The sequence below is a fragment of the Tenrec ecaudatus genome, chromosome 13 (assembly GCF_050624435.1).
Source record: "Tenrec ecaudatus isolate mTenEca1 chromosome 13, mTenEca1.hap1, whole genome shotgun sequence".
Taxonomy (NCBI): Eukaryota; Metazoa; Chordata; class Mammalia; order Afrosoricida; family Tenrecidae; genus Tenrec; species Tenrec ecaudatus.
The window spans coordinates 7,811,889-7,956,067 of NC_134542.1; the positions used below are offsets into that span (position 1 = coordinate 7,811,889).

Below are 144,179 nucleotides of genomic sequence, written 5' to 3' on the forward strand. Positions count from 1 at the left end.
TGGGTTTGAATCTATTTGCATAACCTCCAAGGGACTTGAAGTATGATTTTCTTTGTGAAATCCTCAAGAGCGCCTCGGGAAGAGGGAAGGGCCTGATAGAGCACACACGGAGCACAGGGCTGTGCACAAACGTTTGCCATCCTCTTCCATTCGCTCACTCCTCTCTGGCCGCCCTGTGCATGTTTCTCGGTGCCCCCTGCGCTGTGAGCCAGGCACCACACAGGGACTAGGTCCCATAGAAAATAAACACCCCGTCTTCCTGGGGCTGATGTGCCAGGGGGAGGGGACCACAGCCTGTGAGGTTCTAAGTGCCCTTGTGACCGTCAGTGGCCATCAGTTCTGATTTGCAGCCACAGACCTGCGCTCGACAGGAATGCCCACCCAGGGACCTTGAGGAAACAGATGGCAAGGCCTGGGTTCTGCGGCATCTTTCTCTAGGTGGATCTGAACTGCCAACCCATTGCCTAGTAGTCAGACACTCAACCATCTGTGGCCTGTGTGTGTGGCAGAGGGTAGGCGGGGATACTTCTAAGTGGCATGCAGAGTTCCCAAAGCTGAAGCACCTATTTGATCCAGAACCAGCAGACACGGTGGAATACCGGGGCAGGGACTTTGGAGGGCATTTTGGTACTTGGCCTTTAACAGAAAAAAAAATCATTTTATCAGGGGCCTTTATAGCTCTTATAACAATCCATACATCAACTGAATCAAGCACTTTTGTACACGTTGCCATCATTTTCAAAACATCTACCTGAGCCTTTGGTATCAGCTCTTTTTTCCCTCCCCCACCTTCATGACCCCTTGATAAACTGTACATTATTTTTATTTTAATATATTTTATTTACATATTAACAATTAAATTTATTATTATTTTAAATTAATTTTAAAAAATTAATATCTTACACTGTCCAGTTCTTCCTTCACCCACATTTCTGTTGTTCATCCCCCTGGGGGGTTATATGTCAAGCATTGCAATCGATTCCCATTCTCTCCCCTACCCTCATGGTATCACTACTCCCACTATTGTTCCTGAGATTACTTGGTCTTAAGGAGCTTACTTATCCACTGGCTGGGGAACAGAGCATGAGAAACCAGTGAAGCCTAGTTCATTGGGCAGCATTCGGCAGAGCGGGTTGGAGTCGAGGCATCTGGGGCTGGCAGTGAGGTACGTTGTGTGTGAACACCTGCAGAAGGCTTCTAAGCCTGGGGCACAGGGGGCTCATCGCCCACCCTAATTTTGGAACTTCAAGTCCATACCCACAGTAAGCCAGAAACTGTAGACGCTTGTAAACCTCTGAAGTTTTCCTAACATGGTTCAGAGATACCAGGACAAGATCAGGACACAAGATCAAGGCTGCTGACACCACCAGGCTGTGGGGGTGGGAGCTCATGGGCATCTCTCCGACTCTTTGCCAAGTCCCACGTCTGAGCAATGCCCGACGCCTTGAAAGGTCATTACTTCCTGGATGCAATTTTGTCATCAAAAAATCACTCACTGATTTGGAAAACACCAAATGCAGCGGCCAGGTCCCGGTGAATAGATGTGTTGCGCCCACTGCCAACAGGCTGTGTTGGGGTTCTGGGCATTGGAAGTGCTGCTTTTGCTTTTACGTTCTGGAAGGGCGCACCAGGGCAGGAGTGTGGCAGGAGAGGCAGACGCAGAGTACCGATAAAGCAAGGGCTCTGTTGCTCCTTTGACTGAGACAAGCTCTGAAAATTAAGATGTCGGGGACCAGCTTAATCGAAAGGTTAACTGGAAACACGGTGTTGGAAGGACTGGATGTTGAACAAGTCACGTAACTCTCGAGGATCCTCGTTAGGTCTGGTTGGGTTGATCCTGGTTCATCGCAACCTCCAGCACGACAGAATGAAAGGCTGCCTGGCCCTGCCATTGTCCTCGTCATTGTCCTCCTGCCTGAGCTCATGAAGTGTTTTTTACTGCCTTCCAGGACACTGCTGCTTGGACGGATGTGGAGTGGGTGGATATGTCGTCTGTGTGGCAGCGCAGATGGGGATGGATGCCCGTGGGTGGCTCCTCAGGAGGGTGTTCTGCTCACACTGATTCACAGTGTGACCCCCACACAGCCCTGGGACCCAACGGGGCAGCTCCACTCTGTCCTGACAGGTCGCCATGAGTCAGAACCGAAGCAATGCTGGCAGTGTGTTGCGGTGTGGGTGCCAGGAGCTCCGATGGAAGGCATGGGCAGGATACGGGCTCCAAGTGACGGTGTGGAATTATGGGATGGATGAGCCAGTGGGCTTGTGTCCACTAAGTAAATCAAAGAACACAATCCAGAGGCATCTGAAGAGGGAGTGAACTTTGCTCAGAGGCTGCTCCACAGGGAGTGACATTTCCATTGTGAGAGACAGGCGGAAACTCAGAGCAGCTAACAGCTCTGAGAGGGGATTCTTCAAAGGCAGGAGGAGCTGATTCTAGGATTCAGCAGCTCTGAAGGTTGAAGTTAACAGCGCAGTGCCCCACTGCTGTGCTTCCCCACTGTCAACGCTAAACGCGACTGGTATACCTGCCACCAGTCCTCCTTCTGTGGGAAACATCAATCCCAGCCCCTATCCGGTTCCCCTGCAACTCTGCCCACTTCTACTTCACACACATCTCCCAGGGCTTATGAAGCTCCTAGCCACGTAGGAAGTTATCACCAGAAAACAACAGTGGCATCATACTTGGACCCAAGTGGCCCCTGTTCATAGCTGTTTAATCCTGTCCCAGGGTTTCAGTCATTCTGAATCGCTCCCTCTGCCCTCTCTCGAGTTCGGAGGAACTGGCTGCACCCTCCTCTGTGCGACTCCATGTGGGGCAATGACGACACCGAGCGACTTGTTGTTCTGAGACAGGCTGCATATTAAGGGAAATGCTCTCGTCTGAATATGCAGCGAGGTTGGAGGTTGAAGAGGAAGGACATTGCTAATGAGAGGCTAGGAAATGAGATCATCTTTGATAAATTCATCTGATGTCGAGGAAACAAAGAATTTACACTGGAGGGGCCACAATGAAATTAACCAATGAGTTTTACCTCCTTTGGGATCAGAACTTCCGGCTGGACCCAACAGCATGGCTGGGGCCATGATTGGGTCAGGGCTGACTTGTTCAGGAGTTGGTTTCCATTAAGGATAGCTTTTTCCTCCAGATGCAAATGGTGGTTTCCTAAATTAGCCAGACTGTAGGAAAGGGCAAGAGTCCAGGTAGGAGCAGAGCCAGTTAGTTCCGCCTTAGTGTTGGAAGCCAGCTGCTTTTACTACATATGGCTGAAGCACAAGGCACAACTCCAGCTCTTGGTCTCATGTCCTAGTGAATCAAAACGATCCACTTCATACGCCAAGCACACGCAGAACCACCGTTTCCACCATGAACAAAACGACCACCTGCTCAGAGTCTGGCCTGACACGTCTGCCAGCATGGGTCAAACAGGGGGTGACGGAGAGAGGTGCAGCCCCTCAGGGAGGAGGGCAGGGGCATTCCTGAAGTGCTCTGGGCTCCTCCCTCTCTAACACACCCCAACACACACACACACACACGCACGCAAACAAACACAAGCCTAGCATCTAAGAAAGGATAAGCTTGTACTTGGAAAAATGCATTGCACTGGATCCACTTCAAATTCCTGCATTTTATTGTTATTTAAATATTCAACTTAGAAAAGTCCACTGCTAGACCTGACAGAGAAAAGCAGCACACTCACTGGCGTGTGTATCGACCGTCCTGCACTGGCCCGGGAATCACTGGCGTGTGTATCGACCGTCCTGCACTGGCCCGGGAATCACTGGCGTGTGTATCGACCGTCCTGCACTGGCCCGGGAATCACTGGCGTGTGTATCGACCGTCCTGCACTGGCCCGGGAATCACTGGCGTGTGTATCGACCGTCCTGCACTGGCCCGGGAATCACTGGCGTGTGTATCGACTGTCCTGCACTGGCCCGGGAATCACTGGCGTGTGTATCGACCGTCCTGCACTGGCCCGGGAATCACTGGCGTGTGTATCGACCGTCCTGCAGGGGCTGGCAGCAGGACACAGGCAAATGTTACCTGAAAACCCACTCCCGCTGCTTCAGCAGCCATTTCTCGTGGCCGAAAGCACCTTCTTCTATGTGGGATTAGCAAAACAGACCTGGTTTTGGGCTGAGAAGTCAGGCTTGATTTTGGGGGTTTTCATTTGGTCTATAATCAAACCCATTCTAGGAACCAAGGACAGGCTCCTTGGATTTAGGCATCTGAGGTTGAGAGGGGAAAGAGTACTAATATATATTTACAACCCAGGGTGAAAACAGACAGACAGGCCTTGTCCAGCGGAGGATTTTCATGTATTTATTTGAAAAGCAAGTTCTGTGAAAGAACACACGAAGCAGTCAGATGTCCTCTCTTCAAGTGAAGACTCAGAGACCCAAGGGCAGCGCAGAGGCGGCATCCACGCACGGAGCAGCAGTCTCAGTTCAGGGGCCTCACGCGTGTCCCACACGAGCCTGCACCATCCATCTTCTTCACATGCGCACTTGAGTCTGGGGAGGGGAGAGGGGGGGAGCGGAGCTAAGGTTATTCTAAAAGTCTGTGTTCCTTTTTCTTGCGTGACTACTGCTAGCACAGTCCTGGCCCTGGGAATGGCCCTGGCGTGCCAAGAGAATTAGTCTTCAGACTCTGGTTACCACGCGACTGTTTAATCTATTTGAAAACCAACAGGAACCTGCTTGAAAGCCGTTTCCAATCAAGCGCCTGGACAGACGGATGAGGGAGGGCACTGAGTGCCACCAGGAGCTGACCCAGGCCTTCGCCTCAATCTCCTTTCTAAAGTCTTTCTTCAAAAACTTCCATTAATTCATACTGTAAGCAATACTTATCACACTAGAGTTGCAATAGACTGGGTTATAATGTAATGAATGATATTGCTTTTATCTAATTTAACAGTAGAAAACAATTCCTATTTGTATGAAAACGCATTGGGACTAGGGAGAAATCTGAGAACCTTGGTTGCCTAGATTTTATGTTTCTTTAAACAAGAGATGGTTTCAAAGTCATGGGAAATTTGAATGAAAAGAAATGAAAAGATAATGGCATTTTCTCCTTAAACTTGTTAAGTCCCTTGATATGGGCATAAGAAAGAGTTTTGTGAAATCAGGTGATTCCAATTCTGCGTCTGAAGAGTTCCTTTCAAGCGATTAAAACACGCACAGTGGTGATCTTCTCCAGGGGGTGGCGCTTTGTAGGGTTGTCTTAAAGAAAGAACAACAAAAACACAACCAGTTGCTTTGAGTCGAGCCAAGCATGGTGGCCCCCAGGAGTGTCAGACCAGAACTCTGCTCCCCGGGTTTCCACTGTTCGTTTCCCCTGAGACTCTGGGACCACAATCTCCAACCTTCCAGTCAGTCCCGAGTGTGCTAACCATTTGCACCACCACCCAGGTGCCTTGGTGTGTAGTCTGGTCCTCAAGCCGCCCAGAAGCCCCAAGTCTTAGACCAACTAGGTGTTCAATAGGTGCCTGGGCAGCTCAACAGTGACACACTAGGCTGAGAATCCAGAGGTTGGGGGGTTCAAGGTTTGAATCTACCTGGTGGTCCCACAGGGGAAAGGTCTGGCGATGTGCTGCTTGAAAGACCTCACCCCAGACAGTCCTATTGAGCACCTGGGTCCCCATGAGTCAGCATCGACTTGGGAGCACCCGCAGCAGCAGCAGCTGAAAGTGTCACTTAGCTAATGGTAAGGCTTTTTGAACCTAAAGAGCCCAAACGACGCAAACTATAACCTCTGGACAGAGGCCAGTGATGTCGACAGGCTCTGAGCGATCGACAGAATGTCAGTCAGCCTTGCCACTAAGCCACTGTGCAGTTCATAAAATCTATTCTTTTTTAAAGCAAGACTTCGTCCATGAAAGGATGGGGCGGATTTACCTTCTGAAGCAAGCACCTCCCCTTCTGGAGCAGAAAACAGACCGCAGACCACCACCCTGAATGGCACTGGGGGGCACTAAGGGCAGAGGTCTGAGGACTTGGGGGTCATGTAGCAAAAGGAGGTGAAGAAGGGACATGCTCACAATGTTTTGTAGATATGGATTAAGCAGCACAAACACAAACGTTCGAGGAGTGTGCTTGGGAGCCAGGGATTGCGTGCGCACACACACATGTGAAATCCCGGGGGAAGCCATTTCCCTTCACCTTCAGTCTCGTTCCACTTGAACCTCCGGCCCTTAGTCGTCAATGTACTCGAATGGTTCTGGGGGTTCTGGCTCTTGTTCCTCCTCCTCAATTTTTGGGCCATGGGCTGCCACCGGTTCCACCAGCTCTTCGATGTCTTCGCTGGTGTCCTTCAGAATGATGATGCCGCCAATGGAGAGCTGTGGGCACAGGTGGGGGAGGGAAGAATCGTGAGCCCCATGCATATGCTCGGTTTGCTGCAGAGTGTATCCTTGTCAAATGGCACTTACGAGGCAGGAGGACTGTGCCTTCCCAGCAGGGACTCAGGAACCTGGCATTTGTGCCTGTGTGACCTTAACCAGATTGCTTAGCTACACAACGGGGAGAACCAGATCTTTCTGACCATTCCCTTAGTTAATATGACTGAACAAGGTAAGCAATGTCAACATGCAATAACTGGCTCTGTATGTTGGAGCATGTGATGCTACCCTCTTGGATGAGTCCCATTTCTACGTCGACCTGAATAGGCCAATGTTTCAGCCCACAGTCGCTCTGCAGGAGAAAGATGGGCCAGTCTGTTTCCACAAGCCGTTTACAACTTAGAACCACACGGGGCATTTCTAAGGTTGCTATGAGTCAGGACGGACTACGTGGCCATGGCCCTGACTGGCGGTCTCAGTATGTCTGAGGGAATTTGCTGTCCATGGATTTACTGCTCCAGGTATAATCCCGAGCAAGTAGCAAAAGGAGGTGGTTAGAAATGCATAAGACCCAGGACATCTGGATCAACAGAATCTGCATTTTCACAAGCTCCGGCATGAAGGTTTGAGGACCACACAGTGGGTCAGCTGGGAGAAGACCACCCCTTTGGACACAAAGACAATCTGGAAATGAACTGACAACTTTTCTCCGGCAGTTTCAGAACAACAAAGAGATCTCAGTAAACATTCCAGACATCTAAGTGTTCTCTCACAGCCCTACAAACCCTTAGGATGCAAGGCAATGAAGAAATGCGCGAGAAACAAAAGAGACGCACACTGTAGAAGCAATTCTATTAAGCCCTCTCCCAAACACATTAGCAGAAGGTAAATTCAAACAGCAAACTATTCACCCATCTCCAGGGCACTAATCTTATTCACTTGCTGCCTGTGTAAAAGGAAATGGAAAGCTGCCCTTTGTAATTAAATCAGTCAACAGTGGCAGGGCACATCTGGAAAAAACATATTTCTACCAAAGTACATTACTGGCAAGGAAGAAAAGCACAGCACATTAGTCAATGATTCACATATGCATAAGCATAACGACAGTTCCACCTAATCTGATTTCCACCCCTCAGAACTCTGCCTGCCACGCTGAGACTGATGTTAGCCAGTTCCCCTTCTCTCAACACACACATCCACCTTCACTTCTCTCCCCAAAACAATGGGTTTTTCTTGAACAGGATCCATTTTAGCAACGGGCCCTGCCTTTATTCCCAAGAACAATCAGAGTGTACATGGCCACTGCCCTCCCTATTCCTCTGTGGCCTGAAAAAATCCCAAAGGAAGGCCCAAGCGGAGAGAAATCTTTTCACCAAATAGAAGAAAATGCCCACACTCGCCAAGCGAACATGCTACTGTTTGGGAAACAACATGGTCTCGCTGTATGATTAGGCGCAACTGAAGCAAAATTATCTATTCAAATCCTGCAGCCTAATCAAACTCTAGAGAGAGCTTTTTAAAGGTAGATGGTTGAAGTTTATCAATCCCTTAAATGTTAGTGAGAAAGTTTGAGTGAAGCAGCTAGCTAGTAAGCGACATGACATTTTGTTCTTGGGGAAGGCTGGCGACAAATGAAGATAAAGGTGATACTCCACTTGTCTAAGCGCGACGGTGAGAGAGGGGATGCCGTCTTCACTGAAAAACGACCACTGCTTCTTTCAAGCGCAGCATCTAAAAGGGGGGGGGTGGACTTGGTGACCCTACTATGGAAGGTGGTGTGAGCTGATGTGCACACGTGTGCACGCACACACAGAGGCAACTCAATCAGAATGAAGTGCACCCTCTCACAATATGGAACGCCGTGATTTTTTAGTGCAATCACAACACCGTGCAACCAAGTCACCATCCATGCCCTGCACACTCAGCCCCTCGTCACCGCAACATCTATCCTTTGCCCCTGTGGATAGTTTACAGAAGTGAAATCACACGAGAGGTGGTCCTGGTGTTTGGCTTTTTCCCGTGAGCACAGTGCTTTCCAGGCTCAGACACAGTGGGGCACGTGTCAGTCGTATCTGTTTCCATGACGGAACTCCAGGTGCGGAGGGCCAGGTGGAAGGCTGCACTAGTAAGGGCTTCGTGTTCTCTGCATATTGTGAGGTGTTAACAAGCCTTCCCCTCCTCCTGATGCTGTGTCCTCCTTATACGGGGTCCAGTTTCTTGGATTATTTGCTCAGCATACAGACTGAGTAACACGGTGAAAAGGCCACAATCCTGATGCACACCCGTCCTAACTTTAAATCATTTTCAGCGTCCCTTACTGTGTTCAGCCCACTGCCTCTTGTACTGTGTAAAAGTTCTGTACGTGCACAACGAAGTGTTCTGGAATTCTTGTTCGTTGAAATGTTGTTCACAATGTGTTATCTACAGTCACATTCTAGTTAAGGTGTTGGCAAAGAACACTGCACGCACAGCGAACTATCATCAGTGAACACTTCTGTCTCGGGAGCAGTGTAGCCAGAACGCTCCTTAGAAGTGAGGATGGGGAGGCTTTGCATCATGGACTTTGGACCTATTATCAGGAGACCAATCCCTACAGAAGGACATTATGCTTGATGACGTCAAGGGACACTGGGAAAGAGGTAAGGTCCTTAACAAGACGGAGCGACATGGCGGAAACAGCAATGGCTGCGGACGGTGCAGGAGAGGGCAGGGTCACTGCGAGTTGGAACCTACTCTACGGTGAACAACCACCACCACAACAGGTGAACAACAGTTTTTGTCCAGTCCTAGCTGATGGATATTTGGGTTGTTTCCACTGCTTGGCCATTAAGAATTAAACCGTTATAAACATTTAGGTATACTCTGGTGTGAACAAGTTTTTCCACTATCCAAGGACACAGACCTGGCAGTGATGGGGTCATGTGGGGTTCTACAGGGCACTTTGAGGAGCTGCCAAACTGTCGCCCACAGAGGCTGCACCAGTTTACAGTCCCCACAGCTCTGTCCAAGCTTGTCTGTTCTCTTGTGAGAAGATGTGCATTTACCTAGTAATCAATGATGTTGAGGATCTTTTTATGTGCTCACTGGCCATTTGAGAATCTTCTTTGGAGAAATGTCTATTCAAATCCTTTGTCCCTTAAAAACCAAAACTTCTCTCCCAAAGCTATGTATTATTATTATTTTTACAAAACAATCTATCGCCTTCAAAGTACTCTCCATTGCACTTAATATAGTTGTGAAATCTGCACTTCCATTCTTGGAAACAGTTTTCAAATTCATCTATTTGGATGGCTGACAGCAGATCACTGTCCTTTAATTTGCAGGGAAAAAACCCAAACAAGTCCCATGGAGCGAGGTCAGGTGAGTAAAGTGTGTGGGACAAGAGAGGCATGCTGTTATTTTGCCAAAAACTGGCGCCCTGAGACTGAGATGGCTGTGTGAGCAGGTGCATTGTAGCGGTGGCAACACCAGTCCCCCGACTGCCACATATCAGGCCTTTTTTGTCTTACAATTTTAAGCAATCTCTTCAGAACCTCTAAATAGAAGGCCCGATTGACAGTCTGACCCGGTGGAACAAGTACATGGGAGTCGACATTTTGACAGACGTCCAGAATGAGGTTTGTCATCAACAGGCATTTCACCTTTTTTGAAATGAGAAAACTACTCTTTTTTTTTTTTGTTTTGTTTTTTTTTTTGAGAAAACTACTCTTATACTTGAGTTTCCCCCATAGCGCTACCCTTGAAAGCTGTGTTCAACATCACAACAGTTTCTGCAGCCTTTTTCTCAAGCAGCAAACAAAATTTCACAGCTGCACACCGTTCTCTTAAATCAGCCATCACAAAAACGAGCTCACGTAGAAATCGCTTTTAGGAAAAAATTCAGTGACCAGGGAGAACCTTCCCAGACCTCAGAGTGAGTTGCCTGATGCTCACCTAGCAGGGAAATGCTTCCTCTGAGAGCGCTGCCCAGTGGAGTGTTTTCTGTGTTGTTTTTTTTTTTTTGGGGGGGGGATTGGGGTGTGTGGGCACCTTTCATATTCATCTATGAGGATCTAGAAATCTTGTCAATAACCTTGCCACAGACTGAGGATATGGGGACCCCTGAATGTATTTACTAGATACAGGAACTTAAAACATAGGAGCATCATCAGTATTTGTCTCTAATGTGAAATTTTCTGCCTTGGAATAAATAATATGCAGATGCTTTACTAAGTCTAAAATTTATGAAACTAGTGCAATTGTAAAGGTGATCACCACTTCCTGAATAGTGCTAGGTCTTGTTCTAAGTCCTGTGCATAAATATTATAAATTTGTTTAATCTTTGCCACTTTCCTCTCAGTTGGGGAGGTGATAGCCACTTATCATACAGGGTGTTAAAGGCAGAGAGACAGCTGGTCCAAGGTTACACAATCTGTTGGCAGCAGAATCAAGAGCCCGACATAGGATGCTTTGGAAATGTACCCTCTGTGAAGACTCCATTGCCCTGTGGATTAAGGTGTCCCTGGGATAGGGTCAGGAGTCACTGATGACTTACTGGTTTGAAGGGTTGGTATCGGCAAGTCTCTGTCGTGCTTAGGACCTTAAGCTGGGCTGGCATAACTCGAGCTGGGTTATCCAGGAACTGGAAGTTTGGCTCCGGTTCTTTTTTCTTTTCTTTTTCTTCCTTTTTCTCTGCCTCATCCTAGGGGAGGAGAAAAATAAACAACCTCCAAGCTTCATGTCTGTTCCACATCAATGAGTGTATCAGATATACATACCGAGCAAACAGTAGCTCTAAAAGGTTGTAGTACACACAGAAGTGCAAATAGAGTGACATCAGACTTAGAGGGAGAAGTTCACTCTAGTCACCTTAAGTTTAAAGAATGAAGTTTTCTACCAGGAGAGCTCTGAAAGCGAGGGTCCATTAAGCAAGCAAGAAAACCTATAGCCGAAGAGCGGGAGGAAGAAGAACTGAAGCTTGAAAAGCTGCTGACTGAGCTCTTGTCTGAAAGGGCTTTCCCTCACCATTCCCTGTTCATCGTGTGAAAACCCTATTTTGTCATCTTTCTTCCTAGAACTCAGTCCTGATTTGCAGTCTATTTTTCTCACAAGGAGCCCTGGTGGTAGAGTGGGTTTTGTGTCAGGCTGCTAACCACAAGTTCAGCAGTTCAAAACTACCAGCCACTTTTCTGGAGAAAGATGAAGCTTTGGGCGCCTGTAAAGATTTGTGCTCTTGGAAAGCCTTGGGAAGCCACGAGCGAGGCCAGTTCTACTCTGTCCTATAGGGTCACTGTGGGTCAGAATCGACAATGGCAGTGAGTTTTAAAGTTCTGAGTCTTCTCACACATGGACATAAATGATAAAAGTTTTAATTAACATGACATGGTCATATATGCTTGCAATCATGATTTAAAACAGTGTTTCTCAACCTATGGGTCGAGACCTGTTTGGGGGGAGGGGGTGTCAAACAACCCTTTCACAGGGGTCATCAAGGACCATCGGAAAACACATATTTCCGATCGTCTTAAGAACTGAGATACCGCTCCTCTATCCGTCTCCAGGCAGGTCAGCCCACATGCAGATACGCCCACCTACGAGTACCCTACCCGGCGTGAAGACTGTTTACCCATGCTACACCATGCTTCAAGACAAAATTTCATTTATTTGTAATTAGAAATAAATATTTCACAATATATAATTGTTTTTGTGATGAATCACTATGCTTTAATAATGTTCGATTTTTAAAAATGGAAAATCCATCCTGAATATCAGATATTTACCTGAAGATTCATAACAGTAGCAAAATTACAGTTATGAAGTAGCAATGAAAATAATTTTATGGTTGGAGGTCACCACAGCATGAGGAACTGTATGTATTAAAGGGTCGCAGCATTAGGAAGGTTGAGAACCACTCATTTCAAAGAATCTAAGAGTAAGGTGTCCTGATGCCCAACTAAGGACACATCTGGACATGATGGAGAGAATCAACACATCAGCTCATATGGACACCAAATTACACCCACCACTTCCATTTTTTCCTCTTCCTTCTTCTCTTTTTCTTTTTCCTTCTTCTTAGCCTTGGCAGTAATAGACAATACAGCGGTGGAAACCTAAAGGAAGGAAACAGTTTTAATTCGGTGTCTCTATACAAACCTAATGGCCCAGGGGGACTCCGTCCTTCACAGTGAAGTCATACAGAATAAGGGTCAGGGCGTAGGTGGGGAAGCAAGCAGGACGTTCATTCCCATATGTGCTACCACTGAGCGCAGGTGCCTCGGTCTACTACAACTCTGCTGCTCTCTAACTGCCGGCCCTGCACGTGGGTTTGAAGGAAATAAATAGTTCCTTTGCATAGATACAAGGAAAACACAAAACTTCCCTGAGCTCTGGTGGCAGCTACCTGAGGGGTTGGCCTGGAGTTAGTCCTCCATGATGGGCCTCATGGAGCTCAAAAGGTGAGAGCGGCATTCTGAAAGTCCACACAGCACTGGTGTAAAGCCAGACTTTATTTTAGACTACAAAATGAGGAGTGGGTCTGAAACACAGCCGCTGACAAACATGACGCTGTGGTCCAAGGGGGAGTCGTCATTTCCAAATTGGGTCCATTACACCATTATCCTAGATAGCCACTCACAAAATACATAGCAAATAACAACTGGCTGGCTAACGTATAATATTGTCCCGAGGGAAAGAGCTGTTTTCCCAGCTCTCAGGTGTCACAACAAGAGAATTGGTCTGAGCACAACTCGAGAGGCAGGAGAGGCAGGGCAGGCTCGGCTCTTCCCTTCTTTGTGCTTTGACTGAACACACACTAGTGTAGTGGGAGTATCGACTGACTGATAGCCATGAGAAAAAATGTATAGTTCTTATGATCAAGCAATTCCACATGTAGGATTCCAACCTCACTCTCTCTCTCTCTCTTACACACACACACACACACACACACACACACACACACACACACACACACACACTTTCATTTCCATCACATTTAGACCAGTGGAAATTCAGAAAGAACCTCAGTGGCCATCGGATAAAGAACTGGTTAAATAAACAGCAGAATAAAGGGGTGCAAGAAAAACAAGACCCACACATGAAAAATTTCCAAATTCTGTTAAAGTAAAAACAAGACGCAGAGCAGTATGTAGACAATCATATTTATGTTGGAGAAGATTGATGATATCTGGAAGGATTTGTAAGTTGTGATTCGTGGAGCACGGGATCTGTAATGTCAGATTTTATAATGAAGTATCATGGGTCTGATGACTAATTGTACACGTAATATCAAGACAAACGTGAATAAAACACTCCGCAGCGCCCGTGTGTGTGGCTGCTAGCTGCCGACTGCACAGCTGGAAACCACCAACACTCTCATGGGAAAGACAGGCTTTCTACTCCCGCAGAGGGCCGGCCGGGAGACTCGCACAGGCAGTTGTGCCTGCCCTGTGAGGTGGCGACGACGGCAGTGATACCGAAGCACAAAACAAGGACCTCACCTTTTCCTTTTCCTTCTCTTTTGGTACTTCCAGAGGAGCAGGATATGCAAATGTGGATGGTTTACAGTTCGATTTATACTGAACTTTGGGCATCTGAAAAAGAAAAGCTTTTTTTTCATCCATTCATTAAACAAAAAACACGGGGTTTGAGTATTCTGGGCCTTTTTAGTTTTCTTCTAGGCTCCTGGCCAGCACACAGATGGAAAAGGAGACAATGTTCAATGTCAGGGCGTTTCACTCATGCATCCCTTCCTCTGAAGGGCGCCTGCTCTTTTCTCTTCCACTGCAGAGCTGCAGAGCTGCCATTCTGGAGGGACTTCTTTATGAGGCCATCGCCTTCACAGACCCAGTGCGGACATGCACACCTGCCTTTGATGGGCTTTCTCTAGGCCACCCTCGCAACCCTGACCAGAGCCTATATAGAGCGCTCCCCGGGGTCTCATAGGCACGCACCCCTTAGAAGAGGCATCTTTCTGTTACTTGTTGCTCAATGCTACAGTTCCCTAACTTGAACTTGTTTTTAACTATCTAAGTTGCATGGATGCAGAGTGGTGACGGGAAGAGCTTATCTTTTCCATGGTAAGGAGTGAAACAGAGATCCTCCTGGTTTACCGGGAGAAAAGCCCCGAAGATTATGCAGACATTTCAACCCAATGTCAAGGGTCAGTGATTGGGAGGGAAATCAGAACATTCTTATTTCAAGACATAAGATGACTCACCATTTACCAATCAGGCTGTCACTTTGAAAAGTCCTACGCGGGGTTGCTGTGAGAATCGACTCAAAAGCAACTAACAGTGACATTAGCCTGAACACCGAAGCAGCCACAGGGCAACTGCAAAAGAAACGGTCCCACCAGACAGACAAGCTGTGCCCTAAAGATTTTCTTCTGAAAATTATTTGAAACAGAACAAGAAGGGGAGTCACCATAGGGCGAGGAAGATGGAAGTACAGACACACCGCACGCCTCTTTAAAAAGGGGTCACGGCAGTTAAGACTTTGACTCAGTGACTAGTTCCAGTCTTTTCTATTTCTTTGCTCCTCACTGCTGGACTTGTTCTGGCCATCACCGAAGAGACACTCATCCACCCAGAGGCTCCTCTCTTAATGTTAATGACTTTTATGCATCATTCTAACACCACAGAACCCACAAACCCAAACCCCTTCACTCCTCACTAAGATTTAGCCAAGGTTCTCATTGTTCCCTGCCTGTGTTACCGTGACGGCGCTAGAATGAGTCTCTGCTGCCATCTCTTTCTAAAACATTAGGTCATTTATCTGCTTGAGGCCCTTTCACAGCTCCGTGGACGTCAGGAGTAAACAGGACTCAGGACTCATCAGAGTACTCCACAAATCCCGTCATACCTACAATTTGCCTCTTCTCACATCACTTTCCCCAGCTGGATAAAGAATTCGAGGCTCAGAAAAGGTAAGGCTACACAACAGTACACAGGTAGCAAGAATCGCATACTCAAATTCTCCATTCAACAAGATAACTCCATTTGAAATGAAAATACTTGTAAACAGTTATGCATATCTAGTTAAAACAAAAGAAAACTCTAAGCACTATTCACCTTTAAAATTAAATGGAAATCCTTGTGTTCCCCTGAACAAGATGGTCTACAAAATTCATGTTTCAGAAACGTACCTTTAAATCCTTGTTAAGGCCAATGACACAGGTAGGGGTATACGCCAATGACAGGAAGTGTGACAGAGGAAACCAGAACCAGAACTGGGTGAAGACAAGGACGCCAACCACAGAAGGCATATGCGTGTGCCCAGTCCTGGACTGCAAGGAGATGGTGACATTATGGCCACCTGTAGGGAAAGAAGAAAACCAGGCACGTCAGTCCAACAGAGCAACAATCCCAGTGTCTGAGTATCGCACTGAGGAAATACTTGGTAACAATGCTCAAGAGCCCAGATCACACAATCTAATCTGGAGTCCTCAGAAGTAGGCAGCGAGTGAGCTGTCTGGGGTCTGCAACAACCAGAGTGCTGCACTTGAACCAAACTCATGCAAATCAAGGGCGTCTTTCTATATAAACACACATCGAAAAAGAAGTGCCTTATTTTCACATATATAAGCTGTGATGCCATATTAACAATATAGTTAGGCTTTTAATAAGCTAGTCAATCATTGCCATGGAATAAATTCTGACTCAAGGTAACCCTGTAGGATTGGGTAGAACTGCCCCTGTGGGTTTCCGAGACTGTTTATAGGAGTAGAAAGCCTCATTTTTCTCCCTCAGAGCACCTTGTGGTTTTGAACTGCTGGCCTCTTGGATCACAGCCCAACTCGTAACGACTATGCCATTAGGCTCCCCAATCAGTTAGTACAAAGTAAAATTTTAGTGCACATTATATTTGCAAACAGTAACAAGAAGATAAAAATGCCAACTGTTGGCTTTTCAGTCTTTTTGCTTTAACCATATACCTAAATGAAACCTGTACCAATGATATATTCATAAAAATGTTTAATGGTAAAGACTGTTTGTTTGAGGCATTAAGCAGGAAAAAAAACTATTGAAATTATGAATGATATCAGGGCACATTCTATTGAATTAGCTGTTGATAAAGGTGGTACTATGTTTGACACCTGGCCTACTCACTTGCTTCTTGCCAGCCCTCCTAGCCTATTCTGGAGGGAGTACAGAAAATAGTGTTAAGAGTGTTTGAAAACCAGGCCTGGAGCAGTGCAGGCTGGAGCAAACTAAAACGCCTGCCCTATATACAGGAAGGATGTAGGACTAAGGGATTCAAGATGAATTTTCCCCAATACCACTAGGATATTAGGTTACTTTGTGTTAGGATGAATTTTCCCCAATACCACTAGGATATTAGGTTACTTTGTGTTAAAACTAGGTTCTGACCTTCAAAGTTGTGCTTGGAAGGCAAAAGAAAACACATCATTGCTTTGGATTTGGCCCATGGGCTGTGGTGTTGCCACCACTGGTCTGTTTGGTAACAGGGTTAGTGCTAGACTTGAGAGCTCTGCGATGCCAGTCTTTTAGTTTGTAAAAGAGAAAATGATACGTGGACTTGTCTGTCTGGGTGAGGATCCCAACTGAAATTCTGAGGTTGAATCCCTGTGGTCTGCATCTCACTCACTCTTCTTTGCCTCAGCACCTCATGCTTGCTTGCCCCCAGCTATTTGAGCCAGGAAGTGATGATGAAGTGTATAAACTAAAAATGATTTTAATTATTCTAAGAATCAGGCTCTACCGTTCAACCAAATAATCTAGGTTTTAGTATTGTACTAAAGATCTTTCATTTAAAATTATAATTTGGGTGGTAGATGGGACTCAATCAGCTATACTTTAATTTTGTTTTTCCAATAAGCATGCAAATTTACTATCCATGTAAACTCTTGCCTACATTTACTGAATTCTTCATATATGTTGAGAATGTTTAACTGGAAAAGATTCCAAGAAGCCAGAGAGGTAGATAGTTAGATAATCAAAAGAAAACATGAAAAAATGATGACAGATATAAAACAGGTGCCAATGGGCACTACGCAACCAGACACCAGTGGTGGCTAGGTAGGGCAGAACAGGTGAGCTGCCGAGATCTTGCTATCTGACCTCAGTTGTGAATTTAGATTTTACTTATTTCAACAATCTATCTTTATTCAGTCATAGGGACGAGCCTTTTGTTCTAGTATGCTGAGATTTAATAATCAAGGGCAGGTTTACTCTATTGATAGTGTTTATAGTTTTATAGACTGTATTCATAAACCTTCTTAATTTTTGGCTTTTCTCCCTTCAACAGACCAAATCGGAGTGAGTTCTCATGAACTTCCCTGAAGCTGCTCTCTCCATATCCTCTCCCGCAGTGCTCTCTTTACTGAGACACAGACCAGCCTGCAAACACTCCTCACACAGATGCAGCGTCACTTTGGAGGAGGAAAGGACATCAGCTCAGGGAAGAAAAGGATAAGAGAATAATTTTGAGATCATAGGTAAGTACAAATTTTCTATGCAAATCAAAAGCCATTATAAATAAAAAGAGAAATGGAAAAAATGCACCAGCGTGTGACCCCTCTGTGACAAATCTGACAGACACTCTTAGAGAAGAATTGAGGGGCGCGAGGGCCCGAGGAGAGTGGAGCGAGGCAGACAGAGCAATGGCTTTTCCTCCCCCAGCTGTTACGAACCCAGTAGCAGTCAGCACTGTCGTACTGTACAGTTAAGAGCTGTCAGTCAGTCTACAAGAGCAACACTTCAGAAAGTGGCAGCGCAAAGAATAAAAAACACAAAGACAAAAGAAAACCAGATTCTGGAGTCTAGTAAGACGTTGCTCCTAAACCCTGCTTACCAACTGAGTTACTGATCAAACCCAGTCACCTTAAGTCTTCAGTCTCAATACGGTGGTGATCGCGGGATCACTGACACATGGAACTAAGGCTACACAACTGTGAGGGTGAGGGCGCGGGCAAAATCACTGGCAATGGGGGGGGGGCACTATTAAGCTCGTGGAAGGTGATGAAGAACGAGGGGGGAACACGTAGGATGGCAACGTCTATATTGCTTTTACTCGTGTATGCGGGATCAAGAGAAATGCAACCACTTACTCTCTCCAAAATATACATAGTGGATGGAAATGCCTTTAAATTAAAGAGAGAAAGGTAACTTGTATCTTAACCCTAACATTTTAAGGTGAAAACCTTCAATTTCTTGAAAGACTTAATTTTAGAAAAGAGGGAGGGAGGGGAAGAAAAGGGGAGCTGATATCAAGGACTCAAGTAGGAAGAGAATGCTCTGAAAATGATGTGCAAATGTGTTTGACACACTGGATGAATATTTGGATTATGATAAAAGATGTACGAGCCCCCAATAAAAGAATTAAGAAAGCTTCATATCCTTGGGGGGTGAGGTGGGGGGAAGGATTTAGAAAAGAAAACCAAAGTCCTAAGTCAGAAAAAGCAAATAATTAAGACAAAAGCAAAAGTACTTCAGAAAACAGCACCTAATTAGCATGTAAAGGCAAATCTCCAGGTTAAAAAGGAGACTACACATGGGAGACTATTTAAAAAGAAGCTTCACGTGCTGGGAGAGAGACAAGGCTTTCCATGTCCCACACGTACTCTCAGAAACCCAGAGGGCCAGGTGGCAGTGAGAGCAGCACAGGGTTCTATTTCATATGACGGCATGCAGTGTGTGTGATCAATCTGCTGAAATGTCACCCATCGTAACAGACCAGAAGTTGAATCCCTCAAATCTAAAGCCCGAAAGCCCACAATTCTGCCTAGGAAGGTAGGTCATATTTAGGGGAGGGAACTAGGCAGCGGGGAGGGGCGTGCACGCTGGCGCCTGACCACACAGTGTGCTGTGCTTTTAAGCAACTGTTTTCATGTGTTTCATTTCACGAGTGATTTGGCCACAAGAATTTGTCTAAAATACAATTTTTCCCCTAAAAGATTTTTCAATGTCAACTTGTTTAAATCTCATACATACCAAGAAAAATTCAGCCAACCCTCACTGAGTCTCACAAAGTGGCAGGCACCTTACAAGAGGTTTTACTTCTCCAAACCCCACAGGGAAGACTGGAGTGTCCCAGCACAGGGAGAGGGGAGTAAGTTCTCCAGATGATGCAGCTAGTACCATATACTGAACCCCAAATGGCACAAGGCAATTAATTACCTCTAGTAACTGTAGGTTCCACATTCTCTCAAGAACTGCCCCAAACATAGTTCTCACTATGTCAGACAGTCACACAGGCGATTATTTCACTGTTTATTTATTTAATTTCACCGTTTTTAAAGAAGGAGCCTGAGCTGGACATCTCCTTGCAGAAGGGCCGCAGGGAGGAGATGAGTCAGTCAGGGTGCAGTGTAGCAACGATGAAACATACAACTCTCCTCTAGTTCCTAAATGCTTCCCTGCCCGGCCCTCCGTGCCTCACTATATGATCCCAATTCTACCTTACAAGTCCAGCTGGACCAGAGGATGTACACTAGTACAGATAGGACCTGGAAACACAGGGAATCCAGGGTGGATGATCCCTTCAGGACCAGTGCTGAGAGTGGCCATACTGGGAGTGGGGAGGGAAGGTGGTTAGAAAGGGGGAACCAATTACAAGGATCTACATAAAACCTCCTCCCTGGGGGACGAATAACAGAAGTGGGTGAAGGGAGACATCGGACAGTGTAAGACATGATAAAATAATAAAAATGCATAAATTATCAAGGGTTCATGAGGGAGTGGGGAGCAGGGAGGGAGGGGGGAAAATGAGGAGCTGATACCAGAGGCTCAAGTAGAAAGCAAATGTTTTGAGAATGATGATGGCAACAAATGTACAAATGTGCTTGGCACAACGGGTAAATCTATGGATTGTGATGAGTTGTACAAGCCCCCAATAATATGATTTAAAAAAAAGGAGTCTGGTATTCAAAAGCAAAGAGGGGCAAAGGGGGGGTGGGGTGGGCATAGGGCCAGACAGCAGGGCAGCGGGGTTCCGGGACCCACAGGACAACTGGAAGGGAACTAATGAGAACGTGACACATCGAGAAAATACAACCAGTGACCCTGCGCAAGCTGTCTAGAAACTGTTACGCAGGGTCCCAACTTGCTACATAAACTTTCATTGAACTTACATTAAACATTTTTTTTGAAGACTTAAAAACATTTACCTGCATCCAGTATACCCTGGGCCAAAATAGCGCCAAACTTGGCCATCACATCGTCGTGTTTATCATTGATGACTTTGGAATACAGCTGTCTGAACTGATTCACCTGAAGGAACAAGAAAAAACGATCCATTTCAGAGCTGGGAATAATGACTCCAGTGGAAATAAAACTCAGTTCTGAGTTCCAGGCTTAGAGACGGTTAGAGACCAGACGTGAATGCCCAGCAGGTCCAAGTAACAGTTCCACAGTAGGGTCCTAACCCCATGACTTTAAAGGAGTCCTGGTAGCACGCACAGTCATGAAGCACTCACAACTGCTCACCTAAAAAGGTCAGCAGTTTGAACCCACCAGCCGCTCTGTAGGAGAAAGATATAGATTTTTAACCTTATAAACCCCTGGGTGCTATTCTACTTTGTTCTATAGGTGACACTAAGTTGGGATGGGCTTGTTGGCAAGGGGTTTGGTTTGGGCATGACTTTTCATACCTGGGATGGGAGCACCAGTTGTTTTCAATCCTCATTCCACAGTGGATGACTCAGGCTCAAGGGAATGCTGAATGTGATTCTTCTAACAGCCCTGTTAGTCAGCAGGCTTAGCCAGTCCACGGGCACACCGAGGCTGCCTCTCACTGCATTGTGAATTACTGCTCTTCTGTTTCCCATCAACCCTGCAGATTCCTAACAGCACAGGCCTTCAGTCCTACCTTAAAGTAAACCACCCTTCACCGAAGCTGTGTGGGTTTATTTTGAATTCACTGTACTCACATACACAGTATAGGTTTTCATTATACATACACATTAATTTTCTGAGGACAAGTCAGAGTAAGTATCACGCCCCCCGCTCCCCCCAAAAAAGGACAAAAATGGAATGTGTATTCTCTCTTTGAGGGTAAGAATACTCCAAGTCTATATACTTCTGAAGATGGAACCTTGTCATCTCTCTAACCCTTCCTTGAAAATCTTGTGCTAAAAAAGAAAATCTTGTGCTCGATTTATATGTGAAAACAGCCAGTTAAAAAAAACCCAAAATGGACAGTTTTAGTAGCTTGGAGGACTCCAATCACATTCCTTCTGAAGGGCGAGGTCAGGGCTGTAGTGAAGGTCTCAGAGAACGGGCAGGCACGTTGCCATAAGGAACGGTTCCCAACCTTCCTCATGCCGCGGACCCTCTCATAGAGCTCATGTGGGGGCACCCCCTCCAAACCATAACATTATTGTTGCTACTTCATCACTGTCATTTTGCTACTGTGATGAATTGGGTGATCCCTGTGAAAGGGTTGTTGGATCCTCACAGGGGTCGCGACCCACAGGTTGAGAACCGCTGCTATAATGGAAACTACAGATTCCTTGGCCTTTTCCTGATGAATGCAGTTTTCACTTTCTTCCTAATAAGCCCCCGTGACTGTCCCGCAGCGTTCTATCACTATCACTCCTTTGGGACTCCCAAACGGTCACTTCTGAGCTGAGCTCTCTGCTTTGAATTTAATTGGTCCAGTGGATTCCCGAGGAAGCCAGGCTTGCCCAGGGCCTCGTGTGGGAAGACACTTATGGCGAGAAGATACAGGTACGGACAGCTGAGAGAACTCGTCTGCGGTCATCCACTGATCTTGTTTGGAATAAACCTGTGTAGACATGAACTGGAACCCTAGCAGCGGTACTTTTCAGGGGACCCTCATATTACAGACTCAGACAACTCAGGCTTTGGGAACACCGCCTCTGCTCTGAGAAGCCCAAGCTGGCCACCTCTACAGGGATGTTAACACCTTTAGGAAACCTACATGCACAGACATGGGGATTGTCAGCGTTACATGAGGTAATGCACGGCAGGCAAAGTTCAGTCAGCGTGGCTCCGTTAACACACTGAGGACAGGTCCCAGCAGTTCTCTCTTCAGCCTAAATATTGCTAACAAAATAACATCCCTTAGGTGTGGTTCTCAACCTTTTATTCACAAGCAGCAATTGAATGTGGTGGGAAAAATCATAAACTAACACTGCCACTCCCTGATGGGCATAGCTGTTATTAAGTCAATTACATCTCTAGGTCTGCCTTTCTCCACCTATAAAAAGCTCATTACAAAAGCTCCTTCCAGTTCTAAAGCCCTGGAGTTTGGTGCTTTTACTCGGTTCAACAAGTCAAATTCCTTTGATTCTGAACTTATTTTAGATGAACACAGACATTACCTTATATAGGGTGGAAATTTTATTTGCTAAAGGTTTTAAAAACTGTCTCATGAACTTCTAAAGAAATGCTGGAGAAAGTGTTGTATGTATATTACAGGCAAGAAATTCAATGGAAAACACTTCAGTGACATTAATTTAGAAAAAATCCAAAAGCAAATATATTTCATTAATGTTAAATCAAGCACTCTTTTTAACCCCAATTTCCGTAACTTTGCCCCCTGCGTGAGTACACGTGCAGCATCGGAAAGATACACTCTGCCAAACCTCTTTGTAATTAATGGTTACAGTGCCTGTGTCCCACAACAAAGCCTGTGAGCCAAAACCTCTAAAAAAAGGAGTTTTTATCATTTAAAACCTAATCTTCAACTTGGAAGGTAACTTTGAGCCTATAGGAAAGGGCAGAATTGCCCCCGTGGGTTTTCCAGACTGTAATTTTTTTATGGGAATAAAAAGCCACATCTTTCTCCCATAGATATGGGAAAATATATCATAAACAATCACTTACTAAAGTAACAAAATGTCTGACTAGTCACACTACATGGAATACAGTGTATACATGAGCTTAAAGCAGGTCAAGTTTTACAGTCCACTGAGTTCTTGAAAAGAAATACACCTGGTTCCATTTTCACAGAATTTTGGACTTTGCAATTGCAGTGAATGGGCTGTGGACACGCATCATTTCTTTGTGACTAAGACCCAAATCTCTCCTCCCTTTTGATTTTTCCCAATGCTCTTTATTTCCAATTGCCTTGCAGCTATCTCAAACTCAACATGCCCAAGAAGATTATCTCCAAGCTTTCAAGATCTTCTTGTTGATGCTGAGGTATCGTCAATAATTTGGTCCTTTTAGCTATAACTCCTAATTAGAAGGATTATCATTCTGGACTCCATTCCTCTGGTTACGATCCCACTGTGGAGAGTTTTCTGCTGAGAGTACTAAGGTAGAGCTAAGTCCCGGCCTTGTACATAGATCAAGAGGCAGTTGTAGGAACAGAACAAGGGAACACTGTGTGGCTTAAAATCAGGAAAGGTGTGCATCATTATTCAATCTGTGTGCTGAGTAAGTAATTAGAGAAGCTGCATTGTATCAAGAAGAATGCAGCATCAGGATCGGAGGGAGGCTTATTAACTAACAACCAGAAACATGCAGATAACACAACCTGCTTGTGCAAAGTGAGGAGGACTTGAAACACTTTGATGAAGATCAAGGATTGCAGCCTTCGGTGTGGATTACAACTCAATGTAAAGAAGACAGAATCCTTACAACGGGGCCAATGGGTCTCAAAAAATAAAACAAACAAACACACTGCCATTGAGTAGGTGCTGACTCACAGTGACCCCACAGGCAGGGAGAAATTGCCCGATTTTCCAAGATTATAATTCTTTACAGGAGTAGAAAGCCTTGTCTTTCTTTAGTGGACCAGCTTGTGATTTTGAACTGAAGAGCTTGTATCCACTACAGGACCAACATGTATCCACTACAGGACCAGGGCTCGTAGGTAACACTATGATCAATGGAGCAAAGATGGAAGTTGTCAAGAACTTTGTCTTGCTTGCATCCACAATCAATGCTTGTGGAAGCAGCAGTTAAGAGATCAAATGACCTATTGCATTGGGTAAATCTGCGGCACATGACCTTTTTGGTGTTGAAAAGCAAGGATGTTATTTTGAGGACCAAGGTGTGCCTGACCTAAGCCATACTTTCAGTTGCATTATATATATATATATATATATATAATTCATATAAAATATATGAAATTTGGACTCAGAATAAGGAAGAGCAAAGAACTGGTGCATTTGAATTGTGGTGCTGGTGAAGATTATTGGACTGCTAAAAGAACAAACAAATATCTTGGAAGAAATAAAGCCAGAATGTTCCTTAGAGGCAAGGATGGTGAGACTGTCTCATGTACTTTGGACATGGTATCAGGAGAGATCAGTCCCTGGAGAAACACATCTTGCTTGGTAAAGTCCAGGGGAGGGAAAAGAGAATGGCCCTAGTAAGACGGACGGACACAGTGACTGGCAACAATTGTGAGGAGGGCACAGGACTGGGCAGTGCACTGCCCTGTTGTTCACTGGGTCACTCTGAGTTGAAACTTCCTGATGGCTCCTAACAACCCCTGACCTTCATACAGGGTGTGAGATAAGCCAGACTCCTAGTTTCCTTGGAGGCGTCTTTAAACTCTACTAGAGGGTCTGACTTAAGATACTTCCCTTCCTAGGGGGTTTGGTCTGCTAAAAGACAACCACACCTCCCTCAAAGCTATCCATGTCTAAGAGCCATCGGGGACGCAGAGAGAAACTGCAGGACCACGTGGAAGAGCATGTCAAGATCTCTGTTTGAAGCGGTGGGCTCTGCCAAGACCAGATGCATCAGAGACTGCGGCATGGAGACTCAGAGGAGCACTCCTAAGAATCTGGGTTCCTTCTGCTCCTCTGGCCTCAGACAGTGAGAAATAGCAAAAGGAGGACTGGCTTCCTGGCCCAAGGGGGTAAAGGCCAAAGCAGCAACATGGTGGAGGCTGAAGACCAGACAGACTTGGCTTCGGGATGAGGAGAGCTGTTGTTGTGAACCAATGCCTGCACCTTTACTGTTTGCTGATCCTGACTTGTGGTAACGCACTAACTTTCCTAGTAAACCCCCTTAATTATGTGTATTTCTGGGAGTTTTGTGTGGCCATTGCAACGGATTACCGAGCCCAGCAAAGCATAGAAAGAGAATGCAGTAGAAGGAAAGGTTTGTGTCAGAATAATTAAAGAAGGGTGGCATGTCTGATTCCTGCCTCTGGGCAATAAGAAAGTCCATCGCATCACCGTTACCCACAGGTGCTGTGGGGGCTTCCACAGTGGCAGGATACCAATGGATGCTGTTAGTCCCCTTCTCAATTGTATTAGGATTATTTTGTTTACAGGTTTCCCAGTCCCTCATACTTTTTATTACTAAACCCTACCCTCTCACTGATCTCCAGGGCCCTAAGTTAAAGCAACAGTACAGTAATAAAGATATAAATGTCTAATGCTGTTTAAATTTCCTTATAAGGTCAATTGTTTGTATCAAGGGACATATTTCCTTATAGAAGTCTTATTAAGGTTACCATGATGGTTCATAAAAACCTGATCTACCCAAACTATGATTTATTTTAGAAATGCAGAGGCTAATCAAGCTTGGCCAAATATGATCCTCATTCAGAAAGGCCAGTGAGTGGCTGGGAAGTTCTTTGTACAAGGCTTTAGGCCAGAGGGTATTAGGCAAGGAGAAATACCAGGTGTGCTCTTACATGTGATATTTCTCTCGTTTTGTATGTGATACATCACGTGCACATGTTCAAATAGTCACTATAGGAGATTTCATTCCTGAGTGCTATAATTTTACCAGGATGAAATCAGTCCTTCATAAAGAGGAGAGTGAGGGTGTTGAGAGAAAATGGCTCCAAAGACCTGTAAGTACAGTTAACTACAGACAGTTAACTACAAAGCAGAAAAGATGTCTCCTATAAAAAAAAGTTGGCTCCTGACACATTTTAAAAACTATTATCCAATTCCAAGCCTGTAGCATTAGTTCAGAAGAGCAGATGGTGAATACAATGCACAGAGGTGGTTGCTTACACGGGAACCTCTGGCTCAAAGGCGTCCTAAGGTGGTGTGTGATCATGCAGAGATTTGTGTGTGTCTCTGAGAGACTTCTGTTTCTAGCAGAAGCAGAGCACGAATGTACTAGTGAGTTAAACTAACCACGAAATGCAGAGCAGACTGCTGAGATAGCATTCTGCAAAGGGATGTGAAATATTGCTATGTAAAACATTCCCTTAAAAGTTTCCATTGTGAATCTCACCAATTATCTGAGAAATGTCTCTTTTGTGTGTCTCTGAGAAGTTATAATTCTTGATGAAATTAAAAATTAACATTTGATGTTTGCTCTATTGCATGTACTGGTTTGTAGCCCTGTGACTAGGATCCTGTAACTAACTTAATTCTCTTCAGAGCTAGCAAGCAGGTTTTTCTTTTCAGCAAAATCTCTACCACTCCAAAAGAATACTCAAATTGCTTTGCTAGGATTAAAAAAGAGATAACATAAAAAGTGATTATAACTGTAGTACATAAAACTCTCTATCATTTTTGCTTAGCAACTGGAAACCATAAAATAGTTAAAACATTAAGAGTTCATGAACCGAAGAATTACTGTAACCCAAATGAAGACTGAGCATGATGGTGGGACAAGAAGAAAATAAAAGGAAATAGAGGAAAGAGCTAAGAGGCAAAGGGCGTTTATAGAGGTCTAAATAAAGGCATGTACATATGTAAATATATTTATATATAATAAGGATGGTGAAATAGATTTATGTGCATATATTTATAGGTTTAGTATTACGGTAGCAGATGGACATTGGCCTCCACTCAAGTACTCCCTCAATGCAAGAACACTTTGTTCTATTAAACTGGTATTCCATGATGCTCACCTTCCCTACACGATCACTGAAGACAAAGCGGGTGCATAAGCAAATGTGAAGAAAGCTGATGGTGCCTGGCTATCAAAAGATATAGCGTCTGGGGTCTTAAAGACTTGAAGGCAAACAAGGGGCCATCTAGCTCAGAAGCAACAAAGCCCACATGGAAGAAGCACACCAGCCTGTGTGATTACCAGGTGTCGAAGGGATAACTATCAGGCATCAAAGAACAAAAAATCATATCACTGTGAATGAGTTGGAGTGCGGAATGGGGACCCAAAGCCCATCTGTAGGCAACTGGACATTCCTTTACAGAAGAGTTGTGAAGAGGGGACGAGCCAGTCAGGGTGCGATGTAGCAACGATGAAACATACAAACATACAAACCTCTAGTTTCTAAATGCTTCCTATCCCCCACTATCATGATCCCAATTCTACCTTACAAATCCAGCTAGACCAGAGAATGTACAGTGGTACGGATAGGAACTGGAAACACAGGGAATCCAAGATGGATGATCCCTTCAGGACCATTGCGGAGAGTGGCGATACCGGGAGGATGGGTTAGAGAGGGGGACCAATTATAAGGATCTACATATAACCTCCCTGGGAGACAGACAACAGAAAAGTGGGTAAAAGGAAACGTCAGACATTGTAAGATATGACAAAATTATAATTTATAAATTATCATGGGTTCATGAGGGAAGGGGGAGCGAGGGGGAAAATGAGGAGCTGATGCCAGGGGCTTATGTGGAGAGCAAATGTTTTGAGAATGATGAGGGTAACGAATGTACAAATGTGCTTTACACAATTGATATATGTATGGATTGTGATAAGAGTTGTATGAGTCTCCAATAAAATGATTAAAGAAAAACCAGAGTTCATGAGCTGAGTACAGCTGTCAATCTAAGGGATAGTGTTTCCTCAGAGATGTTCTGGAGTTCACACCATCATATATAACTTTATTCTAATAGTCACTGGGACCCACAGTTAGCTACCTAACAGGCAGCTTGTGTCAGAGGCAAAGGTGATCCAGCCTAATTCTATGTGAGCAGTTTAAACTCACAGCTCAGATTCAGATACTCCCTTCCCGAAGAGGAGCGCATACTCTGTGCATTCACACCAGTGAAGATTTGGTCCAACCGCATGGCCATTTCTATCCAATGCCCCATCCCAAAGGACTTCGGTGGGGCAGAGCTTATGCCTGTCAAATTCATGAAGCACTACAGCAGAGGATGGGAAGATGGTGCAGCATTTGTCTTTCTGACAATTCCAGTAACATGAAAGCAGCGTGTGAGGTCAGAGGGGAACAGTGTCGCTAAAGGGCTGTAAGGAGGTGCGCTCAGTGGCCTACACGTGCTTCTTCAATGACATTGCTCAGTGGGAGAGCCTCCAGAGCAGATCAAAAGCAGAAATCAAAGATGCAGAAGCTACTCACATTATAGCTGCTCTTTTTAAAAACAAAAAGGAATGTGGCCTGTGCTTGGAAGATATTTATTCTAGAAGATATAATACATTAAGTAACTTTTTTTAAAAGACAAGAAGTTTAGTCTGTCTTTGTAATAATTCAGTCTTTGTAAATCCTGAAAATGATTTTTTAAAAGTTGGCCAAATGAAACAAAAATCAGAGTTACTAAATGAATGAAAAAATTCCCTAACATTAGAATGCGTAATCAATTAGTTCTAGACATTTCTCTCTTCTCCATCCCTACCCTGTCTACTTTGCTGAAACACAAGTTTGCTGAATCTGCTTAATGAGGGAGAAAACCCAGGGCTCCTTTGATCATCCCGTATGTTCTCATTTTTCAAGTCATACATATATACTTAATTACAGTGATTAATTAAATATGTAAAAATATAATTAAGGAGGATTACATATTTAAGGTTTCTGCAGTCTCCTACTCCAGAAGTGTTTCAACTCCTGAGATAAGCGTGTCTGAAACTTGAAGTCCTCCAGAGAACATGTGCCGGAACCAGCTCTCTCCCGGTTCTCCCAGGACAATCTTGGGATGCTCACCTTTGGGCAAGTGACTTCGGTTTGCTGGATCATGATGAGAGCTGAAGCTATGAGAGCTCCTTGCCGCACATAGTTCACGGGGTCATTTGTCATGGGTTCTAACAGATTAATTGCTTCCTGAAAGGATTAAAAAACAAAACAAAACAAAAAAACTTTCAGATGACAGAGCTGAATTTCCATGTTACTCATTATATTTTATGTCAAGATATACTGATTTCTTTCATCCAACCAAGTAAATATGGCCGAGTAAACTTCACTTATAAATATAACAGTTCATAACTGGATATACATGGTCTAAATATAATGGATGTAGGTGAAATCCTCGGCTATAGGATTTCACGAGTCCCTCAATCTTGGGCTACAAGAGGTCACTACGAAATGAAGAGAAAATGGGGCCAGACTTTGATAAGCACCCATTATTTTCTAGGCACAGCATTAGGTACTTCATAGAATTTATTTTAAATAATCCAGTCAACAGTCCTAAAAGATAGGCATTAAAATCTCATTTTATAAGTAAAGAAGTTCAGAGTTAGGTTAAGTAACTTGCCCAAAGTCACACGAAGTAGCAAACTTAGTCACAGATGCCAAAATCTGTACTTTGCTCATTATGTAGCCAACTTCCTTCAAATACTAGGTGAAGTAATACTGTAGATGATATTTGCGGGTAAAAGGCAATTAATATTAAATCAAGGAGGACTAGACTTGATTTCATAGTTAAACTTTTCTAAAATGTTTACCAATACTGTCCAAAACATCAGCTCTATGAAGGAAGAGCTCTGTGGTTAGGCACGTCGAGGGCCCCTACGCACCACAGAACCTCTCTCTTCCTGTAGATTCAGGCGTATATGGAGCTTAAAAATAAAACAACTCAAACCTTGTCCACTGTATTTGTCAAGGTTTTTTTGTTGCAGGTAACACTTTGTTAGGACATTTGAGAAGGGCCATTGACAATGCCCCTGGTAAGGTACAAATGTGAGAGAGACAGAACAATGGATCACGTGCTGATTAAAGTCATTTCCCAATTCAGTGTGTCATTTATCAAGCACCCTTAGGAAGAATAAAGTGAGTCCTTTTATGGAAAACTGTTTTCCATGTGGAGTTCTTTTCCTAAAAATCAGAACGAGTGAGAGATACTCCCCTGGCTCCCAGTTAACAGAGTATCCCCTCTACCCACATGGCACTGCGCAGCGGGGGGTGTTCCAGAGTATGCACCCACCTCCCACACTCTGTAAGAAAGATACAATCAAGTCTCTCATTTAGAAGTTAAAGGACCTCTGAGGTGATGTATGTGACATAACCCCAAAAACCTGTATCTTAATGTTAAATAAGTGCTTCAGATTCTTAAGAAACAAAGCAAATCCAAAGACCTGAACTTCAGCCAGCTAGGTACTGATATCTGTATCACACATGATCCAGAAATAAAACAGACTTGTTTAGGACATGTAATAACATTTTTTCATTGAATTCACTTCTCAGAGGCTGTGTCTCAAACAGCCTTTGTGCCTAGATAGCGGGTTGAGCTTAGTGTTATCTGGGATGAAGAGTCTAATTTACATGTAACTTATGAAGGGTGAGATAAATGCCTACTACCGATCTGAGAGAGAACATGTAATAAGACAGCTAACTATATTTTTCCTTAGTTTACAGAACAGATGTGACCTGGAGAAACGAGGGAGAAAAATATCCATAAGCTGCATTTCAATGAGTTGAAACAGACTTGGAGGTAACAATAGGCCTCTGAAGAAACGGAAGATACACTGTGCATTTCTCTGTGAAACTCACGATGAACGGTTTCCAAATCGTGACCTTGCCTAATCTAGCTTTTTATTTTACCTTTTTAATAACTTAAAGACCAGTTTATCTCCTATGAGGAGGCTTTAGAAAGTTTGTGCAAAATGGCATAGAAAGAAATAGAATTTTCCCACAAACTTCCTAAGTTCCTCAATTATGTTCCAGAGGGAAACACAGTCATATGGCAATTTAAATGATCCATTTCCAAACAAGAACATCATCAGCTGAGTTGATTTTGTGGGCCGCAGGTCTTATTTCCATATACTCAAACAAAACTCACTGCCACTTAGTTGATTCCAGATTATAACAAAGCCTAATAGACATGGGGACTGCCCCTCTCTGTGAGTTTCTGAGACTGTTAACTCTTTACAGGAGTAGAAAGTCTTCCTATTGAGCAGCTGTGACATTGATGACTTCCAACTTCTGACCTTGTGTTTGGCAGCCTAACGCATAAGCACGATGCCACCAGTGCTCCTCTAACCATACACTAGCTGTGCAGATTGAAGAGCTGAAACTAACCGCTCAGTCAGAGTAGTTCTTTGAAGGAATATATATATATATATAAATATATATACATTTAAAGTAAGTGGTGCTTACAAAAAGACACTCAATGGCACCATTTCAAGGTACAGCTGTACGAGCCCCGGTTTATTCCACAGTGGCTCCTGGCCGTCAGCACAAGACAGTCCCGAGGCCCAGGGAGCTTTGAGAAGCCGGCTCAGTCTTACAGATGACTACACTTGTCCTTGTACAGCTGTTACATAAACTGTTCTGAGGGGAACAGTCTGGCGCCAGGAAGGCCCTGGGCTTCACCTTGTTTCCCGTGCCAGCACAGCAGATCCCCAGGGCCATCGCGGCTCCGTAGCGCACATGTGGGTTGTAACTCTCTGACAACAACGACACGACACTTGGGCACTGCTCAGGGGTCCTGGGGAGAGAAATTGGAGACAGTGTTATAGGTGACATATTTCAAATCAAGGAGGAAAATCTCATAGAAGTTTTTGTGTTTTTAAAGTTACAGGAAATAAAAGAGGACCACAAAAGTTAAAGTATGAAAACGTTCCATAGAATTCTATACTGATAGGGGGGAGAATCAATCTTCAACAATCACAGACTATATGCAAAGACAGAGACAGACCTCGGGCGGTGCCTGAGGGGGACGAGGGTGGAGGGAGGCAGCGAGCACATGCTCTGAGTCTGTGACCATGCCCTGGTTACTTTCCATTCTGATTCTGAATAAAGTAGTTAATTATAGAACCCTGGGTCTTCTCAAAGATGTGCAAGAGACTCAAAACCCTCAGGACTGCTCTAACAAATAAGTTTTCTAGTAGGAATAATTTGGAAGTAATCCTAATGCCAACAATGTGGAAAATCAATAAGGATTGTTTAAAAAAAAAAAAAAAGGGCAATCCCTAGACTGGAAATCCAGGTTCTAGTCCCATTTATGTGACATTAGACACATCACTTCAGCTTTCTTCCCTGTCAACAGATATAATCTGTCTTGACTGATCCCCCGCCCCCGTATACAAAACAAATGAGCAAATAACTGAAAATACAATAATAACCTATGTCCTCATTTACTGCATGCTATGATAATTTTAATAAGTTATATGAGAAGAGGTGCAATCAAAACCCATGCTCTAGCTACTGTGTTGTCTCTATTCGGGGGCATTTAGGCCATACCCAGCTAGTCAATCACTTTGGGGCCCTTTGTTCATCTGAAAAATGATGAAATAGGAGAAAAAGCACAGTAAGATCCATTTTCTGACTTTGTAATCCTCTGGCTTTGGAATATGAACCAAACATCAAGGATTTTAAATCACTGTCTATTGACTGTTAGAGGCAAAGCTTCATTACTAACACTGCTATGAAATAAAAGTAAATTTTAAGGTGATATTACACCAAAGAGGTTGTTTGAGAGTTAATAAGAAACTTGTAAACAACAGAAACATGGGTAGAGGGAGAAAGCGAATGGCGTAAGATATGAAAATAATAATTTATAATCTATCAAGGGTTCACAAGGGTGGGAGAGGTAGGGGAAATAAGAGGAGCTGATACTCAGGGCTCACGTAGAAAGAAAATGTTTTGAAAATGATGATGGCAATATATGTACAAATGTGTTTGATAAAATTGTTTTAAGAGCTGCAAGAGCCCCCAATAAAATGATTAAAAGCAAGCTTGTAACTGGTTTTACTGTCACTCTCACATCTACTATGCTAAGCACATAGCATAATTTGATAGCCAACCATTTGACAGATGAACATGCTTTGCCACCTGAATTTACTGCAAATATGAAGTCACGCATCCAGACTGCCACAGGCTGGTATGTCTTCTCTTTTTTTCACCTCCCACACACAAAAAACAAAAAACCAGCACAATGCAAGGTACCAGAGATAACTTCTATTACTTAGGAAAAGCCAACAAAAATTCAGCAAAATTCTTATTTAGATTTATTTAACCAAGTATTTTCTACAAGGCTCAAGGAATAATGGGCTAAGTATTGGTGAAGCTACAAAGCTTTGTAGTGTTTTGCATTCCTCCTTCAAGTGTAGAACTCCACTAGATCATCAGAAACATTGTGGCTGAGATGCTTTGTAAAGGTGCCGAGTCTATTCCTGAAGCTCGGCCTTCGGAGAACACTCAGAGGCCTCACAGGTCATGTCTGCACTGTGACTAGAGGATGTGTACAGTCTGGCTGACTTTAGCAGAAAGATGGGTGTGAGGAAAAGTTAGTAGATAATACAGTGTTGGTTTTGTGTACAGGGATAATGGGATACAGTATTAGAGCCAAAAACTCAGGAATATTGGGGAAGTAATTACTTAGGAGCATGGCAGGTATTCAAAGCTTTCTAATGACGGTGTCCGACCTTCCTTGTACTGTTCTGCTGGGCGCCACTGAGTACGTTCCAACCCACAGCGACCCTACACACAACAGCACAAAACATTGAGTGCGCCCGCACCAGTCTCACAATCGGTCCTGTGCTTGTCCCCACTGGCAGCCACAGTGTCAGTCCATCTCCTTGAGGACCGTCCTCTTTTTCACTGCCCTTCTACTTTACCAAGCACGATGTCCTTCTCTCGGGATTGTCTAAAGTAAGTCAGACAAAGTCTCTCCCATCCTTGCCCCAAGGAACACTGGCTGTACTTCTTCCGAGACAGATCTGTCTTTTCAGCAGTCCAGTATCGTCCCTGTACTTCCTTCAGTTTCGCCGGAGTGCCCCTCACCATTTCCAAGATTCATCTAGGTGGTGGCATATATCAGAACGTCATTTCTCTGCAAATGTGGATATAAATTCTTTGCAAATTCATTCATCTGTGGGGGCACTTAGCCTGTTTACACCTTTTGGTTATTGTAGACAGTGCTGCTATCACCACTGGGCACAGTCAGATTTAGAGTGCTTATTACAGGTTTCCGCTGTCTGGAAGTAGTATTCTATGAAACCCTTTAAAAGCAGAAATGGTATAAAATGATGACACAAATAACATTAATTTATATGGGAATTTTTTTGTACTATTCCCAGACTCCAAAAATAAAGTACCAAATCATACCAAATAAGACCCAAGACCTAACATGACATGAACGCAGAGTCCACACAGTTCAAAGCTCTGGCGGCATGAGGGTAAGATGCTGAGTACCGGTCCCCAGGGAAGGAGCTTGGCGATGCCATTCTCATCGCTCCTCTGTTAAGACCTAACTTCCTAAAAAAGCCGAATGCTAGTTTCACTTTAGCCTTTTTTTTTAGTCAAATAGAAAACCTTCGGATTTCGTTCAGCTAGAGAAAACTATGTCCATGTAGGTCTTTCATCAAAGGGGCTTGGCACACAGCAGCTTTTGCAAAGTGGAGGACACCTGTATGTACCAGTAACGGGTTTCGACACCACCCAACATTTTGAAACACCGAGTCCTGCTCATACACCGTCAACACTCAGGTATGTGGCTGTTCCATCTGATTCAGAAACCTGGTGCCATAGGGTTGATTCCAACTCATGGCCATTCCTGGCGTGTCACATTAGAATGGGGCTCCACAGGGTTGCCAAGGACTAATTTCCTGCAAGTACATCTTGTCAAACCTTTCTTCAAAGGTACCTCTGGATTGATTTGGCCGTCCTTTCTGAAAGGGCATCAAATATGTTTTTCCTTTTTAAAAAAAATTCTAAACCAGGATCCTCTTTCTCTTGAAGAGTGAACGGACACTGCTGCCACGGCTGTCCTGGTGCCTAGCGGGTGAGTCTGGAGGACAGAGCACTGCTCCAGCGGAGCCCCGAGACTGGATCTCCTATGGGAACAGAAAGCCCCATCCTCCGGCTCGTCAGTTTGAATGGCTGACCTTTCGGTTCGCAGCCCAATGTTTAACTCACTGCACCATCATGATTCTTTAAGGCACTGAAGGTCTCAGAATAACGTTTCTATTAGGGTCATGTTTGTGGTTCCTCACAAGGCACGACATTACTGGTAGCATAAGAACAATACGACTTGAATTACAAGTGTATAATTAGTTTTTAATAATAAATTTTTCTGGTTTAGAAAAATGAAACATATTAAAAGAAATTTACTAAAGAAACATCTCTAGATTTGCTGTTTTCAATAAGTTGTCTTGGCTGGAAGCTCGGGGTCATGTCAGCTACCCTCTGTACAGACATTCCCCAGGCAGGAAATGTACAAGGGCACACAGGCGAGTGTCGGCCGCCTCACCCAAACTAACCACACTCAACATACTGGCTTTCTACTACAGTGCCCTTATCGAATATTTGGTGTCACCTCAACACGAAGATGCATAAGAATAAATCAAGATGATCACGTCTTTAAAATAAACTACCTTCACTGGAGAAGGAAACACACAGCCGTGTTACGTAAACAGACAGCAACACTGTTCTAAGCACTGAGGGTCTAAGCACAGGGCAGCCCCCAAGCAGGCCAAGGATCCTGCTTGGCTCCTTTGTGTTCCTAACAAGACTCCCACCACCAGCACAGCATGCTGGGTTCTAAGTGCCTACTGGATGCCTTAAACCAGACATGAAGGGGCTTCAAAAATGTTGTGAAGAAACATTACTAAAGGAGATTTTTTTTTTAGTTTCCCTCATACCTTTTTGAGTTTCATGGATACCATAGGAGCTCAAGCTAGAATTATATACAGGAGAGGACCCATCCCCCAGGCAGGCTATCCCCTGCCAGGCTCATGTCTCTCCCCACTCTGGTCTCTTACCCCCTACGTCCAGTCTGGCACCCAGTTGAGCAAATTCCTCCAATCTTGTGACTCCCTCCTACCTTTCCCTTTTTCCTTCAGTGTGCTGAATCAGAGAGAACATGAGCTTGGAGTCAGAAGTACATGGATTCCAATCGAGTGCAGTCATTTATAGCAGAGTGCCTACCACAAACTACTTTCTCCATAAAGCAATGATCTGCCCCACCTTCACCACAGCTGGGAGAGGTGGTATCTTGTTGCTGAGTTGACTCCTTGGAATTAGATTGCCAGGACTTTCCTCTGAGGTGCCTCGGGTGGACTTGACCCTCCAGCCTTCAGTCAGCGGTTGGGTATAGTTTTTCACCATCCAGAGCAGAATCAAAAGTCCAAACCAGTTGCTGTTGAGTCAATCCTAACTCGCAGCAACCTTATAGGACAGAGAAGAATTGCCTTACATGGTTTCCAAGGTTGTAAGCTCCTAGGGGCAGACTGCCACATCCTTCTGCCATGGAGTGTTTGGTGGGTTAGCAACCGAGTGCTTAACCACGGAGCTGTCAGAGCACCTCCCTTCGCAAGTATAATATTACACTATACTCTAATTAATCATGGAAATCTAGATGCATAACCAAAAATTTCTATCAGAACTAGAAATCTGACTAATAATATGCTGAGTTCTTACTCTTATTTTTATTAAAGGGTTTTCAAAAGAATTCATTCCTGAAGATTCATTCAAAACAGCATACAGTCCAGTCCATTGGGCTTTAAACCCAGACCCCCAGGGTCTGACCTCTAGATCCCTCACCCACTTTTGAGAGCGTGAGTGCACACAGAACACATGCCACCCCACTTGCCCTTCAGCTCCAGAAGGGCAGGGCAGTCCAGAAAACGGCTGACTCAAAGTAAAGGCTTAACTTCAAACTTATCTCTACACTTTCATCTTATTATTCCCCAATTGCTAAATAATAAACACATATACACATATATTTATGTGTATATATATACATACACTCCAGTATTCTTAAACCAATCTATGAAACTTAAGTTCTTTTCTTAGAAAAAAACATCTGAAAGAAAAAGAATTTGGACTTAGGCTTTTGTTTCCCAAAGAGCATTAAAATTCCATGAGGTTTATACAAATTTCTGCCAGGAAACATAAATACTGAGCGTCTAATGCAGAGCTTTACCTACTTGATTGCAATAAAGATTAAAATAGATCGTTAAACAACATAAACCCAAAGGCACATAAAAATTTCTTGTCTGTTTCTCAGTCTAATAACAGCTCCTGACACATTCTTTAGGAAAATACAACAACTGTTAGAGGACGAATGACAAATTCTTTAATAAAATAGCTTGGACATTCAATCTCTTCAAAAGCACAATAAAACCCTAATATTCTTATAGGTTTACTTCAGTGTTGCAGCAGCAGCTCTAAAAGGACAAAGGAACCTTTCTAAGGAACAAGTGGAATGCAAGCATCCACTGGAATCCAAGTTTCTGCCCATCCATCTCTAACTGTACACACACACAGACACACAGACACACAGACACACACACACACACACACACCCTCGAAACTCTGCCTCTTACGTCAGAGCTCACCGCACTCAGAAGTTGCAACAATTATTGCTTTGTATTATCAGTTATCTTTATCAATCCCATTTTTGTTTTGGGGGATGGAAACATTACAAACCAGCACTTAGATCTATTTTAACATTGTATGTAGTACCTATTACTATTAACAACACAAAAACCATTTTAAGTGTAGGTCACGGCTATGTCTTAATTTGGGGAGAGGAGGGCTTATTAACAACCTTTGCTATACAGATGCCTGGGTTGTGCAAAGTGAGGGCTTGAAGCACCTGCCGATGAAAAAGCAAAGGCTGCGGCCGTTGGTATGGAGTGCGACGCAATGTAAAGAAAACCAAAATACTCAAACAAACCAAGAAATCACGTGAAACACGGAGAAAAGATCATTCATTTTGCCTGGATCCACAACCAATGCTCAAGGAAGCAGCAGTCAGGAAATTTAATGATGTATTTGTTGCACTGGGCCAAACCACCACTCAAAGACTTCTTTGAAGAGTTGAAGACAAGGATGTCATTTTGAGGATCAAGGTGTGCCTGACTCCAAAGCCAGTGTTTTCAATCATTTCATACACACGTGCAGGTTGAACAATGCATAAGGAAACCGCAGAGTAACTGATATATTTGCCTCATGGTCCTGGTGAACACTGGAATTACTATGGACTGCCAAAAGAACAAACACGGCTGTCTTAGGAAAAGCAGAGCTAGAAAGTTTTTTAGAAGCTTCTTTTAAATACTTTGGACATGTTGCCAGAACTGGAGAAGGCCTTCATGCTTGGTAAAGTTGAAAGTCAAAGACAAGGAGGAAGACCCTCAGGGAGACAGACTCAACAACGGCTCACAACTTACACACTGTCACGCTGGTGCAGGGCTGTGGCTAAGAGTGGAAACTAACTGGACGGCACCTTACAACAACAGCAAGACGTCTCACTAGCACAAAGGGTTCAGCAATGGACTACTAACCTTGAGGCTGGCAATTCAAACAGACTGCCTGCTTGAGAAAGAAAACCGAGGCTCTCTGCTTCCATAAAAAGTCAGTCTCGGAAACCCTAAGGAGCAGTCGTCCCACTCTCTTCCAGGGTCCCTGTGAGTCAGAACAGACTCAATGGCAGTAGGGCTTGGGTCTACATTGCTCAGGAGCCCTTGGATGCATGATGGGTACAGAGTTTGGTGATTCAAACCTAGGAAAAATCCAACTCATAGCAAGCCTACAAGATAGGTTAGAACTGCGCCCCAGGTTTCCAAGACTATGTATCTTTACAGGACCAAGCGGTCTCAACATTTTCCTGAGGAGCAGCCGGGGGGTTTGAATCACTGATCTTGTGATCAGCAGCCAGTACACAGCCTATTTTACCTTCAGGGTTCCTTTCTGTAAAGATTACTAACATTGAACTCTGTGGGGCAGTTCTACTCTATCCTAAGATTACAATGAGTTAGAATGGACTGAAGGTAATTTGGTTTACATTGCTCACAGAAGGAAGGCGTAGTAGCCAGCTTCCATAAAGAGTACAGGCAAGAAAACCCTCCACTCTGTGACAAAAGGCAACACGCTTAGCTTTTATTTTACACTGCTGGTGGGAATGCAAAATGGTGCAACTCCAAATGAGACAATTTGGCAGTATCTGTGTAAAATTCTATACACATTTATCCTTTGACCCAGCAATCCCAGTTCTACGAATCTCTCTCTCAGAGATAGTGGCAAAACACACAAGAATTAGGGACAACTTGCTATTTATTACGGGACTCTGTAGTAGTAAAGATGGAAATGATCGAAATGTCGACAACAGGGAGCTAATTAAATAAACCATCCAATGGAACACAAGAAGTTATGAGAAGGAATAAAGGTCCTATCTACATATCTCTACAGAGTGATCTCTAAGGTCTAAATAAACCTGCCTGTTTAGCCAGCTGGTAGCCTAATCACTCAGAAAGGAATCATCGCCTATAGTTTTAAAGCACACAGTAATTCAAATGTTGAGTTGACAGAGGATGGTGCAAACTTGGGCAGCACAGGTCACTATGAGTACAGCCCTGAAAAATATGTCCTAACACAACAGTGCAAACAAACCACGGCCACATTTAATCATCATTACGTTGATGAGATGGCTGGTGCTGCATTCCTCGCAGTACTCAATGGAGGAGGAATCATTCTTGAGACGTGGTTCCCAGCTGAGTGTGCCGTCGGCACCACTCAAGGGCTCTCGAGGAAGCAGAGGCCCACACATGGTCACTACCCTTAGAGACACAACCAGGAAGCTATCCTGTGGGTAGTTCAGTAGAAAAAAAGGAGGGAGGAGAGAAATCACGTGCTCTGGCGTAAGCAGGAACTCACAAGAACTTACAAAACGTAGAATTTATACGGTAAAATCATTCAAAACTTCAATAAGTCCATTAGGCTTTTTTTCAGCTACTTCAGATAACTTTCTAAATCTTAAAACTCTTTTGCATAAAAATTACTGTGCAAGGTTTCCTCTTTGACAACACAACACAGCAAAATTTCTAAATCTTAAAACTTTCTAAATCTTAAAACTCTTTTGCATAAAAATTACTTTGCAAGGTTTCTTCTTTGACAACACAACACAGCAAAATTTCAGTTGGTTTGGATGTAAGTTGAATACTTCATTATTGACTCTTATTATCAGCAATATTTTAAAACCTGATCTTTGACTATCTGTGAGTGAATCTCTGGGTATGAAAACATCATTAAATTAGGTACTGTAACACTTATGTAGGTCATAGGTAAGATGCACCAACTGGCACCCCACTCCCCGCACCAAAACCAACCAGCCAACCAAACCACGGTCATCGTAACTCAAACATGTGTTAAAAGCAGGGAACCACCAGCAGTTTGTTACAATCTACCTGGACAAGCATTTATAACAAAGTATATAAATGACTAATCTCTGCTTGGTAATAATAAAAATTCATCTCGATATCTTTATGAACAAATTTAGAAAAATAAATGTCAAGAAATGGACTAAAGGAAAAATCAAAACAGTAGATTTTGCTTTGTTGAGGGGTGAATGGGGGTAATGGTAGGAAGCAAGGAAATCAGTACTTTGGGAATCATTATGTTTGTACTGAATGTGCCACCTATAACTCAGCTAATCTGTTAGATTGAACTTAAAAGTATATTTAAACAGACAATTACAAATTAGCTAGCTACATTTATTTTCACCAATGAAGCTATATGTGAGGATTCTAGCAACTCTGTAATTGTAATTTTAGCAATTTTTAATTTTTTATTGCTAGTTTATAAAGTTTCTAATTAAAAAAAGAATGCTATTACTAATTAAATAAGGGATAAGGTTTAAAACATTTAATATTAATCATAATATACGAGAGATGCATAAAATACTCACTTTCAGGGAAGGAACTAAAGAAAGAAGGAGAGTTCATTTCCTAAGCCCATTTGCCCACGGAACCTCAGCCCCTAAAGGACTGCTCATGTGCAGCTGTTCCCTATTCCCTTTGAACATTTGCTGAACGTATACATGACGAGGAAAGAATAAAAGCCACGCTCCCAGAGTCTGACCTACACCTTAATTAATTAAAACAGTCTAATTTAAATCTTAGTAACTTAGCTCTCCTTTTCTCTTCCTAGACTTCAAAAACACAAACAACAGTCCAGTTTTAGACAAGTTTCTCTGATTTACAACTTGAAAGTTAATTTCCTAACTTGGTATATTTTCCAGCACATTAGTTTGTTTTAGGTGTTGCTAAGAGAGGAGCAATCTCAAAAGGTGAGTAAGAAGTAGATCAATAAACTGTAAACTAAGAAACCACTACTTCACATACTAAGGAACAAGACTCAAATATCAGATTGCATTTCTACACCAACAGAAATCTCTAACATTTGAAAAAAATTTTCCCAAAGATTCCATGTGTACCATTTTGAATTTTATTCAAAGAATGACTGTATTTTCAATGTCTTTTGTCTATTCCGTATCAGCAAATCAAGAAGTCTTCAAATGTGAGTGGGCTGCCACCAACTTGTTGTGGTTTGTTGAAGACTTTATTGCTTCTTCATTGATTTTTATGGTTACATGTGTACTTGGTTTCTCATAAAGCTGAATTAACCTAACAGTTAAAGAAGTGTTTGAATGAATCCAGTGATCACCAGCTTGGCAGGCTCAGCATCCCCACCTGGCAGGGATCTGGTCCCTTAGGATCATCAAGTGTAATACAGGACACACTGTCATTTACCAACAAAACTTGTTTTCTTGTTCTTGACAAAGAGTTGCTTTCCTCTCTTCTAGATTCTTCTGCCCTTCCACAGGGCTGACAGAGAACACTTACCTCGGTGCCAAGGGAACCACAGCATGACATAAATACACCTCTACAATATCAGTAATGCCACCTTATTCAGTCTTACCTCTCTGCTCAAACGGCTCCCTTCTGTGCTTTGTGATTAAGTGACTCCCCCAAAGTCAACTTAGTTTCGTTCTCCAAGACTACCACGATATGACCCTTTTAAACTCCAAAGCCCAGTCCAGTTGAATGGGCTTCACAATGGAATCTGCTTTTTGTCCTAACCTGCATTTGGTTCCTAGTCTTCCCTTGACTCGTCCCTAGTCTCCAACTTCCTTTTGGAGGGTGAGGCCCAGCCAATACTCTCTCCCTACCTTCTTCATACAGAGCTACGAGAGGTAGAAACTAACCCTCAGAGAAATGGAGTGAGGCTTTTATCCTTGAGTAGGTTGCTTGTCCCATTTCATCAACCAGAGGCTCATAGCCACTGGCTAGATATTGAGTTTTAAGTCCTTTCTCAAGTTGATAAAAATGCATGGGGGAAGAATATTAAGAAGACGAGGTTAACTGAGGGGAGACCCAGAGGGAATCTATATATTAAGGGATGTTATAGGGTTCGGAAAGATTCTATAAGACAAAGAACCAGAAAGGGCAGCTCTAAACCCAGGTGTAGACAAAGTTTTAAGGATAAATGCTGAGTCAATGTTGGACATTCCCCCAAATCAAGAAGAGTGTGAATCACTGATTTTCCAAGAGTTTTTTTTTTTAGTAGAATACTGGGAACAAAATCCTGATTATAAGGATGACAAACTGGTAAACAAGTGGTCATCTAGCTCAGAAGCAACAAAGCCCACATGGAAGATCATATAAGCCTGTGTGATCACGAGGTGCCGAAGGGATCAGTTATCAGGCATCAAAGAACAAAAAATCATATCATTGGGTGCACACCTCCATGATACGATCGCTGAGGACAAACGGATACATAAGCAAATGTGGCGAAGAAAGCTGATGGTGTCTGGCTATCAAAAGGTATAGCATCTGGGGTCATAAAGGATTGAAGGTAAACAGGGGCCATCTAGCTCAGAAGCAACAAAGCCCACATGGAAGAAGCACACCAGCCTCTGCGATCAAGAGGTGTCGAAGGGATCAGGTAGTGAATGAAGGGGAGAGCGCAGAGTGGAGACCCAAAGCCCATTTGTCGGCCACTGGAGATCCCCTTGCAGAGGGGTCTAGGGGAGGAGACAAGTTAGTCAAGGTTGAATGTAGCGCCAATGAAAAACACAACTTTACTCTAGTTCCTAAATGCTTCCCGCCTCCCCCCCCCCCCACTATCATTATCCGAATTCTACCTTATAAATCGAGCTAGAAAACACAGGGAATCCAGGGCGGATGATCCCTTCAGAACCAGTGGTGGGAGTTGTGATACTAGGAGGGAATAGGTAGGGTGGGATGGAAAGTGGGAACCGATTATAAGGATCTACATGTAACCTCCTCCCTGGTGGACAGACAACAGAAAAGTGGGTGAAGGGAGACGTCGGACAGGGCAAGATATGATAAAATAATAATTTGTAAATTATCAAGGGTTCATGAAGGAGGGGGGAGTGGGGAGGAGGGAGAAAAAAAGAGGACCTGATGCCAGGGGCTTAAGTAGAGAGCACATGTTTTGAGAATGATGAGGGCAATGAATGTACAGATGTGCTTTACACAATTGATGTACGTATGCTTGTGATAAGAGTTGCATGAGCCCCTAATAAAATGATTTTTAAAAAAGGGATGACAAACTGTGTGTGGTAAGAAAAGATAGGTAATTACTTAAAGAAGTCTGGTGGAGGGTGGAAAAAGATCACGGTCACTTGAAGACTAAGGAAAGGCTTTGTCTTGAGTGAGAAACCTGAGCGTGCTGAGAAAGACGTTCTAGTGGAGGGACTGCAAACACAAGGCACGGATTCCATGTGTGTCGAGGAAACGAGGGAGGCGCTCTCAGCCATCCAAACAGATGAGTTTGAAACACAGTTCCAGGAATGGAATCGCAGGTTTGACAAATGTATTCAGTATAAGGGAGAGGACTTTGAAGGTGATTAAGGTTGTTTTGAAAAATATTTAAATACAGAATTTTGAAAACAAACCTTTTTGGAGGTACCCTCTTCATATTAATTGAGTATGAGGAAGATAAACATTTTCAGCTTTCGTGTACACAATCTTATGAGATGCAAACAAGTTATTGATAATCAAATTATAATTTGTTAGATTTAAAACTAGGTTATTTCAATAGGCTCCCCCTGGTAGCTCAAATATTTCTCAACTTTTCATTCTCTGGCTAGCTCAGTGGAAGTGTTAAAATCGGAAGAATAGCTGATCGGCGGAAACAAAAAGAATATGAATGGAGTGAGCTCAGGGGAGTAATGTGCGTGGGGCAAGAGACATGCTGTTTTGCCAAAAACTGGCGCACTGAGATGGCTGCATGAGCCAGGTGCATTGTGGTGGTGGCAAAACCGTTCCATCTCCCACAAATCAGGCCTTTTCTTGTCGCACACTGTGACGATGTTTTCAGATTAACAGTCTGACCTGGTGAAATGAACCCCACATGCACTATCCTCCTCACATCGCATCCAGATTTTGGGAGGTACCCCTCGTATTTTGCAAATAAATCAGTATGTAATGGACAAAATCTGCATAATTTTTAATTTCTTACTGAATGACTAGTATCTGATAGACATCATAATTGAGAGGTAAACAATATCCCCAGTTGACATTTCAGCTAGCTTACCAGATTTGTAAGCTTACCAGTGGCCAATGGGCCTATTCTGACTCATGTTGACCCACTGTCGGAGTACCTACAGATAAGTAGGATCTTCCACGGCTGATATTCCAGAAGTTAAGTCAATCAATCTTTCTTCCAGGGTGGCGCTGGGTGGACTCAAACCTCCTACATTTGGGATTTTAGCTGAGCGCACGAACAGTTCACACCACTCGGAAATTCCGCAAAAAAGGCTAGATTGTCAAAAACCAGAATCTATTCAATAAACCTAAAAGGCACCTCAGATCAAATAAAGCCTATACGACTAATTAGGTAATTGATGGGAAGTTTCGGGAAATGAAGTATTTTACACAACTAGAAGCTCCTGGGCATGACAGCCTGCCCTGTGCCCCACAAAGAACCAAAGGTTCACACATGTCTTTCAAACAAAGACCCCGCACTTCACATTTTCCTGTCATCTAAAACGTAGATGAATACAGCATGAGCAAGCTTTCAATGAATACAGTGTGGAAGGATTACAGCTACAGCCTCTATTACAGGAAAACCCAGGCTGCTATACTTTTTAATTCCTGCCTTTTTGTTTTCAGCGGACATTGTTATTAACAAAATGCTTGTCTACTTTTTAGTTTACAGTAGACAGTCAAACATGCTTGCTAACATTGTCCCCAAAGTTAATGTATCACTGGATAGCCTTTTCTACTACTTAGATTACCACCATGGATAAATGTTATTTTCATGACAGTTGGGGGAAGAAGGCGAGACTGTGCATTTGTGTGTTGAAAGACACGGAGTAGGGATGTCAGACTGTCTTTGACATGACCTGCATAAGGTTTAGATATTTGCCAACTCAGAGACTCACCTACCACCCATTCATGCACTCATTCCCATTCACTATTTTGCGTTCCTTCCAATTCTTGGCTCTGTTTCCAGTACCTTGTGGCTGCCAAATAAATGGTTGTTGCTCCTGCTAGTTATGCTTCCTTAGCCATTAAACCAATTAAAAGGAAAAAAAATCCAAGAATTAAAAGAAAATAAATCCAATACTTTTTTAAGAATTAATTTTACTAATTCTTTAAATAAAAAAAGTGATTGAATATAGGCAAAAAGGTTAGAATTAATAAGCCATTAAAATAAGATTGGTATTTTTATAATCCATTTTAGGAAATGATAGAAAACCACAAACCAAAGATGACTTATTTCACACAAGTCTTTTCACTGAAATTTAAATCAATCATTATTTGTTTTACAGACCCCTTCCTGCCTGCAAAGCACAAAACTCAAGTTGTGATCAAAACAAAGACCTATTTGTTAATATCTCCATATTCCAGAATAGAAATTCTGGCATATTGAAATAGACTTAATAGTTCTGAATAACTATGTCATTTTTCAATCAAGAATCCTTAGTAAATGCAATGGATTGTATTGTTCGTAAGTCATGATTTTTAAGGGGGAAAAAAAGGGCAGCAAATTCTGCCTAAAATCTTAGGTATAAAACAAACAAAAAGTTCAGCTGTTCAGTAGAATAGAACCAAAGATTCAATAGAGAACCCACAGATTGGGGAAAAAAATCAGTAATAATACATCACATAAAGGGCTAATCTCCAACTATAGGACTATAACATCTTAACATGAAAAATACAAATAACCCAATAAAAAATGGGCACCAGACATGAATAATTTACCAAAAACAACATCTAGGTGGCCAAACAACCATATATAGAAATGTTTTCTTTCATTAACAATAAGAGAAACACAAATTAAAATAATGAGCCATCATCTCACACTAACACTTTTGACAAAATTTAATAAAACAGACAATAATAAATGCTGAAGAGGATGTTGAGAGATAGGAACCCTCGTACATTGCTAATGGGACGGTAGAATTGCAAAGCCCTTATGGAAAGCAGTATGGCACTTCCTCAAAAAAAAAAAAAGCAATTATAAGTACCTTTTGATTTAATAATCTCTCTACTGAGCTTATATCCTAAAGAAATCAAGGGCACAACATAAACAGATATACACACTCCTACATTTATTGCAGTCGTATCCGTAACAGCAAAAACATGACACAACCCAAACCTTCAACTACAGAGGAATGCATAAATAAGCTTTGGTACATTCCTACCATGGAGTATTATGCACCAATAAAAAATGACAACTCTGTTAAACACTGCAAGACACGGACAAAGCTAGAGAACACTATGCTTAGCAAATTCAGTCAATCTTACAGGATAAATATTTAACATTATTGTTATAAGGAAAAACAAAGAAAAAGGAACATGGTTTATACACCAACAGACAAGACTTTGATAACTATCAGGGGCCGGGGCAGAGGTGAGAACAGGGAGATTAGGGATAGGTCATGGAGGAGGGAGGGAGGGAGGGAGGAAGAAGTGAGGGAGAAATAGAACCACATCTATGGAGGGTTTAACCAGGCTATTGTTGATTTCATTTCTTGAACAGGCTATGTAAACATATAGTATGTTTCTTTAAAACAAAACAAAACAAATCTCATCTCTCCAACCTAAATAGTGGTCTGAGTGGCTGAAAAAAAAAAGAGGAGGAAAAGTAAAATTGAAATGGACTTGAGTCTTCAGTGACAAAGGAGTTCATCTCAAAAACAAGCAAGCACTGTAAGCCTCCAGCGGGCCTGGGTCTGGAGTGACCGTGTGCATTCCTACAGAGCTTGCAAGAACCGAGTTGAAACGGTCTGAGGCCTGGCTCTGCACCATCTCCAGAGCGAGGTTATAGACATTTCACACAAATGAGGGAAACACACACACGTGCATGCGCGCAGGCAGACAAAACCCCAAATATTTTCCAATAACTTTCGATGCAAGTTAAAGGTTATATATTTGAAACAAATGCCATCAAGATATAGAATTAAGTAAAAAAAAAATCTGATATGTTGGAAAGGGGGAACCAATTACAAGTATCTACATGCGACCTCCTCCCTGGGAGACGGACAACAGAAAAGTGGGTGAAGGGAGACGTCGGACAGGGTAAGATATGACAAAATAATAATTTATAAATTATCTAGGGTTCATGAGGGAGGGGGCAGCAGGGAGGGAGGGACAAAATGAGGAGCTGATGCCAGGGGTTTAGGTGGAGAAGCGGATGTTTTGAGAAATGATGAGGGCAATGAATATACAAATGTGCTTTACTCAATTGATGTATGTATGGATTGTGATGAGTTGTATGAGCCCCTAATAAAATGATTAAAAAAGAGTTAAAAAATCTGACATGATACAATAATTCTTTAAGAAGGAACACTTGAGACTTTAGTCTTAATATTAAGATAGTCTTATAGTTGAGAGAGAACTTAGTTCAGCTGCTAAGATTTGTACTCAATGTTCTGAATTAAGGCAGAAACATACAGTTTTTACATACATAATATATTCCTTAAAAGTGAATTTTTTGGCAAAAACGACAACTAAAGAACTCCCAAATTCGGAGGTCATCTGTTAAAAGAATGAAGAAGTTCATGCTAAAATGCACACACACACATACAGTATTCAGACCTTTCTGTGTTCTTCTTCTAAATAAGGATGTAAACTGAGCAAATTAATTGTGTTCCACAGCAAAGGTAAAAGAACTAGAGGAGACTCTTTTTCATTGCTACAGATCAGAACTGTTGTAGAAATCACTAGAAAGGTCAATAGGGTAGAATCAAGCTCTAGAATATTTCTTATATTTTTCTCAAATGACAAAATAGCTCAGAATTAATCCCAAACATAAACCAGCTAAAAAGACAGGCTTTATTATAGCCCCCTATCTATCAAAGAGAGCGCGTAAGATTGTAACTTCAAGAGTCATAGAGTTTTACAAACTGAGCGCATCAGAGAGGAAATGAAATAAGCCCTTGGCAAGCGTACAGCTATAGAACACATTTGTTTCACTGCTTTCAAGCCCTGCCCTGGAAGCTCAGAGTAAAGTCAATGGGAGGAGGACTCGGTCACAGCAGCAAGAGGTCTACAGGACAGATAGGACGACACGCTTGGGGAAATAACAGACTAATAATAAGAGGTAAGCATTTATCAAACAGAGTTTGCCTATAGTTTTTTGTTTTCCCCAAAAACTTTGCTAGCATAATTTTTCATTTCTATTTGGTAGTTTAAGAACCAAAATGAAAATTTACTAATTCCAAAAGGGAAATTTAAAATATAAGATTTGTAAAACATTATGAATAAATAGCTAACCCTTCCTCTTAGCTTCTTTCCCTTCCCAGGAGAACTCGGAAGGTTAACTAAGTAAAACAAACAGAGAAAAGAAATGAATCTCATCTGGCATAAAGGGCTAAATCTAGGCAATATCTGGTAAGAAGCATAGTCTAAAAGATGAAATAACCTCCGTGGCTGAAAACTATGATTTGGATTTCTAGTAGTTTGTATTAAATAATTTTGTATTCAAAAATTATTTATAAAATTTATAATTTATTAAAAAAACAACAGTTATTAAGTATACAAGTATGAACACAAACTTGATCATACAAAATCCAAAGAAAGCAAGTATTCTTTCTTATCTGGAAGTTTTTTGCTTTGTTTTTGTTTTAGGACGTTCTAGGCAAGAGGCTAGAGTGTATGAAAAGTTCTATACAGATGGTCATGAAAAGTAAGCTTTTTAATGCTTTGGCTTTTCTAAACATTTTCTAAGGTAAAAATGCATTCAAGGGTCAAGAAACTCCTCCATTTTTATTATAGCCACTGAAAAACATTTCTGGTCTCATTAAACAAAGCACATTAGTTTGGAACACGCTGTTTTGTTTTGGTTTTTTCTTGCGGGAACTGAATGCATTTGTCACAAATGCACAAAGACCTTTTGAGAGGGGATAGCTTAGTTTAAGTGTCTTTATTGCTCTTTGAAAATAAGTATTTTTAATCTAGGGGGTAATCTCTGGCATTCGAGTTAAAATGATGACTGCTACTAAAAACAAAACGAAACCCCCAAACTGAAAATTTCCTATTTTTCACAGCCTTCTGTTTCTTCACTAAGACTTCCCAAGACTGCATCACTACAGCATCACTACCACAGGCGTGGACAGATGCATGCACGCGCTCCTTCGTGAGGACCTGAAATCTTTTTAAAGGAAGGAGTCAACTTGCGCTTCGAGTGTTTGGCAAGGGTGCAGTGGCTTAAAAAAAAGCAGATGACCAGTCCAGTCACTGACCATGCTGGCCATTGTTTGGAATCCCATCAAACACAGGAAAACAGCCCCTGGCTTTCTCTTATAGAATGTCTGAACAAAGCATGAGTCCCGAGCGCATTTTGCAGAGTGCATTCGAGGATTTAATCTCCCCCAACCAGTCTGGATTCCAGACAGAACCTGTAGCAGCAGGGATGAGACAGACGGCTGAGGGTCAGGGAAGCAAACTGCGCTGGGCAGCGCTTCTGATTCTCTCAGTGATCGCACCCACAATCGGAGGAAACATCCTGGTCATTCTGGCTGTCTCGCTGGAGAAAAAGCTGCAGTGTGCTACCAATTACTTCCTCATGTCCCTGGCGGTGGCTGACCTGCTGGTTGGATTGTTCGTGATGCCCATTGCTCTCTTGACAATCATGTTTGGTGAGTATTTCATTTTGTTCCTGCTAGGAAACCAGGGGATTACAAGAACTAGCCACCCATTTAATCTCCACTTTCCTTGAATAAAAGATGGGTGATTTAAAACTTTAGTAAGTAAACAGTCCCTTAGTTTTCATAATTTTCTATGATAATCGACTTTAAAAGAAAAATAATTTATTGAAAATAATTTTACTCTCACCAATCACCGAACAAAATCAGTAAAAAAATGTCAACCAAGTTAATAATTATAGTGAAATATAGATCTACATTTGAACCTTTCACCAATATCAATAAGTATCTTTTTTTCTTGAAAAATACTTATCTGGGGTATATGTTGTGTTAATTATTAAAGATGAGGTATCTGAAATAGATCTATTTAAACCGAAACTGTTCTAAAGGTCTTGTCACATCTCTTTATAATTTATATACTTTTAGACTTGAACACAGTCCTACAAATATGAAGAAAAATTATGTTAGTTCCTGAAGGAAATGGTCTGGCTCGGAGCATCCCGAGAAATGACCCCTGTTTAATTTGCATGCTGCCTGACCATCTGTGTTGCTGAGGTACGGACAAGGAATCAGCCCTCTAAATTCATAAGTGCACAAAATGCTGATTTATTTGAGACACAAAAGCGCATTGTTTGACATTGGAATTTTAGGTATAATAAAAAGATAATGACATTAAAACAAACAGTTTCTGATTCCTGCATAATCACCTCTAGCTATAAACTCTTAAGAAAGACAAATATTCAGAGGGCCCTCAGACCTTCAGAACCCTTGAGAACTCATTTTCAAGTCTTTAACTGCTTATGAAAAGCAATTTGTAGCAACAGAGATACTACAAGTGAAATAAAACTTACTCGATTAGAATGCTTACCAGTAGATACAAAGAAACTACTGTTCAAACCGTTACACCCAAACTTAAAACGATATATTTTTAAGTAAAGATAGCGAGTCCTCTAACTTCAGTGCTATCAGATGGTGACTGGTTTGAATTTTCCACTTGTTAGAGGAAATCCAGACAATTCTATGACAGGACAAACAACAAAAGTAAAGTTCCACTGCTTTCCTTAGAATCTCTATGCACCACTGCTCTCTTTCTATGATATGTAGTGTTAGCCATGGAAATAAAGAAGAGATCTTACTCTAAATTCTGAACCAAATTAAAAAGAAATAAAGGAAGAGTCTGTAGAAATATGTATGCACATTTGGTAAAGATCATATAGGTGTGTAATTTAAGAATCCAAGCACTTATCTTTACATATCACAACAGCTTCAAGTGTAAAGCCCTCTTATCAAACTTTAATACTCTTCTTTTACTACCATAAAACTTAATGTTACATTACATGAGACTGAACAAGTTATGTACAAAGTCAGTTTTAACTTTAGAATGCACGAGTCAATGAAATACTAAATACTTGCTAAAGAAACAAGGAATCTTAATTTTGGTGCCACAAATCTTTTTTTTTTTTTAGCAATAAAAGCAGAAAATCCAACATATTTTAATATAAATATATGGTAATGTCTTGACATCTATAGCCTACATACTTATATGCTATCCTAGATATTTATCTTTCCAATAGCATTTTTTTGGGGAGGGTAATCAGAGGCATTTATCTGGGGGCAGGTGGAAGGACACAGCGCTGAGACAGGTCTTTGGCTCATAGGCCCTGGTGGCCCCTGGGAGAAGGGCATGTGGTGGCTGGGTCCCTGTTAACTCTGTGCCCGGCACGGAGCAGATGGGCCGGTGTTTGCCAATAGCATTTTATAATTCTACAGATTTGTTCATATTTAATTAAAAAATAAAATTCTTCACAGCCCCAAACACTTTTAATACCAGTCATTAAGCTCTAATGCTGGGAAAATTTTTAACAAATGAATCTGGGAATTTATTTTTAAAATTATTTCATAAGAAAGTTTAAAGGACAGTCTATGCTGCCTTCTAAAAAGCTTCAACAGTTGCATTCTTAAATTGGAAATTGTATGCATTATAAATATGGGTCTGACTGCATATACTAAGATTTTTTTACAGCCTCTCACACATGGATTAATATTAAGGCGTAGCAGCTCAACTTGCCACACACCATGCCACCAAACTAAAAACCAAACTTACTGTCTCGAGTCGAGTCCGACTCATAGCAACCCTACAGACGCACCGAGGAGGTTTCTGAGACTAACTCCTTAAGGGAGTGAGCAGTGGTTGCAGGACGCCTAAGTGAGGGACGCCTCGGATGGGCTTCAAGAGCAGGAGGTGCTGTTCTTAGACTGCCTCATCACACAAACCACAAACAGTAGTTACATGAAAAGAAATGCAATGAAAATAACACAGACGCTTTATTCATTTATTAATAAAACTAAGTTTTCAAGTGAAACACAGAATGCCTTTATGATACAGGGTATTTTGTTTAATCATTGACCTATAATAGTTCACCCGATACTACATGAACTTTCATTTATAAAAATGTGAAGGTCAGTAATTCAAACTCACCAGTTGATTGAGGAGGAAAGTTGAAGCGGTCAGTTCCTGAAAAGATTTAAAGTCTCCGAAACCCAGTTCTACCTTGTCCTAGAGGGTCAGAATGGACTCACCAATAGGGGTTTTGCTTTGTATTATATGAATTCTTATTTTACAAAAATTATGATTCTGGCACAGCACAGACTTTTTTCTTTTATTTAAAGATCATTTTATTGGGGCTCTTACAGCTCTTATAACAATGCATACATCAGTTGTATCCACACATTTGCACATCTTGCCATCATTATTTTCTAGATACTTTCTACTGAGCCCTTGGTATCAAGTTCCTCTTTTCTCCTTCCCTCCCCATTCCCACCCTTGTGACCCCATGATAAATTATAAATGATCATTTTCATATCTTACACTGACTGCTGTTTCACCGCTGCCCCCCCCCCCCCACCAATTTCTGTTGTTCGCGCTCCCTGGAGAGGGTGTGTGTGATTATGTGTTGATCATCGCAATTGGTTCCCCTTTCCCCCACTCCTCTCCCAACCTTCTTCCTACCCTTCGAGTATTGCCACTCCATTCCTGTTCCTGGATTCCGTGTGCCGTGGGCGCTTATCTCTCGGCTATACTCTTGCACATTTTCCAGTCTAGCCTACAGACAGCACAGACTTTCAAGTGAGTGACTGCCCCTCGCATTTATCAGCACAGGAGGCAATCCTTACAGCTCCTGGTTTCACAACGTAAGATTTAAAAAAACTTAGGTGACCCAAAGACCGGAAGAACTAGATGGTGTCCAGCTACCAACACTGACTGGGTCCCAGAAACAATGGAAGCAAAGCATATAATGCACTAAAAAAAGTAAATTTAATGATAAGACAGAGGCTAGAGGAACCCCCAAGATTATGAAAGCCCCTAAAATATTCTTCTGGTCTGAAACTAACGGTGTTCCTGGAGACCACTTTTGAGCCAAACAATATACAGGCCCATAAACTAAACAGAAACACCTGAGAGGCACATGGTCCTTCAAACGGAAACCAAGCTCCACGGTGCAGACTCACACTGTGACCCTGTATAGTTGAATTGGCCCTGTGGGCTTCGGAAGCTGCACGTCCTCAATGGCGGCAGAAAGCCTTCCCTTCCTTCTTCAGAGCAGCTGGCAGGTTTGAACTGCCGATTTTGTTGTGATTGGTCCAACTCCTAATTCACATCACCAGGGCATCTTAACAGGGTACAATCAATTACTATCTGAGAACTTGTTCAACTCTGTCTAAATTCTAATGAAATTTGTCATAAAATAAGCATTTTAGAGAGTTAAACATGGTTCATATCCTTTTTCTTTTGCTCTTGAAGGCACTTCATGCTCCACCAGATGCACACACTCTTGCTACAGCAAGCAGAAAGACAAGCATTCTGCTCTATATTGATGATAATACGGTTTATTGTTTCTGAGCAGGAGTGAATGAAGGGGAGAGCAGGCCAGTAGCTAGTGTCTATCACCCAACAATGGTAACATCTGGTCTGTCACCCAGATATTGTTCTAGAAGCCTCCCATTTATGATTGCATCTCATCTTTAAAGCAATTCTATGAAGTAGGTATTATTATTACCCCACTTTTAGAGGGAACACATAGGAGATAAATAAACACATAGGATTAGAGTAAGTGGCAGAAACCATCTGAACCCAGAAAGACTGCCCCCAGAGTCCACTCTTCAGCTCTTTCCCTCTGTTGTTCCAGATGGAAGCTGGAGTCAGCACACAGAAACAACATTCACAGCATCTTCAATAACGCTTCTTAACGAGAGAGCTACAGAACTTTCTTTAGGGATAAAGCAGAATCCCTTATTTTATTTTTCTGTTAAAATTAAGTTACATTTAATTTTAAATGATATGAAACAGCACTCAACCAGTACTTTAAAGAATTCTCGAGATGATTGCCAGACTTCTTAGAGGAAGATATCAGACCCAGGCCCACACCTATGAAGACATTCAACCTTGCATGGGGACAAATAGAAACTTACATAATGAAATAATAATTCTATCATTCCTTATGTATGATAGAAGTTCAAAGCACACATATATACGCTTGATACACACACGTCTTATACAACAAAACTATTGTTTATAACACGTTAAACAACAACACAATTGTGCTAATATTCAGCTAATTTTGCTATGATATTCAAATATTATTAATACTGTAGGCACCTACAGAAATGTCATTAGATAAATCCTATTGAAATTAAAGTCCTGCGTTTAATCTGGGGTAGGGAAGGAGAGAGAAAAATGGGATTTATTTTTCAGAGACTTTTTGTGAGACAACAAATGCTGTATAATCTAAATGCTTCCACCCTTCTATCATAGCTTTTATAAAAAGATCAAACCTAACAATCCCAGAATAGCTATAAGTGAGTTCAAGTACCTGACAACTGATTTCCCCTGGACTGTCTCATATACATTTATTTCTTCCTTTTTATTTCAATCTGTAGCTCCTCTTTTTAAATTACTTAAATTTTTGTTACCAGTTAAATTGTGTCTCAAATTCTTAAGGAAGCAAGCTGAGCATAATATAACAAATCTTAATTATCAATTTAAAATTTCAATAAGATAGGTAAAAATTTAAATGTCATTATCAGCTTAACCCAGTTAGTCTAAAAATTTAAACACTGTTTTTACCTTGAGCCTGCCAACTTAATATTTCAGAATGAAAGTGTCTGGACTAGGGAAATTCTTTGACTAATGGGAAAAATCCAACTTTTCACCTTAGACAAGGCTTTTTAAAGTGTTATGTAAAAACTTTCTAGTAATGTAATGCATATGTCTGTTACATTTATGTTAATTTCAGAAGTCTACTTTCTAGCACTTCATGAAACTAAAAATCATAAAGGCCAATCAGAAAGATTCATTTCTTTTAACCCTTAACCTCAGCCTCATGATCTCTTTCTTAAAGAAAACTATGTATTACATTTCTCAGTATTTCTACTGTTAGCAATACAAAGGCACTGACTGACTAGAACTCTGATTTACATCGGTTGTAATTTCTATTTTTTGCACCCCCCCCCACTCCCTCCATTGGGGTTTATAAAATAAGGCCATTCTGCTGGGAGTGTGGCTAACACCACTTCACAAGCTGGATTACTTTGGCAGGAGCAAGGTTTTCCCCTGACCTGCAAGTGGGAGTATGAGGATCATAGTCTAATCCCAAAGACTTGCACTTTTTATACGATAGTTCTACTGTAGCTTTCTGCTATGTTTACTAGCTTTATGACTAATTAATGACTAGATTTATGACATAATTTTCCACATCATAACCTTCAAAAGTATAACCCTTAATTAGAATAGCTAAATAAGTGAATTTAAATGAAAACAATTAAAAAACTGTACACATGCACTTAATGAATGCCTAAGATACAACCTATTAACTATTTGCGTTTTTAAATCTGTACTCTATGATCATAATCTCTAGTTGTAGCTCTGGCTTTGAGTATTTTTTCATTCCCACGGCTGGAAATCTAGAATGCAGCACCGCTGCACACAGTTTCACAAGCAAACCCCTGAATCCTGGGAGGTTCTTGTCACTGTGTTCCCACTGAGTTGGTGGCAGAACTTTCCCCACAAAAGTCTGAGTGGACTGCTGTGGCCCTGAGAGAACCCCGCGGATCAGCTCCTCTCTGAACACAAGCTCTATGCGGTCCGGGCTGCATCTGAGGAGGCCTCTCGCGAGCCTTTCGTCAAGGCGTCAGGGTGTGTTTACAGAGAACGCGCTTCAGTAAACCTAGGTACACCTTCTAAGACTGCCAAGCAGAACATGCCTAGATGCTCACGTGCAGCTCTTTAAGCCAAAGTCTGACTGAGGAGGCCTGGTTGGGGGCCCAAGAGCCTGCATTCCTAACAAGTACCCAATTGATGCCAATCTTTGCTGATTTGAAGACTAGCTTGAGCAACGTTTCAAAGACTAATCTCAATTAACATTTAAGCTTTGATTTTTAAAAAACCCACCCAATATTCAAAGGCTTAATTAAATGATACTTGAATTTCACACATCTGGAAAACTGATATGACCTCTAAAGACCCTTTCAGTTCAGAGCTGTAATTGATCATCTTCACCTTTACTCCCGCCCACAATTCAACAGGTAGGAAAAGGTTGGTTACAGTGATTTACTTAGAACAGGGGGTCACATTCAGCCCTCAAGGTAATTTTTTGTGGTCCATGACGCTCTGAAATAAAATGTAACGAGGGAATTGTGTGTACAGTATTGCCTCCATCTCCCCTAAGCACTATTTTCTTCAAAACAATTTTTTTTTTCTATTTTCATTTTACTTCAGAGTATCGTGGAAACCCTACAGTGTTGGAAACCCCAATGAAGAGTCCGACTCTGTCCTACGGGGTAGTTATTAGTTAGAATGGACTCAATGGCACTGGGTTTGGTTTCTAAGATCATAGTCCTTCCTTCATTTCATCCACTTTATATATGGCAAGGTCAGGTACACATGCAAAAAGCAACCAAAGAAAAACAATTTTTGTTAATGGACATACAAATTAACACTAGGTTTACAGACATTTCTTATATAACTAACTCTATGTACATGTGGCAGATTGATACACGAACAAAGCTGCATTCATTTAAAAGCTTAATTTTTAAGTGTAGAAAACATAAATGAAAGTATATACTATATTATTTATACAAAATATATATTTTATGTACAACATTCGAGAATATTGGGTTCAACATATTGTAAGGGATTATAATCTGATATGTTGTCTTTACATTTGAGGGTTTCTTCTCAGAACTTTTTGAATGCTTATAATTTATTACTGAAACAATAAATTCTTTAATGAAACCAATTTACTGGGATTAATACTCAATTTATGTTCGTATCAAATTGAAGTGCATCTGTAGAGATATAGGTATACCACTCAAGAGAATTTCAAGATTAGAACGCGGAAAAGAAAATGAATTCGGATATATTTTTGTCTTATAAATGGATAAGTCAGCATAAATGTGCATAAAAAGTCTGTATAATTTTCATTGAGGAAATGGAAATGCATCGAAATGATGTGTCCCATAAACCTGGTGTCAAAGAGGAATAGGGACTAATCATCATCCTATGCAAGACATTGTCTCTATACACAAAGACGTGCTGTGCTACTTTCCTGTGCATGTGCGTGTTGTGTGTGTGTGTGTGTGTGTGTGAGAGAGATAAAACAGATGTCTACTGAAATACTCCAGGGGAAACCCTGAAGTGAATTTTTCTTCTTTCAATACTGCAAACACCATATGGTGGGCACATGCATACCACAGAAGGCACATGTACATCATCTCTCACTGCCACCCAGCTGACTCACAGCGACCCTCTGAGCAGGGTGGAGTTGCCCTGTGAGTTTCAGAGAAATAGGAAGCCCCCGGAAAGCTCCCAAGGAAAGGATGGTGGTTTAGAACTGCCGATCTTGCCCAACAGGCAAGGGAACACACAAGCAATATGCCACCAGAGATAGGGTGTTTGTGTGTTTTCTGTGTGGACACCTTTGAAAATAGATTTTTATTGGAAACCTGTAGAATATTTGGGATCATACCCCAACCTAAATTTAAAACAAACAAACAAAATTATTTCTAGTAAGAAATAATATTAAGAACTCTAAAAATTATTAAATAAATATGGTGTCTAATTGAGATTAAAAAAAAACAACCAGTCTGAATTGCTTATGGCATTACTGTTGCTTGGTGAGAATGATGGGATATGGCAAAATGTAACAAAGTCTTTGTTTCCCAAGAAAATGCGAAGCCATTCTTTTCAGATTTGAAATCAAGTATGATTTTTGTCAAAATGAAAGTTTGTTATCAACAAAGATCATGTTACTAATTATTGCTAAAAAGAGACCAAAACTCAGGCTTCCAACATTCCTTTACCACATTACACTGCTTCCTCCAAAGTGGCAAAGTGTTTATTTTATTTAAAGGGTTTATTTTATATACAGCAGTTTAAAAATAAGTTTAACCTGAATAGCAAAGTTTAGTTCCAATGTTGCAAATATTGTATAACTTTTAAAAAGATGACAGATGAAATTATCATAAAGGAAGGTCAAATGAGCTAAAAACTATGCTAAAGTGTTACTGGCTTACAAAGAAAAAGGGCCATGAGGAGGAGGCACGGTCAAACGCACATTTAAAGGTAAAACAAGTATCAGCTACAGAAATATTTTATTTAGTATTACTGTCCCATTATCCCAAACCTAATACCCTGTAAAGGTGAAGTCATAAAATTATACAAAAATATCCCCACCCCAGCCAGTTCTGGGGCTTTGGGGCTCGGCTCAAGGGAGTCTGTGTGGGCGTGCCTACACAGAAGGGTATGCTGGGCCCCTCTAGGGTTTCCCGTATGGGCTCCAGTAAATTTCTTCCCTTTTGCTTAAAAACAAAACAAAACTTAAAAAATAAAAATAATGGAAAAGGGGCTGAAAATGTTTTTGCTTTTGTTCTTTTCAGAGCCCACGTGGCCCCTCCCACTCGGCCTCTGCCCGGCATGGCTATTTTTGGATGTTCTCTTCTCCACTGCGTCAATCATGCATCTCTGTGCCATCTCTGTGGACCGCTACATAGCCATTCAAAAGCCAATCCAGGCCAATCAATGTAACTCCCGAGCTACAGCATTCATCAAGATCGCAGTGGTGTGGCTGATCTCAATAGGTATGTAAGGAATTGTCAGGGCGCACGCTGACAGCGTTGGCGGTTACTGGGACACCAGGTCTACCAGGCTATGACACTTTGTCCAAGGTCCATGTAGTCTACTGTGGTAGACAACATATCATATGAAATTCGAGAATTAAAGTTACAAGAAATGAAACATACCTTAAATCACATTTTTTCTAAACTCCTTTTATGTCCTGGTACCTATGGCTAAAGATCAATACTTGTATCAGTAAATCTATCATATAGCGCTCAGGCCAGGGTCATCAGAAAGTGTGAGAGTAGAAGACTGACTCTACAGCCTCACAGAGGGCACTGCCCACAGTCTTCCCTGAGCCATCTGTCTGCTTTGGTCTTAAGATGTAGGAAAGCAGTTTTGATAACTGTCAACAGGAGATCACGAAGGTAGAGAATTCCACAGTTAAGAGGTACAAGAAATGAAACATACTTTAAATGACTGCCCAGAAGAGAAACAGGAAGAGGAAAATGAAAATCAAAAGGCTATACGTATAGAACAAAAAGCCAGTCACCCAGTCCATTCTGATTCATCGGGTCCCTGTATCGTTTCAGAGACTGAATCTGATCAGGAACAGACGGCGGCATCTTTCCCCCTTGAACCACCAACCTTGTGGTCAGCAGTCCAATGCTTACCGAAAAGCACCTCCACTGGGGTTTTTAAAAGCTCACAGAAAATGTTTCCAAGAGTTTTTTGAAGTCCCCCGCGCCTGTTTTATAGGCAGGTATCACAAATGTAAATGTAGAAGCCTACAGTTCCATAATCATATGAACTAAAAGACAGTAAACTGCCTGCTTAAGTATTCAAATAAGTTTTGTTCGAAGGGATACGCAAAGAAAACATGTTAAACAGATGTTCAGAAATTATTTATAAAAAGAAATCACATTTCTTCTAAGCTGCTTTTATGTCCTGGTACCTATAACTAAAAATCCAAAATAAATGATACGATAGAGCTCCTTAGCATGAAGTATAACCCTGCCCGCCCCCCCGCCAAAAAAAAAGAAAAAGGAACATAAGCAAAAACTTACACTTCTTTTCTAAGATAACACTAGAAAAACAACTGCCGTGCTCATTAGTTTCACAAGCAGATTCAATTTTTTCTAGTAAAATAAAATCTAAGAGGAAAAAAAATCTAGAGATATGGAATGCTAAAGAAGACAGGGCAAGAAAAAACAAGACTTCACTCTAATCAGGAAAAACACCAGCAAAGAAGCATGATACTGAGATAAATTTTTATAACCCTGAAATGAAATATGAGGGTCAAATCCCCTTTGAGAACTTTGCTGGGAAAAGCAAGGAGAGTTACTACTCTGGCTTAAGAAGAAAGCAGGGTTAGGGAGAAGTCTACTCAGGATGGAGAGATTTGCAAGCAGCAACAAAGACTCTTCAGCAGTTTCCCGACTGAAAAGCACTGGCAGGAAGGAAAGAAAAACAACACGTACTGCCACCAACTCGGTTCCAACTGAGAGCGATTCTACAGGACAAGGTGGGACTGCCCCATGGGTTTACCAGACTAACTCCTCATCAGAGTAGCCAAAGCCTAGTCCTCTCAAGGAATTGCTGGTGGTTTCTAACTGCTGACCTTGCATAACCACGATGCCATCTGGTAATCTATTTCTAAAACAACTTCAAAATTGGCCAGGAAAAATCTTAGGAATAGGAACACTGACTGATACAGATACAGATTTGGAACATGAATCCTTAGGTTGAAAGATGCTCAAAAGCTGGCTGGGGACGAGCTGCCTCCTTAACTAAGTACAGGTGAATTTAATGATGTGGATAGAGCAAAGTGTTCAGGTCTCAGAGCAGAAGAAACAGCTGCAACAATCCACTAGTAATTGGAATATATAAAATGTAGAAGTCAGAAATGAAATGGAAGAACAAGAATCAACATTGTAGGCACTCGTGAACTGACACAAACTGGTCCGACCATTTGGAATCAGACAGCGTATGTTTTACTATGGGAGAAGAAAAACTGAAGTAGAAGGGCTTCATATTCATCATTTAAAAAGAACATTTTAAGATCTATCCTGAAGTAGAACACTGTCAGTGATAGGAATAATGCCAATATGCCTACAAGGAAGACCAATTAATACGACTATTATTCAAATCCATGTACCAATCACTAATTCCAAAGATGAGAAAACTGAAGATATTTATGAAATCCTGCAATCTGAAATTGATCAAACATACAACCGGAATGATAATTACTGGTAAATGGAATGTGAAAGATGGAAACAAAGAGGAAGGATTGTAATTAGAAAATATGATCTTGGAGACAGAAATGATTCTGGAGATCCCAGGGTACAATTTTTCAAAGCTGACTGACTCACTGCAAATGAACTTTTCTGACAACAACATAAACGACATGTGGACCTTGCCAGATGGGATACACAAGAATCAAATAAATTATATTTGTAGAAAGAGAAGATGGGGAAGTTCAATGTCATTAGTCACAAGAAGGCCAGGCACCAACTGAGGAAGAAACCATCAATTGCTCATATGTAAGTTCAAGTTGAAGCTGAAGAAAATCACAACCCCGAGTAAATCCCACCCACCTTTAGAGTACATCTCAAGAATAGAATTGATGAAATGACAGTGTTAATTCTTGTTAGGTACGACTAAGTCAGTTCTGATCCACGGCGACCCTATGCACAACAGAAGGAAACATGGCGGAGTCCTGTGCCATCCTCACAAATGCTCCTATGCCTGAGCCCACTGTTGCAGCCACGCTGTCCATCTCTTTTGTCGGGGGCCTTCCTTTGACCACCACCTGTCTGTCTACTACGACTCTGTCATGCTGTGGTAGCTTGTGAGTTGCTGTGATGCTGGAAAGCTGTCACTGGTCTTTCAAATGTCAGCAGGGTCACCCACAGTGAAGAGGTGCCAGCGAAGCTTCCAGACTGAGAACAGACAATGAAGCAATCATCTGCCCACTTTGGAGGAAGGAGTGGCTGAAAACAGCATGCACAGCAACAAGCACTAATGACTGAAGATTAAATGAGTTGAAGAATTACATCAAGGACATCATGAGGGTACCCAAAAAACTCCAGAATTTACCCCAAAGCTATGTATTTAAATATTTTTACAAAAGAACCTTATCACTTTCAAAGTACTCTCCATTACACTCAATATATTTGTCAAATCAGCGATTCCATTCTTGGAAAGATTTTTCGAACTCATCTGGATGGCTGACAGCACCTCCCTCATTTTTTCTTCACCTTTTGTATACCCTCAAATTGCTGTCCTTTCATGTCCTCTTCTATCTTGGAAATGAACAGAAGTTACATGGAGCGAGGTCAGGTGATTCAGGTGTGTAGGACAAGAGGCATGCTGTTTTTGCCAGAAACGGGTGCACTGAGATGGCTGTGTGAGCAGGTGCACTGTCGTGGTGGCAAAACCAGTCCCCTCTCTGCCACAAATCAGGCCTTTTTGTCACAGTTACACAATCTTTTCAGAGCCTCTAACTAGAAAGTTTGATTCATAGTCTGACCTGGTGGAACCAACTCCAAATGCACTATCCCTTTCACAAAACAAACAAATGAGCATCATCTTGATCTTTGATTTCACTTCGGGCGAGGTGACTGATAGAGTCTTCCACTGGCTTGACTGATCTTTGCTTCTAGGGCTGTAAGAATTGCACCACGTCTTGTCACCTTGGAAAAAAATTATGAGTTGCTCTGGAGCTGCTTCCACTTGACTCTTTTTCCTGCCCCGTCAGAACCGGAGGCACAAATCTCACAGCAACCCTTCTCCTTTCCAGACCTGTTAAAATTCGCTGAACTGAGCTCCAATATACTCTAGATAACCTCTCCATCTCTTCAATGGTCTGTGAGCACAAGTGCACAAATTGTTTACATTTTCGCCCGTTTGAGAAGTTGACAGACGTCCAGAATGAGGTTTGTCATCAATCAACATTTCACCAAGAAAACCACTCATAAACCCAAAGCACTGTTGTAAGCTGCGTTCAACATCAAACGTTTCTGCGTTATTTTTCCTGAGCAGTAAACACATTTCACAGCTTCACGCTGTTCTCTTAAAGTGGCCATCATAAAAACGAGGTGCAAGTGGAACTGCTTTTAGGAAAAAATTCACTGTGACCAAAGAGAACTTTCCTAAGAGATGCCACTTTGCACTAACTCAGAGAGAGTTGCTCAATGCTTCTTGGCTAGCAAGAAGTGTACCAAGAAAGCTTCATCAAGCAGAACTTTTTCTAGTTTTTTGGGGGTATCCGCTCATATATAAAGATCAGTGGAAGGTCATTAAAAAGACAAGAAAGAGAAGACTAAAATCAGAATGTAGGGCAGTTAAAGCAAACAAGAAAGAGCTGAATAGAAGAGAAAAAAAACAAAGTACAGTATTATAATGAAATATGAAAAGACCTGAAATCTGAAAACCAAAAAGCAAGAACATGCTCTGTATCTCTCAAGTTCTAAGAATCGAAAAACTTCAAGCCTTAAATTTTAATATGAAAGGATTCTATGGGCAAAATATTTATTGGCACACACGGGAAGGTTTAAAAGAAGATAGGAGGAACACACAGTCACTGTACCCAAAAGAACTGGTCAACGGCACGTGGTCAGAAGCCATTGGCATTGAAGGAAGTAGTCCATGTCACACTGAAGGCATTGGTGACCAACAAGGCCCCAGGAACTGAGATGTTTCCACAAATTGATGCAATGCTGGAATTGCTCAATCAACTATTCAAGGAAATTTGGAAGATGATTATCTGGCCAATTAACTGAAAGAAATCCATATTCATGCGTATGGCAGCAGCAGTGAAGAAATCAAATGACATACGATACAGGGCAAACTTTCTGCAAAAGACTTCTCTGAAGTGTTCAAAACAAAGATGTCACTTTGAAGGATAAGGTGCATCAATGTGATTTAAATCACTTCCTGGGCATGTGAAAGCGGGACCACGAGGCTGGCCAAGAATAAGGCTTATACTGTGGACTGTCAGAGGAATGAACAAATCTGCTTAAGAAGAAATGTAGTCACAATGCTCCCGAGCAGAAAGGGTGGCAAGGCTGTGCCTCCAGTACTTTGGACATGTTCTCAGGAAGAATTGCTCCTAGAGAAGGACGTCTTCTTGGTAAAGTTGACAGTAAGCCAAAACGAGGAAGACCTTCTGGGAGAGGGACAGACACGTGGTTGAATAATGGGCTCACACCTCACAGCAATTCTGAGGACAATGCAGGGCAGGGAAGTGCTTCGCTCCACTGCACACAAAGTTGCTGAGTCAGAACAGATCAACAGCAATAGTACAGAATGCAGAAGTTCATGAATAGAAAACTACAGTCTAAGAAATATCAACCAGGGGTGAAGTCAGGTAGACAGGAAGGGATGATGGAACCAGTAGACAGGAAGGCTGCACCCACTGAGGAAGAGGGAAAGCATGTTAGAGGTTGGTAGATGACCTTGATGTAGGAGAGTGGGACAGCAGATTAAACAGACTTCAAAAGGGAGGAATGAACAGCGCCTGATAACCTGGAAGTAACAGTGAAGAGCAGGAATTGGCAAACCCTTTCTGCAAAGGTTACAATAATAAATAGTTTAGGCTTTGCACTTCTATAATTATTTTAGTCGCAATAATTCAATTCTGCTGTGGTAAAGCAAAAGTAGCCACAGACAATACATTAATGGGGTGGTTGTGTTCCAATACAACTTTATATAAAAACATACAAACAGAAGATGGCCATATTTGGTGAGTAATACCCTGTTTCTGGAGCTACAGAAAAAGCAGTGGTCTTCATTAGAAAGGGTTTGAGAAAAAGGAGTCTGTTAGCTATCAAAAAGAGCTGTGCAAATGTAGGGTTCTTTTGAGTTCATAAAACATGACACAAATTCTGAAGATCACATAATTCAGTATTATTTTAAATATTTACTATTTTAAAAGGGAAGGTTTCTGGCTGAACTTGTGCCACTTATTTTTCCAATAAGTATGATTTAAATTTATGGCAAAGTATTAGAGAATCAGCCTGAGGTATGTATTTTTTTCTTATCTAGTAGAGTCCCTGCAGAGGGACTCCAGGAAAGGGAAACGGAGAGAGAACTAGAGCCCTAGAAACCTAAAGGAGCAGCGCTCTCGGTCCAAAGGGGTCACTCCTCACTGTCTGTTGAAATCCATGGCAACGGTCTGTTACAAGAACGCCAAGTCTTGAAATATAATTTGCAATTTACATGCTCTCAAGTTTTTCAATAACATGTACCTTTATATGGCTAGATAGCTAGCTAGAATCAATGAACTCCTTACTGTTTCCCTAAGAAGTCAAAACGAAAGGATTAGGGGGCATTCACAAATGTAAAAAAGTAACATGGCCAGGTATTTGACATTAAAACCTTAAAACAAACAAACAGACCCACTGGTATCAAGTCATTTCCGACTCACAGAGACGATCTATGGGGCTTCTAAGCCCGCCAATATTTAAGGAAGCAGACAGCCTTTCTTCCCCGGAGTTGTGGGTGGGTTCAAATTGCAGGCCTCACAGTTAGCAGCCCTATGTAGAATGCACGCTACTTTCTCTTCACATTAATTAAACTGGATATTTAGATACAAGTTTCTTTGATCCAGCAAAAAAGTGTTAAAATATGTAATGAAAAATAAATGTCTTTCCTACTACAATCATATACATAGCTTTAGGAAAGTTTTCATGATAATCCTAAAATCACCAATTTTTTCACTCCCACTACTCAATATTGTTGTTTAATTATAACCTATTTCCTTACAAAAAGTGGAAAGTCTTCTTTTTTAAATACTTTGACAGATTCTGCAAGTGGGAACCAGAAATTAGAATTCCCAAACCAGTAGGAAGTCATGCAAAAATAACCTAAAAGGATGAAATCTAACAGTCCTATATCATAAAACTCACTCAACTTCTTATTTCTTCCTTAGGCATTGCCATTCCAATCCCTATTAAAGGTATAGAGGTCAATGTGGGGAACCTCAACAACATCACCTGTGCACTGACAAAGGACCGTTTCAGCAACTTCATGCTCTTTGGCTCACTGGCTGCCTTCTTCGTGCCTCTGGCAATTATGATCGTCACCTACTTTCTCACCATCCGTGCTTTACAGAAGAAAGCTTACTGGGTCAAAAACAAGCCACCTCAACGTCTAACATGGCTGACTGTGTCCACAGTTTTCCAGAGGGAAGAAACACCTTGCTCGTCACCTGAAAAGGTGGCCATGTTGGATGGCTCTCGCAAGGACAAAACATTGTCCCACTCAAGCAATGACTTACTTATACGAAGGATGTCTACAGCTGGGAAAAAAACGGTGCAAACCGTTTCCAATGAGCAGAGGGCCTCAAAGGTGCTAGGGATTGTTTTTTTCCTCTTTTTGGTCATGTGGAGTCCCTTTTTTATTACAAACATCACATTAGTTTTATGTGACTCTTGCAGTCAGGCCACTCTCAATAAGCTGCTGGAGATATTTGTGTGGATAGGCTATGTTTCCTCCGGGGTCAATCCTTTGGTCTACACCCTCTTCAACAAGACATTTCGAGATGCGTTTGGACGATACATCACTTGCAATTACCAGGCCACAACATCAATTCAAACTCTTAGAAAATGCTCCAGCAAGATCTACTTCCAGAATCCAATGACAGAAAACTCCAAGTTTTTCATGAAACATGGAATGCGAAATGGGACTAATCCTGTTTACCAGAGCCCTATGCGACTCCGAAGTTCAGCCAGTCAGTCTTCATCAGGCATTCTATTAGATACACTACTTCTCACCGAAAATGAAGGTGACAAAACTGAAGAGCAAGTCAGTTATGTGTAGAACTGGCTCTGTTTACTCCTAAATCATACAATGGTCAGCAAGATGATGCAAATGCAAATACGTTAAGAACGTAAAAAAAGAAATCTCTTTACAATTAAGAGTTACATATTAAGATTACCAAATTTTCTTTATTTGAACAAATTATATGAAAACTTTATTTTATAGAGCTGCAAATGAAAATCGCCCAAACTCTGTTAAATATTAAAGTATTCAAATAAAATTAAATATACTAATAAATGTGTTTTTTTAAGTTATCTTATTTTCTTAATTAACTGCAAAGCTGTTGCTAAGACTGAACTAAAACAAAATAGGCAACTTTCCCTGCAGACCTTACAAGCACTGGACAATGTAAAGGACAGAGACCATGAGACAATGATCACATCTGAAGGTTAACAGAAAGCTATTTGGTCTGGCTAAACGGAGGCCCCTTTCTTCAGTCGGGCACTCGGTTGTCTGGATGGAAAGGGTGGGGAAGGCAGTAGTGGCTATTACACAGAATACAGGATGTTCTCCAGCTCGAGCTGTTACCAGCTGATACCAGGCATCTACTCTGCAGCGCTGGGACTACGGGAGGAGGAGAGCAAATGGAATTACTCTCAGGTATCTTAATCCCTTAAAAGTATTAATGATCATGTGCATATTAGAAGCATAGGCCCTCAATCGTGAGGCCCATGCCTCAAATCAGATAGTCAGTGATCTCCCAGACTAAGATCAAGCCTGCCTGTTATTGTAGCCACCTTGCTCCTCTGGACTATTGACGATGCTTGCCCCAAGACTTGGTTGACATTCTGGCAAACAATTTCGTATTCATTCATGCATTATACATATACCATGCTAAATCCTGCTAGTTCTATAATATTGAAGAAAAGTAGAATGGGAGAAAGAAGTAGGCATGGAAGTCAGCTAGATCAGAAGTTGTGCCACTGACTAGCTAGCTGTTTTAGATTAGGAGAGACATTTCACTCTATGAGCCTGATTCATCATTTTTTCTTAACAGGATGAATACATTGCAGCGGGTCAATGAACGGTAGCTGTTTTTAATCTGTTTCCTTTTGATATTTTGTTTGCATGTTCTTCTACAAATGGCAAACAAACTGAGGCTTGACGGGTGGTCTCAAGTATTATGCATTAGCTTTTCTACTTTGTGCTGAGTGACACTGGCAACTCCACCTATGCCTTTCCAGGCAACTTAGTCCAGAAAATGAAAGCAACATGTTGGCAGTGGAGCAACTAAGCATAAGTGAGCATCTGTGCTCTCAAAGGCAGGTCCCTCTCCTAGAACATGGTTCTAGTGCACAAGTCCTGACCTGCGACCTTTTCACATGAGGGTGACAGCCTCTGCCAGGAATAGCATGAGGGGGCTTCAAAAGTGTGTGCATCAAAGGAATTAAAAGGTCATGAATTTTTTCTATTTACTTTTTTGAAACTCCTTCGTGTACCTTGGAAATTCGGAGATTCTACCTAAGTCAAAGCTTCAGTCTAAGATTAGTTTCTGGCATCACTGACTAAGAAGAGGCAAAATAATTAGATGCCAATAAACAAACAAACAAACAACCCCCTATCGAGGTTCTAGTCTCTAATAGGGTAGGTTTGGTTATGGTAAGATCCACATGCTAAGTACTTAGTACTGCATTCATTTGAAGGCGTCCATCAATGTTCCGAAGAAGCTAAATAGTCAGAGTCTGGAAGAGACTCTTGCCACACGAAATTATCGTTACACCTGAAGGAAAAACTAAAACAAAGCATAAAACCCAAATTTGGGATGGCAAAGACAAATCCTTTTTTATGTGATTCTCCCCAGCCCCACCCCAATTATACCTCAACTTCCATTTTGTTTCTATCTGTTCTCTGAGGAAGAATGATTTTTAAACCATCACGATCAAGGTATAAAATAGGTGAAGAGACATTATGCCTAGCTACCTTAAATGAATTGAATTCCATTCCCTAAATTAAATGAGTTACCTACCTACACATACTTATGAGACCACTGTTGACAAATTTTAGAGAAAAGATACAAAACAAGAAAGGTACAAAAAGAATACAAAAAGAGGCTGGCTAGCAGCACTTTGTTGACCAAGGGAAAAAAGAAAAGTCAAGCGACGAGAGACGTAGGGTTGTGACGTCTGTGTCTGATCTTACAGAAGGCATCCAGGGATTCACTCATGTGCTGCCATCGAACAGATGCTGACTCACAATGACCCTGTAAGACAGAGCAGAACTGCCCCTGTGGGTTTGGGAGACTAACTCTTTACGAGAGTAGGAAGCCTTATCTCTCTCTCCCTCAGAAAAGCTGGTGGTTTATAATTCCTACCCAATATGCCACCAAAATCTCCTAGGAGAATCGAGACATTTGAGTTAGGGTGCAAGTGAAGAACACTGAAAGCACCATGGACTTCCAAAAGAACAACCAGATCCATCTTGGAAGAAGTACAGCCAGAACGCTCCTGAGTGGCAAGGATGCTGAGGCTTGTCTCATGGACTTTGCACGTGTTATCAGGAGAGACCCGCCCCTGGAAAAGGCCATCCGCTTGGTAAAAGGGCTGTGAAAGAGGAAGACCCTTGATGAGAAATAGTGGCTGCAACAATGCACCCAAACACAATTGAGAGGATTGCATGGGACTGGATGGTGTTTCATTCTGCTGTCCAGGTCACTATAAGTTCAAACTAACTCAAGGCGCCTAATAACAATCATTCCCAACCTATCAAATGTCCCATTATAGAGATACCACACTTGGACATTTGGATAAATAATATGAGAGGGCTTCAAAGAGCTCATAGAAAAATTGAATGTAAGGATTATAAAAAAATTTCTACAAACTTTCTGAAGCTCCCATAAACATCTTCAGTTCAGACTCTACAGTGTCTTTGTAAATAAGGTGGACAAGGAAGCTTCGCAAGTGCAGTGAAGAGCACTACTTGGTGAACAGCTCACTGAAAGGAGGCAGCAAATACAGGGAGAAACCTATCAACAAGCTATATGGTGTGCATGACTGTTTTATTCAACAGTCTTATCAATACTGGGAAAATATATTTTACAGTGAAAGGATGAGGTCTACCCTGGGATATTTAGAGGGTATCAACCAATCTATTCACAATGTTCAACATACATTTGATTAATTAAATTAAGGCATCAACAACAGAGCTTTATGCTAAGGAAACTTAGTAGTGCAAATTTCTAATGGGAATTAAAGGATAGGAGAGATTTGACTATCTCTCAGGAACTTAATTTCATCACAAATACAATAATATCGAGTGTCTAAATAAAGCTAGTACTTTAACTTGCTTCACTTGGGTTTTGATATTAACTTGCTTACTCTTCACAACCTTCTTAGATAAGCACTATTATTATTTCCATTTACACATGAGAAAAATAAAACTTAGACGGGTTAAATAGCTTGCCTAAAGACACATAGCCTACTAAGTAATTCAGCCAAGACGCAACCCAGACATACTGATTCTGGGGGTCTTGCTGGCACAACACTACCAACAAGATCTCACAGCACATTTCAACTACAAACCCAAAATAACTGTCGTAATCTGAAAAATGTTCACCATTCCTTATGCAAACAAGGCTTATTACCTATAGTCTCATCGAAGAGTTTCAAGAACATTACAAGACCTACGTAAGAAACAAAGGTCCCAAAAAATGAACGGACACATGGGCTGAAAGGGTGAGTTCCAACAGGAGCACGGTTGTGAGGGTGGTGCAGCGTTTTGTTCTGCCATATGCGAGTCAGAATGCACAGCAGATTAACAACATGCAAGAAGTAACATGACCTCTGAATGACCCATATACAAGAAAAGAGCATACTGGAAGATGTATCACCATATATTCTCGAGTATAAGCCATTCCGACTACCAGCCGAGGCACCTGCTTTTACCACAAAAATGTGCTGAAACACTCGGCTTATACACGAGTATATATGGTATTTGGATTAAAGAATTTAAATACATAAGCAGTGTCATGATCAAATAAACAATAAAATCATTTTACTCCTCCTCAAACCAGTCCTCATATCCCAGATTCATTTGGTTCGCTTCTAATTCACATGATCAATACTAATGCTATTAAATGTTTTTATTGTGACCTTAGATCTACTTCTCACGTCCAGAACTATTGCATAATTACTGAGTACAAGGAGATGGAATACAAATAGAATTTGAAGCTAGAAATTATTACCTGAACAGAATGAACCCAAGGGATTCTACAGCTGCCCTCCTGACATCGTCATTGACATCGCTTACCTAGAGGAAATTCACCAGATGATTACATTATGGCACCCATTCTACTAACAGACCAAGTTGATCTGGGAAGCCCTCATCACTCACATGGAAATGAGACACGATTAGTGCTCATGCATTAGTCTTTTATTAGGTTGTCATTTCCCAAATAAGAAAAACTCATCTGAAAAGGTCCGGATAACAGGGCTTAGAACACCGTCAAACTTAGTGAGGCTTAACATTCAGGGGTACATCTTACAGACTACAACAGCTGGATTATAGTTTTTGTGAGCTGAACAGAAAATTTAGCCACTGCTTTGATCTCTATGTTTAAGCAAAATACACATTTTCAGAACACACCATCCACTGTAGTGAACAGGGAAAACTTAGGAATAAACTGACTATGAGATATGATCCTCTAGGAAAAAGGAATTACTAACAACCTGGGCATTGGGAGTGATTAATAATGTCATACTTTTTATTTCTATGGGTTTTTGTTTTCCTGCCTTTAGCTTGTTTTTGTTTGCTGGTTGGTTGCTGCTGTTGTTGGTATAGTTGGTCTTATAGGATTTTGATTTTGTCATAATATCACTGCCAAAGTAAACCTGGGTTGTGCATATCTCACATGGGCATGCAGATGGGATTCTGGGCTCCCACTTAACTCTAGCCCCAATCCAAGAACAATTAGTTCTTATTACATGCCCTGCTCAATACTCACCTTCATGAAATGATCAGTGACTACAGCAAAGTACAGTGAAGAGAGCAGATGGTGACTGGCTATCAATAGGAATAGTGTCTGGGATCTTACAGGCTTGTATTCAAACAAACAGCCAAATAAGTGAGGAGTCAACTAAGTCCATGTGGAAGAAGCCCACCAGCTGGTGTGACCCAAAGACGACAATAACAAAATTCAAGTATGACGAAGGGAAGAGTATTAGAGCTTAAATTGTGAACACCCAGTTTGTAAAGGTTATGGAGGATACTGGGAGCCCAAAGCCATCTGCAGAGTAACTGATCAGATTAAGTCACTACCAGATCCCCCCTAACCACAGGCAAGGGTCTCAAACTGCCTTCCTATCAGATGGAAATCACTGCAATCTTGATTATATTGGATCAAACTTTTTATGTGGTCAGCTGACCTCCCTCTTGGCCCAAGCTGAATTTGTTCTAGGTGCAAGTATTTCTTGCTTATTCCATGACAAAAATTTCTTCCCTGGCTTTTAAAATATTGATGGTGGTCTTTTCTTTCGTATTTTGTATTTTTATCTTTATATAATTATTCAATCCTTACTACTTTTAGTTTTGTTTTTATTGTTTCTGTTGGGTCAACCAGTTTGTGAAGTACAGGAGTGAATACACAGAAATAGGGTCTATAAGGGATGTAGGGGTGGAAAGTGGGCGATAGGGAGGGAAGGAGGGAGGGAGAGGGGATTTTGATAGCAAATGATGAATTGGGAGGGGTAGCACCAGAATGGATTGTAATTGTACAGTTCACTGTAAAAGTGATTTAACCATGGGGGGGTGGTGTTCTAAAATTGTGATAAAGATAGTACAATTCTCCTTACTATGAATGAACTATTGAATTGTATGCTGTGTGGACTATGTGCCAATAAAGCTGTTGAAGAAGAAGGATGCCCTGTGGCGTGGTAGTTCAGGAGCAACTTGGTGTCCTCCTGTTCTACACGCTCCTGAGAAGCTCAGTGAGCTGGTGACCGGCTATGGCTTATGTGTCCCGTGGATGAGAACGTGAGCCTGAGGCCTCTGCTGGTAGTCATGAGGCACGAGTGCTGCAGCCCCCACACACTGACTGAGTTTCTTCCCTCTAGCCACAGCCCCAAGAAAAGTCAGAGTACTCACCGCAACATGGAGCAGGCGTCGAATTGCTTTGTTGTTCCCTGAGCCACAGTACGCCATGGCTACGGTATACATTCCAGACCGCCGAAGAATTGGGTCCTAGGACAGAATTCAGTATGAAACATCACTTATCATTTCAAACATCAACTCGTGCAGGCATAGCCAGGAAAGTTCATTTTAGGTAGGAAAGGATAAATTCAAGAACTATTTTGTGGTTAGTAGAAAGGTACTTTAAACAAATGGGGAAGTATAAGATTCAAAGATAGGAGGAAATAACTGCTCTCAGTATCCTTATACAACACGATTGTCTTGCTCACCCTTTTTAGGCAGCATAAATTCAAGGTAATACCAATAGCCACTGATCTATGACAATCAATTTCAATTTGCCAACAAAGAAACTGACTTATGCCATATTTAACCCACGTTTTCCTTTTCACTCACTTCTTGGACACTAGCCCTGGGCAGGAAATATATAATCTGAAAATGCCCCAAAATAACTAGTAAGTTTAGTTAGAAATAATAGCGATGGTTTTTTCTTATTCCCCGATTGTAGACGACAATTATCACCCTTGACTACCTACTATACAAATTGATCACTGAGAATACAAACTAAAAACAAAAATGCAGAATAATAATGAAAAGAAAAGAAATGGAGAATAAAACCTCAACAAACTATGCATGGAGACAGGCATTGTTTTTAGCTTACAGAGGGAAAAACAAGAAAAAGCAAAAAAACACAAGCAATGAAGTTAACTTTATTACTTATTAAATGATTTCAAAATCATTCCAAAATTTTAATTCTAAAAGAAAGATATGTAACTTTCTAAAGAATTTTTCTGGACGGGCTTTGTTTGAAGGGGGAATCGTAGACCTGCAATCTTGGCTAAATTCAAAGTCCTCAAATCCCTTTCACCTCTTCTAATCAGCGTATTTCTTTCCGATATTCTATGAGACTGAGAATCTGGTGAGCCGTTTTATTAACAAATGTACACATACATTCTGATGGAAGCAAAGCTCATGCACTGAAGGTAAGTAAGTCTCTCTGTAAGCTTGAACAAGTGGAGGGCAAGGGAGCACAAGGGAGGATGAGTACGGTGTGATCTCACCTTATCACGACAGAGAGATTCAATGAGAGCGTCAGCCTCTTCCATCCTCCCGTACATCACCAACGCAATGCCAACTGCCAGACCACGCAGAATCTTCTCATGCTGAGTTTCTTGTGCGTAGCCTACCATGTCCTCAATAGCCTGGGCATTTTTAGAACCCAACATAACGAGACCTAGGGCTAGACCAGCTGCTTCTCCTAGCAAATAAAGATGAAACCATAAAGAGTAAGAGTCAAGTCAACAAAACACATGCTATTAGGAATACTATCAATAACCTGAACTATCAAAATAGTCACTCCCTTGAGATAGTCAACAAATCAGATGCAAAGCACAATGTGTGCAAAGCACATCTATACATTTATAGTTTCTTCCATTTTAAACTCTGGCAGAATGTATTGATAAATCTTACAGCGATTTCAAAAGGGATGTTATAATAATATTTTATCTCTACTGCTGAGGAATAGACATTCCTATGATACAAGCACACATCACATTCTTACAAGTCTGCTATACAGAGAGAATGCACCATTTTTGAAGTCTACAAATCATAAAAAATGTTTTTCAAAAGATTTTGACCACTAGGGCAAAATACACTCCTTCCAGTAGAGAAATCCATTAGATTTTTAAGTGGCTAGAAAATCCAGGAAGAAAGCAAATATTATAGTTAGATTAGTCACACCAAGAACTTGTCTTTAGAAAAACTGCTTACCTGTCACAGCATCATCCTGATACAGGTTTGTCTTTAGCAAATCATACACATCTTGGCGCGCGGTCCCCATGGCAGCCAAACCAAGACCCAGACTGCCACCATGTCGAACAATCTAGGGAAACAGTATCGGCTCTATTGACCGGTGATCTACGTACAGTCCAAGCTCATACACCAATTTCAAATAAAGAGTTTGATATTAAATATGTAGAGGATGAATCAGGGAAAATGAAAAGGAGTCCTGTGGTAACTTGGGCACTTTTCGTTTCAACAGAAGGTACTTGCTGATGTGAAATAGTGACTTGAAAAGTGAACAGGTGAAAAAAGAAAATGAAAAAATAAGGTATATAAAGAAAAGCAAAAACAAAGACAAGAGGAATAAGGTGTAACACTTTTTCAGTAAGTTTGCCTGAGAAGAGGAATGAGATTGGACAACTAATGGGAGATGCAAGTAAGTTTGGTATGTGTAGGCTCACTGGCAGAACAAGAGGCAGGGCAGAAGGAGAGATTGAGGAGGCACAGAGAGATACCTAACAGAGCATAACTGTGAGAAAGTGGAAGAAAGTGAGGTCAAGAGCACAAAGTTGATCTTCAGTTTAAAGAAGGCATTTTAGAGGTTATCTGTGATTTTTTTGGAAAAAATTGTTTTGAGGTTTACTGGATAAAATACATAGTATAGGCTCATGAATAGACTGAACATGAAGTGCACATGGCTTTTTTAGAAAACAAATTCATTTAAACTACATTAGAGACAAAATGAAAATGTACTGTAAGGGGTTGGTATTTTAGAAGAATAAACTAGAGTTAGACTGAAATTTAAGTGTAACTTAAATTTCTCCTAAAATGTGATTATAAACAAAGAGTACATGCACTGAACATGGGTTTCTAAACAAACATAATCTCTCTTTTTTAAAAATCTGAATTCCAATCCTATGATAAACCGATGATGAAGATGCTAGGTGAGGAGGAGGAAAGATTTCTAAAATGTATATGCTTGATACAAATGTAAGCATTTAATAGAAACAATTACAATAGCAGATAGTTTGCCCATTGGCTAGAGTGTTAGTGGAACTGTCATTTAAAACACTCACACTATGCCCTGCAACCTAAGCTAGGGCGCCTGGGTGTTCAATCTCTGGAGTTTGATTCTTCAGTCAGACGGCAGGGCTCTAAGCAACTGCTCCATGAGCAGTCTAGTCTAGCCGGATTTGTAAGGTAGAATTGGGATCATGATAATTAGGGGGGGGGGGGGGTAGCATTTAAAAACTAGAGGATATGTGGCATGCAAAGATGTATGCAAATAACTATCAAATTGGTGGGCAGGGAGGGGTTTGCTATTGATAGAGACCATCAGAAAGACAAGTTTCTCTCATTCACCTCGTGATTTTCTTGAGAGCCTAAGGTTCACTCTTAACTTAAAAATGAAAATCTACAATCCCAGTACAAGGATCTTAAATGAACGTCCAACCGAAAACAAAATTCTCATTTCTCAAATCCTATGTAGGCTCCTTAGGCCTTCATTGGATAGGGTTAAATTGACAGGGTTGGAAGTCACTTACACGTTAGCATTCCAAGACTCTAAAGGAGCCCTGGGGCTGCCGTGGTAAGAGCCAGGATGCTAACCAGAGGTGGTCAGTTTGACCTCTCCAGTCACTCTGCAAGAGGACCTTATCAGAGAGAATAGCACAGAGGGCTTACAGGCTTGTCTGAAAGTAAGCAGCCATCTAAGTGAGTCTCACCTAGGTCCACACAGAAGTCTCTGTGACCCGTGCGTTCCAAGCACTAAAACCCAAATCCAAAGGAGGTAACAGTATCGGAGCTTCAATTCTCAACACCTGGTTTTCAGAAGGCTGTGGGCTCCCACATGGATTAGGTCTCCAGTGACCCTCAGACCAGAGTCCCGAGAAGTGAATAGTCTCACTAGCAGAGCATTTTAAAGTCCACTATGGATAACGGAGTTGTTAAAATGTAACACTTCATTTGATCTCCCTTTTGACCCATTTTACCCTTCTTTTACAGCTTGCAGTACTTTCTGCTTTCTTTTCAATTGAGGTTTTGATTTTGTTAATTGTGCTTCCTGTTTTTGTTTTGTATTATTTTCTGTATTTGAAATCCAAAATAGGTAAATCTACAGAGAAGTAACTGGATTGCTAATTACCTGTGGGCTACAGGCATGACAGGAGAGGTTGTGGCGAAAGGCGGAGCTAACAACAGTGAGGCTGAGCACATGTTCTGAAATTGTGGTGAAGAACAATTAAACGGTATGACATGTGAATCACGTGCTAATCAAATGAGAGCCTCAGCAACACGATGGGCTTTTCTACTCTATCCTAACGGGGCAGTGTGAGGTCACATCTACTGGACAGCAACATGGTCTGTTTCTTTAATATTGGAAAATAATATATGTCTTAAAAATGTCTGGCACTATGTTTTCATAGGTTTTAAGAGACTAAAAAGCACATTTTTAGTTACAGAAGAGTATGATTTAAAGAGTATTATTTAAAGTATTCCAAACCCTACAAAATTTCTACTCACTATGATGATTGGGCAAGTAATACTTTCCTGGACCTTTAAAATAATAGAAATTGAGTTTTTTTCATGGCAAACTTACGTCATTGCTGGCATTCTTAAGCTGGTTAAGCAGATAGTCGATTATGTCACCGCCATGATTGGCATGTATGAGACCCAATGCATAGAGGCCTCCACCCTCCTGATAGGCTGAGCCTGGAGAAGTGTCCTTCGGAAGGTATGTTGCCATGAGCTGTAATGCTTCCTTCTCATGACCCTGCGAATTTGAGCCAAACAGGTGTGTCAGTAAGACAGGTGAGGAAAAGAGAAACAATAGTTCCTCTGATTTACTGTGCTACAGAAGGCTCACTTCCTGAAAGAGGAGTATGAATGTTACCCCTCTCCTAGCTTACCAAACACTCCCAGTCTTTAAGAGACCCCACGACACTATCATTAGAAAATATCAGTAATGCTTCTTCTTCAATCTTTTTTCTTGCTTTATAACATTTTTCTAGTTTCATCCTAGACTATGCAAATAATGTATTTCAATTCATTCTTTGAAAAATGGCTTAGAAAGTCACCCTGGGAAAAATTTTTTATTAGAAACACAAAAAGAAGTGTATTTTATCTTTTGTCATAAGATGATTAACCTAATCTACCAAATTTAATTGCCAGTGAATTTTAATAAACCTTTATTATTTCTTGGTACTGAGCTTTATTTATTTTGTTGTTGCTGTGGAGACTACATAGTACAAGATATGCCAGGCCCACAGCGTCTACGTCTGTAATTTAGGAACACTGATCACATTGACTTGTGTAACCATTCTCACCCTCCAAGGTTCCCATCTAATCTTACACGTTGCTGCAAGCAGCTTGTTCTTAAGAGCACAATGCTCAAGGTCACTAGTCAAGCTAAACTAGTATTCAGTTTTAAGAGGGCTTCAGGGAACATCTTTGGTTCAGTTTAAAGATTACGGGGCAATAGTTTCTGGGGTTCACCCTCCATGGTTCTAATAAAGACTGGAGTCTCGAGGAATGTGAAAACTCTGTTGTTTCCTTTAATATTCCCTAATCCCAGGAAAATTGCTTCTGTTACTGTCTATTCGCATTGATTAGTATGTATTACCTTATGAATTACACCTAAGCTGGCCGTAGCAGTAAATTTTGCCCAGTTAGTGGCTCTGGCCAACCATTCCAAGTTATCTCTGAAAGAAGAGAAACAAATGAAAAGGCTTTTACTTTCAGATCCTAAGCATTAAAATTTTATCTTAACCATTTGAAATAATTTCACTTTATAGATTTAAGTTACTGGCGGTTCTATTTTATACCCTGAATTAGGCTTAATATTTTAAAATATTTTAAAAACATATGGTAGATAATTGCACTTTGAACTAAAGGAAAACCATATTAAAATGTCAGATCTTAATAAATTTCCTTCAAAAGTCTTTAATCAAGCCAACTAAATGTTTGCTTTTTTTACTTTTAAAGAGTAGACATATGCAAAGGAAAACAACAAAAATACAATTTTAAGAAGCAGGACTCCCCACACCTATATAACAATTCTGGCACAATCTGTTTAAGATTATTTTAAGTCAAAGTGGAAATCTCTAAGCATATTTACCTAAGAAACTGGTCACTGGTGGTCCCACAATGCATAAAGGAGTTGGCTATGACAGTTGCAGTGTGACAGACTGAGTTCCGTACTGCATCCTACAAATACAAACAGATTCACATCACTATTAAGTACCCACATCCGTGAACGTGAACTTGTGCGGGGCGCGCGCACACGCACACACGAGAAACATGAATAAACTGAACATACATTTAAAATATAGATCTTAGATATTTCTTTATACAGATCAGATATTTACAAAAAGCAGCAAGTCAAGTAGCTCTGTTTGTAGTCCCAACTGGAGGTCAACAGGAACTGGTGTTGGGGGTCTGTTCTGTGGGTTCTTAATAGTTTAATTTTGCACTTCCCTTCTCATAAGCAAGCCTCCGTCCCAAAGCATCCAAGGTAACCTGAGGGCAATGTCACACCTCTTCTAACATGGAAGCTCTGCAGCCAAAGTAATTTTACCTTTAATGAGGTTATTTTATAAAGAAAAGGATCCAAATAATTGGCAAATGTGAAAATTAGTGTTTAATCTTTTTCCCATTTATAAAAATTTCATTAAAAACCACAAGGAAGAAACACACTAGCCTGTGTGACCACGAGGTGTCGAAGGGATCAGGTATCAGGCATCAAGAAACAAAAAATCCCATCATTGTGAATGAGGGGGAGTGCAGAGTGGAGAGCCAAAGCCCATCTGTGGGCAACTGGACATTCCCTTAGGGAAGGGTCTCGGGGAGGAGATGAGCCAGTCAGGGTGCAGGGTAGCAATGATGAAAAATACAACTTCCTCTAGTTCTTAAATGCTTCCTCCCCCCCCCCACTATCATGATCCCAATTCTACCTTACAAATCCGGCTAAACCAGAGCATGTACACTGGTACAGATAGGAATTGGAAACACAGGGAATCCAGGGCAGATGATCCCTTCAAGACCAGTGGTGTGAGTGGCCATAATGGGAGGGTAGAGGGATGGTGGGTTGGAAATGGGGAACCGATTCCAAGAATCTACAGGTGACCTCTTCCCTGGGGGACAGACAACAGAAAAGTGGGTGAAAGGAGACACTGGACAGTGTCTAAGATATGACAATAATAATAATTTATAAATTATCAAGGGTTTATGAGGGAGTGGGAAGTGGGGCGGGAGGGGGAAAAATCAGGAGCTGTTATCAGGGGCTCAAGTAGAAAGCAAATGTTTTGAGAATGATGATGGCAACAAATGTGCTTGACACAATGGATGGATATTTGTATTGTGATATGAGTTGTATGAGCCCCCAATTAAATGACAAACAAACAAACAACTCTCAAGCAGCATTACTATACATGCAGCCTCAGAGACATCAAGATCAATAGGTAGAGACCAGTTTATAATGACAAAAGGCTATAATCTACTTTGGTGAGCAGTGACTAGGTTTATCACCCTGAGACCTAAAGAACTAGATGGTGCCCAGGTCAACATGACCAACAGCTCTGAAAAAGATCAGATTAGAGGGACCTGGATAGAATGGGAGAAAATGCATAACGAAACTTAAAACCAAGAAAGAACAGGTTTACTGCTTAGATAGAGACTGGGGGAACCTCTGAGACTAGGACCTTGGTCAACCTTCAGTTCTGGGTCTAGACTCGACCTCATGTTAGGATAGCAACCATTCATGATAAAAAGGCAGCATTTATTCAAGGACAAAGTACCAAGAGTTGGAAAGGCAGAGGAAGAGAAACAGGAAACAGAGGAAATGAGGTAATTAATTGCACCCTGAAGGGACTGCAATGGATGAGGTGAAATAAAATGTATGTATGAATCACTGAAAGTAAAATTGTCTGCTCTGTAAACTATTTTTTTTTTTTGGTGACCCAAATGGGTTTTTATTAAGGAGAGAAGGTGATAGAGAAGAGAAAGAGAAGAGAGGAGAAGAGAAAGAGGGGAGAGAGGGGGGAGGGGGGAAAGAAAGGATTGAGAGAGAGAGAGACCACAGCAAAAGAGCGCTCTGTAAACTTTACCTAAATCACACACACAAAATTTTTTTACATAGCTTCTCTAACAGCTGTTTAGTAATGAATTATTATAGATATATAAGGTATCATTATATTATAGTTAATAGAATATTAAATATTTTTAAAGGACAGAAGTTGAAGAAAATATTAAGCAAATAAGAGCTTTTCAGTATTATATATATTTAATATAAAATATTTTGAGCCACACATTATCCCTAAATATTATTATTAACAATTATTAGGATCATTATCTCAACCTTAAATTAACAAGGGTTTCACTAAAGAAGTTTACAATTCATAGGGAAAAACAGACAAACAACCTATACTATTATATCCTGACTGTACCTCACCTGTTACATATATTTGTATACAAATATGCACACACAATTTTAAAAGACAAAAGGTAAAAATAATGCACTACGTGTCCCAATAAAACACTAACATGAAAACAGGTGTTCAGACTTGGAGTCTTGCAACAAAGTTCACTTCAAACAATAACACACACACCAAAAAAGAAAAAAACAAGTGTTCAATGCTAATTCCCATTCTTATTTTAACAAGTTTAAGAATGTCATCATTTCCTTAATTACAAATGAACATAACAGTATTCAATAAGAAGTAAATGATTATACATTTGAAATATAAAAATAAGGGAATTCCACTATAGAAAAATTTCCTACCTTTGTATTTTTTAGAATCATGAGGTCTGTATTATTGTTTCGTATTAAAAACTGCAGATGTAACTCAATAGCCATTTCACCACTTAAAATTTTAATCATTTTCAAAGTCTGGTCCTTAGGCTCTGGGCTCTGGCAAAGCAAACAAGCAAAAAAGGAACTAAAATTGAAATATTACTGAATTCTACAACTTCAAAATTAAGCCATCTTTATTTCAATAGCCCTAAACCAGGGAAATTCACACAGGTTATACTAAAGTACAGTTTACAAAGGAAACTCAAATTTTAATAGCAGAACTTAACAGTAGGTCAAACATCAGGGCCCTAAAAATCATGTGTCATTTGAGAGGACAAATAATTTCTTTCTTTCTTAGAGGTCGCTGAGCTGAGACAGATGTCAGGTATCACTGTTACTGCTGGGAGCCCCTGACTGGTTCTAGCCCATCAGAATCCTCGCACAACAGAATGAAGCACTGCCTGGGTCTGCCCCATCTTCTCACTGCAGCCACAGTTGCAGTCTCTCTTGTTGAAAGAATGCAATTCATTTCAAACTGCCTTCCAATGTAACAACCCTTTTCACATATTTGCTTACATCATGAAGATTAAAGACAACTAATTTGTCACCAGAAATAAATAATGATTTTTTTCATAAGTCACAAATTTTTATCATGCAGTGACAGGTAATTTAGAGTTCAGTTTTCAGAAGGATCTGATGATTTGATTTCTTCTACATTAGGTGTGGGTTTTAAAAAAAACAATTGTTAAAGGTTTACTTTGCACAAGATAGAACTCTGTATAAAATGACTCTTTTTAACGTAACCTTTCAGAAAGGCAGGCATGTACTGCTTCCACAAGCCCCACTACGCTGTGAGACTTGAGGAGCACACTCACCGCTTCTGGTGTCCTTCCTGCAGGCGCACTGCCCGTCTCTTCTTCTGTTCCCATCGTCTCACTAAAACGACGAGAACCAAGTCACTAATCCGACACAGGCTTTCCTGAATAAACGCTCAAGTGATCCAACTGACATCACAGATCTGAACCATGTACAAAGTAATTATGTGCAAGGCGAGAGTTTAGTTGCTTCACGAGTGAAAAATAGAAAAGATCCTAGGAAGGCAACCTCAGTGATTAAATCCCCCCTACACACACACATACACACACACACACACACACACACACACACACACACACACACTCCTCATGAAAACAAAGTAAATAACATAGCCAAATTCATGGATAACAAGCCAAGTGACACATATCCCAAACACTCCAATCAGAAGAGGATATTTCAGAAAGGGGTAAACTTAGAAAGACTCAAGTCAGGAAAACTAAGTCCCACATATACAATATTATTGTAAGAAAAATAAAATTTCAAAATGAGTTAAAGTACTATCCAATGACGTAAGATATAAAAAGAATGTCATACACCAGAATAAGAAAAAAGTACATAAAGTTTATGGAAAAATAAGAAATTAAAGAGGAAAAAATTTTCAGAAATAAAGGTAACTCTGAAGCGAAAGCACAACCTGTAATACCTACAGAAAAACAGAATGTTAACAAGGAAGGCGACTTTAAAAATCAAACATAAAAAAGGAAATGTCTCCCCCTAAGATCTAGGACAAGGTAAAGATGTACACACATCACTTCTAGTCAGTAACATATTGGGAATCCTAGCCAATACAGTAAAAAACGTACAAAAATTAGGGAAGAAATACAATTCACATATAACATGATTTCTAGTTAGACAATACTAAATACTGTATATGCACGAGTATAAGCCAACCTGAATATCAGCCAACGCACCTAATTTTACCACAAAAATTGCATAAAACATGTGAAAAACTTGGCTTATACATGAGTACACATGGGAATTTACCAAAAAAAATCAATATATCTATGATTTAGCAGTTACAAAATTCAATGTTAATACATAAAAATCAACTGCATCTCTGTATAGCAACAATTTGAAATTGAAAACCTTAAATACTACTTTCAGTAGCATTAAAACATGAACCACTTAGAAATATATTTAAGGAAAGTTGTGCAAAGTGTCTGCATAAAATATGTAAAACACAACTGAAAGTATTACAGAAAATCAAAGTAAAAAGAGAAATAGACCAAGTTTATTGGAATACTCAACCGGGTCAGAATTTCATTAAAGAGATATAAAACAATTCAAAATCCCCACAGATTTTGGAACTGCGAAAGACCTAGTCCAGAACAAAATTGTGAGTTTCACATTCCTTGCCTTGAAAACATAGCAATAAAGATAGTGTGGTATTAGTGTATGTGTGTGGGGTGTGGGTTGGGGGGGGCATAAATAAAATAGAGCCATGGAAAAGAATGAAGCCACCAAAACATAAACATAGTAAACGGCTTTTTCCCCAAAGAACTATTAAATTGTATAAGTGAAATATATACTGATAAGTTTTAAAAAACTAACCCCCACCCCAAATAAATAAAGTGCGTCAGAGATATACACATTAAAAATAATGAGTGTGAAGCGATGAGAATGTTTTACTTTCCTCGATATATCCAACCAAATAGGTAAAGGCTAACCCACGAATCCCACTGGAGACGTTTAGTTCACTTGCCTAGAGAGAGAGCACATGTGCTGTGAGGGAAGGCTCTCCCTTACAGACAATACTTGCTGTCCTTCCAAAAGGATCCATTTCTTTACTTTGTCCTTACTGTACCGATACAGTGCAAAACAGGACAGCCTAATGAGATTTATCTAAGCTACGACAGCTGAAAGTTTATATGAATTATTCTGAGATTGCTCTATGACTCTTGCATCTATCCCACGGGAATAGAAAGACTGCTGGGTAATTTCTGATACAGATGAAATACTATACCTGTCTTTCTCTGATCCCGGAACAGTACCAGTATTGGTGGATCCAGGCACAGATGCAATAGGTGTGCCAACAGTGCGAAGATTCTGGATTACAGATGATAAAAACTGCTGGCTAGCACTTTCGTACAAATCAAAACAAATCTGATAGGCCATCAGGAGGTTGTCTTCCTTTACCAGTTTCTCTAAGATATCACTTACAGCCTGAGGGTCATCTAAGAAAATTAAGCACTGAAACGAACACAAAAAGAAAATTACACAATAAATGAAAACTGCCGATAAGGTACTCAAGAGATTAAAAAATATCAACAATACAAGGAACTCTAAAATATAAGCACAAGCCAATGGGGTCAACTAGGACCTACTTCTGATCCTGGTACTAGACAAAGTTTTCCTTAAAATGGCAATTGCCTTTCCTAACCAAATTGATACAAATGATAGAGCCCAAGTTCCTAATATTCTATCTGCTAAGTAGCAGTGTTCCATTTGGTGTGTTGAGCAATCATGATTTCTCTCAGTATCATCCACAATTTATATCTAAGTGTTCCTAAAAATGCATGTTCTGCTTCGACGTATCCTGAAAACAACAAAGGTAACAATTTCAAGGTGTTCTCTTAAAAACATAAATTTTCATATTGTGGGAATCATACATTCATTCAACATCCATTGTAAAGTACTGGCACTAAAATGATCATGTTTAAAGCATTTTCCCCAGTACTCTTAGGGTATGCTACATTTTAATAAAGCTATCCGGGAAAGTTAGGTATTTGCTTTTAATAACTCATTAAAAATTTTCTTTTTCTCTTAGTAGGAATTCAATTTTAAAATAAACAAATTGAGGCCATGTATTATAAAGTAGGAACAGGACATCGGCCAAGGACTATGGCACAAACAAGACACAAGAAAACTTACAACACAGAGAAACGTTAAATGGAAGGACATAAAGAATTGCCACTGCTTGGCTCCAGGTAACAGCTCCACAGGTGGAGGAAAGGAGTAGGAAAAAATGTTTTCAACGTACACTCCTTGGTACTTTTTTGAATTTTGAATCATGTGACTAAGAACTTTTAAGATACAAAAAATGGTCATTTTAAAATGACACAAAATGAAGAGATACAGTTGCTAGAAGAGATCTATTGCCTCTGGGGAGTAAAGCTGAAATGTGAACAGGAAGGAAGAGGGCAGCAAGGCACTATTTTTTATTTAAGACTTTCATATTTCAGTATCACTTGATGGTTATATTCTACTGACTCAATGTTAAAGGTATGTATTTTTTAAAATGAGGTCACAAAGTTGTTAGCCAACAACTTAGAAATGAACAAACACCTAGATATCTACATAGAATAAAACAAAGAGTAATATAAATATGGATACATTTTTCTTCCAGCTTTTCCTGTTTCAAATTTGCTTTGAAATATATTAGTCTGAATATTTTTAAAGTATAAAGGATAGTAACACACACTACAGTGAAAAACAATGCACAATAAGATGCTACCCTCTAAGCAGGCGCCGTCAGGAGTGACCAGTCGCTGCAGAAAGACCTCATAATCAGTGAAGCAGCAGGGCAGAGACAGAGGAAGGCCCTAACAAGAAGGACGGTCACAGTGCAGATATGAGCTCAAACCTAAGAACAATTGTGAGGATGGTGCAGGACCGGACAGGGCTTCAGGACAGTGATTCAAGGTTGTTAAGTCGGGTCCCCATGGCACAATTCAATGGCACTAAATAACAGCTGTAAGCAAAACACAATCACTTTGAAGAATTCTTAAAACTTGGACATGTGTACACTTCAACTTGCTAAGCTGAAATAGAGAAATAAAAAAGAATGATGTACTTACTAAGACTATGCATCATCTTTGGGAAAAGTTCAGTGCAAGACTTAATTTTCCAGTCTACCTGAAATGTAGTTCATGTGCAAGAAAATCCATACACCAAGAGATAATGAAACATACCCACATGTTTTTGGGGTTTTTTTTGGGGTAAAGAACTAATGGTGATTTTTACACTTCAGATGAGTTTTAAAATGAAACATAAACAGCATGATAGTTGGGTTTTGTGCTTTGTTTTGATCCTTCTACCTTCTTGTTATAACTTTCCCTTTTCCTTATCTAGCTTCAAATATTTTTCAAGATTAAAAATAAAGTAACTGCACACAGCTTTTCTGAGATTCAGGGATGATGTAACAATTATGAACCACTAGAGAAGACAGGTGTAATGACTATAGAGTGGATAGTGTAGTGTGGGGGTGATTGCTAGTTTCTGCCACACTAGTCGTCAACGCATGGCAAGTCTACACACAGCAGAATAAAATGCTGTCCAGTCTTATGCCATCCCCATGATCACTGGCAGACTGGAATACTGTAATCGACAGAGTTTTGACTGGCTGATTGTCAGAAGCAGACGGTCAAGCTTTATTCTAGAAGCTCTGCTGAGACCTTTTCAGCATCATGGCAGTACATAAGCCATGAAGAGGTGGGTGGTTCTGCACTTAAGGTATATTGCCTGCAAATGGAAGTAGGTCTCCTGCGTGGAAGCAGGAATTCCACCAGTGAGCCACCACTGCCCTCTAGTGTACATTAGTGGAAATAGTTCCCTTACCTGACAGACATTGATGAAATCAGGTTTCTCCAAATTCATATAAATCTTAACTAGAACTCTTAGCACTTTATTCCGAAACTGTTTATTTTGCATTAGAGACATGCAGAGCTTGAGACTATATGCCAACATTCCAGGGACATCGTTCTGAAAGAAAAAGATTTAAAAACATATCATCTTGTTAGTCAAGCCTTACGTTTACTTGAAAAAGTCTATGTGCCAAGTGGCCATGTTTTACAATCGTTTCTATGAAGTGTCATTCTGTCTCTTGCTACTGGATTCGCTTATAACTTAGTGGCCAGACTCATCATTTTTCCTCAAAAAATATTTGTGGAAGGAATAAAGGCAAATTATTTTAATCCTTTTTTCATGAAGACAAAGGCCCCAAATTAAATGAGAATAGAATAAGAGTCATTTGATCATACTAGGTCATGCATTAATTTACTCTCAATAGATTCTACTTGTATTGGCTCTTAAGAAGCCCTGATGACATAGTGGTTACGTCATGGGTTGTTAACTGCAAGGTCAGCAGTTTGAAACCACCACAAAAGACAGGGCTTTCTACTCCCGGAAAGTTATTCTTGAAAACTTGCAGTGGCAGTTCTACACAGCCCGGTAGGGTCAATGAGTCAGCATCAACTTGATTGGGGGCTGGGGACACAGGTGGACAAGGCACAAAATGCCAATCTTGATGGAGTTTATAATCTGCCATGAAAACCAGACTTCAGCCATCTAGTGGTACATAATAACCGCTAGTGTGGACATTATGAAAAAGTACCAGGCTCCAGGCACCAACCGGACCTGCTTGCTGCAGTCGGGGGAGGAGGGTAAGAGTGGCAGCGACTGATGGCAGGCTCTGTAAATGAGTGGCAATTGACCTGAGCTCTGGATCATGAACAAGAATTACGCAGAATTAAGAAAGAGTAATTTTTGACGAAATTACCCCAAAGCAATGGAGCACTGTCAGGGTGCAACAGCTTGCTTGTCGAGAGGGACGAAGGGCGAGGCCAGTGGGATGGGTCGGCGCTTTGGTTGGTGACTTATTGTTGTAATTTTTTCAGCCTGTCCCCACCCCCAATCAGAAATCTAGTTTGTAGGTTTAGTTGTACATTTAGTTATCAATACAGTCTTCTTAAAAAGGCTAGACTAACACAGCATTCCAATATAGACCCTCAAAATATCAAAGAAATGTAAGCTGGAAGCAGACATCAACGAACATTTGGCAAATGAGCACCATATATACTCGTGTATAAACCGAGTTTTTCAGCACATTTTTATGCAGTTTTTGTAGTAAAATTAGGTGCCTCGGCTGATATTCGGGTCAGCTTATACTCGAGTATACATGGTATGTTATTTTTAAGCTAGATTTTCTCTTCACTACCCATGAGATTCTTCAGCTTTAATAATTAGCTCTTCAAATTTACATCTACCTACCGACTCCAATATGGTCTTCTCAAAGACATCCAGTCGCCGGGTCTCCAGAGCAATGCCGATGGCCTGCTTGTACTTGTGATCGTCAAGGCACCGCTGGAACATTTTGTTCACTATGCCTTCCAACCTCTGGTCGATAGGTTTTCTCTCTCCTTCAGGCAAATCTGCATTTTCCACACACTGTTTGGTGTAGTGATCAATGCATTTTGCTACCGTGTAAAGAAAATAACTCTCATCACTATGAGAAAGGGGAATGCCTATCACTCATAATCAAATATAGTTATGGGATGATTATAAAGTAATAAACCAATATAAGGCACTACAATTTATAATAGTCAAATAATTAGTTTCCTCCTTAAATATACTAGAAAGCTATATACTAATTAATAATTCTCATGATGACAATATATTATTCAAAACATTGTCTTGTTACTTTATTTTGACCAAAACTACCTTGAGTAAGCTGTTGTATTAACAGTCTGCTACAAATAACTATTGGCTATTTTACTTTAAAGAACAAAGTTGGAAAAGACCTAATGCAGCAATTATGACATGGTGATACACAATACACTTCTTCCCATCACTGAAGCGATTTCCTCCTTACAAAGTTAGGGATGGTGTTAAAATCATCTTTGTAGCACAACAGTGTAAGAACCTGAAATGTGCTGCAGGTTCCAATGGTTTTTTAGACACTTTCCCGGCATTTGTAGCAAATCAGACACAACACTCATGTTCTTCAGTGAGGTGAGTGTGAGCTATTTCCCCCTGGAAACCCAGGCAATGGTGCATGTGTACAACATGGCGCTCACGTTTCACAGTGAGGCGGGGATGGAGTGGCAGGGTGAGCATGACCCTCAGGTGACATTAGTAAGGTACTATCCCCCTCAGTTATATAATCTAGAGTGCCACACCTATCGGGAGGAACTAAAGTTTGTTCACAACTCACACTACTTAGCAATCACAACTGAACTGTTCTAGAAACAATCCCAGAGGGGAATCTCTCTCAGGTGCATCCTAAAGCATAAGGAAGCTAAAGAGCCATGCAGCAGGAATGACATAAAGGCAGGTTTTGTCTTACTGTGCTTGGCTTAACTCCAACCTTCCCCCTTCAATAAAGTAATTTAAATTTTATTTTACATAAACAAATTGATATGGCAACTCTACAATAAGTCTGCTAACACCATTTGTCCAACAACATGTGCTCATTCTGTATCCGTGTCATTCTGGAACTGACCCCATAGCATCCTGGAGGCTACCTGTGCACGCGAGTTATCCTGTCTATAGCTCACTAGCCAGACTAACTCCCTTCCAAAGAAAGAAAACTAGAGTCAAGATTATTTCGTTATAAACAATTGCTCCAGTAAGTAGAAATAATCTGAACTTCCATAAAGAATTGCTAAACACATGCAAAATTTATTTCCATTAGATATTGTTAAATGTGTACCTACTAAATATACACTAAACAGGTCTATATTCTACTGTGAGTCAGAACTGACTAGTTGGCACCTAACAACAACAGGTATATACTAGGAGGAAGCAGAGAATTCGTATAAATTAGAATATACCACATTCAGGGGCCAGCCAGGTAGAATCACACAGGTCTAGGGATGGTTAATGAAAACGAAGTAGTAGTCACAGAACAATCAGAGACCTCAAACACTTCTGGTTGTACGAAATCTACAAAAGACCCCCTCTAGTTAAGAAACACGGGGGAGGGGAGAGGAGAAAGGGGGAACTTACCAGCTACACCTCCTCACTTCAAATGCTTTTTCAAACATGGCCATGTATTTAAAAAATAAAAAGGGGGGATTTAAAAAAAATCCACTGCCCTCAGATCCATACAGACCCTACAGGACAGGGTAGAACTGCTTCCTTTGGGTTTCCAAGACTCTTTATGGAAGTAGAAAGCACTGTCTTTACCCAAGGAGTGGCCGGTGGTTTCAAACTGCTGATCTTGGATTACCAGCACAACTCGTAACCACTGTACTGCCAAGGTTTCTAAAGTAAGAAAATGACGCTAAAGCAATGTTTATTAGAAGTTGTATGGTTGTGAAAAAACTGGTCCTTCTTTTAAATTGTCATTTGCCTTTCTCATCTCAGAGCCTAAAGTTTTCTTCTAGGAAAACAGTTCATTCCTTCCTCCTAGGGTAGTTGTGGAATAAACCAGGTACACTACTACCTTTCATTTTACTGTCCATAATAATTTTGACTAAATTTTACCATAGTAGTATGGTCATTAACTATCGCAAACTAGAATTCGAATGGTAGATACAGTGAAAGAACAATGATGGGGAAGTATCATTTTCTAAACGAAGTTTAAAACATGAAGTATTCTCTTAAGTCTTGAGTGTGTCAAATATATATAAATACATTAGAGCATAATAATGGTCAAGATAGCGGCATGTGTTACGCTGGCTGATTTTAAGTAATTTCTTTGGTTCGTTTTTAAATGTCCTGGGGGTGAGCTTCTCCGTTAATCACGAGTTACTCCTGTTCGCCGGGACAGAAACTACAGCTGTCCTCATGGAACGTGCACACACAGAATGCAGAGGGTTCAGAGGACACTAACTTGGTTTGGTAAAAGCTTTACATATAAAATTATTTGAACAAAAATACAGTAGTTGGTAGGCAGATAAAAAACTACATGACAGTATTGCAAAGACTATGAACTTCAATTAAAATAAAATTTGGCAACATCAGAAAAAGTGGGAAGGGGGGAGCTATATTCACTAGAGTAAGAAAGAGCCAATGAGCTAAGACGCTCCCAACAGGAAGATAATTACCTATAATTGTCTCCACGTATTCAGAGTTATCATTGACATTGAAGAGGTCACCTGCTCCAAGAGCGTAATTCAGAGACTCTTCAAAAGCCCCCAGGTGATAGAATACTTTTGACGCCACTAAGGCTGCAAACTGCCGACTCCGGAAGCCTTCATCTTCATACAAAACTTCTCTGCATGAAATTAGAATGTAGAAGGTGAGTTTAAATGGCTTTCTTTCAGACTCTCAATATGAAGTATTCAAGTAACAATTTAGCACAGTGGTTCTCAGCCTGGGTGGCGACCCCTTCAAGGGGTCACCTAAAACCATTGGAAAACACGTATTCCCGAGGGAGACACCGCTCCTCTATCCATCTCCAGGCGCATCCGCCCACAGGCAGCTACGCCCACCTACGAGGACCTGGCGTGAAGAGTTACCCATACTACAAGACAAAATTTCATTTATTTGTCATTAGAAATAAATATTTCAAAATATATAATTACATGTTTTTGGGATTAATCACTATGCTTTAATTATACTCAATTTGTAACAATGAAAATACATCCTGCCTATCAGATATTTACATTATGATTAATAACAGTAGCAAAATTATAGTTATGAAAAGTTTTATGGGGGGGGGTCACCACAACATGAGGAACTGTACTAACGGGTCATGGCATTAGGAAGGTTGAAAACCGCCAATTTAGTAGCAGAAAATGTCTAAATGAATTAATAAGCCACAAGACTCAGATCACAGGTAATTAAAGGTGATCTACCTTATTCCAGTTTACAAAAATAATTACTTACATTTTGTCTACAGACTCAGAAATTTCTGCCCAGAAGTCATTGACAACGGCATTCAATTTGTGTAGTGCAAATTCCTGTACAAAAATAAAACCCAAATTCAGTTTTGAACAGACTTTTCACAACGTTTACTTAAAAAAGAAAAGTGGGGCGGGGTGGTGGTGGATATTTCCAATCAATCAAATACTTGCCAGAGCTTTTAATCTATGACAGATATAAAAACACCAACCGGTCAATATATTTTTTTTACCATTTTCTTTCTCTTTTCGATCATAAAATATCTAATCAACATACAGGTCATTCCTTATCATAATAAATATTTCCTTCTGAAATATTAGGGGCTTCTAACAGCTCATGGGAAAATGGAACTAAAAGATAATAGAATTTTCCACACACCCTTCGAAGCTCCCTCCAGTACAAGAGCAACATACAGGAGGGTGCTAGCTTAGATTTAAAGTAATTCAGGTGTTTAGAGTTGTAAAGTTGGAAAGTAACCTTTAATATGTAACACAGAAGAAACTGTCTTTTGCACTTTCTATTGATAAACTGGAGGTCATTCACGTGCTACAGTGAGGCTGACTTGCATTATTAACCTGGCTCAGTCTGGGGAAAACCAACTGCTAATGCCAAGACACCTCTTCTGGTGCTACTATCCGAGAAAGGGGGACAGGGGAGAGGAAAGGCGGGGAGCGAGAGTCTATTCAGTGACAGGAGATATACAGCGACCACTAAATTCAAAGAGATCAGAGTATTCATACAACATATAGTGATTTTCCCCTCCAGTACATACCTTAAGCTGTGGCTCTTCTTCATCCAGGAGAGAGATAATCCCAGCTGTAAGAGAGCGGAGGCATATCACAATTATGGTTTTTATGCTCATTTACATGCAATCAGTGCTTGTTCAAAAATATATGGCGGCTTGGGAACAAATAAGAACTTCACTATGGCAATGACTTTCTCTTTAAAGCCACCAAGATTCATATTTCAGAGTTTAAGAATTAACTATATTATCAAATCCTCAACTCCACTCTCAGATTACTACCTAATTTTCAAAAGTACCTAGTTTTTAAAGTGTGGTCTCTGAGACAGTAGCATCAATATTAACTGGTAACTTAAAAATGTAACTTCTTGGCTCCACCACAGCCCTACAGCAGGGGCAGTGACTTACATAAGGTGGCGTTCCCAGGCAAAGTCTCCAGCCTGGAGTTAGAAACCACCTTTCCTTAGGCAGGGCTGGGTAAAAAGGGAGAAGACACTGATAGGGTTCACCTGTGAGCAAGGGTTCACAGGATTCATTTGATTGTCATCCTGCTGGGTATAGAAGGAGAAGCAGGAGGGGGCGGGCCGCTCACTCCCAGCAGGAGCCAGGGTTCTCTAGGAGCGGCTGCAGCAGGAGAGGAGCAGCAGAAACCAGAGGCCCAGCAGGAGACAGAGTAAGCCTGCTTACGCCTTGAGAGCAAGTTGAGCTGAATGCTTTGGGGCCGCAGACCTCTCTGGGCCCTTACTTGAGGGAGCTGAACTTGCTGGCCCACGGAAGTGGAGCTAATGGTTTCAGGCTGTGAAGGGTTGGGCATATAATTTGGGGAGTGGGCTAGTGAATCATGGGCCTTGAGCTAAATACTGTAGGGTTGAGGTTTACAGCAGAGTGGCAGGCCCTTTGAGCATTATTAGTAGCCCAGAGCTTTGTAGTATGTCTTGACGAATAACGGTATTCTGAGCATTTCTCACAGCACTGCAACTTGTTAACTTCTTTATTATTTTTTAATAGTCAATTTTTAAAAGTCAAATGCAGTAGTGTGGGGTGTAGACAAGGAGGTCGACCTGTAAATGAGCAATCGTGCTATTTCATTACTTTTGAGCCAGCCCTTAAAAAAACCTTTCATCAGAGATACCGCCTGAGTGCTGGGCAGCTACTGCACACTTTCCTAGTCACCGGCTTGGGTAATTCATGAACTGGATAATAATGAGTCATCCACGCTGGTGTCTAGAAAAGTGTGCACTGAGAGGCAGGCCTCCTGAATAGAAGCTTTAGGCTGAGAGCACCGTGTGCTGTCACACGGCCTCCCTGTGATCTTAACAGTCTACAGTCTGAGGACCACTGTTCTGATTCACTGACTCAAACAGACCAAAATGAGAAAACGTGCCACACTTTTAGAATATACATCACATTCAGTCATCAATAAGGCAAAGGATGCTGTCATAATCAAGCAGGAGAAAAACTTAGGGATTTACTTCCAAAGTGTGGCAACTTTTCAAAAACCCCACGAATCCCAAATGTCCAATCCGGAACAGATCAAAGGATGACGGGGTCCAGGCAATGTTTTATTCAGTTGTGCAATGGGTTTCCAGGACTGGGGGCCAATGCAAACGCATCTCGCAACAATGTGAACCACCACCAGGGCCCTCAGAGACCCAGAGCAGTCTTACTTGTTCTGATTTAAATTACTCAGTGTTTGAATAAGTCAGCGGTTCTCCACCTGGGGGTCAAGACCCTTTTACAGGGGTCGTCCAATTCCTAACAGTAGCAAAATGACAGTGATGAAGTAGCAACGAAAGTCATGTTATGCTTGGGGTCCCCCCTCCAAGAGGAGCTGTATGAAAGGGCTGCGGCGTGAGGACGGCTGAGCCCCGCTGCTCTAGGTGTTCACCACCAACCCGGGACAGGAGAGAAGACTAGCTTCTCAAAAGTACAGACCTGGAAACAGCAGAGGTTAAAGAATTCTGGGAGGAAAAGATACAGGAAATGGCTGTGTTTAGGCCATAAAGGAAATCAAATTCTCTCTCATGTGTTTCTCTCATAGGTCTTTCTGGAACGCTGAGTAGAAAGTGGGGTTTGATGAAGATACCAAGGCAATTTCTAATATAGATTTGCTGAATCTTTCCCATAATCTTTAGAGAAAAGGACGCAAAACTTGACCAGTGGAAGTATGCTATGGTGCTGAGGCATGCTCCTGTCCTCAGCACAGTTACAAAGTGCCAGGGGTTAGTCTTGGCTGGTAAGTCTAGAGCAGAGCTGCCGAGTTGACAGCATGGCGACATAAAGACTCAACTTCGGGAATGGATCACAACGATCGACATATCGCCCCCTCCCTGGGGGAAGGACAACAGAAAAGTGGGTAAAGGGAGACACTGGTCAGTGTCAGACATTAAAAAATACCATAATAACAATTTATAAATTATCAAGGGTTTGTGAGTGAGGGGGAAAATGAGGAGCTGATACCAAGGACTCAAGTAGAAAGAAAATATTTTGAAAATTATGATGGCAACAAATGTACAAATGTGCTTGATACAATGTATGTATTGTGATAAGAGCTTTACGAGTCCCCAATAAAATTATTATTTTAAAAAAAGATTCAACTTCTTAAAAACAAACAAAAACCCTGCAAGCAGAGGTTATGGGAAAGATGCTAGACAGGATACTTAGGAGCAGAACTGATTGTGAATAGCAGCACACTTTGCCAAAGAATAAAAAAATGCTACAAATTTCCTATAATCACTTAGTGCTGTATGGGTACTGCTTTTATCAAGGTAAGTGATAGATTTTTATATAAGACCCCCAGCCACCCTACACACAACAGAAGGAAACACTGTTTGGTCCTTACAATGGTTTCTATGCCTGAGCCCACTGTTTCAGCCACTGTGACAATCCACTGTGATCTTCGTACTCAATAAACAAACTGCCTACTCCACCCTAGAACTACCACACTGCCTCTAAGCCCCTGGGGGTCAGATGGTGGGCCAACCTGAAAACCGAAAGACAGGAAACCAATTACCAAAGGTTTAGATGGGAAGCTGGTAAGTAATATTACAGTAATAAATACACACTACACTACTACCACAGCCCCTCAGTGTTCCAAGAATGGTAAAAACAAGCTTCCTGTTCAACATTTCTCTCAAGGAATACACGGTAATTGGGCAAGTAAGCCAGGCAATTTGCGGGCTTGAGAGGGTGGAGAGTTGGAGAATAAGAGGCAGCAGGTTTTAACAGGATGGTCAGGAGAGACTAACAGTGCTGTAAACTTGACAAAGAATCTAGAAAGAGGAAACAGAATGTACAAGTGGGCCTGTGGCCGACGAGAAAAGATGGCTTCAAGAAAGAGAAGCCCACTTGATGAGGATGTGGTGAACAAAGAACGTGGCAGGCGTCCATTCCATCGAGGAGCGTTTGGGCTCAGTGTCCAGATTTTCCTCTAAATATAATGGACACAAGAAGACAATTTGATTAAGTCGTTTTAAAAGAATACTCTGGACACAACAAAAAGAATGGAGTTGGAGTGTGTGGAGGTAAGGGGGAACCTCATCTGTCTTGGTCATTAACCTAGCCAAGCGATGAGGGCGGTCTGGGCTAACTTCACAGACGGGAAAGGACAGATCTGAAGTACGGGGCAAGAAGCCTGGTGCTTGCTTTGTCTTTGGAGGCGCCTTGGTGGCACAGTGGTTGGGCTGCTAACTGCAAGGGCCAGGATTTGAAAACCACCAGCCACTCTGGGAAAGAGACAAGGTTTCCTATTCCCACAGTTACAGCCTCAGAAACCCACAGGGACAGCTCTACCCTGTCCTGAGGAGTGGCTATGAGTCAGCATCGACTCAATGGTGGTGAGTTTGGTGTTTTATCTTTAGAGCTTGGACTGGAAACGCTCTTTCCTACACTGTCTCATGGAGACCAGAGATGGTTCTACCATTTCTCTGAAAGGCTGACGGTTCAAATCCACCTAATCTCCTTAGATGGCAAGGCTGGTGACCTGCTTCCAAAAATGCCATAGACCGAAACCCAATGAAGCAGCTGGGAGTCGCCACGGGTCAGTCTACTTGACTACAACAAACAGGTGTCCTCGTGGTGCAGTGGTTCGGCGCCAAGTTGCTAACCCAGAGGCAGGAGGCTCAAACCCACCAGGGGCTCCAGGGAGAAAGACAAGGGAGGCTGCCTGCTTCTATAGAGATGACTGCCTTGGGCACTCTATGGATGACCTTGTGCTACAGGGTCACTATGAGTCAGAATGAACTCAACAGCAAAGGGTTAACAACACTCAAAAAAACCGCAAACTCCTTGCAATCCAGTCGATTCCGACTCACACAGACCCTGGAGGGCAGGGTCCCTGTAGGTTTCCAGGACTGTGAGTCTTCACGGGCGTAGAAAGCCCCTTCTTCCTCCCTCAACACTATTGCCCCAAGTCCGAGGTGGCCAGCCTTCATGGAAAGCATGGCGCTGTCTCGGTGGCTCATAAAGACGTGGGGGGCTTGGGCCCCTTACCACCAATGGTGTACAGTGAGGTACTTGGGAGGGAGGCGCGGGGCGAAACAAGGCGTTCAGGGGGGTGTGGAAGCTCGGACCACCTGTCGGGGGGCGATCGCAAGGCCAGAGGTTCGAAACCAGCAGCCGCTCAGCGGGAGAAAGAGGAGGCTATCTGCTCCCATTGAGTAACGAGCTCGGAAACCCGAGGTCCGGTCGCCGAGAATCAACCGGAACACGGTGTGAAATGCCACCTCCGGGTGCCATCTGTGCTGCCCCACCGGCCTCCCCAGTGCCCTGTGTGCGTCCCCTGAACTCCGCGCAGTGCACCTCCGACCAGGCCGACCCCAACTTCACCCCGCAGCACTCGGCGCTGTGCCTTCGGCTGCCCGCCCCGGGGCCCATGTGGGCCCCGACCACCGGGGGCGGCTGGGGCCGCTCGGGGCCGAGGGCCAGAGAGTTGGAGGAGGGCGAGACCCTCTCGGGGGCGGGACGCGTCCGGGTCCCGGGCGGGGGTGTGGCTGGGGAGGCACCCCAAGGCGGTGGACGCCGCGCGCTGGCCCCGTGAGCCGGAAGAAGCTGCGGGGCCCTCCGTGAGAAACAGCCGGAGCCCCAGACCTCAGCCCCGGGTGGGCTTTGGGCAACGAGGGGCCGCGCAGGCCGGCGCTCCGCTGGGAGGTGCCCAGTCACCGGCCCTGACTCAGCTAAAAGCCGGCGCAGCGGCGCCCGCGGTTCTTCCCTCTCGCCGCCGGCTCCTGCCCGCGCTCACCGGCTGAGGTGATCATGGCTGCGCCTCGCACTCGCTCGCCGTCCCGGCAGCGCTGTGGATCTGTCAGCTCAGAACCCTTTCCCTTCGCCGCGTTAGCTCGCTCCCGGGTGAGCTGCCCAGTCAGTCGCCTTCTCAGGCCGCCGGCTCGCGTTTCTCCAGGACCCCGCCCGCCGCGGGCCTGCCCGCCGCGCTGCCTGACGCGTATTTGACCCTCGTCTGTCTCTTCCGCGCCGCCGCCGCCGCCCTGGCCCTGAAGGAAAGGTGAACAGAGAGCGCTAGCGTCTTCTTCACTTCTTCCCGAGGCCAGAGTCTGCGCTATCAGGACGCTTGTCCGCATTGCGTTAAGGCATTGCGGTAGCCACCCCTGAAGAGAAGACACGCCCCCCCCTACCGTCACCTCTCATTGCCCAGAGAAAAGGTATTGGGGGGAAGTGCAAATGGTGTGCACAGCGCCACCTGCTGCTTGGGCGGTCTCGGTACGCCTTCCCCCCACTCCGCCCAGCTACTGAGCCAGACCCTGGAAGGGAGCAAAGAAAATATTCGTAGAAAAGGCTTTTACCAACACTTTTAGCCAAGTTCGTTTTCGAAATTAATCCTCCCAACACCGGGTGTTGCATAAAGTTGAACCATGACGATTTTTATTTACTTTTTGAATAGTTAGTAGGACATGGTTCTGGCAGGTCGGTTGTAACCTCCAGAGAAGCGAGCGGGCTCTGAATGCGATCACATTAGTTGTTAGGTGCCCTCAGTTCCGACTCATGGCGACAGAGTGAGTACACAACAGGGAGGTCACCATCCAGCCCGGCGCCATCCTCCCAACTGCTGCTGCGCAATCACAGGACCCTGAGAAAAGGGAGGTTTGTTACCGAGGTGGTCCTCTGGCAGCGGAAAAGAAAGCAGGGTCGGAATGGTACTGGGGGGAAAGGAGACCCCAAATGCAAATACAGCTTATAGAGACGCTTTTCTGAAGTCTTACACAGGACAAAGGCACGTCACCTGGATGAAGGGGACCATCAGCATGAGGCTGTAATGGTGCCCAAGGGGTTACAGCCTACAGCACCTAAACACCGTGTCACAAAAGCGTGCTACATCACAATTGCAGGCGGGGCCACAGCAGCAGGAATGGGTTCAGGATTGGGAAGACGTAATTTTCTAGTATAGAAAAGCCTACAAGTGGCTCAGGGCATGCTGGACCAAACAGGATATGATCCATGAGCATGCCAACCCCAGTGCCTAAATTCCTTAAGCACCCAGACAAATCCCAAAGGGTTAAACTGGTTAGTAGAACAATCCACTTTCCAATACACACTATCTGAGGGCAAATCTGGAGGCTGAACTCTATATCAACAAACAGATTCACTGCCATTAGGTTTCCAGACTGATGGGAGCACCTGGGGGTTTTGAGGTGCTGACCTTCAGTATCCACTCCCCCCCCCCCCCCCCCCGCCATGAAGAATTACAAAAACAAACGGATTTAGCACTTTCCCGGTAAACTAGTCATTTGCAAACCGGGTGCTTTGAATTTAAGCCCTAAGGTAGTTTTGGAATGGACCAAGAGGCCAAGAACCAAGGAATGAAGTGCAGACGCTGGCGCGGTGCAGGGGACGGTTTCCTCCCCTCCCCGCGCAGGCAACACCGCATTGCTTTGAAGGCAAAGCTGACTGTTCGTCCTTCGGAAACCAACAGCCAGAAGCAACACGGCCCTGCCGGTGTAGGCCCATCCCGCTGGGAGTTATGTGTTCAGGGGTGAACCTGAGGCACCCACAGATCCGAAGTGTTGGAAAGCAGACAGCTGGCTAGCTTGCTTGCCACCCTCCTTGCCTTTCAGGATGTCATTGCTCCAAGGTCGCTGGGGCTCCACGAACTGGGGAGTGGACAGGGTGGGGGCGGGCTGCCTTCTTTCCTCAGGGTCCCCGTCCCGAAGCCCCGCCCCGTGAGGCCCCGCCCCCACCGCGCCTCCCGCCTCCTTGCGACGTCCTTTCGGTAACCAAGGGCTACCGGGAGGAGCCCTGGAGGTAAGCTGGTGATGCTCCTTGGGCTGTGATCTACCAGGTCAGCAGTTCAGACCTGTAAAAAGATGGGCCCTTCTACTCCCACAAATTGGTGCCGTTTTTTGGTTGTGGTCGTTCAGCTCATTAATACGTATCTCCCTCCAAACTCACTCACTGCCATCGAGGCCATTCTGACTCAGCGACCCCATAGAACAGGGTAGAACTGCCCCTGTGGGTTTCGAGACTCACCCTTTATGGGAGTAGAAAGCCTCGTCTTTCTCCCTCAGAGCCGCTGGTGGCTTCTAGCTGCCGACGACAATGCCACCAGGGACCCTCCGTCCAAAATCAGGAGTGCCACGAAGTGCCAAGACCCAAGGAGATCCAGGTGCCCCAAGCCGACAGCATCGGCCTGGCCCTGGGTTCTACATCGTGAGCACTGGCAACCCCGACATCGTGCAAGTGGCCGGTGCTCCGAGGGTTGGAACTTTGAGTGCACAGTGGAAAAAAGGCCTGGCGATCGCTTGCCATAAGACTTCTAGTGCTGTTGACGCCATTCCTACTCAGAGTTGAGAGGTTGGAGACGGAGGCGCAGAAGGAGACGAGGCTTAGTTAGGAATAAGAGGTTAAGAAAGATTTATTGAGGCAGGGAAAGAACTCCTGGGAGGGGAAGGAGAGCAGAGAAAGGGACTGGCACAAGCCTCCCAGTCACGAGTTAGGTCAGGGAACTCGCAGCTTGTCTAGAGGCGGTGGGTGTTGTATCAGGTCCTAGCTAAGGAAGTATATGTTAACAGAAGGGGGAATCTTTATTGCTTGCAGCTGCAGGGCCTTGAGTCAGGATGCAGATTCCTGGGAGGTTATCTTATTGTTTGCAGACCTGCTCTTTAAAGGTTGAAGACCTGCTGGGAAGGGGGCTGTGCAGATCAGCCTGGGAAGGTAAATAGCTTCCTGGTGTGCTGGGTGGGGCAGGAGGTGCATAGTTCAGTAGCTCATCCATGTGGCTGGGAATGGGGGCTGTGAAGTTTCATCTTCCTGAGGAGCCAGAAAGGAGGTGGGGGCTGCCGGGTCCGGACCGGCCCAAATAATAGTGACCCTGTTTTGGAGGCTGTGAACCTTTCTCTCTTGCTGGTAGAATCCATCTTCTGACCTTTTGACTAGCAGCCAGTCACTTCAACCACTGTATCACCAGGGCATCTTAGATTAAAACAAAAAATAAACCCCCAAAACCCACTGCCATTAAGTCAGCTCCAACTCATAGCGACCCTAGAGGGGATCTTGCAGATTCCCCTAAGGTTCGGAATCTGTGAAGCTGTAGTGGAGCAGAAACCCACATCTTTTCACGAAGAGCAGCTAGTGACTTGGATCCAAACTCCAAGCTCACTGCCATTGAGTGGATGCAGACTCACAGTGACCCTGTAGGACTGGGTAGATCTGCCCCCTGTGGGTTTCCGGGACTGTAACTCTTTAGGGAGTAGAAAGCCCTGTCTCCCCAGGAGCGGCGATTGGTTTCGAATTGCTGATCTGGCAGTTAGCCCAACTAGTCACTACCACGCCACTAGGCCTCTTTGACCTGTGGATGCTGCAAATTGACAATTCCACAGGGTGCAGTTCTCTCTCTCAAACACACGAGGGCGCCAGAGACAGAAAGGACCACACTGCTAGTGTTACCTGGGCATCTCCCTGATGGGAGCGGCGCCCTCCGGTGGTCACACTCCCCCTACAAGTCAGCGTGGGGGCCCTTCCATTCCTGAGTTTAGACCGGCCCTGTCCTGAAGGAACTTGACCATCTGTTCAGATGTAGCACGGTGGTGTGGGTAAAACGAGCCTGGAGTTGGGCACATGAGTAAAATCCCTGCTCTGCCGCTCGCCTGCCCTGGACCGTGGGCATCCTTGCCCTGCATCTGCTGGCCTCTTCTGCAAGGATCAGGCTCTTCCACTGGCAGGGCCCTCCTCAATCACCTACAGACCCTGCTGTGTAGACAGCAAGCAATCACATATTTTCAGGAGAAAAGCACGGATTCATAGGGGGATGAGGCACAGGCCTCCTGTGGTGGGGGGAGCTCAAGTCACCTGCTTCTCCTGATTCCTGGGGAGAGCTGGCTCTGGCATGGGGAAACTGAGGCACAAGAGGACCCGGGAGCCATCGGGAGAAGCTGGACTTCTGTGCTTCTGAGGATGGCCGTGTCCAGGACAGGTCTTCTTGCGTGGCCAGATGGCCGTACTGGACAAGCTGACTAAACTGGGAGCTACTGTCAGTCCCTGGTCCAAGGCTGGGATGGTCAGCTCTAGGCAAGTGGAGAGGGAGGCGGGAGGCAGGCCGCCTCTGAAATCAGGGCCACTCCTAAGACAGGTCTCTGTCTTGTGACCCAAGTGGGTCACATATATGGCCGCCAGTGTGCTATTGGGCGCTTGGGCTGTGGACAGTCTTGAGGAAATACACGTTCACCTTGATTTCCATTTGAATTGAACGACTTGATTCAGTTCATGAGAAACGTTCTACCTTTGTTTGTCTGGGGCAACCTGAGCATGAGGTGCCAGCAGCTGTAAATACACGATGCGTTCTGATACAGGGTGTGTACTTGTAGTCCACAAACAAATACTTGTTATTGAAAAACTTTTCAGTATGTTTGCAACAGCCTGGGAATGTGGGTCTACCGTGTTCAAGACACCAGGATTTCTGATGAAAATTGAGTTTGAGTTGTAAGTGTAAAAAATCTCTCACAAGATTTCCAGGAGCCAGCATACACTCACGTAAAGAATATAAACTACATCTCATAATGCTTTACGGTTGACAGTGTGATATTTGGAGGGAGATGGGCGTTAATAAGCAGAACAAAAAAGACCCATACTTACTGTCATCCAGTCTATGCTCACAGTGACCTCCTAGGACCACCCCCCCCCCCCCTTGGAGTTTCCAAGACTGTCACTCTTTACGGGAGCAGACAGTCCCATCTTTCACCCATGGAGTGGCTAGTGGATTCAAACACCAGACCTTGGCGGTCACAGCTCATCTCATCACCCACTCTGCCCCCACGGCTTCCTGCTTGGGTGCCAGACAGGCAGGATAACCCAGTGTGTGGCAAGCCTGGGTCTGCCTTCATGCTGGGAACTTTGACTGAGGCTGAGAAGCCAGCCAGAGAGCTTCCTACCCTGACCATCAGCTTCAGAACCCCAGCTCTGCAGGAGTCCCAGCACCCAGTCCTGCTTTGGTGCAGACCTGCCTAGCCCTCCAGTCCTCTAGAAGGGAGTTTCCTGGTAGGTATGTGAACCACAGTCCCACCTAGTGGACAATCTCTGCCTGGACTCCCGACTGTTAGCGGCCAGCCAGTCCGGTGCCACTCCCATGGTCTTTGGGGTTAGGACCTAGTGGGGTTTTATTTCTATACTTAAAAAAAAAATTGTGATTGGGTGGATTTACCAAGCAGAGCATCAGTTTTAAATTCGACATCACATTCGACAATATTTCCATCGCTCCTTCCCTAACCTGCCTGGACTCTGGTCCTTGGGTAAACATGGTCCCTTGACCTCCACTGGCTGAGGATTCTGAGGTGTGTGCACTTGTTTCCCCGGCAGACCTGTCTACTGACTGGCTGAGAATCAAGCTGCAGGGATGGATTCTGTTCCAGAGACCTGAGGGGGCTATAGCCTTGGGGGCCATTCGGTGTCTGACCAGCAAGCCTGATGCTTTCTAGGATTTTGATTTTCTCCCATTCTGTCCAGGACCTTCTGAAATGACCCCTTTTGTAGTGGTAGCTGGGCACCATCCAGTCCTTCTCGTCTTGGGGTTGTGAAGACAGGTTCACATGCTCCTTTAGGCCATCAGGCTAATGAGTTCCCTCTCTTCGGCTGTCATCACTTTCATCATCGCTGGACAAGGTGAGGCCAACAGTTGAGGCTTCGGAGGTTGCTCACAAGCTTTTAAGACCTTCGTCATTCTCATCCAAGCAGCGTGTTGTGTCCTGTCTTCGTGGATTCATACCAATTGACCCCGGTGTCTCTGAAGACTATAGTCCTGAGCCCCCATCCCTTCAAAGTTATGTTTTTGCAACCCCCTCCCCCATTATGCTCAAGCACGTCCACATGTTGGGAACAAAGGTAAATACCTGGCGGGGTTTCTAGGTGGTTCATGTTTGAGAGGAGACCAACAGGCCTTTCTCCCCCACGGAAACCTGTTCAGTAGACCAGGCAAGCCTGCAAGCCTCCCTGTGGGGGGTTGGGGGGAGGGAGGGGCCAGGCATTGGACCTGGGGCTCCCACAGGGAAAGCAAGACTTCTACCACCGAACGACTTTTGGCCTCATCCACTCACAATCGTTGAGTTAGGTGCTGCCCAGCCAGCTAGACTCGGTGACCCCAGTCAGCAGAAAGAAACACTGCCCACAACAAGGAGTCCAGCTCGGACCCTGAAAGGTATTCAGGGAGGCCCCGATGTGAACTGACCTGCCCCCTGCTTCCCCCGCTCCCCTCCCTGCTGAATTCCAGCATTGCACAAGCAGCCTCCTGCCAAAGCCTAGGGCAAACTCCATGCCGGTCCCAACCTCTGAGCCACTAAGCAGGAGGCAATTACACACCCCTGGGTTCAGAGAAGCCTGCTTCCACCTGGCCGGCCGTGTTGGCCTCCCTAACTGGACAAAGTCCAGCCTCCTGACTCCTGCCCGGGGCGGCAGTGTCCTGCTGCACCGCCAAACACAGGCGGCTTAAAAGTGGCCATGGCCACCATCCACTATCCCCAAGCAAGGGGACGAGGGGCTCACGGAGGTTAAGGTGGGGACGAGGGGCTCATGGAGGTCAAGGTGGGGAAGAGGGGCTCACGGAGGTCAAGGTGGGGACGAGGGGCTCGCGGAGATCAAGGTGGGGACGCCTCAGTCCAGCAGCCTTGCCTCCGGTTGGGCAGTTTATCTGGAGACAAACTCTGTGAGGTGAGAAGCCGTGACCCAGGTGTGAGAAGGGTCCCTGAGGCTCGGCCCAGTTCAGGCCACACGATGGTGTGCCACGCTGCCCGCTCTCCTTTCCAAGAGCCACCTGCTTTCCAATAGCAGCCCCCATGGCTGCCTGTCACCCAGGGCAAGCCAGATTAGAAGGAGTCCTCATCAGTGGCCAGCACCCAGACGCCACCACCTGCCCAGCTCCCATGGGTGGGCCTACACGAAGACCTTCCAGGAAAACAGAAGGTTTGTTCCCTTATGGACGAGATACCAGCAAGGTGTGGTTTGGTTTTATTAGACGTTAAGGCGGTCGATTCAAGGCAGAAACAGCACAGACACAGTGGTTTAGAGAATGGGACCCCAGCTGCAGACACTGGCCGTCTGGAGTCCCCTGCTGTTGGCCACTGGGACCACTGCCCTCCTCCAGGGGCCTCAGCCCCCAGTGCAGCCCCATGTGCTTGGGAGTGTCCTCCAGGGAGGAGGCTGGTCGCCAAGACCATCCCTGATAGCACCTAACTCTCTCCCCCTAGGAAGCACAGCAAGACTGTCCCTAAGACAGTGCCACGTCTCCAGGAAGCAGAGATGGACTCAGAGGGAGCTCCGCTCTGTGCCACCAATTGGGACACAGACCTCGGTGGAAAAGGTCCCTGCCCCCCTCCGCTCCTCATAGACAAGCCAAAGGGGAGAGATGGGCATCCCCCCTGCCCAGGTGAACATGGGGACTAACCAACACTGAGTCTATGTCAACTCGTAGCGACCCTACAGGACAGGGCAGAACTGACCCCGTGGCTTTCCCAGACTATCATTATTAGCGGGGGTACAAGGAGCGGCTGGTGGTTTCAAACAGCTGACCTTGCGGCCCCTTGACAAAACAGGAAACTCACCCCGAATAAGAAAACCGTGACCTGATGGTGAGAAAGCAAGCAGGGGAGGCCGAACCACAGGCCAGCACCGCCGGCCGCCCATTTGGCAACAAAACCAACAGGAATCTGACGGCTTCATCCAGGCGGCGGCGGCAGGACGTGCCAGTTGGCGCGAGGGCCCCAGTGTCAAAGTGATGCCAGGTGCCAACTAACCCCAAAAGAGTAGCTACCTTGGCTGCCCGCCAGGAGGGAGGAAGCGGGCAGGTGGAGGACCCGTAAAACGAGGGGAAGGCGAGACCCTGAGCACAGAGGGGCCCTCGGTAACCTCGGCTTCCTCATTCCACTTTTCGGCCCCATTACCAGGGGCTGGGACCTCGCTGAAGTGACACCACACCTGGACAAGGGACACCAGGTTGGGGGCAAGCGTGGCTGCTGAGAGAATACTACTGCTCTTGTCCCCCCAAAGGCTGTCTCTTCAGAGACAGCACAAGACAACCCCGCCCCAGACACATAGGGGTTCACCTGTGGTCGACAGCAAGCCCCACAGCCATGTGTCCCTCACCTCTCAGGCTGGCACGGCCACTCTGTCCTAGAGCCAAGGACACACATACAAACAGAACTCAGTGACCCTCTAGGACAGGGCAGACCTGCCCCTGTGGGTTCCTGAGATTGTCGTTCTTGATGGGAGTGGCCTCATCTTTTTCCCATGGAGCGGTTGGTGGCTTCGAACCACTGAGCTTGAGGTGAGTAGCCCACTGTGTTACTTCACCGGGGCTCCTTGAGAACATGGAGAGCCATCTTTATTCCGAGAGCCATTCTGGGCTCTGGGGCCCTCCCTCAGAATTTGACATCATCTGGTCTGTGAGTCTCTCCAACTCACAGGATCCAGCAGGATGCACAGACCTGCCCTGCAGGGCTTCCTCAGCTGGAAAACCTTTCCGGGAGCAGGCTCCCTGCCCCCTCTGCCTCCAGATGAGCATGGGGTGGGTCCAAACCCACAACCTCACTGGTTAGTAGGTGCGCGCTTTTACCAGTACAACACCAATAGAGTCTCTCCAAGGGTCTGAAGTTGGCATTTTGAGTAGAATAATTCCTTTCTGCTGGTAACTGTCTGGCAGGAGAGACAGGACATTCCAGGGGTGCCCCTAGCCACGTGACATGCAGTCCCTACAACCCTCCCCTCCCTGCCACATTTCCAGTGTTGCCCGGATGGTCACAGCCCCCGGGGGACGTGTTTTCTGAGGTGAGGCCCAGCTTTGCCAGTCTGTGATAGTGGGGTTCCCCTTGGTCCCCCACCCCTGAAAGGCAGGGGCCCGTTTGTAGTGGGTGCCACATGGAAGGCCGTCTGGAGGGGCCGGGTGGGCTGGCGTCCAGCCTTCATTTGGACTCTCCGCTGTCGCAGCACCTGGCCTTTCTTCCGGACTCCTCGCAATCTCCGTTGGGGAACAGGCACGTCAGCTGGTCCTCCTGCTCCTGGAAGAGACCTGGAGCCCCTTGTGGGGTAGGGGGACCCCGTGAGAAGAGAATCCATCTTGCAATATGATATCACCACATCCTTCTATAATGCTGCAAGATGGGGAACTAGCAAGGGGTGTGTGTGTGTGTGTGTGTGTGTGTGTGTGTGTGTGTGTGTGTGTGTGTGTGTGTCTTGCCATCACTTCTCCCAACAGCCTATAGGGCAGGGGTCCTCAAACATTTTCAACAGGGGGGCAATTCACTGTCCCTCAGACCTGGTGGAGGGCCGGACTATAGTTTAAAAAAAAAACTATGAACAAATTCCTATGCACAATGCACATATCTTATTTTGAAGTGAAGAAACAAATGGGGCAAAGACACCCGGCAGGCCGGATAGATGTCCTTGGCCGGCCGCATGTGGCCCGTGGGCCGTAGTTTGAGGACGCCTGCTGTAGGAGTGATGGCTAAACAGAAAAATCCAGCACCGTTGTCGACAGCACTGCTGACGTGGCATGATGGTTCTATTACCAGCGGGCAGGCTATAAAAGACTACCATGTTTGCACACGCTTGATAGACGTAGGTGTTTCTATGGGTAGCCTATGAAAGCAATTTGCATTATAATAAATTCACTCTCTCTATGAGACTAGACAATTGGCTATAGGCAACGGAAAGGGTAGTCATCCAGGATTTTACGTCAGACTGATTCTTTTGCTTCACTGGCTTATTCATTGCTAGGATTTTGTTTCCAGATATATCCTAAATGAGTATGTGTTTGCCATTCGGTATTTTAAATTCTGTTGCCTGGTGTAGGTTTTTTCTCCTATAATACATATAGAAGCAAATGGATTAACCATCAATAGCATAATACACCCACCACTCCTATCAGTCCCGTCTCTTAGGGTTTCCAAGACTGAACAACCCTATGGGAGCTGACAGCCTCATCTTTCTCCTGCGGAGCAGCTGGTGGGTGCAAACCACTGCCCCTGTGGTTAGCAATCAATCCTTTGCCCACAATGCCACCAGTAATCCCTTTGAATATCATATGTTTAAATACCACATATACATACATATATATGTATATCCTTCCTCATTTGTATATTGCGATCCTCCTGAGAGCTCCCCCCTGTGTGCTGCCCACCTGGCCCCTCCCCTTGAACATGCATGTGGGTGGTTGCTGCCGTCACGCCGGCCTCACAGGACAGAGTATAGCTGCCCCCAGACTCTCTGAGGCTGCCATCTTTATTGGACCAGCTCCCCAGGTCTTCTCCCGAGGAGTCCTGGGTGGGTCGGACCCACCACCCTTCTGTTAGCACCCAGGAACTTAACCACTTTGTCACCCAAGATAATGGGGTGTTACCCCCCGGGATCAGGTGGCCTTCTATATGTGACTGGAAAGAGAGGCCCACTGCTGACCTGGCAGAGGTGAGCTGCCACTCGGGAGAAGGCCTGGGAGGGGGCCCTGTGGCCAGGAGCTTGGGTGGGTCTCTTAAAACGGAGAGTGGCCCAGCTGACAGCCAGGTGGCAAGTGACAGAGGCCTGGGTTCGCACCCCTGAGCAGCAAAGAGGGAGTCTGCCAACAACGAGCGAGCTCGTGAGGGGCCTCTGAGGACACGCGGACAGGGGGTGTGAGACCCTGCCCCCAGACCCACGGCAACCGTGAGAAAAACGTGTTGTTACAAGACATTCAGCTTGTGGTCATGTGTGACATAGCGACAGCAGACAAATGCACCAACCGGTAGTTCGTCAGACGAGGGGATCAGATAGGTCTATTTCAAAACACTGCCCATCCTTTCCATAAGCAAGCTGTACTTCTCCGGGCATTCCGGGGGCTGGGGACAGGGCCATTCACAACCTGCTCCTCTGGGTGCTCGGCCTTTCCCCCAACCACCCTGGCACCCACCCAAGTGCTTGCTCAGGTGGACAGCCTGAAGCTGTCGTCCCCTCGTCCTTTGCTCTCTTGGGCGGTCTCAAGACCCAACTCTGGAATGTCGCTGGGTCACAATGGTGCCCAGTCTGGTCTAGGCTGCTGTCTCTCCCTGCCCTACACCCTTGTCACCTCTCTGAACCCACTCCACACCTGCCAGCTCTGCCCAGAACGCCAGGGGCTCACGTTTGGACAGCCTGCTGTTCCGGATGGGCCCCTTCTCCCCTTCTCCTCCCCTGTTTCCACCGTCCCCCCTCATTCTCATCCTCCCTTCAGGCCCTTTGGGGGGCATCACTCTCTACTCTCCACACCTTCCCGCCGGTGAGGATCTCACCACCCCGGCTCAAAGGTCACTTCCTCTGGACACTGTCCAGGGCAGCTCTGACGGTTTTGTTTTGTTCGTTTTGCTCACTGCTTGTCCACGCCCCCAGCTCCGCCCACACCCCCTCATTAACCAGTATTGCCTGGCAAGAGCCCTGTCTTGACAGCCCAGGCCCCTCAGTGTGGGCCCCTCACTATGGGCACTAGTCCCACTCTGTCCTGAGGGTCCCTGTTCCCACAGGGCCACTCCCATGACAAAAAGTACCCCACCCTTGGGGTCCCAGAGGCCTGGGAAAAGGACACTCACCCTGAGCTGGGTCGCTGGGGGTGGCTTCATCCTCATCTTCTTTCCTCCAGCTCCAGGGGCCCCAGGAGAAGCAGGTCAGCAGTCTGGCCAGGCCTGATCGTCCCCAGGCTTCCCCACCTACAGCAAACACAAGCCCCAGAGCCAGGGTCAGCCAGTCCCAAGTGGACACAACCCAGTGACTTTCTGTTCAGCAAACCAACACTTCCAGTGTCAACTGGCCTGGCTGGTTGGGAAACACTCAGATGTGGGCGTGCTTTGATGCTGAAAAAAGTACACGATAAACTTCTGCTTTGTACGTACGGTGTTTGAGCCACCAGCCATTTCACAGGATCAAGATGTGGGTGGGCGCCTGCCCCCGAAAAGGTCTGCAGCCGTATCAGAAAGAACAGCGTCTGGGGCCCTAAAAGCTTGTCTTAAAACCAGCAGCCATCTACGCCCACATGGAAGCACACCAGCCTGTGCCAGCCAAGGATTGTAAATAACAAACCCCCAGATCAGAGGGGTGAATTGTAGTTTAGCTTAAATCCTGAGTTTGCAGAAGACGATGGGTGCCAATGAAAGCCCCAAATCCATCTGCAGGGTCCCCCCAGGATAAACCTGCCACAGAATTCCCTTGGGCCATTGCCCAGGGATGCCAACAGGCTTGCCCTCAGACAGGGTGCATCGGAAAGTGAACTACTGCAGATGGAGTTCGGTTACATTTTAACATCTTGTTTCCCTTGGACTCATATTAAGTTTGTTCTCATTTGTATTATTTCCTTCTTTCTTTTGGATTGAGGGTTTTTTGTGTTTATGTTTTATTGTTGTTGATAGCCTCTATATGAAATCCAGGATGAATAAAGCTATAGGGACATCAACTTGAACAATAAGTTTCCAGGGTTATGGCTGGGGTGGTCGGGGGAGGGGAATGAGGAGCTAATACTGAGACCAAACTGAAGACACTGTTCTGAAACTGATGGTGGTGGTGACTGTACGACTCCTTTTACTATAATCCAGCCGCTGAATCATACAAGACTTAAACTATGTGTCAATAAAGTCGTTTTTGAAAACAGATCAACAACTTCAGAAACCCTACCGGGCAGTTCTGTCCTGTCCTATGGAGTCACCATTCTCCACCTTCCTCACGCCGCGACCCTTTCATACAGTTCCTCCTGCTGTGGTGGTGACCCCCAACCAGAACATTATTTTCGTTGCTACTTCATCACTGTCATTTTGCTACTGTGATGAACGGTAATGCAGATATTGATATGCGGGATGTATTTTCCTTGTTACAAATGGAACATAATTAAAGCATAGTGATGAATCACAAAAACAATATGTAATTTTAGATTGTGAAATATTTATTTCTAATGACAAATAAATTAAATTTTGTCTTGAACCACGGTGCAGCATGGGTTAACAGTCTTCATACCAGGTACTCATAGGTGGGCAAATCTGCATGTGGGCGGACCCGCCTGGAGACAGATAGAGGAGCGGTCTAGGTTCCTAAGACCATCGGAAACATGTGTTTTCCGATGGTCTTGGGCAACCCCTACCCCCAAAGGGGTTGAGACCACAGGTTGAGAACTGCTGGTCCGGACAGTTAGGGGTTTTGTAGTTGCAGATGTGATCCTTGTTGATAATCACACACACACAATTACAGGTGGCTCTCCCCTTTCTTATTAATCATCTTGGCTATTGACAAATGGTCTGGTATCCTCCAACATTTAGGGGAAGAGTCAATAGGAACTAAAATTTAAAAGACTCCAGACAGTCAAAGACACCACAAGACCCCAGTTCATAATCTTGACTCAAGACTCTCATTTGGACCCAACTGTAACAGAACGGAATCCTTGGGCTTCAGCTGGTTGGTGCTGTGAGATGCCGTTGGGTGAGTTTCCGCCCATCCCTGGGACCGGAGCACTGGCTCCCTGGGATTTTCTAGGCGGTAATCTTTACAGGAGCAGACTGCCCGCTGCCAGGGTTTCCTCCTGCTGGGTGGGTTCAAGTGAACAACCTTCCAGCTAGCAGTTAAATACCTAATGGGCGCACCACGGGGATCCTCATTGGTTTAAACCCAGCCTCCCACTGACACCTCATAGCAGCCTGGTTCATAGCAATCCTAGATGGGGGTTTCAAGGCTGTTAGTGTTTATGGGAGCAGACAGCCTCAGCTTGCCCCCTCAGAGTAGCTGGTTGTTTTGAACTGCCGACCTTAGTCAGCCATCCAATGCTTGGCAAAGAGAAACGCTGAAAGAGGCAAAGACCTACACTAATCGAACAGCACACAAATCAATGGGAAGGGTGGAGAAACCAAACATGCCGCTATCCGAAGCCCAGTGCGACAAGAAGCCTGTAGGTTTCAGGGTCAGGGTCCACTGCAAAAGCAAAAATCACACTCGCTGCCATCGAGTCGATGGTGACTCCCAGCAGCCCTGTAGGGCAGGGTAGAACTGCGCCGTGAGTTTCTCAGACGGTCGTTCTTCACAGGTGTAGAAAAGCCCCGGGGTTTTCTCCGGCAGAGTGTCTGGTGGTGGTGAACAACTGACCTCACCAGTTAGCTGCCCAATGTGTAACCGCTACACCACCAGGGCTCCTGCCCAGGCAGCAGCAGTCATGAGATCAGGGTGTTTCATAAAAGCGGGAGCGAGTTTAACACAGGAGGGAAGGTGATCTCGCACAGCGGTGACATTTCCAAGACTTGTTTCAAAAACGAAGGTTCCATCGACCAGCTCCACCAGCCTGGGAGGGGTCAGGAGAGGGGAGGCAGAGGTGAGTAAAAGATTAACTGCAACAATGACAGCCCTGCCTAGGGTTGGAGACCAGAAGGGGAAAGGTTAGAGGGCAAGGAAGGCTTCCTGGAAGAGGTGGCCAGTTGGGACCGATGGAGGTAGGGTGAGGGGGGCCAGGTGAAGCTGGGCCTGAGCAAGCTTGGCCTCGGGGCACTGAGCGTTGCTTCTCAGGCAGGGACAAGCCCCGGAGCTAGACTGTGTTCATCCCGTGATGTCATCAGAGCGACAAAGGATATCAACAATCAGCACAAGAGCCCATCTTGGGGCCAGGGCTTTCCGGAGGCTGGTTGCTGAGCTCCACACAGAGCTGGCTGCCTGGAGGCCTCAGCAGAAATCAGTCAGGAACATGGGAAGGAGGGGTCAGGCCAGTCCCAAAGCTGACCAGGGACACAGCCCTCAACAAGGGGCCTGGCTGACAGCGAGCTTTCAGTGACATAACAGGTGCCTGGTCTCCAGCGAGGAAACCAATCCTGGAGCCCAGGTCAGGCTTCCAGGGTGCGCAGCAACACCGAAATGGTCGCACTGACGCTATGCAGGCATTCTCCTTGTCCTTCTGCCCGTCTGAAGGCTTCCCCCATCTGACTCCTGCGACGCCCCAAGATAAATTGGGGCGAAAGCACAGCGAGAGGCGCCTAGGCGATGCTTCCTCCCTCCCAACCCCACTCACCGCTATCACAAAGAGAAGCTAACGAGGATTTCAAATGGTTTCAGTAGCCCATCTCAAGTTGTTTCCAAACCCAAATCGAACTCCCCACCATGCTTATTCCAACTCATAGCAATCCCATGGATTGCCCCTTTCTCCCACGGAGCGCATGGTGGGTTTGAAGTTCTGACCTTGAGGTTGGCAGCCCGACACACAAACAAGGACACCACCAGGGCAACTCCAGGTTGTTAAACTGGGACAAAAAGAGCCCCACTGCCACCGCATGTTCAAGGTCCGAGTCTTTTCCTGCCCAGGCAACCCCAATGGGCAACCCCAGCGCAAACACCCAGTAGGTCTCTGCTTCTCTTCGCCTCCAGGGCGCTGGAGCACACACGGGGCGGCAGAGGAGCGCGTTAATGCCCCTAGACACCGCATAACCCTCTTGTATAGGGTTACAGCCCTGGAGGCGTAGTGGTTACCACTGGGCTGCTAAGCACCAGTCTCAGCAGTTCGAAACCACCAGCTGCTCCGAGGGACAAAGACGAGGCTTTCTAGTCCTGTCAAGCTAGGTAGTCTCGTAAACCCACTGGGGCAGTTCTGTCCAGTCCTAGAGGGCAGCTACGGGTTCGCGGGGAGCGAGAGGGATGGCCAAGGCTGCACACTGGGGAGCAGGAGGTGGCCGGAGTGCAGAGGGCATCTCCCACCTTCCAGTCTCAGCTATTTCCTGCCCACACTTTACTTAACCCCATTACGCTGGAGGTAGGTGTCCGTAAAAGCCCAAGCTCCAGGGTGAGTGAGATTCGGACCTCACAGAAGACCCCCTTCTATCTCCTACGCTTTAGGAGAGAGTGCTGGGAAAGGGTGCAGGCCTGCTGTCGGCAGAAGTGACCTTGTAGGAAGGACTCGAATATTCTGTGCTCTCAGCGCTCTCTCGCTCTCTCTTTCTCTCTCTCTCTCTCTCTCTCTCACACACACACACACACACACACACACACACACACACACACACACACACACACACACACACACCCTCCCTCTGTGTAACCCCCACTGCTCTCTGCCTAGGACACCAAGCGACACTCACTCACTCTCTGTGCGCGCCCTCCTGTCCCAAGGTCCCAGACCACTAACTCCCTCATCCCAGCTTTTCCCTCCATACAACTTTCCTGTAATCCCAGACCTTTCCAGCCTCTCCCACCTTCCTGGCTCCTGGCACTTCTGCCAGCCCGGTCCTACCGGGTCTCTGCCTTCTCTCCGGGAGTAGCTGTCACCTGCGCGTTGACCCCTCCGCTTCTTTCCCCCATCGCCCCCCAGCATCTCCCCAGAACGACCCGAGTTCTCTCTCCGGGTGGGCGGCTCCGTGTTGGGCACCACCCTCTCTCAACCTCAGTTTATTCCGGGCCCCCAGAGGAGGGACGGTTCAAAGAGGTCCAACCTGGGGTCCCCACCCCGTCCCAGGCCCAGCGCAGCCTCACCTGGTCGCCCGGGCCCGGCGGCTTGCAAGGCCCTGCAGGCGGCCGCCTGGACGGCCAGGTTGGAGGTCGGGCGGCCGGGGCAGTAGGCGACCGCCTGCACCGGACCCCCGGCTTCGCGGCCGAACACGGCGCGCAGCAGCGTCTCCAGCAGCCGCAGCGCGGGCGCCGCCGCGTCCTCGGGCCCGGCCTCGGCCACCAGCACCGCCACCAGCGCCGCGCCCGCGGGCCGCCGGCCGCGCACGTCCCGCAACATCTCGCGCAGGAGGCGCCGCGGCCCGCGGGCGGCCAGCGACGTGGCGCGGCACAGCACGAAGACCAGCGGCGAGCGGATGGCGCGCGCGGCCGGCGCGGGCGTGCCGGGCGGCCGCGGCCCCGGGTCCGCCAAGCCCGCCGCGCCGCCGGGCTTGGCCCGCGCCGGCTCGGGCGGGAACAGGGCGCGCGCGAAGTCCTGCAGCTGCGCGCGGCTCGGCTCGCGCTCCCACAGCTCGCCCACCAGCAGCACCTGCCCGCGGCCCCCCGCCGCCTCCACCAGCGCCTGGAAGGGCGGCTCGGCCGGGCGCGCGGGGCGGCCTGCCAGCGCCTCCAGCTCGCGCTCCATGTCGCCGCCGCCCTCTGCGCCCGCCGCGCGCCGCCCGGCCGCCTGGCCGCAAGACACGCCCCCGGGCCGCCGCCGGGCTCCAGCCCCGCGCACCGCCCCGACAGCCCGGGGGCGCCTGCCCGCGGGTGGGGTGCTGCTCCCCGCGGAGCGGCGGACTCGACGCTGCGAATCAGAGTCAGTCCACAAAGACTGAGCGTGCGCCCACTCGGCGCCTGGGGCTCGGGGTGGGGACCTCGCCACTAGGCTCCAGCGTTGAGCTCCACCACGAAGCCATCCAGCGGCGGCGCCGAAGAAAGGCCTGGCGATCTGCTTCGGCCAAGAAAAGCCCAGGGAGTCATCACAAGGGGGTAGCCAGGGGTAATTGGCAACGAACGGGATGGGTTCGGGTGATTTTGTTGTTGTTATTTTACTAGATTCGGGCACCGAGGGACCGATGGTAGGGAAAGACGGAAACAGAAAACGCTCGGGTGAACAAATAGACCTGTGCAGGATTCGATGCACGCTTCGAGACCTAGGGCGGGCATGTCTAAGGAGTCTTCAGTGCTTGGGTTGGGGGACTTCTTTGCTTGGTCGCAGTTAGAGCGAAATCAGAGTTCCCTTCTCTCTCTAACTGCCAACCAGCAAAGCAGCCAATAATGTCACCAGAAATAAAAGTCATTCCTACCACGAAACTAGGAGGGGTTAAATGGTAGGGGAGTGTCAGGATTTTTCTGTAAAAGAAACGAAATCTTCTGCAACAGGCCGCCATGGTCGGTGTTGAACATGTGACTTGCCTTTTGATGGAGTCCCAGTCAACAGCCACACCTGCCAGTGCATCTCTTCCTACCCCTTGGTGGGGAGGTTTCCCAGAGGAAGGGAGTCCCATGTTCTGGATCTGAGACCAGATATGCCTTGGATTAATGCTGAACTTTCCCTCCACCCCTACTAGATGATAGATAGGAATGTGATAGACTTGAAATAATGTGATCTATATTGTGACATCCTCTTTGAGGATTTAAAAAGAAAACATTGTAAATTGGGTGGTTTACAGAGATCATCAGTTTTACACTCAGCCCTTCATACACATTTGGTTTCTTCTCACAATTGCTTTCCCCTTGATGTAACATCATCCTAACTTACCCCCTCCCCTTTGGACTTCCAGCATGTAACAGAATGAACTGAGGCCTAGTACTGATGTACTACTGGGGGTCCCAGGGGCACCCACAGCGACACATCCCAAGAAGGCTGGCAGTGATGTCCCCTTGTGCGGCAGCAAGTCCAGGGCAGAACTCTGTGGGTGCCACCTCTCCGACCCACCACCCTAGAGGAGGGTGTTGAGAGACAGCTCATGATATTTTATTCTAACCATTCAGGAAAGCCTTATCCAGTAGCACGTTCCTTGTTTCTGTAATCATACATTTACCAAACTCATTTGGCCTACTGCCTCCTTTACAGAAAAATAAATAAATAACTCAGTGCCCCCTAGCAATGAAAACCATTTATACGATAGCCCCTAATATGTAGTATTTGCTTTAGCTGCCCCCTCTCCCCCCTCCCCCCCGGTGGTGTAGTGGTTACACATTGGGCTGGTAACCCTAAGGTGAGCAGTTTGAAACCACCAGCTGCTCCTAGTCCTCTAAAGAGTTAGTCTCAGGAAACCACAGGGGCAGTTCTGTGTCCTCCAGAGTCAGTATGAGTCAGAGTCAACTCTGCCAGTGAGTTTTGGTTCATGAATAAACATCATCGCCTTCCTACCTAAACCCCCTTAAACACTTCGCCTTTTGCTTGGAGAGACCATGGTCTGCGTTACCTTAGGGCCTCTGCCTGGTCACAAGGTACTTGTCTCTCTAATCAGACTTTTTGCTTGCTCGATAAACCAGCCGCTCTGCCTCGTCATTCTTAGCTGGGCAGGGAAAGAACCCCATCTGTGGGCAGTCCTGCAATCAGAACAAACAGAGCTGCATCCAACCACAAGGCCCAGCTCATGGCAGACTGCCCAGAGCTCCCTGAGGGCGGTACATGCCAAGTCCCCATTGTAATCCTAGAGGCAATTCCTGATCCCGCTCCTGGAGCTCCCAGGAGGGCTCAGGTGTTAGTGGCCTCCAGGTACAACCACTGCCAGCCTGGGTGGCTGGTGTGCAAGGAAGCCCCCATTCTCCGGGCAGCGAATTCGACTTCTGGAGTCTTGATAGAACCGAGCCGATTCCATGAAGATGGTGATGAAGATTAGGTTCAGCTGCTGCTAACACAGGCTCCCAAGGATCAAGGGCACTCACACATTGAAATGTACTCTTCTAGAAAGGTCTGGAGGGGAACCGTTCCTGGCTAATCCACACAGAATGCATTACTCTCCCTGGGAGGACTTGGGCCCTTTCCAGGTCCCTGTGCCTCTGGCCCAGTGGTTCTCCACCTTCCTATTGCTGCGACCTTTTCATACAGTTCCTTATGTGGTGGGAACCACCCCAACCACAAAATTACTTTTGTTGCTACTTCATCACTGTCATTTTGCTACTGTGATGCATCAGGTGACTCCTGTGAAAGGATCATTTGACCCCCAAAGGGGTGGTGACCCACAGGTTGTGAACTGCTGCCCTAACCCCAGGGTGTGGTTTGTACCCCAGGTAGCTGGATGGTGGCCGGGTTGAGCAAGGAACAAGGGTGACGTGGACTTCAGAGTTGCGAGGGGGCTTTTTACTTCCTTCCCCCCCCCTCCTGAAGACTTCAAAACAAAACCAATTTTAAAAAATTGTGAATTAAGGGGGAAGACTTCAGAGTTCTTAAGAGCAAAATTGGATTTTAGAAGATATTGGACTAGCAGTTTTTAAAGTATCCAAGAGAAAGGATTTTGAAGCAGGACCAATATTCTGATCTCTAATGTAAATACTGGCGGGGAATATTGAAAGTGCCACGGATGGCCAAGTGAACAAACATGGGTCTTGGAAGAAAGACAATCAGAATGCTCCTTAGAAGCAAGGATGGTGACTCTGCCTTGTGTACTTTGGACGTGTCGTCAGGAAAGACCGGTCCCTGGAGAAGAGCGCCAGCCTGGGTAAAGCGGAGGGCAGAGAAAAGAGGAAGGCCCTTGATGAGATGGATGGACACAGTGGCCACAACCGTGGGCTCAAGCATAACAATGGGGAGGATGGCCCAGGACCTGGCAGTGTTCCATGCTGTTGTACATGGGTCACTATGAGCCATACCGACTCGACCCCGAGCAACGATGACAGTGTAAATCCGGAATCAGGATCGCCCCTCTCGGGAAACCCGGTTGGAGGAAGCACTCCAACGAGAAGAGAGATCAATCAGCAACAACTAGAGATAAATGGGACGTCAGAGGGAAGTGGCCACGTGAGACGTGTATTCTTGTCTGGATACACTGTCAACGTCCACCCTGCATATGCTGTGATGGTATGCCTGACAGGTGACTGGAAGGGGGATGTGGCCCCGTTGTCTAGGTCATCTCATGCTGTGGTGCTGAGCAGGTTTCAGGCACGAGCTTCCAGGCTAAGAGGAACTAGGAAGAAAGGCCTGGCAATCAAACTCCCGAAAATCAGCCAGTGAAGACCTGTGGATGATACTCTTCCGCTCCGTGGTGCTCGGGATGACAAGGAGTCTGGGATCACCGTGAATGAAGAGTCACCAGAAGCTGGGGAGCAACTCGGGGGCAGCAGCCACAACAACAAGAGCAGGCCAGCCCTTTGAGCAGGAGGCCAGGAATAGCTGAGGCTAGAGAAGAGCGACCAGATGCTCTGGCACGTTCAGTACTGTCCAAAACCAACCTGCGTTGCCTCATGAGCTCTATATCCCTTGGCTGTACATTTCCAGGTAACAACATCTAGATGCTCTACACCTGGGGGCTGGCGATAGGTCAGACAGCGCGGGGCCTGAGGAGAGGGGTGTTAAACAAAGGTTGGAGTCCAGGGCCGCTGGAGTTTGCTCTCTGTGTTATTTACATGGCAAAGGTTCAAGTATTAAATTAACTGGAAGCTGAAAAGACAAAAACAACAAAAAAGGATACGATGGCAAAATATTTCTCCCTCCCCCTTGTCCACACCCTAGATAATATCCTAAGACAAACAGGCTTCCTTCTTGGGTTTTCAATGGAGGAGTCCAGGGAGATGAGACTGTCCGGAGCAAGTGGCCTCTTCACATGTGTGCAAGCAGGACCTGGTGGAAAAGGGAGAGGGGAGGGAAAGGGCTGATAACAACAAGGGAGCAGTCTTGGTCTCCTACCTCATCTCACATACTTCAGATATGCTGTCAGGAGAGACCAGTCTCTGGGGCAGGACATCATGTTTGGTACAGTGGAGGGGTAGTCAAAGAGAGGAAGGCTGTGATAGAGTGGATTATTGTGCCAACCTGGCCAATAAATGCACATGGGGTTAATAAGGTTGCAGTTTAATTTAAGGGCAAAGTGATAATTGGCTCAGCGAACCTTGCCTTTCTGTCTCTTCTCTGCCTCAACTTGTGAGCTACACTACCTGTGGGACACCCAACCCGTGGACTGTGTTGCTATAGTTTGAGGTTCCTTCGAGACCTGCTTTGCCACGTTGCTGGTGTATACATCACTTGAGCTGCGGACCATCGGACCCTGTCTTCTAGCTGACTGTTGGTGACCTGCCTTGCTGTTTGCTGCCTGTGGCCAGATTGCCTGTGTTGCCCTGCAGAAGACTCAGCTGTCTGCTTCCTTGACTTGCACCAGGCAGCCCTCATGAGTTGAAAAAACTGCCGGTAGTATTAACTGTCTCACAGAAGTGAGTTGAACTGAGCCCTTTGTATTGCTCTGTGTACTAATTAGCTGTTTATTTCTTGTGTTCTATCTATCTTTCGAATCCTAAGTGTCCTGGTTTTGTTTCTCTAGAGAACCCTGTCTAGCACAATGACCTTCCACAGGATGGGTTGACACAGTGGCTGTAACAGAGGGCTCAAGCAGAGCAAACGAGTGTAAGGACAGTGGAGTGTTTTGTTCTGGTGCACAGGGTCACTACGGGTCAGAACCAGCTCGATGGCACCTCCCACCAACTACCAATTTGCTCCTCCTCCCCTTTCTTCTTCTGTTCTGTTTGCATCTTGTGTCCGTCTGGGTTGACAAGAGAAACAAATTCATAGAGACAACTCATATGGGGATAAGAAACAGCTTTATAGACAAGAGCAATTGAATATTGAGAAAACATCGCAGCCCAGTCCAGATCAAGGCCATCAGTCTGATGATATTAGCCCATATGTCCAATATCAATCTATAGATTCCTCTTCAGACTCACACAACACATGCAATGATGCCGAATGCAAGCAATTCACAGGCCAGTGGGAAGTCTAGTGGATTCAGTGGCGGTGGAAGCATCTCAGCATTGGCATGGGTCTCACGTGGCTCTTCTAGTTCCTGGGCTCTAGCGTAGCTCCATGTGTCTGGCCACTAGGAATGTCTCACAGGGAATATGTGTGTGTTTTCCTCCTCCAGTGAGCTATTTATCTCCTTAGTGCCTCCAAAAGAGGTCATCAAGCTGCGACCTGATCGACAGTGGAAACTCCATCCCTCTGCAAGTTGACACCAGCTTATATAACTAACACACATCCCTTTTCTTTCTCCTTCCCTCTGACTCCTTGTCTGTCCCTTATCTTTCTTGTTTCTCATGTAGCTTCCCATTCTCTCTCTTCTCCTTCTGGCCTCCGTTACTTTGAGGACTAAGGTGTGCCTGACCCAAGCCATGACGCTTTCAATCGCCGCGTATCCCAGGGAAAGTTAGACACTGAATTAGGAGAAGGATCCGTGCTTCCTTGCTGGTGAAGAATTTTGGAAGTGCCACGGGCTGCCCGAGGAACAAGCAGGCCTGTCTTGGAAGGAGCACTGATCACATCCCCGGGAAAGGACACTGTGCTTGGTAACAGAGAGGCAACGAAAGAAAGGCTGGCCCTCGATGAGATGGGCGGGCACGGTGGTTGCGGCAGGGCTCAGACATAACAGTGGTGAGGATGTTGCCGGACTGGGGGCGCTTCAGGAAGCTTTGAGTCGGAACCAACTTGACAGCACTGAACATCCGCAGCAGCAGCAGCAGCCTCTTCTCTTCTGAGACAGTTTTGAGACAGTTTTTGTTGGGGGCTGCGTGTGGGTTTCTGAGACTGTAACTCTTAGCCTCTCACTCCCTCCTACCAGGGGGTGGAAGCCGACTCATGGTGACCCTGCAGGACAGGGTAGAACTGCCTGTGGGTTTCTGAGAGTGTAACTTTTTTGCTGTGCTCTTCAGCACTGTGTTATATTTTCATTCAAGCCATGAAGACTGTAACTCTTTATAGGAGCAGAAAGTTTCGTCTTTCTCCCGAGGAGCGGCTGGTGGTTTCGAACCAACGACCTTGAGGACGGCAGCACAAGTTATGACCACTCGGCCACCAGGGCGCCTGTGCTGCTCTGTCAGCCAATTGAAAGGAAGCAGACACAGGGTGTAAGAGATGCCGAAAGGTTTTTTATTATCTCCACAGACAAGGAGCCGCACCGGGTCTAGTAACTAACTAGATGCTCCCTGAATTGGGGGCACTTGGGCCTTTGATCTACTTAGACTTCTGGGGGATTCTGACTTCTTCCCACCCCTCCCTCACCTCTACCCTGCCTCTGCCAGGAACACAGGCCTGGTGGTGGAGACCCGTTCCCTGCATGCTCTCTAGGTGGCCCCTCGCTTTTAAAGTGGGTCCGGGGAGGACAGTGGGCCAGAGAACGTGCTCCTTCCTAGCGAGTCTTGGCTCTGGGGTCACACCGATGGCGAGTCGGGCTGTGGTCTGAAAGGTCAGCAGTTCGAAACCACCAGCCACTTTTCAGGAAGAAGAAAGGGCTTCCTACTCCCGTAAGCAGTTAACATCAGGGAAACTCCTGGGGGTAGATCTATAGGGTCACTATGAGTCAGCACCGATTGGAGGGCCGTAGGGACTGTGCCTGGCCCCGGCTCCAGCTAGAAGGGCCCTGAGGCCTTCATTTGCATGCCGCTGGCCTGGAATGCTGATGACCAGGATGCTGAGATAGAGACTCAGATAGCAGTGCAACACACCAAACAGGAAACCACAGAAGAAGCGAGATTGGCCTCAAGGTTTCAAGACCTCCTCCCCTCTTGCTGCGGTGCAGGCTGGTTTTCTCTGGGACCAGGTCCCCATCGCAGCCCTGGCAGCCCCTGGAAGCCAACAGCTTCCTGTCCAGTTAAGAACAACAGGGCCCCAGGATCCACTTGGGTTGGCAGATGGACTAGAGGGAGGACACACCTATGTCCGGTAGGTACATATCCCCAGATGGCATTTTCAGCCAGTGTCCCCATCCCTCTGTGGAACAGTGGTGGGGGGCCTTGGGGTCACAGTGGAGGGGAATGTGGGCAGCTCAAGGACACTGTCTGAGCCCGGGCTTGGCTCCCACAGCCCGTGACAGGCGCGCAGGAGCAAGCTAAGCAGGTCTCTGACAAGTTGGCCAAATTCACACTGCAGGGAGGGCTGCACCTGCCTCAAGGTGACTTCCTGGGGACATGTCAGCAGCCTCGGGCTCGGGCTCCAGCTGGGGTGGTGGTGGACAGCAGCTGAGCTGCAGAGGCAGGTGCATGATCCTGCAGCCACCAACTCAGGTTTCTAGAAGATCTGCCTGCCTGCAGTTCAGTGCTCAAGTTAGAGACAGCCTTCACAGAGAAGGGAGTAGGTTGGCCTTGACCTGCTCCAGGTCCAGTGAGCTTATCCAGCCCTTAGGCTGCTGGCCCTCTAGGTTACAGAGAATCCCAGTGTAGATATAAAAAAAAGGGAGGTACTCAAACTAAAAAAACAAAAACGACATTCTGTCTATCAGCTTCCCTTTGTGGTGTTCTGGGCCCCGGGGTCTAGTGTTAGTTCAGAACTAGTCCTCTAAGCAAACCTCACAACCTGCGCCCCAAGGGTCCGGTCATCCTGTTCCACAGCATCGGCCCTCCAGGATCTCTGGTGGGGGTCAGAGGGACGGAATATACCTCCTGTGAAATCACTGTGCGTCGTTCCTTGAGGGAGGAGCCCTGGTAGTGTAGTGGTTATATGTTGGGCTGCTTATCACAAGGTCAGCAGTTCAGAACCACCGGCCACTCCACGGGAAAACGATGAGGCTTTCTCCTTCCGGAAAGAGTGACAGTCTGGGAAACCCACGGGGGCAGTCCTACCGGGTCCTACAGGGTCCCGACAGTCAGCATCTACTCGGTGGTAGTGATTTCCTCGAGGGGACCTGGCCTCTCAGTTCAAGGGCTGGCTGATGACCCTCAGAGGAGAGGGGCGGTTGCTACCCAAGAGTCCCAAAGGCCAGGCCTTTCTGGAGCCTGCCCTGGCCCCCACTGCCTGTGGGGATGGCCAAGTTCACCTTGCTTTTGATGAAGTGCAACTACACGTCCGAGGCCATCTGCGGAAAGCAGGGCAGCCATGTTGACGGCAGTGTCTCCCCTGGAACGGCCTGCTTCGGATGCTGGGCCTGGGCCACCAGCAGGCTGTCCTCCGGGCTGTGCTGCTCTCCGGTTGGCCACCGGGCCTTTGCATCACCCCTGCTCAGGCTTCCGGATCCTTGGCAACAGCACTGCATTGGCTAACCACAGGTCTTGTGACCATACACTGGTTGTCAGGTCGCCATGGAGAGACCCTTGGTCTTCAGAACACCCCCCCCCACCCGCCACCTGTCCGAGCTGCCCCCTCAGCGGCACAGGTGTCTGCATGCGGGCAGCAGAAGGGACGGTCGTCTGTGTCTTCCCCTTGTGCTTCTCTGGGTGGCTGGCTTTCTTCAAGGAATTCGTAGGACGGGTGTCCTTTGAACAAGATGTGTGTGTTTTAAAAAGATTTATTGGCATCTAATTCACATGTGGTCAACCGAGGGACTGGGTGAGAACGTAATGCAGAGAAATCCTTTAGGCTTATAACTACAGGTCTGGAAAGCCAACTCCGGTGGGGGAAGACTCTCGCGGTTATGAGATATAATCTTAATAGACATTCTTATGACTGAACACAGTCCCTCCAATAACCCCACCGAAAGGCACTGTGATAAAGGAGCTACCATCAAATATGGCTCCTTCCTGCAGTTGGCTACTTCACTGTGCCTTAAGGTTATCTGGAGATAATAGCAATTAGAGTTTATTGCTGTTCCCATCAGAAAGAGCAGCAAATTCGCTTCTGACGTCTTTTTCTGATGTGGATCATAGGTTGCTCCCCTGGGGAGGACTCAGGGGCGTCTGAGCTCAACCAGCACTTGGTCAAGATGATTACTCCCTTCATTGCCTGTTTATTATGTGAGTTGCCCTTGACCATGTAATATGTTCTGTGTATGATGTGCATGCCTTTTGAAAGATCTGGAAGCCCCATAATATATATCCACCGGAAAATACCTTCACTCTCCTGGTCCTGACAGTGGGACAAAGAGCCCCGTGCCCCACTTTGTCTGTCTGTCTGTATTATTTTTCTTAATTGCAAAATCATACCTGAGGACCCTGGTTCAACTGCTGGGGCAGTCATCCCCTGACATTCACATACCATACAATCCAATAGTACAGTCAAATCAAGGAGAGTTGTATAATCATCACCAATTAAAATTTTTTTAAGTCAAATCAGTTCCAAAGTTACAACTAGATACAAGGGACATAAAAAAGTTCATGGGGTGGGGGATATCCTATTATATTTTCACTCAATTTTTCCCTCAACTTTTTGAAGTCCCTTCGTATGTTGGGGAGACATTAATAATAGTTCTTGAACCTCGAAATGCCAGAAGACTGGGATCTCTGGTGCACTGGAAAACTTGATGCCAGTCTTTGTCACTCCAGCCAAATGACGGATTTATCCACATGTAAATTACTCTGAGAGCAATTAGACTAGGGTTTGATCACACCCTTGGAAACCAGGCCAGCCAAGTTGACACATAATATGGAGTTCCGAACGTTCGTGGAAAAGTACCATTATCCTTTGCGCTAGCCTGGGTTGACTAGAGAAACAAACCCAGAGACACTCATATATGTGTGAGAGATTTTTATATCACAGAGTAATTGTACATTAAGAAAACATCCTGGTCCAAGCCATCACCGGGCTTACTTCTTCCTGTGAACATAAGAGCAGGGAAGGGACACTTCTTTTCTCTCAGCGTCCACGTTGGGCCACGTTTGACTGCAAGGCCTTAATCTGGCTCACAGAAATCAAGCTGTTTCTTCGAGGACCTGGGAACCAACTCTTTTGAAGTGACATCATCCAGGAAGGAGACTGGCATAACACAATACACTAAAAATACACTAGAAGATCATCCATTTAACTTGAAAACTATATGGGTTATACCCATTTAGTTATGTAAAGGGTGAGCCTTCTTTCTGTCTTCTCTTTAGTGGAGTGCGGATGATCCACCACATTCTGGTGTAACCTTTATTCCAATCTATTTGGGTGGAGAGATCTTCCGAGTTTAGAGGTTGAGAGTAGCTTTATTTTTAATTATTTTTCCTCAGCAGTTTTTACCATCCCGTCGACTGCCCTCCAAACTGCTGTGCAAAGCAGCCTTGGCAGGGAAACATGGAGAAAGAGTTGGAAGAATAGTATCATTTTATATCCATCTTAGAAAGATTGGCACAGGCTAGAATCATTCATGGACACTAAATGATCTGGGAATGAGCAGGCATGAACATGGTCTGAAAGTGGCCACTTGGATTCTGCTTCAGTGGAACGAGAACAAGAATCCTTACCGCTGGACCAGTCACCAACATCATGATAAACGGCCAGTGTCGAGGGTTTCAGCACACTCAGATCGACAGTCAGCCACGGCTCAGCCATCGACGCAGTAGGCAAGAAAACAACACAAGTAAGAATGCCCCTTTGATGTCAGCTTGGCCTGACCCAGGACAAGCCCTGTTCAACGCGCTCATATTCCTGTAAAAGCTGGACAATGGACAAAGACTGCCAGAGAATTGTCGCATTCGTCGTGTTGGGGTAGAACATGCAGTACACCGTGCCCTGCCAGAAGAACCGACACAATTGTCTGGGTGGAAGTACAACCGGAATGCCCCTTAGCAACAAGGGTGGTGAAACCTGACCATCATGAGAAGTGGTAGACTTCTTCGGCTCTTGGAGAACTGACTTTATCACCTTGACCCATAGAGAGCCAAGAGCTGTAGCCATAGAGGCATCTGCTGGACAGCATCACAGGCAAGCTGCTCTTGTGCATTACATCTCTCTGGGCAGGGGAGACCAGCGCCTGGACAAGGACATCATGCTGGGCAGAGAAGACAAGGAAGACCCTCAACAGGTGGATCGACACAGTGGTGGTGATGATGGGCTCAGACATGGCAACGACTGAGGATGCTGCAGGACCAGCAGTGTTTCGTCTGTTGGACAGCGGATGACTATGAGCTGGAACAGACTTGGCGACACCCAACAGCAAGGTGGTAGCTCCATAGGGGTTTCAGGGACGCATTTTTGGAAGTGGATCGCCATGCCTTTCTTCCGACGTGCGTCTGGATGGGTTGGACCTGTCAGTTGGCTGAGCGCGCTAACTGTTCACACTGCCCAGAGATTCTTAGACAAAAACACGAAGCTTCAAGCACCCACAGGTTATTGACTTAACAGCTATCCAGTGGCAATCTGCTCCTTTGGGAGGAGGTCTCAGCCCTTGAGGCAACACAGGGAGTGTGGTAGTTATATAATCATTTGTCAGTTTGAGAGGATTAAGAGTGAAGGGGTGGAGTCTAGCCTGTCAATCAGGATATAGCCATTGAGGCCTCTGTGTGGGCATGGCTTTCTCCTGAGGATTCTGGGAGCTCCGGTACTTCTTCCTTGGAGGCAGGAGACGCTCTTTCTGGACTGACTCCCTGGGAGACATTGTAGCTGACAAGACACATGGAACTACACGAGTGCTCTGAGCTGTAGTCATCACGGGGAGACCCCTACCAGCACTGACATGCTTACGCCACTGGGTCCACGAGACTTCCCACCCACCGGCCTGTGATCTTCCTGCATTTGGTGTCATTACATGTGTTTCATGAGTCTGAAGAAGGCTTTATAGATTGGTATCAGACATATGTGCTAATACCGGACTTAAGAACTTGATCTGGATTGGACTGAGATATTTTCTTCAACATTCAATTGCTCATGTCTATAAAGCTCTTTCTTATGCACATATGCGTGTTTATGATTTTGTTTCTCTAGTCCACCCGGGCTAATGCAGGGAGGTTAAGACCAGAATCTTCTGGCCCTTCCAATTGAGAGGAAGCAAGCAAGCACAGGGTCCCTGCAGAGTCCAGGGTGGGGTGGGGGCAGGGGGAGTTGGCCTATTTAGAAGCTGTCCGGCTCACTGGATTTGAACTTCTGGTGGGCGTTCAGTCCTCCGCCTTGTTGAGTCTCCAGATGCCCTATGAGTGGGTACAGAATGAGAGAATGAAGGAGGCAAGGCCAGGGTGGGGGTGGGACGCGGCAGACATGGGCGCTTTGAACCTGTGTGCCCCTAGCTGGGCTCCCTCCTTCTATCCCCAAGGCTGATGTCACAGCCCATCAGTTCTGCCACCTTGTTTCTCCTTTCAATGCCAGGATTCGCCTTAAGGAAAACCCAGCCCCGGGAGTCTGACCAGCTCTCCGGGGGAGCGTGCAGCTTTGAGGTGTGTGAAAGGAACAGTCCAATGTGGCTGAATCTGCATTTCCAGAAAGCGCTCAGGAGGTGCCTGCCAAGGAAGGAGCTCTCAATGGCCTTCTGTGTTTGCTGCTCTGTGTGAATAGTACTGGGGGCTGGGGGGGGGGGCGCATTTCCCTTCAGCGGCCAGAGCGGGTAGGGACGGCACCCGGGCCAAAAGCCTGGAGGATTCTGGGAGGTGTGTGTTGACTCACCTCTGCCTCAGAGGTTTCCCGGGAGCTGGTTTGCATGAGGTCAACTGGGCCTTGGTTACAAAGGCCTCTATTCCGGGCTCCCACACTTTCCTCAGCCTCAGGGCCACGGGGAGGGGCAGAGAAGTCTAGTGGGCAGGCCTGGGGCAGGAGCACCTGCTGGGTGTTTTATACATCATCTGGTCCCACCCTCAATGGGCACCCCTTTACCTCGGGGTACCTGTTGGCTGTTGCATCAGGCAAGGGCCCTCACCAGCATTGTTAGCACCCGCACCCTGGGGAGCCACCCCGAGTTTGCACTCGTGCTCTGAGAGAGGGAAGCCCAGAGCTCATCAAGGGCTTCAGACGCCATGGTGGGTCTTTGGTCCACTCTCTGCAAGGAACGCCCGTTAGAGGTCACAGTGAGAAGGGCAGAGGGTGTTTGGTTAAGACTGACTAGAGGGCTGGGAACCCTCCCGGGACCCTCCTCCCTCCCCTACCACCACACACACACACACACACACACACACACACACACACACACACACAATTAGCCCTCTCCACTGTTAGCAGACTGCGACCTCTGGTCAGCCAATGTCCTGCAATTTCCTGAAGGATGACCAGGGAGTACTAGCCAGGACTGTGAGGTCACTGTCCCACTGCTCCTGAAAACCCTGTGTCTGGGCCTGGGATCAAAGGGCTGGGGTGGTCCAGGTGTGCATGTTAGGCCCCAGGAAGCCCCACCCCCATACAGCAGGATGCACTGGACCAAAGCATTCCCCTTGATTTGATCATTTCTGATGTCAACGAACCAAAACACTGGACAAAACCAGATGTTGTCCTTGCCGACTCCCAGTGACCCGGTAGGACCGAACTGCCCAGTGGGTCTCCGAGGCTGTAAACATGGATGGACGCAGGCGGCTATGTCTCTCTCCCACAGAGCCTGGCTGGTGGGCTCAAAGAGACCACTAACCTTTCAATTAGCAATCCAGCGCTTACCTACTGCTCATGAGGAACAGCCGGTTCCCCACTGCAGGTGTCAAGTCCCCTAGAGGGATCGGCAGCCCTTTCTAGCTGCCCAGTGTCCATCCCCATTCCTTTTTGATCATAGGTCACCAAAGCACCCAGGTTGATGTGCTCTGGAGTCCGGGCCACTGACCAAGGTGAACTGTCTCTGTGGCTAAGTACTTTCGAGGCAGTTCGACTCATAGCAACCACAGGAACCACTGCCCGATCCTGTGCCACCTCCTGATTGTTCTCTTTTGAGTCCACGGTTGCCGCCACTGCGAAATGCCTCCAAGGAGAGACAAACGGGAACAACATGTGGACAAACCCTCAAACCAAACCCACAGCCATCGAGCCGATCCTGACTCACAGCAGCCTTACAGGGCAGAGAACTGTCCCTGTGGGTCTGAGGCTGTAAATCTTCACGGAAGCAGAAACCTGAGGGAGCCTCATCTTTCTCCGGAGGAGTGGCTAGTGGAGTTTAACTGCTGACCTTGTGGTCAGAGCCCAACGTGTACCTAATTACGCTACCAGGACTCCTTAGATGAGGCAACGCCACACGCCCACAAATAAAAGACAAGCCAACAAAGCCAGCTAATTGCCATCAAGTCAATTCTGTGACCCTAGAGCAGGGGTTCTTAACCTTTCTGATGCCCCGACCCTTTCACACAGTTCCTCACGTGGTGGTGACCCCAACCATAAAATGATTTTCATTGCTACTTCATCACTGTCATTTTGCTAGTTCTGAATGGTCGTGTAAATATCTGAGATGCAGGATGCATTTTCATTGTTACAAGATGTATTTTCATTGTTACAAATTGAACATCATTAAAGCATAGTGATGAGTCACAAGACAATGTCATTGCATAATATGAAATACTTATTTCTAATGACTAATCAATGAAATTTTGTCTTGAAGCATGGTGTAGCATGGGTAACACTCTTCATGCCGGGTCCTCATAGGTGGGCGTATCTGCATGCGGGTGGAGCCGCCTGGAGACAGAGAGCGGTGTCTCCGTTCCTAAGACCATCAGAAATGTGTTTTCCGATGGCCTTAGGCAACCCCAGTGAAAGGTTGAGAACCGCTGCCCTAGAGCATAGCGTGGAACTGGCTGTGGGTTTCCAAGACTGTAAACCTTAACAGTGGAAAGCCTCATCTCGCCCCCCCACAGATCCAATGGTGGTTTCGAACTGCTGATGTTGCAGGTAGCAGCCCAACTTGCAACCCAGTACGCCACCAGGCCTCTGCCACCCCCTTCTGGCACAGGTGGGCAGTGTGGACACCTGTGGGCGAGGACAATTGTACCTCCTCCGTGAAGCTGCTGGGTCTTGATTTTGTGGTTTGACTCTATGGCATTTCAGGATTTAGGGGGCGTCATAAAAGCCCCTTCCGTGAGCTGTTGGCTGATGTCAGGAAGGAGGGCGTGATTCCAGTCAGTCATGCTGAGATTAACCAGTCATGACCTTTTACTGCTTCCTCCTCTTTGCTTCGAATATGTCTTTGTCACTGGCCTGTTTAGAGCCATTTGGTTTTCCGCAATGAAATGGTCTCCCCTCTATGTGGCTGGGAGGGCCTTGTGGGCTTTATTCATGAGTTACCAGTTCACACGGCCTCACTCTCATGACGCTAGACTCCTCTGCAGCCCAGGCAAGCAGGGCACTGCGTTCCCCAGGCCAAGCAAAGGACTGTGGGACTCCGACTAATTGAGGCAGGCTCCCTTTTCCTCCGGATTTAGGCCATTGTGCCACGTCGTGGGAGGGGTTTGTCTAAGAATGGGATCAGTTCCGGCAGGGCAGATGGAGAGAACTGGGTCCTGGGGACGTGCCTTTCTCGGCTACAAGGAGCCACATCAGAGCAAGATCGCCCCCTGCCGTTAAACAGGAGGCAATCCATCCTCTTTTGCTTCGGTCAGTTGGGGGTGGGTGGGTCAATGTTTGCAACCAAAGAAATAAACCAGAAAACCAGCCGACCACCACCACCACCAAAATCCCCAGTCCTGTCAGCTAGGGGGCCAGGCCTGGAGGGCAGCCGCCAGGGCTCCGGGCCCCTTCACTGTGTCCACAGCCCCTCCTCCACCCCTCTGGACCTGCAGGGCAGGAAAGCATCAGGACATCAATCTAATGGCGTCCAAGCCGGCATTCCTCGGGCAGTTCTGGTGTGCCCGGGGCTGCCCCCGGCACAAATGTTCCGGTGGTGTTGACTGGCTTCTCTCTTCAGAGGGGGCAGAATCAGCAGCTCAAGGTCGAGCCCAGGCTTGCCTCCTTTCTCCAACATTTTTACAATTCTGTTGCCAGCCGCCCTCCCCTGACACTCCCCCCTTCTTTGCTTGACTGCAATGGTCACACGGAACTCTCGTGTAATAAACTGTTAGGAGGCTTATTAGGGAAGGTAAACAGGTTATAATTCAGATTCAGGGACATTCGGGATATAGTTCTCTAGTCAGGCCATCCTCTCCTTGGTCATACTGCCAACAGATCTCTCTGGGGTCCTCAGACCTCTGAAGCTCTTTTAGTTCTGCTGACAAGGGACCAGAGGTTCCCCACTCGGTGCTTGGCTCTTGCTCCACGGCTCAGGAGGCCCAATGCACCATCTCCTGCTGGTCTTCTCTCTCTGCTGTTGCTTCTTGCCATCTCCCCCATCTCAGGGGGTACAGCTCTGACTCCTGGGAATAGGAGGTTCCCAGCACCTGGACCTCAGGTCCAAAGGCCATGCTTGGCTTCCCTCTCTTTTTTGGTGGTCTGGTTCCTTTCTCCACCTCTGGGTGGCTCGTTTTAAGACTAGTGGGGTGGCAAAACCAACCAATCCTCTCACTTGGATCCCAACCACCTTATTTGCATGGTCCCACCCACACAGGGGCCTCATGCACTTTATTTACATTATTAGCAAGCTAGCCAGTCTCCTTGGTGGACCCAAAGCACCTCCTTTGCATAGCCCCACCCAGTCCCTTGGTGGGAATTACAGACTAGAGCTAGGAGGGTCATGTTAAGCCATTTGCTGTATGGCACCCCTCAATCCAGTAGTGCCGGCTGAGGGCAGGGCATCCTGCAGTCCAAAGGTGCTCTTCACTCAGAATTAGAGAAAGGGGTGGAGACAAGCACTTAAACTAAAAAAGCCCTAGGCTCTTTAAATGCCAAGGCGTCCCTGGGCACCGTAAATGGAGTAAACTCTGAGCTGCTAATCTAGAGGTTGGAGGTTAGTCTACCAAAGGCAGGTGGGTAGAAAGGCCTGGAAATCTACTTTGGAAAAACCAGCCACAAACCCTACGGAAGTTTGGGGAATGTTTTGGCCCATGTATTTTCACGCTACCACCCCCAGCCCCCAATGGGACACAGTGCTGCGACGACAGTGGGGTCCCCATGAGCCGGAGGTGATGTCACAGCATCCATCCATGTGGGAAACAAGGAACACTGAAGGAGATATGAGGGGGACTGTATTCCCTAACTTAGAGGGGATCTGGACGGCTAGTCTTCCATGGTAGGAACACCTCCACTTTGCTAAGTTAGAGGTAAAGTCCAAGCACATGATCCTGCTTTGTCCTATCCAAGTACATCATTCCCACAGATTCTCCCCTAACAGCCATGCTGCCTTAAAGTGAGCACATGGTTGATTTTATCTCCCTGGAGAAGCAGACACCCTCTGCTCTCTCTTGCTGTCGTCTCACCCAACCCCGCCCCCAGACTGTCCCCCAATGCAGGTATTAGGTTTCCTCACCTGTGAGCTCAGGGACCTTAATGTAGATGCCACCTACCTCACGACACATGCAGCTACTGAATATGCATGCCTTAGGCTACCTATAAATGTCCCAAGTAAGTAAAGGCCTGCTTCTTCTCCCAGTTCCACGTGGACCATCAAGAGGGGCTGAGATGAGCACTCTACCGTAAATGTGTCTGAGCTTCGTTGTAGTTTCTTTGCTCTCCTCTATGACTCGACTATAATCTTTATGTATTATCGCCGTACAATTGTTCCTATTGGCCCTTGAGTTGTTGGAGGCTGGTTTCCTCTGACACATCAGGGATCTAACCTTGGTGCTGGGTCTCAATGCAGCCTAGTCCAGGCCTCGTTGTGGGGCTCCGGTTGGTTGGCTGCCCTACCTTGCTCAGACGTACCCATGATGTGCAGAGAGGCAAGCTTTCTTCTTGCCCAACCTGCCAAGGCCCTCCCATGGAGGCACTGTGGGTCACCCGGGCCAGTGGCTTACATGAGGCCAAGGTTGTGCACCCTCACCCAGCCTCATCATCTGTTTTTATCCCCAGTGGAAAAACCATCAATGGCCGAGCCAACTCAACCCAATGCCCTGGCCTCGATTCTCCATGACTCATCGCTACTGAGCACAGGATTTCCAAGACGCCCAGTCTTCGTGTGATGTAGAGCGCCTCATTGTTTTCTCCATGGAAGAGCTGGCACCTTTGAACCCCCAGCCTGTTAGCAGCCCAGTGCCGGCCCGACAGTGTCTATCTAACGAGCAGAGAGGATGAAACTTCATGAAGACACTTCTAGACCACAGTGCTCCCGGACCAGGCCTGGAGACTATGCAGGACATTCCTCCTGCCCCCAGCGCTGGGACCTCCACTGGGCAGAAGTTCAGGCAAAGAAGACCCGAGGAAATGGGGACCCCAGGGAGGAAGTGGGAGGCTCGCTGTGACATTGAGGGAGGACAAGCAAGGCTATCAAACAGAATGGGAACAGGAAAAAAAATTGTTGAAGGCAAAATGCAAACTAATGTGCTTTGTCAGCATTCACCCAAGCACCCTCCCCACCCCCCGCCCCACACCTTAGGTTTTATCTGTTTGTAGAGTGGGGGGACCTAAAACAAATCCCGTGTTCTCTGAGGATGCACCAAGCCAGTCTCCCCACCTTGGAGCTGCTCCTGCTGCTGGTTTGCCCATTGCTGCCAGCCTCCCGGGGCCCCATCTCCCTTCCCACCCAGATGCCAAGTTCCTGTTTCATGTGGGCGAGTAAAGTGCACCCGAGACAGCGATCGATGCCTTTGGTTCCCTTGTTTTATTTGGTGACAGATTTGATCCTTGGTGGACACTGGATCTGCAAGACAAATGAGGCAGGGCCACTGAGGGGGGCGATGCTCTATGACTTGGGACCTCTAGGGGTCACCTGATTGAACAGTCTCGTGGGTGGTGGGTCGGCAGCTAGGTCGGGCTACGATCCTCTCAGAGTCAAAGTCCTTCTGTCCTGCACGTCCGTTCTTTGCAGTAGTCACACCAAACCAAACCAAACTCGCTGCCATTCAGTACAGGCTGACTCCCTGTGGGTTTCTGAAACTGTGACTGCTTATGGGAGTAGAAAGTCCAGTCTTCCTCCCTCGGAGCTGCTGGTGGTTTTGAACTGCCGAATGTGCGGACTGCCACCTGATGCTTAACCAGGACACCACCAGGCTCCTTCCCACGACTGCTTTCCCCCCTCAGGCTGTAAGGCTCAGACGCCCACTCCGTCACCAGGTGCCTCCCTTTCCCAGCCCGCAGGCGGGTAGAGCAGGGAAGGAGCGCCTCCCTGTTGGCCCATCTGCTGGTGGGATGGGAGAGAGAGGTTCACCATGTGTTATCAAGAAAGTTCTGGAAGCATCTCTCCTCAGTGAGGTGGCTGCATTACCACTGTCCTCAGATGGTTCATCACTGTCTGGACAGGAGGAGGACACTGACCACACCCGTTTCCCTGTCGTGGGGACCCAGAGCCAAGCCCACAAAGCCCAGGACAGGTCGCTGCACCCCCGTCAGGCGGGCGAGTGCCTCCCTCACACCTGTTCCCAGCACTTTTAGAGGCGACAGCCCATCCCTGGACCCCAAGCCCTTTCAGCCTTCCCAGCTGCCCAGCGCCTTCCTTGGCGACAGACGCCCCGTTTTGTTAGGATGGGTCCCCTGCTTTGCTTGAGCCAGTGCTGGAAGGAAGTGACCTCAGCCCTGGCCTTTGGGGGAGGGGTGTAAACATAAAAAATAGCAGTGATAAAGAAAATCCCTCCAACCCGGCCCGCTGCTGTGCTCAGTTTCCATCTCGTGCCCACAATGTGTGACACTGGGGGCCTTCCTGCCCGTCACCCCTATGGGGGCAGATTGCCAGGCCTTTAGTTCGCAGTGCCATGGGGTGGGCTTGAATGGCCAACCTTTTGGTTAGCTGTCGAACACCAACCGGGAACCTGGGCAGTAGGCCCTGGCTGGTCCAGCCTCCTCCGAATTCAACTCCTTTTACTGGCGATTTGCTTAAGAAGGGGCACACCAGGCCCGTGAGACATAGGGGAAACTGAGAGGTGACTTTCCCCCTGCCTCTGGCTGTGCAGTTGTTCCTGCTGGGGGGGAGGGGTGGGGGGACCTGGGCTGCCAACGGTGACCAGCAGAACACTGCCGGAGAAGTCCCTGGTGCCCCCAGCCTGGCTCTCCCTAGGAATCAAGCCTTAGCAAGTCAAGTTCTCACATGTCCTGTCTGTAGGACTTTGGGGAGCCTTCTACCAACTCATACTTTCATTTTACGACCTTGGTTTGAAGACACATTAGAATGTACCGCTCCCCCCCTCCACCCCCAAAGCCGTAGGGCATTTCCCAGCTGACAAAGCACATTAGCATAGACCGGCCACACACGGGGCTGGGCAGGGCAACTCCACTGTCTATGCTGGTAGCCTGTGGGTTGAGCATCAGGCTGCTTACTGACAGGGCGGTGGTTTGAGCAGCAGCCACCCCGCTGCGGGAGGAGAGGAAGAGGAGGAGGAGGAGGAGGAGGAGGCAGTCGGCTTCAGCAAAGATGACCCACCGCCTTGGAAACTGTCCAGCTGGAGGCATGGGAGGTTGAGTGAATTCAGAGATGAGAGGAACTGAGAACAGTGGCCGCCACACAGGACAGACATTAGGCTCTGCCATTGGCCTGCTCCCCTGGCTTCTAGAACTCCATGGAAGCATGTCCAACAGTTCCCCTTCCCCCAGCCGGCCTTTTCCCCCAGCAGCATGGGGTTGGCTTCTCTCTCACCCACCCAAGCTCCAGCTGTGCTGGCCTCCCCTCTGGCTCTCCCACTCATTAACCTCCTCCCTGCCTCAAGGCCCCTGCATTTGCAGTTTCCTTCCGCGCAGAGCACCTTTTCCTGGGGTTTTCACAGGGCCGCTCACTCTTCCCCCATGCCGCTCAGAGAGACCATGGCGACCTGTCTACCTCTCACCTCGACTAGCGTCCCCTCCACCCTCTGCCCAGCTGTGCTTGGTGAGACCAGTCACTGTTTCTGTGGGAACACTAGGCGCCAGATGACCCTGTTTATCTGCTGATGTGTGCGTTGTCTGCGCCCACTGGGACGGGGCACTCCCCTGAGAGGACCTTTGTCTGCTGTAGCACTCCTGTAGCTCCCAGCAGGGGCTCAGTACAGACTGAATGGTTGGAGGATTTAATTAATAGGCACTAATTGGGCTGCTAACCCACTGTTAGCAGTTTGAAACCACCAGCAGCTCTGTGGAAGACACGCTTTCGACTCCTGTAAAGAGCTATGATTTCAGAAACCCGCGGGGTGGGTCTACCCTGTCTGATGGGGTCCCTATGAGTTGGCATGGCTTTGCCTTATTCCATTTGGACTCTTACCTACTGGCTGGTGTCTCCACCAGAAACATCTGCCGTCACCCCTTGCCTGGGAGCCACCGAACTGAGTCAGATCTCCAGTTGCCACCCAGCCTTGGCCGGCCAGTGGGCACGGCTGCCCAGCCCCGTGTCAGTCCCCCTCGGTGTGGGCTGAGTCCATGGTGGGCACTGAAAGGTGGCAGCTGTGCCTATTTGCAACCCGTGGGTGGGGTTGGGAAGTCGGGTGAAGAAAGGAGACTTGTGCTCAGGCCCCTTGGTGGAAACTTCTGGAAGGTTTCCTGCCCCTGACAGTCGTGCCTTACTCAGAGACCAGGACCTCAGCCTGCATGTGTGGTGCGGAAGAGTCTGGCAAAAGCCACCAGGAGCCCCAGGTGACAGTTAGCATGGACCCAAACCACAAAGAACAACAACAAACTCACTGCCATCGAGTCAATGCCGGCTCATGACAATCCGACAGGACAGGGCAGAACTGCCCCTGTGGATTTCTGAGACGGTTACCCTTTACAGGAGTAGAGAGCCATGTCTTTCTCCCTCAGAGCGGCTGGTAGTTTTGAACCGCTGACCTTGCAGTTGACAGTCCAACGTGTAACCACTGTGCAGCCAGGGCTCCTATGCTGCTGACCCAAACCAAACATGGCAAAAGCATCAGCCGGTATTGTAATTACAAACCACCAATTTGGGACATACTCATTTTGGGGCTTGAGAGGATTAAGAGTGAAGGGGTGGAGTCTAGCCTGTCAATCAGGTCATAGCCAATGAGGCCTCTGTGAAGGCGTGGCCTTCTCCTGAGGACTCTGGGCACTCCCATATTCCTCCTTGGAGGTGGGAGACACACTCTCTCTGTGTTTACTCTCTGGGCGATATTGCTTAGGAGAAGCCACATGAAGCTACCCTGATACAGCCAGAACCCTGGGAGCTAGAGGAGCCATGTGGAGACCCCTGCCAGTGCTGAGATGCTCCCAACACCACTGGATCCACAAGACCTCCCACCCACTGGCCTGTGGTCTTCCTGCATTTGGCATCATTGCATGAGTTTCATGAGTCTGATTAGTCTCGGACATATGGGATAATATCGGACTTATGGACTTGATCTGGACTGGGTTGGGATGTTTTCTTAATGTACAATTACTCTTTGATAGAAAACTCTCTCTTACACACCTATGCGTGTCCATGAATTTGTTCCTCTAGTCTACCTGGACTAACACAGCCGGTCATGGAGGAAATCCAGCTCTGGGGGCTGGAAAGGACCCTGCCCCTGGCCAGTCAGGGTCTGGGGGCTCCACAGGAGAGCGCCAGAACCAAGGGCTAGAGATCCCACCATGGGCGGGGCATAGTTTGGTCCCTGAGGCAGGTTCAGCTGGACCCAGAACTTCCTGAGAAGGCTGCACCCAAACCTTGGGCAACCAAGAAATGGGGCCCAGGGCCAAGCGCTTGGCTCAGGGGTTCCCTATGGAGGTGGGGGAGCCGCCACTCTGAGAGGAGCCAAGCAATGTGGCCTTGGCTCAGGGGTCCTGGGGGGAGGGGGGATGTCCATGGGTCCCGTGATCCACTTTCGAGTCTACCCCAAGGCACCGCAGAGGAAAGGCCTGGCAAGCTGCCTCACCAAAAGCCCAACGTGGAAAACCCGGTGAAGCACGGTTCTTCCCGGTGGCGCTCATGGAGACACCCCGAATGGAGCCTGCCTGTGGCGGAGCCCTGGGCTCTAACTGCCCTAACGCTGGTCTGTCTGGAGTCCACTGGGAGCCGTGTGACAACCCTTGGGGCACGAAGCAAGTCACTCAGTGCGTCACTTGGCTCCCACTTTCCTTGAGGCCAGGGGTGGGGGTGGGGCTGGTGCATCTGTGAGGGCCACCTCTTGTCTCTTTCTGAGAAAGGATGGGCCCCCCTCTACCCCCCCACCCCACCCCCCGTCAGCCCTGTGTGATGGGGGCAGGGAGTAGACGGGCACCAGCGGCCTACACACCTGTTGGGCGCGGGCGGGGGCTCGTTCACAAATATTCAATGGTGTAGTAGGCAGCTCCCAGGGCCCCCAGGGCCACAGCTGCGGTCCCGAGAGCTTGGAACACGTGAGTGACGGTGGAATGAATGCTTTCTCCCAGATCTTCTGAAAAGCAAAGCAGAGAGGTGGCAGGCATGAGTGCCGGTCAGTTGTTGGGGGAACACTGGAATCATGCACTGCCCCCCCCCGCCCAGGATCCCAGGGACACCCACCTCCCTTCTTAAGGAGGGGCACTTACTCTCCCCACCCCTACTGTCAACCTGACTCCCAGGATCTCAATGAGCTGGCTGGGGTACAGTGCCCCCTTGGGCGCTCTGGGGAAGAACAGGTGGGCAAGGCCATGTGTAGTCCCTTGCCATCACCTCCATGCCAGGGGAAGTAGGTCCTACCGGTCACCCTGGCTCAGAGATGAGGAGCCAGGAGGGAAGAATGACTTCTGCCCTCCACATGGGCCAGGGGGCTTTAAGAAAACTCATGGGGAAATGGAATGAGAAAATTAAGAAAATTTCCAGCAACCTCTTGAAGCCGCCTAAGCAGCCCTGTAAAGTGAGAATACCTGCTCTGAGGCTGTTGATCAAACGGATCTCAGAGACTCACTGCCATCGGGTCCATTCTGACAGGCAGTGACCTTGTAGGAGGTGGCAGCCCTTATGGCCTTGGTCCGAGAAGCTGCCTAAGGGCCACACCCCAGGGTGTCTTTCTGAGAAAAGGGGCAGTCCCTTTTCTTTGGGTTGTTTCCCTCACTCATTGATTACATCAAAGGGGACCTGCCATTGTTTTTCTAAGACCAAACGCCAACAACACACCCCACTGAGAAATGGACTGACGCAGGAAGCAGGGCTTCAACTGGAACAACAATCAGACTATGTGGGTCTCTGACCAGGGATGAGCTGGACCTCTCCCTTCCCCCCACTGTCCTAATCCTGACACTTGCTTTTGCCAATTCTCCCCTCTTCTCATGCTCAGCCACAGAAGACCCCAAGATTGTCCTTAGTTTCTGAGTCATACCTTACTGTGTGGACGGTCGCATCTCAAGGGCACGTTCCCCTCCATGCCTCACCTGGTGTCCTGTGCAGGGCTGGCGTTTCTCTGTGGCATGAGTGGGTGTGAAATTGATCTGGGAGCATGGTGGCATGATTTGGCGCCCTGTGCCAGGTGTGCATGAGGGGAGGCATAAAGCCAGTCCAGGTGAGTGCCGGGGGGTGGGGGGATTCTTCCCTGATGGGATGTACTCCTACATCCCATCACAGAGTATTTCTGGGGCACACCTGGCAAGGGAGGGTAGTGTACCTTTAACTCTGTCTGCTTCACTGCATCTCAGTAACAGAAGGAGTTTCTCAACTTAGGGGCAGGAGAGGGAGCTTGGTGGGGGAAGGTCAGGGCCTAGGATGGGGGTGTGTGTGGGTTCTGGGGTACTGAGACCCCCCACAGCGAAGGGGTCTCCTCTGGGGAGAGCTGTGGGGATCTGAGTACAGTGGAGCTGCTCTGGGCTCAGATGAGTTGGGGCGGCTCAGAGCTGGGGGTGTGGGGACCCTGCCGCGTCTGCACCACGGAGGAGCCACCACAGGACCTTCTTCTACGCGTTTCTCTGGCCTGGGCAGCGGCCAGGAGGCAGGATGAGGACAAGGGCCGAGGGGTATAAAGGTGAGACCAGCAGTCTTGCTGTCCCCCTGCCCCCCAGCCTCGACTGAGAGACCCTCAAGGGGAGCTCGAGGACTGGGTGTTACGCGAGGGACATAGGAATTACAATCACATATTTTTTTATCCCTAAACTCAAGGGAAAGGCATGCTGGGTAGGTTCTCAACCGAACTCCCGAGGGAAGGGTTTGTTTCTGAGGGCCTGTGAGGAGAGGAAGGGCTTCTACAGAGAAATGAATGCAGAGCCCCCTGAAGGAAGTAATGCCCAATAAGAGAGCCACCTAGCACATCCGTGGGATGGGGTCACTCTGGATGGTGAGCGCCGGTCCAAAAGGACCCTGCCTGCCCACACCCTAGGTTGCAGCCATCTGAGGAGACGGGGGCTCCTCGGGAACGTGTGTGGACTTCAACAGGTTGGGCAAAGGTGGCAAGGTTTGGCACTAGGAGAACAGTGTGCCGAGCGTGGGGGGAGGGAAGGGATTCAGTCAGCCCTGGTGAGTGGCAGGTAGCCCTTCTATGAGGAGATTAATTGAGTAGAATAAGGTCCCTCTCAATAGATATTCATTGCCATTGAGTCAATGCTGATTCATAGTGACCCCATAGGCCAGGACACCACTGCCCCTGCGGTTAACTGTCTCCGACAAACTCACTGCCTTCGCGTCAGTGCTGACTCACAGCGGCCCCTGTGGGTTCCCCACACTGTGACTGCTTATGGGAGTAGAAAGCCCAGTCTGTCCCCCTTAGAGCTGCTGGCGGTTTCGAACTGCCGACCATGGGGGTGGCAGCCCAATGTGTAGCCACTGTGCCACCAGGACTCCTGCAGGTGAGTCCACATCTGGGGATCTTGCTCACAATGTGGATTCTGATTCAGTATATCTGGGGTGGAACGGCCAATTCTCAGCAGGGGGTTGAGCTGGAATGAACCAGCACGAAGCCCTGGCAGAAAGACTTCCCTCTGGGCTGTACAAGTCCCCACATGGTCGCTCAACCCCAAACCAGACAAACCAACCCCTCCTGACCCACTGCCCTAGCGTCCATTTGGGCTCAGTGCGACCCGGTGAGCTAAGGGTGAGGAAAGTGGACAGACACGTGGGCCCGAGGCCCCAGCTCCCCCCTCAGCTCGCTCGGAACCTGTAGAAAGTGAGGAGGCTCGGGGCTCCTCTCCCCAGGAGGGGATGCCAGTTCCCAGGCATCAGGACATCGTTGATGCGGCAGTGGCACTGCCCAAGGCGATGGCAGCAGGCAGTGCTGCCTGGGCAGGGGATGCAGGCGCAGGAGCACGGGTCCACGGGGATCAGGGACCCTGCTGGGCAGAAAAGGGGGAGAGCGATGAGTGGCCTGTGGGCCCTGGGGGCTTGAAGGGACAGCCGGAAGGCTGCGGCGCTTCAGCAACAGGACTCATGGGAACCCTGCATTCACAAGGAACCTCCAAGGACCCCAACAAGGCACATTCTCTAACAAGGGGGCTGTCTGGGAAAACGGCGGTCCTCTGCCCTAGAGGAAGGTGACAGCCCAGCCTGGGTGTGTCCAGTGCCTCACACCCAGTCTCACGCAGCTGTCGGGAGGACACCACGAAGCGGGCCATGTCCTTCATGGTCTTAAGTAAGCCAGCCGAGGCTCCATGATTGAGGAGGCACGTGGCAAACGATTAGGCACTTGGCTGCAAGTGCACGTGAAAGATGGGAAGGACAAGTCCACCCCGAGGTGCCTCAGAAGCAAGGCCTGGTGATCTACTCCTGAAAGATCCTGGCGATTGAAAGCCCCGTGGGGTACAGTCTACTCCACACACACACCCGGGGTCCCGATGAGCCACAGTCGACTGCATGACCAATACACTTTGCTTTAATTCCCTTTACAACACGCCAAGGGGGACCTCAAGCTCATGGTTCCTCACAGCAAGTGACCCAAGCTTATCCCGCGAGAGGCCACCCTAGGAAGCCACTGAAACTGTTTCCAGGGGGCTCTCTCTCTCAGTCCATTTATCTGGAACTCCTGATTCATCCGGAAGACCACCTAGGAAACAGTCGGCAATTGGATTCCGCATTTCTGTTCCCTTCTGACCCGGTAGCACCGGCGGGTGAGGGCTGGCATGCTCACTGCAAGGGCAGCAGCCCCAATCCACCAACTGCTCCTTGGGGGCACACGGCGCCTGCACCAGCAGACTTACCAAGCCTCTGAAATCCTGAGGCGGGCAGCGATGAGCTGGAATGGAGGGGGGCAATGGTAATGGAGCTCTAGAGACTTGGTCCTTCTCTCTGGAGGCAGTCCGAGCAGAGCTAGATGATGCCTTCTGCTGTTGGGCACGAGAATGGTGGCTCACGGTTCCCACGTGGGGCAGCTTCTCCGGTCCTGAGCCTTGCTTGACAGGGTTACAGATTCTTCCTGCTCCAGGATCCGTGAGGGAGTCTTGAGTGGTGGTCAGTGTGCTTGGCGGCTAACTGAAAGGTGGGTGGCTCCAGACCAATCAGAGGCAGAAAGCCCGGGGGATCTACTTCTGAGAACCAGCACTGGACACTCGCTGGAGCAGAGCTCTACTCTCAGGAGTTGCAGAAACTCAGGGGCAACTGGTTCCCAAGCTCCAGAAAGCCAGAGACCAACCTGGCACTTCCTGCTGAGACCTGCCTCCGACGGCCCGCTTCTCAGAAGGGGTTTTGACGGCCAGGCATTTCTTTTACAAACACACTTTTTAAAAATGAAATTAACGTTAAAGAAAAGAGCTCATTCGTATACACAGATTCACACGTTGGAAGTGTGAAGCTCAGTGGGTTTAGTATCCAGGCAGCCCCCACCCCGGGATCCGAACTTTCAATTTACAACCCCTAGTGCGCAACCCCTGCCTAGAAAGGCCATTAAAACCCCGAGGTGCATACAATGCTTTGTCCTAACAAATGGACGCTACCTGGGGATGTTCCTGCTATTACTGTAGGAGGGGGCTGTGAAAAGATTGTGGGAAAATTCCATCATCTTTCAATCCCATTTTCCCACCAACTTCCGGAAGCTCCCTCATATTACTCTGCTAAAGATGGTTGGTTCCTGTTGCTAAGGGGGTGTCCAGGTGTTTTCTGCCCAGAAAGGCACACTGCACACGACTTACTCAAACAGCTGACATGGGCGGGGATGATCAGCTGCATTTGACTCTCCAGTGTATGTAGGTACCAATTCAACTTAGAGACAGAACAGGAGCAGAAGGTGTTGATGGTTTTTTTCATCTGAGGACTCCTGTTATGCATAAAATCATGTGACCGCATTCATTTAATCCTGGAACATTTTCATCATTCCAAAGAAGAAACCCTGTGCCCAGTCTGCAGTCACGTCCCCAACCTTGTTATTAGGCACCATTGAGCCAGCTCCCATCCACAGCAGCCTAATTAATGTTCGATCCCCTGCCCCGTCCTCCAGTCCCGGGGCTCCACGCTTCTTCACACCGACCAGCTTCTCTGATGACTGCTTGGCAAGCCCCACATCCACCTTTCCCGATGACTTTCAGCCCTTGTCCTGTTCGCAGCCTTCAGTACCTTTTACAACTCAACGTGAAGACGACCAAAGTCCTCACAGCTGCCTCCGGTTCCATGCACAAGTGCTGCGGGAGCACGAGGCGGGGTTCCGGAATTCCCACTCTTCTCAAGGCTGGCCAGAGTTTGTTAGGGTCCGCAGAGCCGACTGTCTTAGCACAG

General features: G+C 45.6%; 3 protein-coding genes and 1 non-coding gene across 5 annotated transcripts; 2 read left to right on the top strand and 2 right to left on the bottom strand.

Moving 5' to 3' along the window:
• Positions 1-4,307: 4,307 nt before the first annotated feature.
• Positions 4,308-98,565, bottom strand: PSMD1 (proteasome 26S subunit, non-ATPase 1). The gene is made up of 25 exons (XM_075530393.1): positions 98,267-98,565; positions 93,058-93,101; positions 92,271-92,344; positions 91,487-91,656; positions 88,707-88,912; positions 87,276-87,419; positions 84,682-84,908; positions 82,718-82,778; positions 81,831-81,959; positions 79,170-79,258; positions 78,675-78,753; positions 77,652-77,825; positions 75,044-75,155; positions 74,335-74,531; positions 73,232-73,327; positions 71,334-71,398; positions 31,686-31,800; positions 29,082-29,198; positions 20,443-20,545; positions 15,460-15,629; positions 13,814-13,906; positions 12,341-12,427; positions 10,873-11,019; positions 6,160-6,338; positions 4,308-4,512 (listed from the first exon to the last, which is right to left on the bottom strand). The coding sequence occupies exons 1-24, from the start codon at positions 98,280-98,282 to the stop codon at positions 6,192-6,194; spliced, it is 2,862 nt and encodes a 953-aa protein (XP_075386508.1). The 5' UTR covers positions 98,283-98,565; the 3' UTR covers positions 4,308-4,512; positions 6,160-6,191.
• On the top strand, positions 47,280-47,414 carry LOC142425235 (small nucleolar RNA SNORA9). Its single transcript, XR_012779584.1, has one exon. It is a non-coding gene; the product is annotated as a small nucleolar RNA SNORA9 (small nucleolar RNA).
• Positions 48,550-67,354, top strand: HTR2B (5-hydroxytryptamine receptor 2B). 2 transcript variants are annotated; one of them, XM_075529736.1, is made up of 4 exons: positions 48,550-48,674; positions 49,621-50,211; positions 59,152-59,352; positions 66,264-67,354. In XM_075529736.1, the coding sequence occupies exons 2-4, from the start codon at positions 49,881-49,883 to the stop codon at positions 67,151-67,153; spliced, it is 1,422 nt and encodes a 473-aa protein (XP_075385851.1). In that variant the 5' UTR covers positions 48,550-48,674; positions 49,621-49,880; the 3' UTR covers positions 67,154-67,354. The 2 variants fall into 2 exon arrangements, with proteins under 2 accessions (XP_075385851.1, XP_075385852.1); XM_075529737.1 differs by lacking the exon at positions 48,550-48,674 and adding an exon at positions 49,230-49,259.
• Positions 98,566-107,417: 8,852 nt separating the features above from the next.
• On the bottom strand, positions 107,418-115,534 carry C13H2orf72 (chromosome 13 C2orf72 homolog). Its single transcript, XM_075530155.1, has 3 exons — positions 114,937-115,534; positions 110,049-110,165; positions 107,418-107,524 (listed from the first exon to the last, which is right to left on the bottom strand). The coding sequence occupies exons 1-3, from the start codon at positions 115,532-115,534 to the stop codon at positions 107,418-107,420; spliced, it is 822 nt and encodes a 273-aa protein (XP_075386270.1).
• Positions 115,535-144,179: the final 28,645 nt, after the last annotated feature.

Coding starts and splice junctions, on each gene's coding strand:
- HTR2B (XM_075529736.1), top strand. CDS start 49,881: ATGTCTGAACAAAGCATGAGTCCCGAGCGCATTTTGCAGAGTGCATTC. Junction 50,212..59,151: donor TCTCTTGACAATCATGTTTG/GTGAGTATTTCA, acceptor TGTTCTTTTCAG/AGCCCACGTGGCCCCTCCCA. Junction 59,353..66,263: donor GGTGTGGCTGATCTCAATAG/GTATGTAAGGAA, acceptor TTTCTTCCTTAG/GCATTGCCATTCCAATCCCT.
- PSMD1 (XM_075530393.1), bottom strand. Junction 81,960..82,717: donor CAGGAAGGACACCAGAAGCG/GTGAGTGTGCTC, acceptor TTGCTTTGCCAG/AGCCCAGAGCCTAAGGACCA. Junction 74,532..75,043: donor TCAGGATGATGCTGTGACAG/GTAAGCAGTTTT, acceptor TTTATTTGCTAG/GAGAAGCAGCTGGTCTAGCC.
- C13H2orf72 (XM_075530155.1), bottom strand. CDS start 115,534: ATGGAGCGCGAGCTGGAGGCGCTGGCAGGCCGCCCCGCGCGCCCGGCC. Junction 110,166..114,936: donor CGCCGGGCCCGGGCGACCAG/GTGAGGCTGCGC, acceptor TGTTTGCTGTAG/GTGGGGAAGCCTGGGGACGA. Junction 107,525..110,048: donor CCCCAGCGACCCAGCTCAGG/GTGAGTGTCCTT, acceptor AAGGGGCTCCAG/GTCTCTTCCAGGAGCAGGAG.